The sequence below is a fragment of the Phalacrocorax carbo genome, chromosome 1 (genome assembly GCF_963921805.1).
Source record: "Phalacrocorax carbo chromosome 1, bPhaCar2.1, whole genome shotgun sequence".
NCBI classification, from domain to species: domain Eukaryota; kingdom Metazoa; phylum Chordata; class Aves; order Suliformes; family Phalacrocoracidae; genus Phalacrocorax; species Phalacrocorax carbo.
In genome coordinates, this window is record NC_087513.1 from 159,326,892 (window position 1) to 159,441,586 (window position 114,695).

Below are 114,695 nucleotides of genomic sequence, written 5' to 3' on the forward strand. Positions count from 1 at the left end.
AGAGAGTTGTGGTTCTGAGTGTTTTCAAATTTGGGTGCCTTCGCAACTGCATATATACTCTGAATATAGACGTGTTGGAGAGGAGGGAGTCTTTGAATACAGACTTTTAATTTTCTTCAGCAAACTCTTAGCTCCAGTTAAATTCAACAAACCAAGGCATAAATATTCTTACTCGCTCTCTGGATGTATACATATGCATGCACGCATACATATGCATATACACATATATGGGTGTGTATAAATACACACATCCACAATCAGGAGAGCCAAAACCATTGCCCTTTGCCCAGTACCTTGCAACATGTTTTGCTTGCTTGTTCTTTTGTTCCAGACAAAAATAATGAGACCGTTCCTCCGTCGTGTCCTCACAAAGGCACCGACAAGCACTAAAGAGCACAGGTCGGTACAAGAACCAACTCTGACAGTCCATTCACTCACGTAAGTAGCGGGCAACCTTCCACACTCATTTTGGGAGAGGAAAATGGTTTTGGTAGGTACAGAGCCCAGTTATTCTGCATCTCAGCAAAAAGTCAAGGCTTGAGAACCTGGCAGCTTATCAGGCAGGTTTCCACAAATACAAACCTTGCTGTGGGCGTATTTCAAAAGCATCACATAACCGTCTAGGGAAGTCCCCAATAAATTACGCCAATGTTGTCTCAAAAGACAACATTCCCAGTCTAGTAGAGAAATTTTAAAAGCAGCAACTACTTTTATTTCAAAATATCAAATCTTGGGCTTAAACCAGCGTGATTTTCCTAGGGACCCAAAATCCTCTCCGTAGAAAAGTACTCTGCATTCTCTTGCTGCCTGAAAAATATCGTCGGGTCACACACAAAACAGAAACTGCGCGATGAGATATTCAAAACTGCGTTGGACAAACACTGCGTAGGCTGTGAAGAACACGCTCCTTGCATTCCCAGAAATGGTCCACAAAAGTTTCACCACCAAGTGGAAAGCGAGTGGTTTTCCAGCTCTGATGTGTGAATCTTTCTTCTATGGTTCTTGTGTGAAACAGGAACTGTGTCCAACAGCATCAGAGACCCCTCCTTTTACCACTCTTTTTTTTTTTTTTTTTTTTTTTTTGGTGTGTGTGTGTGTGTGTGTGTGATTGGAAATCACAACCCTGGAAGCATTTTGAGCACAAACTTCTCACAGATGCCAAGGGGAGTTTTCAGCTGACATCATCAAGACTCGAATTTTACCCACTGTGTTTGACACGTTTATGAAATGCCCAGCAAAACGGGTTTTCCCAACAGCTGGTGACATTTGGACACCCCGTGTATAGATAATAGTAAGACAGGATTTAGACTTGGAGAATATCCACTTATACGTCCCGAGTACCACTTGACATGTTTGAAAATTCTGGGGAATAAATGCTCTTTGTGCTCATCCCTAGAGCAGGGCAATGTTGGAAAGGGCATAGGTCATATATTATTTACCCTGCGCTTGGTGGACTGTTATCTCCTACAGACAAAATTTTACTTCCAAAGTAATTCACTAGTCTTTATTGCTACTTTTGAGAAAATATTTGTGAAGGAAATATCTGTACGTTTCAAAATTAAAACCTGTACTTGTTTCAAAACATGTAACTTGTTTAGATATACAAATCATTGTAGGGCTTTTTCTCTTACATTTGCCCTTTCCCTTGTAAGACAGGTTTCCAGAGTTCTCTGGGTACAAAAACACCCCACGCCTACACAGAGAGCCACTCAAGCTTCACACAAACAAAACCTTTCAATTATAAGCAGACCTTGCCTAAATAATGTGATCATAGCAGCAAGCCAAACCCTGAAGGAGGCTGATCAAAGCCCAGGAAAACATAGTCATTCAAAAAAACCCCCATACTTCACCGACTGGAAAACACTAAAAAAAAATACACACAGAGCATTGACTTTACTAAAAATTATGTCGTGTGCCAAAAGCTGCATGAATTTGGTGTCATTTCTGGATATGGACTTGTATGCCTGAGGGACTTTTTTCAGTTTTATCAGTCAATTAAAAAAAAAACCCAAACAGAAAGGTATCTCCGTCCCCCTAAATCTTGCCCTGTAATTTCCCAGTATATTTTCCAGGCCAAGTGACACTGTGCAGGTCTGTACTTTGGTACACGTGTTCAAAACATCCTTCTGTCTGCTGTATTCTTTCACCTCCTCCCCTTTGCACCTGCCATTATTGCCTTTGTTATGCTTCTCATGACCTGTATCTTATTCTAAATTTATGTATTAAATATGCCTGTGTATATAAATAGACACATACATACACACAATGTACAAACAAAACTACATACAGAAACGTATATTAAATGTTTGAGATACACGAGTAGAGTGGTTTCACGGAGTCACAGTTTGGAATCTTGTATTACTTCAGCTTGGTTTTATAGAGATGTTCAGCTCCCTCCACCCCTCCTCCTGAAACTCCTAAGGTGCTAATACTGAGCACTTCTGAGTCAAGCCACCTAAGTTAATTTATCAATCTAAGCTTCAAAACCAATACTGTACTACCTTGGCATTAGCATTAGCATCCTGTTACCTCCTGTGTTAGCCTGAATCACCCTTAAGGTTAACATTCCAGTCTGTGATCAACAGTAAGTTGCTTCAGTCAGTGAGGATTCAGCAAACGCAGGGCCATCCACATCTTTGACAGTAGAAAACTAGAACTATATATAGAAAAGTTAGCTTTTTATCATTTTCTTTTAAGACAGTATGTAGCCAGCTCAAAAAAATGAAACCAGCACATAGGACACTGAGCGTACATCCATCGTTACAGAAGTCTGTCTGAATTAGACATGGAAGCCATTCAAATAATTTCAGTTCTGATCTTAAGGTATCATTCGATTCACCTGTATCACCAGTATCTTCACGACCTGTGCCTGAAGAGCAATTCACTCAGTTTGTGAAAATTTATATTTACAGTGGTCACTTACCATAGCTTGCAATATGCACATGAATCTTCTCGCATCCTATCTGTGTATTATGTGCTGAATGACAACTTTTATTTCAAAAGGAATTCAAGAAATAAAATATTACAGGCATTAATAAAACTTTCTGAAGAATGACAAAATAGTCCCATAACCCTTTACACAGCTGAAAATGATCTTCAAGCCTCTTATTACTGTAATCAAAAATCAAGTACTGTAAAATAACATGTAAGCTAGAGAAATTAGACTGGTAAATGAAGAAAATGCCATTTTTCTTGACAGGTAAATCTAGTCATCGTGCTTGTTGGAGCTTCTTTTCCTAGTCATTAAGTCTGATAACATGTCTAACAAGGATTTACAAGAAAAAACCACCTACTTTATTTTAAAAATAAATTTAGGTGATATCCAGCAATAAGTAGAAACTAAAGTTATTCTGATAAGGATAACCAGACTAGAAACCACCAAGTGATCTGAAGGCTTGGGAACAGTTCGTGTCATTCATTAACATCCCTTTGAGTCACCAGTCACGCGAAGCCAGTTTCTCTTTCCTGACGCTCTTGCAGGGACGACCTTCGTGAGTCTGTCCAGCAGGTGGCTTTGATCCTCTTTCATACATGTACAAACCCATCGAGTGAAGTTCCTTCCCAGAGAAAACCATCAGTGCTGCAGTAGAAAATTAGTGGCTACATTTAAGTCATTATTTGAAGCCCTCAGAGCTTCTAGAGCATCTCCCCTGGAAAAACCCATTTCCATAAGTCGTGCAACCTGGAAAAGAAAGAATGTGACACTGCTTTAAAACAAGAGTTTTATTCACACTGTGTGTGCATTAGTCATGTGAAAAGTGTCACAGATCACTTTTCCACTGATAAGGCTGCTCAAAAGCCTTCCAGAGGGTAAGCAAGCATGGCTACGCACCGTCACAAAGACATATCTGGGACAGCATGCTTGAAAACATTGCCACAGACATAGATGACTGCTTTCTGATAGTTTATTGGAAAACAACCGTTGGCTGAAAATACCACACCTGTATTTCCCTAGCCAGTCCAGTTCAAAAAAGCATAAGTCAATGACATTTAATGGAAGACTCACCTGGAAAAGGGCATATTAAGACAGTGATTTTGGTAATCAGCACCCACTTGACCATCCCTCTTTACAATATCATGTACTTGGCACCTAACCTTTTTGCTCTGTGCTAACAGATACTCAAAATACCACATCTAAAAAGCAATGTGGCCATATTTAATAAATAACCACATTTTAATTCATGGTTAAGTTCCAACCTAAAGTACATTTAACATCTACAATTCTCAATTACATATTACTGAAAGTCACCTTATGACTCACTTTTGTAGTTAATCTTCCAGGGAGGGGAAAAAACAATGCTGGGGCATGGGGGCAGGGAGCGGCATGTAAAATTAACTGTGGCCACTGCTAGCATAAAACATTCCCCATCCTGCTCCAAACAGCCTATGCCCAGACACCACAACTGAACCTGGAAGATTCTGGGCTCCAGGAGCTGTCTGGGAGCTACCACTGCTCCTCCTCTGCTTGTATGGAGCCTGCAGCAGCAGAACAAAGCTGAGCAGGAATGCAGCAGAGGCTGTTTACAGCTCAGGAGGACTCTTCCCACGGTGCAAGAGAAATGTGCACTAGTATTGAAAGTGCTTTAAATGCCTTTTAAAAGAAAGGTGCCATTAAAAACAACCTTCTCTTCTTCTAAGACACCTCCAGAACTTTCAGTGTTTTTAATCTGCTCTGCTTTGGTGGCTTACTGAGAAATATACTACTGCCAAGTATGCCTGGAGGTGGGGGTCCTCCTTTTCTTAATCTAAATACACCATTTCAATATGTTTGAAAATGGCTACCTTGGTTGGTAGTGATCGTTTTTGTGCATTCCCCTCTTTTCTCCCCTTACAGTCTGATGTCGGTTTCTCACCTTCTTGCAGAGAGAGAAAAGAATTGTTACTTGTCACACCTCTGCAACAAGTGTAACTTCAAACTGGATCTCGTAACCCATAACTTTCTAAAGCTTCCTCTGTCTGATTTTTCATCTAAGACTCTGTTGTTTATGAGAAAAATGCAGGCAGTGGAATAAAAGCTAACTACAGAAATAAATTTCAGAAGAAAGGTTTTTACCGTAGTTGCCTTGAATTCTAACCTTAAGAAATGTGGATGGAATTGCAATGTTCCCATTTATAGGAATATCCAGTGAGCATCACAGGGAATAGATTGTAAAAAAGAAAAGCTCTTTTTATCTGAGTATATTTTAACCACAGGAACTGAATCCAGCTCCAGGAAACAGAGACGCATACTGGTAACGGTAATTTAAGGTGCTAAAAAACCCACAAGAAATGCAGAGATTTCTGTACCAAAAGCACTGCGAAGACTTGCAAATTTTAATCTGAAGAACGGAAGAAAACCTTGCATTTCTGCCATTCTAAGGCAACTTGTGCAGTTATTAGTACAAAATCAAAGGTACTAATCAAAGGTACTTTGAGAAATCAAAGGTGCTTAGATTACTTTTTTCTTTGCAGGGTAAACAGACAGCATCACAAATGACAGCAAGCAGGTGAGCTCTACAATTTCAATGCATGAGAAAATACAAGTGTATACTGCTGTCATAAATCTGGGCCTAAAAAGCTTTGGGTAAGAATCCAGCATAAGTCAGACTAATAACTATTTCATTAGTTCCAGCCAAACAATAAAAGTTCCCATAAGCAGAATTTGTCAATAAAACAAACCGACCCACCAACCCAGCAGGGAAATCTTTATGTCCACCCCATTCCTGTCACTGAGTAGGGTTTCAGGTCAGCCAAAACTAAGTTTCTGGGTTCTGTCTCAGACGGTGTTCTTTGGTGTGAGGTTTTTCTTTCTTTGTTAGTTTGCTCTTTTTTTTTTTTTTTTTTTAAAAAAAAAACTTTTTGGATGTAGCCCAGCAGGTTTGCAGTCAAAACCATCAGTGCCATTAAAATTTTGAACATCTTGAACATAATCTAACATTGAATCAAAACTAGAAATCAGATCATAGCAAAGATTTCTGTTTGGGACAAGCTCATTTTAAACTAACTAGAAATGACAGTGTGGTGCTTGCAAGTGTTGATTTACCTCCCTGAAAAAAGGAAAAAGGGCAAGAAAAACTCACCCTTGAAACCCACTCTTGTTCATGGGTAGCAGAGCCCTTGGACTTTAAAATGGCCAATATAGCTAACTGCAGATAGGCTACAACCTGGAGAACTTGACTGCATGCAATAAATCCTGAATACAGAAATAAAATTATTCTTAAATTTCCTAGTAAATCATCCTCTCTTTTGAGAATAAAACCATCAACAAAAGTCTAAAAGTCTAAATCTCTACAGTGACTCTGAATCTATACTTGATAGAAAAGGGCCAAACTTCTCTGTGGCATCACAGAAATCAAACACATTATTGAGGGAAACATCCAAGTTTTAGACCAAGTGTGTGTTGCAGTCCACAGCTGGAATTAACATTCTTATTTCCAAAAAACCTACATGACTGAATTGGAAACTTAAGCTGGAGACCTCAGTGAAGGAAAACTTGCGTATCTACAAGACCAGTAATGAAATCTATTTCTCATTCTGCCTTCTTTGAAACATTTATTTTATCAGATTTGAATAGCCCCCGCTAGTGAAACTATCTCATCCTTGAATGCAACAGTTAAACATAAAAGCAGAAATACCCATGCTGATTTGTAACTCTGGTTTGGATGGTAATGACAACTCACTGTCTCTGTACTGACTGTTATCTGATATTCTAATTTGCGCTGCTCTAGAGAACATTTAAGAAACTGTGTCAACAGATAAGAAAATATTAGTAGAGGTAATTCCTAACCACTTTTAAAATGCCATTTTAAAACAGAAGAATGTTTACCTGCTCTTCAGAAACCTCGGTAGGTGGAGGTGTGTCTTGTTCAGACGGGCGATGATCTTGATAATTCGCATTATGTCTATGACGTAAAGGAGGAAACAGTCTATTCCAGTTAATCATCCCACCCTGAAAGCAGACACTGCTATCAGTCTTTGCAAAAAGAACTACAGATATTTTTAAACAAAAAGATCATCCATCCCATGTAATATGAAAGGCAAAAGTTTGAGTAAAATACTTTAATTAAACAACAAATACTGCTGCAGTCTCTTATGAAGTCAAACTGGGACTGGCTACTGCTTTATTAGTTATTAGAATTAATCACTATAAATTAAGGAAAAGTGCCAACAGAAGAAGGAAAGGATGTTTCACATCCACCATGAAAGATCTGGTTTACTACAGCGCTAGATTTCTGAGGCTGAAGGACCACTCCCTTTACTGACAGGGATTTGCCTGGCAAGAGATGCAACAGCAGGTCCTGCAAGTGCTCTGCAAGACTGCTGCTGGAGTCAATGAGGGAAAAAAAAAGAGTGCAACAAATAAGTGGAGGGGAAAGGCAAAAATGGATTCTCAGTGCACCAGCAAAACCACACCAGGCAACTCAGAACAAGCCCAACCTCCAGGATACCTGTGATCTCCATGCAAATGATTACTTCTGTGACACCAGCGCGACTCTTACAGACACACAGACCACCTCACCAAACTTCCGTGTATTAAGTGCCATAGCAAAATCTGGCCGTGATCCAGTGCCAAAACACTTTGCAACTACATAGTAATAATACAAATACAGCAGTAACGTATATAGTGTGTAAATCACAGAACTGAAACTTCCTTTTAACAACCAAGCTTCAAGTCTTGTGTTAATAAGTTTAGAACATAAAGTGCAAATACTAAAGTATAAGCATTCTAATTCTCCAGAAATAATTAATCCTCATTTATTAGCTTAAACAAACATCTTAAAGGGATTTTGTATCACATCAAAACCACAGGCCCTGCAAGCGGGGAAGAAGAGCAAACCTCAAATCTCTTTTCTATAAATTTGTTAATACGTCCTTTGCAGTTTATACTGTCCTTTTCCTCCTCTCCTGCTCCCTCCGTTACTATAGAAAAGATCCCCCTCCCTTTCTGTATATATAGGACATGGACTTCCTTCCTCTAGTTGCTCTATTTTAGTTCTATACTGTCGTTTCTCAGAAGACCTTCCTCTTAAGAGTTTTTTCTTTTCTCTCTCAGCGAGGACTCTTCCTGCCTTTATATACCCCATGAGCATTAAATGCTCTCTGCTCGATCAGACCAGCAGCAACTAAACATGCTCCTAGAAAAAAACCAACCACTTGTTTATTTAGTTTTCCTGCCCTTTCCTTTGTTTTCTTCCTTTCTCTCAGAGGAGATCCTACCAGCCCAGACACCACAGGGGGCAGTGCAATAGCATGCTTAAAAAAAAAAACAACACATTTGAGGCATCATGAGATTTGAAATGCCAGCTTGTGAAGTGTTCCAGTCCCTTATATACTAAAGTGCATTTTTCCCTATGCAGATGTACAATAGCTAAGAGTCATCACTGGTTTGCAAGACACAGTTTCCACTGTTAGTTATTTTCAATTTAAAAAATGATTACGTATCTACATTTCTATTTTGCGTACTATGTAAAACATTTGCTTCAGAGTCATGAGGTTTTAACGAAAGGATTCTGTATAAGCCTTGCATTAACCAAACAGCGGAGCATAGTAAAAAGGAGAATTAATCTGTAGTTTAAACCCAGAGAGGGATCTCAGACTTTCTACTGACACCACTGCACTACTCTGTGGATTTGGAAAATCACGTTCTGTACTTCCCCATCTATAATTTCCCCTAACTCAGAATTATGTTGAATTTTAATTCATTAACTTTCCATTTCTGAAAGTCTACTAAGCTCTACAGTCCAACAAGAACACTGCTCTAATACTGCTTTGCTTGTTTTTATTTTTTTGAAAAGATCTGAGGAGGAGCAAATAACGCTTCCATGGGTCATTCACATTAAACTGGTGAATTGAAAAATACCCACAGGACTATGACACATTCCTTTGAAGCACCAGAAGTCATACAGAATAATGCACGTGAAATATAAAATCTACAACAAATATATTAATTTAGCAGTATTCCAGTGTATCTGAAGACTGAAATAAACGTACCTTTCCAGCTGTGCCCTCAGCTTCAATACTGAGCTGCCTATTCTAGTTTGGTTTCGCATCCTCCCTGTCGCATGTGCTGTCACCTAACACTACAAAAGTGATTTGTCTACTTCTTTACTCTAAACTTACAATACATTTTAAATTAACATACACGGAATTCATTATTTTCAATTTAAAAAAATGCAGGCTCCTTACAAAGGTAACTTTAATTTTGAAGGTTTACAGCATTTATCTTGATAAACTAGGGTTGTGGGCTAATGTATTCAGAAGAGTTCCATGTGAAGACTGCTAACCCCTTCCCAGAAATAACAGACTGGACAAATTAGATCAAAATAGTTGTGAGAAGATCTTTTTCAGTTGCCCTCAGAATATTTCAATTACCTTTGGAAATTGTGACAAACATAACCCATCAGTTCTTAATTATATTAATGAGGTAAGAACATCCAACATTCAATAACAAGTATTAAAGACCGAAACTCTGAAGCGTATGTGAACACTAATGTTTAGGATTAATCCCAACATTATGGCCCACTTCTCATCTGCATATTATTTCACAAACTGCACCAAAACCAGGCACATCTGGCTTCTTTATCTTAACTGCAAGAAAATAGTTTTCCCCTCACAAACTTGCCTCTGCTTACACGATGGACACGCACAAAGTCAGGCTCAAAAGAGCAGAGATTCAGGGAAGTACAGTAGGAACTATGGGACAGGTGCTGTGGCCAATCCCACAGAATAAAGGTGAGGAAAAATTAGGACGTGCAGCTCATGTCTTAGATCCACAGAAGGAGATCAAGGCTATGGATTTCCTGTGTGGATGGTGACTTGTGTAAAGACTTCCAGACAACTTTAACTATCACAGCAAAAATACATGAAGATATGTGAATTTTAATTTGACCCAAAGCAAACAGCAAAAAATGTCTTAAATAAGCAAATATTGCAAATTCCAGTTAAAACATGTGTAGAACGAGATTTCCAGACCAATGCTCTATCTTTCCTCACAGAAATTATTTTGCAGAACTCCCCTTCATAATTTTATGACTATTTCTGTATTACAGTGGTTTCTGACCATGCTAACATGCTTACTCTGCAAGAAGTCATAAAGATTTCACATGAAGATATCCAATCTGATGAATTTAAGTGATGCTTCTAAATCGTCTGAGTGTCCCTACCAGGGAATCAGCAAACAATATTTATGCATTTCACAGTACACTTGAACCCTGGCACCAGCACTGATGAGCTCACACCCATCTCCTTATCCTCCACAGGAGCCTTGTCTTAGGCAACAGAGCTCTCTGGAGTGGTCCAAAACAGAGGCAGAAAAGGAGCTAATAATTAAGCAGCGAGGATGATCAAGGGTCCAGTATGTAAGCTCCTTTCCCAAGCAGCACCTTCAGTGGCAGGCATCTGCCCATCTAATCCATATAATGAAATTCAGGCAGTTTTTCTGTGATTCTGGTTTGCTGGCTTGTTATAAAAATAACTAAGTTTAATACTAAACGGTTTGGGGGCTGGGAATTAACATGACTAAGGACTAGATAAGGAGGATGCATTAAAACACTTGCATTGAGAGCCAGCTTCCACAGCTGACAGACTCAGGCTATCTTCCACTGAGATTATCTCAGGTGACATTTTTCTTTGCCCTGAATCTTAGGTGTCAGGGATCAGCAAGTGCAGGTGCTGCTCCAAGAGGAAAGGCAAGCTGAGGGCCAAGGGGGACAACAAGGCAAGCCAAGGCAGCGGCCTCACTTAGACGTGCTGTGTTCTCAGGATCCAAGTGAGAAGAGCAAAGCAGGTCCAGCGACAGTAATCACGGTTAGCCAAAAGTCCAGATTGCTAGGCAGGTGTAAGATCAAGCCTACAAGTCAAGTCAATGGGTCAGGAGCAGGGAAGGAGATACACCATTTGCATAGGCATATCCACAAAGCTCAGCAAGGACCAAGGGCAAGGACCTGAACTTAAAAAGCAACTCCTAGTCAAAGTGGATGAGGTTCCAACAGGGCTTCTCACAGGTCTTTCTAAACACAGCTCTTTCTCACACAAGTCTGCTCCAAGACTGAAGAGCTGTATGGTACCAGAGCTGGCCCTTGGCACAGAGAGCCTGTTGCTGTCCTTGGGCACATGACATAAACCAACATGTTCCCCCATTCAGTGCTCAGGACAGTGGCCACTTGTCACCTTATCCACACAAAGGCAAGATTTCTTGTTCACATCTGCTTCCCTAGTCCACTTTTTCCATGTCCAATTGTGTGAATGCTGCAAGATTTACTACAGCAAAAGGATTAGGTTTTTTTTCATATTTAATTCCTCCATTGCTTTGTTTGTGCTGCAGGATGAGAAGCTCGAGGATGCCATCTCTGCTTATAGTGTGAAAACAGCACCAAGCTCACTGCAGTCAAGAGGCTGAAGGTGCCCATCGACTTGCATGCACTGGTCCTAGTCTCTACAGTGGGATGCTATGAAGAACTTCCAGTCTCCATTGCCAGCTGTAATACTTGTTTTCACAGTGTTAATCAGAAACTCTGTTTTGGAAGTCCTGACTGCTGCGTAACTAGAGAAAGACAAGCACTGAAAAATTCAGTCTACAGGCTATCATTCATAAAAATACTGTGTACAATTGGTGACTGGGCCCTTATTTCTGTCCGCAACATAGTCTTCCACATGTCATCAGGAAAAGCCCTTGACAAAAAGACTGCTTCATTAATTATTTGACTAGACAGGTGAGGGTCACACCTAAGAAAGGCCTGTAAGCCTTTCCCCCTCCCTTGCTCCTAGATTGTAATTTTTTAACTAAAGAAAAATTCAGTTTCCTTTGGTTTAGCAGTGCAAAAACTGGGTGAATTGGTTGATAGTAAATTCTCTGTTACTGCCTGATAGGATACAAACATACCAAGGAGACCATTTTACTGGTCTCTGACAAATCACTACTAGAAGTGGATTAGGAGAACATTGGTGGTGCTGGAACTTCTGTTACAGGAAGACAACAAACCGGTCACAAGTTTAGATGACCAAAGAATGAGATTTAAGAATGGATTATATTAAGGGAATGGGAAAATAGCGGCTCTTCATTGCAGAAAAGGTTGTAAGGAAATGCCATATTGATGACTTATTCTTGGATAGCTGCCAGGGCTTTACGTACTGAAGGTGCAATTTATGAGGTCACATCCTTGATGCCTTTTTTTTCCTTTCCTTTTTTTTTTTTTTAATGGTGTCTGGGACAATACTGTTTACAAGGAAAGGAGTATCTTCCTTCCCTACAGAATAAGGAAGAGATATCTAGAGCTAGCAAATGTCTCTGATTGTACACCCTGCTAAAACCCCAGTTATGCCATTTCTTCCTCTCTTTTTGACAAGAAGCTCTACCTGTTTCCCATATACATACCTGCCATGGCATATTTTGTAAAAGCACTTCTTATCCAAAGCTTGACAATTAAAAATGTTGTATTGCAGACAATTAACAAATAGCCAGTTAAGTAGCTGTCACATTTGCTCATATTTTAGTTAGAGTAATTTAAAAAGAAATGAAAGAAAATGGTTTATAAAAGTCCTCTTGAAAGTGATGCATGTGGTTAAGATATTTTGATAATGTTATCTCATGTATATGGTTAATGCCAACTCGCCATCTGTTTGCACAAACAGGAAGCACCTCCTGATATCTGTCCTGTTCACCTTTTCTTAACATAACAACCGCAGCGAAAGAAAAAAAAAAAGGAAATTGCTTTGCATTTCATCTTTTAAAGCAACACTTTTAAAGTTTGCTACTCTTCATAGGAGCCATTACTTGGTACAGACATAAATATTGTCTGTCTTCTTTCCAATAAGGTTTCATTTAAAAAAAAGTACTGAAAGAAACAAACTCTTACTTGCTTTACAGACATAAATTTTTCTGCAAAACATTGACTCCAAAGTGTACATACTGATGTTATAAACAACAACAACAACAAAAAGCGTAGCCATGAGTGACACAATACCTACTGCCCAGAACACTGTTTAAGAAAGATCAACAGCAATGGTGAAACTTCCAGTAGACTTATTCAAATGTCTAGCCTGCCTCTTTTTGTGAGGACAAAACTCTTCTGTGTTTTTTTTTTGTTTTTTTTTTTTTTTTTTAACTTTAACAACTTCCTTCTTTTGAAAGGGGGTAGAAATCTAACAGTGCTAGCATTCTGAGTATTGTTTTTAATGATGGCAAGAATTTTTCACCAAAGAAAGCTCTCCAGCAATTTCTAATGATATTCCAATTTCCTCTGGAAATTTATCCTACAAATAAATCCCCTTAGCCAAGAGGCTCTGTCTCCAGCTCTTAGTTGCTGCATCCTGAACTTTGATGCCTGCACTGTCCCAGAGGAGCTCATGTGTCACAGAAGTTCAGAAATCCACATGTGGTCTTTTCTGAAGCATGATCAGCTATTTCCTTTGAAATCTAGGAGGAACACCTTAATCTGGCCTCTGACGCTGCCTGAAAGACAATGAAAGGGAGTTCAGCACAGGCACGGTGCCTTCATTGTAGCAGAAGCCAGAAAAGCCAGTGGGCAGGCACATCTGCTCCTCGGAGGTGAGGTGGGATGGCTGCTTCTGCCACTGCACTCAAGGGAGGTGCAGAGTTGTGAACGCTTCCTCATGTACTCGTGCATGCCCAAGCACTTGGCCTTGCAGACCAATGCTTGTCACACAGAACAGGAAGGGGTGCTGTTATTTGACTCACAGTGACTGGCTGGCAGTAAGTGAAGAGCTGCATAGGTACTCCCAAAAACCGGTGCTTAGCTTAGAACGCTGAAAGAGTCAGGTCATTGTTTAATCTGTGACAGTAAGGGTAAATACTGTTCTGTACCAAACTGTGCACCACAGTAACATTCACTTTTCATTACTGCTACGATGCAGTAATGCAGCCATAAAGTGATGGATGACTATGCCACAAAGAAAGATAGATACTTCATCTCAAGCAGAAGTTTAGGGATGGCATTTTTGAGAACTGATGTTGTTCATTCCTCCAACATTAGGGAAGTGTTGAGCAGGACTTTCAGACCTTGTTTGCAATAATAAATGGGTATTTGGATCTTCTCTAGGCACTAGAAACAGGTCTTCAATGACCGTTTCAAAGCACTTTTCCAAACTTCTTGGCTTCCCCTTCTTGTGTCAGCTGTTCTTCATCCAAACTGGGCTCTTGCTGGTGCTGTGACATCACAGGTATGGTCATGGCTACATCAGTTGAAAACATGCACCTGTGTCATACTATTGGCAGTGGGGCTTGTCACTTTTTCCCACAGAAGTCTCAGGTTTATACTGAGAAGTAAGTTTCCATTATTAAAAATTAATGTTTATGAGTGCCTTGTGAGAGGTGAAGCTGTCGATCATAATCACCGGCTGAATTTTAAAGGAATGACATGATGTGGAGCTGCTCTTACATTTAGCATACAACAGTTGCTGAGTGAGATAATTGGGTGGGGGGGAGGTCCACTGCACCAAATGCTGAAGGCAGGTTCACCAGCATGAACACGGAGTCTGTACTTGAGGAAATAATGCTAGCTCCATTTTAGACATTTTACACAAAACAGAGACAGTTCTAATCCTTACTATATGTCTCTTTGGATGTTGACTGGCGACAGTGTACTGTTATTAAAGCATGATGATTAGACAGATAATCGTTACTTCAAAGAGTAAGAGGAATAAGTAGAGGCTGAAACAAAAGTGAGAAATCAGAGTTCCAAAATTGTTTTGATTTGACAAGCTGAGATAACACATACTGGGCACAAATCAACCTCAAAACCAAATTCTCTAACATACTAGCATAAACACATACTTGAGTATATAAAGGGCTAGTCTATGATGATATAAGGAAAAAAAACAGATTAGCATCCCATTTTGGGATGTAAAGATTCAAGTTCTGTCTTAGTTTGCAAATAGGAGGGGCTTCCATTTGTTGATATCCCAAAGTCAATATATAAGGTGTCATACTTGGAACACTGTTTGGCAAAACTTTTCTATCTATCCTGCCTCTTAAGACAGTGCATTAAGGAACAACTGGTAAAACTGGCCTCCTGTTGTTATGTACCAATATCAAGACTTCTAATCATAAAACCTTAGTACTACAATGAACCACTTACTATCTGATCTACATGCTTCTTGTTTACTACATGCTACAGAAGATGACACTAGGAAGAAGAAATGGCCCATCAAGACTCTCTCAGTGCAGAGAACAATCACACAGGAGAATAAACAAACTCTATTTCTCAAAAAATTATTTGTTTTGAAATAAAACAAAGTATTTTGCTTTAGGAAGTTGTCCAACCACTGCTTCTCTAGGGAAACTGATTACAAATATTAAACCAAATTCAAAGGCTATAGCTCAAAAGCCCAGTCAGACACAAAAAGATTTTCATAACATCAGTCCAAGAAAAAAAAAAAGATAGTCCAGCGTGTGAGCGGGGTGCTAGTGAGGAGTAGGAGACAGAGACAGTTAGCCTTGCGACTGTGACAACTGGCTGTTAATGAGACACATTCACCTTATTCTAGTAGTACTACTAGTGTCTGTCAGCTTGTGAAATTGCCAATTTCCATGAAAAAGACGGAAAAATAAAGTGGTAACCTGTAGACAAAATAGTAATAAACTGTTCATTACCTGGATCAGCACCCTGGAAATGTAACGTTTTTAATTTCACACCTAGAATCCATTAAAAAAGTTATTCAGAAAAAGAAAACAGAAATATCTAAATAACAGTGGGTTATCAACTGCTGCAAGTATGTTATTGAAATGAAACAGTAAAAAAACCCCACAGAGTTCACACATGCCAACATCAGCAGTGTATGTGTTTTTATACTAAACGACCTCCAAGAGTAAAGCTCCCCTTTTGAAACAAAACCAGGCGTATTCTCACCTCAAAGAAAACATTATATTAAACAATTACAGAGAATAATCAAGATCTGAAAATTCCAGAAGAGTGCCAAAAAGCAAAGGATGAGTTAAAGACTCACTGAGGTCTGAAGGAGAAGATATTGTGTTTTCTACAAACACAGAAGCTGTCTGTGATTTCAAAAAAGGCTTGGGGTGTGTCCACACATGTACATTGGCATGCAGAGGAAGGGAAGAATGAAGGAATACTGAGTCTAAGTTTGGCCACAGTGATTACTGCTGCAGCATACATGCTTCATTCATGGGCTGAAATAAACCCATAAATCACATCTTAGTTAACAGAATTCTTCAAAAATATGTCAAGTCTTGTACACCCCTCCACCCACCCCTCCAGGAGTCTGAGCTCAAATAACATTTTTATCTTAGTGATACCCTAATGTATAGTTGTCTTTGAAGTTTATGGCAAGGTTGCTAAAGGCAGTTTTTATTCAATTTTGTCACCAAATCCCAAAGTAGCCTTAAGTACCACAGACTAGTTGGAAAGGAAATGTAATCAGAGAAAAAGACTTTGCACAACACTTGGCTGAAAATCTCATCCGTTTATTCAGGTAAAGCAGTCTGGTAGATTTCTTCCTGACAATGATACATTCAACTGTGGAACAATACGAACAAGCTGCTTCCATCTAAAGACCTGGCTGTGAGATCAAGAGTTTATATGGACGTGGCAATGTATAAAGGTTGCAGAAGGTCCTCAGGGTTCAAAATGTCTCTTTGAAGGACTTGTTGTTGGTAATCAAACTTGTGAAGTTATTCAAGAATACTCTGTTGAAGTTGTTTATCTCAGTGCCAGTGGGAGAGCTAACAAATATGCTCAGGTCTGGCTCTTACACTTCTTTGAGAAAGCAGAAATAGACTGTCTGGGAATATATTCACTGAGGGATTTTTTTCTACCGTTGTGAATGAGGTTAACATTCCTAAGGAGGAATTCTTGTGCCAGGAAAGTCTTCGCTCCATTAATCTATTTTTGTCCAAGTTCAGGAGCTTACCGCTTAGATACAAGCAGAAGGTAGATCAGACAGACAATCTAGCCTCGCAGTCCTTAGCTGACAAAATGTGAAACTTGCACATTTCTCAGGATGTAAGACTCCCCATAACAATAAAGATACTCAGTGTGCCTGCCCACAGAGCATCTCTCCAGTGTCCCAGGAGAAAGACATCTAATGAATGCACAATTAGAGGAAGTCACATTGTTATAGAAGAAGTCTGGCCTTTGCAAGCACAATCTCATATAGAGATGCCATGTGATATGAATCAAAGGAGGGTCTGGCCTCACTGAAAAGTAATGGCAGCTGGAATAGAACAACAAGACAGGAGGGAAAAGACAAAATAAGCTTAAAGTGGAGGATAGGGCAGAAAAGATTTTCATATACAGCTTGTAGGCTTATGACACAGTCTGAAGCAACCTGGCGAAGCTCTTTTCTGAGCCAAGAAACCGAACAGAAACCAAGAAGCAGGCAATATGGTGTGTTTAACGTGCTGAGGATGAATGAAGGAATAAACGCTCTGTGGATACAGAAAGCATTTCTTCAGGATGAAGTGACTGATGTTCATACACTGTCCCCTCCTGAATGGGCACAGGAATGAGCACCCAAAGGAGAAGCGGTATTTAGTTGCCAACAGAAGGTGCTGACCACCATTTCTGCAACTTTCCTCCGGCTCCCACACATCCATCTTCAGTGACAACAGTGTCGTCAGTAATACCTAGGCATGGACTCCTCCCATATCTATTTGCAATTTGGTTGTCTGCCAACCTCCCTCCAAGTTTCTCAATAGGAAGTGAAAGTCAAGTCAATCCCCTGCTACCACACTGGCGTACAGATGCAGCAGTTGCTTCCCTTTTCCCACCAGGGCTTTCATTTGGGTTACACAAAGATAAACTTTAGAAAAATGCTGGGAAATGAGAGATATCAAGAAATAGAAACATCAGGAGAGGAAGGCCAATAGAAAAGATAAAATAGTGCCCGAAGACCTCAACTACTTGTTGTCTGAATGACAGAAAGGCAAGAGGCATCCATCCCTAAAATCCTATGAGCTTCATGATGCATCATGATTACTAGCGGTGAGACATGATGGGAGAGAACTATCCCCCAAAGGAAAGAAAGATTTTGTGCAGGAGCAAACACAAAGTATAGGAAACAATGGAGATGAAGGGGAAGAGATGATGAAAATGTTGGAGGAAAATGGCACAGTGGGGAATGAAAATGTAAAAGTGAAATGATGGGGAAAAAGAGATCAGATAATGGGGGAAAAAAGAAAAATAAGAAATTATTTACATTAGAAAAGAGGACAGACAAAAGAGTGGGAAAGAAAAGAAGTAAAAAACTAAAGTTTTAAAAGCAGCAACAAAATACAAGCTGGTATTTTTTGAGGGAATGAATATATATGGCACACATTTTATTCTACTGCCTCAAAAGGTGCATGGAGGTGATGCTCAGTAATTCTCCATTTGTGACAAGTTCATAATTTGTCAGGATTATTCGTGGAAGGAAAAAAAAAAGAACAGAAAGTTTTCACTATGCACACTACCATCTGTTTAAGGGTTGTATCCACAGCAACTAGAAACCAAGACAAAAATCAGTCACCATGTAACCATACTCCCCAAGGAAACAGCAACGTAAGATAGTTGTTAGAAACTGAAAAAACATATTCAGACACAGTACTACTGAACATTTAAGGGCTAACATGAGGTACATCAAATAATGAAGCTGGTGGTTTGTGTTCAAATTCTACCACATACTTAACCTAGTACTCGAAGTTATGGGTGTCTGACAACCCCGCACTCACACCCACAGCTCTGTGCTTGAGGCTCCTCGAGGCCAGAGCATTTAAACTGGAGAAAGACTGGGAAAGGTAAAGCTCAAAGAATTGCCAGCAAAGAAATTCTGGGTTGGGGGTTTTTTTTGTTGTTGTTGTTGTTTTGGGTTTTGATTTTTTTTTTTTGTAGAAAGCATCTAAAGTGAATTCTGCTTTGGATAAAACAGTTCAGTGAAGAGCAGAAAAAATGAAGGTAAAATTATTTACCACCCAGTATCTTGGAGGTACAGTAAAAACAACTTATAAGAAACCTTTTTCCCCAGTTTCTTTCCCCCCCTTTTTAATTTTTTTTTTTCTTAAACTTTTACTCTTTTTGTGTTGGTTTGTGTAACTTGTCAGGCTCACATTCTTCAGAATTTCTTGCAAACCCTAGAAAAATAAGCTTACTAGAAAAAGCATCTATTTAGGAAAGGGGACTCCTTATGGCCAAAACAGTTTGCCACATTGAACGGACAACAGAGCACCATTAAAACCACCTATCATGTTCTTGCGTTCTCCTTCCATAATGCTACCAATATACAGGGAAACGGCATTGTCTCTTTTCTCAAACAGATCAACTAAAGAGTAATGGAGTAGGAGGAATGAGCAGAGCACCTTCTCAAGGGGCAGCTAAACAAAATTGTTGCACTACAGCATAGAGAGGAGTGTTGAAGTTCACCTCCCTCGCCAAACAAAATGGAAAGCTGAAGACAAAATGTTAATTTATCTCACCTATGGCACATCACCTACAGACAGCATATTAGGACTCCAGAATTGTGCACAACATTCTCCTAGAATACAATTCAAAGCTGTATTTGATGACTGATATATACTTTGCAGCTTTGATTATTTTCAGTTTCACAAAAAAAACCTCCCTAAGAAACTGATCTGCATTCTTTATCAGCTTCACTCCTACAGGTAAAATTAGCATCTAAATTCCACCTGTAACTGATCTGTTCAATTCCACTGTCGTCAAATTATACCTTTCCAAGGCTCTAAAGGCAAAAGTATTGGCCAAGTACAGCAAGCCAGAAAATGGTTTTCAGTTTTTATTTTTAGATTGAAATTAGCCTGCTTTTCATTTTTACCGCTACATCAACACTTGTGAATAATGCTTTTTGTGATTTAGTTGATGGCCAGTAAATTCTGTTAGTAATTTAAAAAAGCTTTCATGACACATTTTTTCTGAAGACCCTCTCTGAAACCTTCATACATTGATCCCACTGCCTTCCGACCACGGGTTTCACAGATTAGCACTAACAGTTAACTAAATGCTGTGCTCAAGTTAAAGGCTAAACATGAAGGTAACTTGAAAGTGTTTTGGCAACTTGTAAAGGGAAGCATCTTACTGATCTTCAAACAATGTTCATTTATTTCCCTTAAACCCCTCCACTTTTTTAAAGAACTCTATTTGAAGTCAAACATGAAAAGACATTTTTCCACTTTCATTGTTCACAGCCTAAGGAAAGGAGAAGATGAGAAGAAAATGTTAACAACTCTTCTTTTATAATTTACCATTCTGAACTTATTTACCATGTTTTGCAGTTAAATATGTATTATGAAGACTGTCCTTCATAACTGGAAATGGCTTCTTCTTCCTATCTGAAGAAACTTGGCTGCACTCTTCCCAGCAGCTTGTAGCCCAACAGACACTTTCAATTCATTTTCTGTTACAACGGCAACATTCAAGAATTGAGTAATTTCTAGTTCAGTTCTTATGTTAAAACTGATTAACGCTCTAATGGGAATAGGGGAAAGTAGATTAGAATCTTTCCACCTGAGGAACAATTTCATCAGACTGAAATGTCAAGAAATCAAGGAAAACAGAATTATGTTATCAGGGACTGGAAACAAAGATTCATACTCCATAGCTGGCCAAAGCTTTATGCCATCACACCTCTAATTCTGGCAACATATTAACAGGAACATAGCTATACCTATGTGCACTACACTACCTCGAACACGAGAACTTGTGTATCAGTACAGAGCCATGTTTCAGGCAGAGGAAACTCAGTAAAGACCTCAAATTGCCAGGCTGTAAATAAATTTTGAGCAATGTATGTTCACACAGAGCAATGCAGGGCCTATGATGTCCCCTAGATTTGACAGAGTAGCAATACATACATCTAAGATACAGGAATATATTAATTGAGACACATCTGCCTTGTTTTACTGTCCTATAACACAAAAGATGTGAATATCTGCATTTGCTGGTTTGACTAAAACAGAGAAAATAAGGCTCTACTATTCTATTCAATAAGGGAATAAAACAGGAGCATTAAACGCAGCAAAAAGAAAGTCCCGTGGTTGACCTCTATAAGAAAGTTAAACAATTTAATTTCTGCACTTTCTTAAAAGAAAGAAGCCTTATTCAAAGTACATCTGCAAACAAAGGAATGACGCGGACAATTTTCAACCTCTCTGAAAAGGATGCTAACAACACAAATACTGAGAAGTCAGGAGCATTTTGACTTCTTACCTTTCCACAACGGCTCTTACTAAAGAGAAAATTGCTTTATCTTTCAGCCTCATTTTTGGTGAAAGAATGCCAGAAGTACTGATATCCTTACAGGATTGTCTGACATTCTGCTTACACCTTGCGAAGCCGTCTTAACATATAAAGCTATATAAAATACTTAAATGGCTCTTAGCACTACAACAGTATATGAAAGACTGATGGAGAAGAACAAAGAAATATATGATTTTTAAGAATCAGGAACCACAAAAGATATATGAACCAAAACCATATTTTTACCACAACTTAATACAATCCTTACAGAAAGTATATCAATACCTGCTGCTGTCTTTGCCGCCTCATTTGGGCAACCTGAGACATCATGATTTGACGATCCAGTAACTCCATTCTCTGCTGCCTCTGGATGTCAACCGTTGCTCCCATTCCCACTTGAATTTCATTTGTTGGTTCCGCAGATGAGAAGATTGGTTCAAGAGTCCAAGAAAATATCTTTGCTACCCAGCTGGGTACACACAGAATTCGATGAACTTTTAATATACTGCTATTGTAGCAAATCCCAGAAACCTAAAACAAAAAAATGAAATGTTACAAAAAAAAACCCACTCACCCCAAACCCCAAAATCTGAAATATACTAAATTTACTTTGTACTTAGTTGCAGATAGCAGTTGGTCTTTCTGTTTTTTAAAGAACTTTTTATTGTATTTACCCAGAGTTCTCAGTCAAGAATCAGAAGAAGAATAGGGGATTTCTTTACCTCCAACTTCCCCACAACTACAGACTATTACTTTTTAAAATCTGTGTACTGCATTGCCTGTGACCCAGAAGGCTGCTTGGCATTTGTTTGTTTCAGAATTTGAGCCCAAACCAAATAACCCTTTCTCAAACAGCTCAGGGTATGCTGCATGCTGATCTGAGAAGATTAAGGCTGCCCTTGAGGATGCTGAAGCATTGTATACAGTCCTTCAAAAAACCACCACCCTTAGGGCTTCTGCCCCCCCACCCAGTCTCTCCTAGTAAAAACAAAAGCAAAACAACTCATTTGAAATTAAATCTAAGCATATGCACAGACTTATTCCAAAAGGATCCCATCTAACTTCTAGGAGGAAAAAAAGGGTTCAAAAACCAGTTCATTGAAAACTGTGATACTAAAAAAGCTGGGTTTTGTGATGCCCTTCTTCCACCTACAAGAAAAATACCCATTCCTTGCGTTCAAACTTGTGCTTGCCTTGTGGCTTGATTTCATTTCAGATTCAGGAGGAGCAACACAAATCCATGTGCCCCATAAATGACCTACAGTCATCACTCAGCCGTCATTTTAAAACCTATTATGAAGACCTGGTACTTGAGCCCAAAGTGACCCAGCAGGAAGGCCAATGCTCTTGCACAAACTCTGAGTGCGCATTCTGCTTTATGCCACACTTCAGTATTTGTGACTATTTATTTTATGTTATGCCACAAGAATTATGCTATGACAACAGAGTGAAATGAACAGGAAGAGATATGAACCCAAACAATCTGTAAACATATCCAAACCATGCAATTATGCTAGCAGCAACGTAGAAACTCCATATCTGGGCTATTTATTTGGGGATATTTATTTTATCTCACTGACATTTGTAGAAACATACCAAATGCATTGCTGCATATACAAAGCGAGACAGTACAGGAAAATGCAACATTCTTCAGGAGGGGGAGATTTTTTCAGATTATTTACAAGGTTATTGTTAATTATCCAGTGAGATAACAAGACTTTTAGCAAAAATACATTCTGCTTTCGGAAATGCTGATTTTCATTTTATTCTACTTTCATTTTATGACTGCTTTCAGGGTTGGATGTTACACCAAACAGAGGCTACCATTCTAAAATGAGAAAGAACAGTTTTAAGCTACCCTTAACCCCTTCAATCTTTTTGTGCTATGAAGAAGGAAGTAAATGGGATGGGAGAAGAGGAAGGCCATAATCTCTGGCGTCATAGTGAAGGCTGCCTTTAATAAAAATTTTCTGTGTTTGCAGAAAGGTCCTGACTGGACTCCAGGAATGACAGGGCACTGGAACAGAAGCTTCTTCACAACCTCTGAAATTCTTTCCTCAGTTCTAGTGAAACTGTTCCAGATGACTGTGAGCCAAACTTGCGCACATCAACTGGAAATTAAGACAGAACTGAAATTACCAAAGAATAAGTAGAGGAAAATTCATATAACTTCTGCAATTCATCTACATTTGGTATGTAGTACTTGAGGTATCTACCTAGCAAGAAGTTCCTTCAGAAGCTAACCACCTGCTCCTAAGAGAGTTACGTAGATAGGTTCCTCACTCAAGAAAACCTAGATTGTAGGGCTACCAGGAAAGTCACTTTTTGGGGAGCAAATATTACTGACCAGGTTGCAAATGTTATGCATACATTTAATCTGATTATTTCTTTGACACAAAATAAACAAGGAGCACCAGAACTTACAAATTCTTTCCTTCCACCTTGTATTGACATGCTCTGGAGCCAGGCCCCCTCTTTGGACCCAGGGATTCTGCATTCCTGGTTGCACAGGTGTAACCAGACAGGGAAAGGGCTCCTGCTCAAAATATTCCCAGACTTCTTCCAAATGTCCCCCCTAGCTACTGATCTCTGCTCACTCTCATCATCTACAGTCCTTCATTAAGGTCTAATATTTTCAGGGCACCCTAAATCTTGAACGGGTTCAAAAAGTCACAAGAAAAAAACAAAGCAAGTGGTGATAGGAAAATCTACATCTCCCTGAATGTATGACAAATCTTGACATGTGTCTGAACACATTAACCACAAACAGAATCATTCTTTCATCAACTCAAGATAGCAAATACAGCAAAAAGATAGCAGCAGCATGTTTTTAGTGTCAGTACTTTGGGACTTGTTTGTCTCAGAAGGGAAAGTGTACTCCAAGCAGCAAGTAGTAGGTGCATCAGTAAAACAATTCTCGTATTTTTCTAATTAGAGACAGCTAGTCACAGAATTATAGAATCATTTAGGTTGGAAAAGACCCTTAAGATCATGGAGTCCAACCATTAACGTAACACTGCCAAGTCCACCACTAAACCCTGTCCCTAAGCACCACGTCTACACGTCTTTTAAAAAACTCCAGGGATGGTGACTCAACTACTTCCTTGGGCAGCCTGTTCCAGTGCATGACAACACTTTCGGTGAAGAAATTTTTCCTAATATCCAATCTAAACCTCCCCGGCACAGCTTGAGGCCATTTCACCTTGTCCTGTTTGGGAAAAGAGGCCGCCACCCAACTCACTAATGGTAGAGATCAAGTAATTCCAGAGCATTTAATCAGAAGAAAAGGCTCTATAGGGCTAAAAGTTTATGGACACTGCAAAAATGGAGAATGGCACTTAGCATGGTGTGTGAGACTCACACACGTGGCTCCTACCTGCCTTCCTAGCTTTACTGAGCTCATTGGAGTAGCATGCCTGGTCTATAGCCAGGCACCAGTTGCAGTGGGCTGTCGTCCCTCTCCTTGGTGCTTGTCAACAGCAGACTAGTGTCTTGGCCCCTCTTTGTCCTGCCTTAGAGAGAAACTCATTGCATAACCCAAATGTGTGGACTTCTGTGCTGAAAGAGCAGGAAGTTAAGAAGTCTGACAATATAAAGGTCACAGTAAAATCTAAAATAAAAAGCACCTGGTGAAGGAACATGACAGAACTGTGTGGGATTAGCAGAAGACAAGTATATCTTCTACATATAGTTATCAAGAAACTTACTGAGGACAAGTAATTTTTCAGAGGAACCACGTGAGACTGCAATTCCTCACAAGTATGAACAGATGGAAGGACAGATTCAGCGGTGAAGAGCACCAAGTACAGACCGGCAATCCACCTTGTTACCTCCACATCTGTTGTAATTTCCGTGCCACTCCCCTTCTTCTCTCTCTTGATTTACTACTCTGGCTATAGAACTATTAGGTGGAAGTATAAGAAACTTCAAACACTGTGCTCAGTTTTAACAAGTTTTCAAGAAGTTTCATCTAGGGAGGAACAGATACCTATCTGCATATTTCCCATAAACCCAGAATGGAGACATCTGAAGTTAAAATAGGTCTCGTGATTCAGTCTGGTTTAGTGTCAGACACTCATCTTAATGTCAAGTATTTCCAAAGAACTTCCTCTTTAGCTGGTTCATATGCAGAACTTGATAATGTATCATTTTAAAAAAACCAAGCTTGGACAAAGTATAAAGTAAATTTTTACAACATTTTTGTTACACACATGTAGTGAATTTCTAGTGTTTACGTAACCCAACTTTGTTTATTTAATGAAGACAAGATGATCTCATTATATCCCAACTTCAGCACTGTACATCAGACTAAAGGGCTACTTTCCCCAAACAGATGAGGCTCCAGAGTATTTTAGGCTCTAAAAAGTCACCAAAGAAAGATGCTGCAGTTAAGTTCACATTGTTAGAATGGAGAATTTTTGGCTGGCAACATAAAATGCGTCTTAGTTGTTTTCTGTTAGTCACACCATCATAATCTACAACCTCATCCACCATATGGTATGAGGCACTATGCTAAGCAGAGGAAATGGAGTATGCTGGAAATCGCCTGGCATGCTGCAGAAAAACGTGTGCTTGCATTTTTTCAGTTTCTTCACATGATGTCTTACTACTGGTCCTTCACATGAAGTTTCCTAATCTCTTCCCACCCCTGTATGAAGCCCAGCTTCCCCTCGCCTTCCTTCATGTCCCTCCAAAGTTGTACACTTTTTAGAAAAAGGAATTAGCTGTAGTTTCACTTTCACATTAGGTAAATCAAACATGCAAGCTCTCCAATATTTTACACAACAAAGACATATATGCTCCACTACTGAGATATTTAAAATCACTGTACTTGATTAACACTAAAAAAGGAAATCAAATGGAAAAAACACTAGGCAGATTGCTGTAGAAAATTATGCTGAAAATTATTTTGCCTAACAGTTAGAACTTGGTAGCAAATATTCAATTATTTTGTTCCATATAATTTAAATATATTCATTATGTGTATTCAAGACTTTGCTCTTTTCAGATACCAACAAATTGAAAGCAAATAGCAGTATTCTTAAGGTGAAGTGACGTTTTTATACCTATTTTATCTGCTTTATCCTTAGCATGTTCTGAATTCTACACAACTAGAACCAAAACAATGGGTTAAAGCTTGTGTTGAGATTCTATATTTACTTTGTTTAGAGAAACACTTTTATCAAACCAAGAGAAATTGTGTGAAAACCACCCAAACAAAACCACTACATACGAATTTTCAACTTGTAGTTATAAACTGCAATGTAATTGTAATAAACCAGATTATTTTGTTTGGGATTTCTTTGTGGAAATAGTTATGAATAGTATAAACAGCCTTTTGCAATAGTTAGTTTGACAGAAAAATAAGATTATCATAATAATAAACTAATTCTCTTCAATTTCCTTCCCAGTTGACCGAGCTCAAATTCCCCAGGTACCTCAAATTTTTTTTCTTTGGAGTACACCAATGCCATCTTCATTGGTCAGATGCAATACCTGTACTTGTACTTTCAAATCAGGAAGCATGAGCACAAAGAGGTGAGGTGTTTTACCTAAAGGTACCCAAGATATTAGGCCCAAGTTTCCTAAGCAGTAGCAGTTCCTTCTCTATGCAGTAGGCTACAGTTGCTCCCAAACACATTTGGGATCTGTAAACACAAATAGATAACCTAACAGGATTTATCAAAGATTGAAACAGCTCATTTCAACATTTCTGTCTATTACTGTGAATTGTTTGAGTTAATATATTTTCTGTAGTCTTTCACTCCAGCTCATCTCTGAACTTCTCGTACTGACAGAAGGTGAAGGTGATATCAATCACTATTTCTTAGGCAGAACCCAACTCTGTGCTGGAGATTTGCTCAGCTGGATATGAAAAAGTTACAAGCTGTGAACTGTTGTAAAGTAAAAAAAAAAGGCAGAATTTCTGAGAGCTCAGGATCTGACACCCTGAATAAAACCAAAGCACTATCATCTCATTAATGTGTGAAATGCACAACTGTTCTGGAAACGTGACTCTAAATTACAGTATTTAGAATGTTTATATCTACCTTTTAACACTCGAAACTTTAAGGATGAATTTGTAAGCTTATTGCAAGGGCTATTCTTTTGAAACAGAAGCTATATACAGATGACTTATTATCAATGGCTTTAAGAAGAAATACCACATACTGTGAAACTTCCAAATAAGCTTCTGACGTAGAGAGGGTGGTCAAACACTGGAAGAGGCTTCCTAGAGAGGCGGTCGATGCCCCAAGCCTGTCTGTGTTTAAGAGGCATTTGGACAGTGCCCTTAACAACGTGCTTCAATTTCTGGTCAGCCCTGAAGTGGTCAGGCAGTTGGACTAGGTGATCATTGTAGGTCACTTCCAACTGAAATAGTCTATTCCATTGTATTCTATTCTGTTCTAGTTAAAACATAGGGAGGGAAGAAAAGATAGGAAAAAAATACATTTGCATCTATGCTAAATTGTGACCTAAGGATAGGTCCCCTCAGGGGCTCTGCTAGTATTCTGCAGGCAATCATCATCATATTGTTAACCAAACCTCTTTACATAAAAGATCATGATTGGATTTATCTGCCCCGTCATAGACATCTGTAATTTAAAAGCCTACTTATGAGCTTGCTGTTTAAAGTTGGTTTCACAGTCAACAGAAAAACAGGCACTGTTAAGATGTGGCATCGTATGGCAGATGTCTCCAAAGTACAGACTGAGCTCAGTTACTCTCACGGATTCCCTCTCTAAACAACAGTAACACTGCAGCCATGATGGTGTACATGTACAGGCTAGAAAAGCTTGACAGAAGCAATCTACCTCTCACTGAACCAGTTGGCAGAGTTGGCCAAGTAGACTAGCTTTTGGGCACAAAAACTCTTCCTCAGGTCTGAAAAACTGGAAACTTAGCAGTGACATACAAACTAAAAACTAAAATCCATTCTTCTACAAGACCTCAGAAGCCATGATATAAAAGAGAAAGTATCTTATGACACATTATTACCTTCTCCCCTCGTCTCCCGCTACTTTCTCCTTCTTCCAGAATCAGAAATATCTGCACCTGCCTCATCCCCAAAGAATTACAGCCTCACTTCCACACTAACATCCCCTGTCTGACAGATGAATCAACTACTTTTCTCCTCAGATGCTTTAACTGAGAAATGTGTGCTGAGAACACAAGGGATTTTAAAGAGGGGGGGGGAAGGGAGAGAAGATGGGTTGAGATGTACGTGCCCAATGACATGTTCAAGTAGATACCATTTTCTAAGGAGTTTTGACTGTTTTAAAGAAAAAAATAGCAGGGAAACTGTTTCTGGCCTTCACTACACTAAGTGATACGTATTATATGGAAGCACTTCTATAAACCACTATTGAAAGGATTTCTGCCTTAAAGTCAAATGGAAACAGGTTGTATGACTTTCATGATACATCTGAATCTCTAATATGAAGTTTCCTAATTTTATGTTTTAAAAGAACCCCTATCATAAGAAACAAATCTGGACTGTATGTACCAGGTATGATATTCCTGGCAAAAAAATCACAAGAAACTAAATTAGTCTCATAAATTATAACAAATAACATCATTAATTATTACATCAGATTTGTGAATTTGTTTACAGTCTACTTCTTAAATTCTCCCTTTTTTGTACATAAGCATCATGTATTTAAACAGCATGTTTTACACAACATACCAGCAACTGAAATTACCAGGCTCATACTGCCATACCAAAAGAATGATAATTGAGAGGTACTCCGGTTTCATCTGGAGTCTAAAGAAGCTGCCTTTAAGAGTATATTCCTACGCTGATTCAAAATTAGAGATATAGGAAGATATACCTTATGGCAAAGACAGACACAGTAGACCCTTTGTATTCCAATAACAAGACATGTGCTGTAATCTCTGTAACTGAAAACAATCCAGTGTCAAACTATAAATCATCCACAACTCCCTCTCACCAGGCACATTGCATCAATGCCTAACTGCATACATAGAATTATGCACATACGCAAACACATTTCTGTAATGATGGCATCGCTCAAAACCACTGAAAAAAAGAAGTCAAGGCAGTACAATTTTCAGTTGCTCTACACCCTGCCTGGAATTCACAGGGAAGTCCAACAGCATTAGCAAGGATGAACACAGAAATCAGTCTCCAGTGCCACATCTTGTACAAGACTTGGAAAGTCAGATCCAGGTTAGTCTAAGAGTGTTCATCACATGTTAAAACACAAATCGTGAGAATTTAAATAAACCTAAACCAGAACAAGGTGAAGAGAAAATGGAAACTGACGACAATTCAGAATGCGTGCCGACACCATCCATTTTAATACTCCACATAAGCAGAAGCGCAACAAAAGCTAAATTGCAGAACAGCATCATATAGTGTCATATGAGTGTCTAAGTGATCTTCAGAGCTAAAAATACAGACAGTGAAGTGTCTAACAGACAATGAACTAGTGACTAAATATCACACCTAGCTGGCTTGCTGTTCATGCATTTACTCAGCCTTTTTGTACAAATACATGTACATTTGATTCAACAACGACACAGTATGCTAGGAAATGTCAAGAGCAGTAAGAATTACAAAAATACCTAGCTTGTCAGAATGACTTAACATTGATTTGACAACCAATGTATTTCTGTAATTGTAAATATCCACATGTTCTCAAGTATCCACACTTGTAGGGCTAAGAAATGTTTCACTTCCCTCTTCAGATTGAGTATACTTTGAAACTTTACTCCTTTACCAAGTGTTTTCAAAAGACGCCAAATTACAATTTCTAACAGAGGAGAAAAAGAGACTTCTTATTCATGGAAGTGTGACAGATATGCTGTGCAAGAAATGGCTGAAATTCATAACATTAACTTCTTTCCAAATTGTAGCACTTATTACAAAATGGCAGAGTGCAGCTCTCCACTTGCTGCAGAAAAAATTGAGACTGAAAACACATCATCACTGGTGATGACTTAATCCACGTTGACTGATGCAATATGAAAACTTCAAATACTTTAAGCCTTCCTGTGACACAGAGAAAGTTCAATTTATTCCTGTGGACTTATACTGATATAAAACATACTGTCAATCTGCAATTAAAAAAAGGTCATTCATGAAAAAGAATCTTAAGAAAGTTGCATTATACAGCTGAATAAAGCTGTACATTAAAAGGGAATTAAAATAAGAGCCGCATAATACATTATGAAAAAAAATTTTGTGTCTCTCCAAGTTCTGTATAACCATGTATACATACAGCTCCTGCCACCAGGAACAAGGGAGTTAAAATGCCTTTCCTTTTCTTTCCTTCCCTTCCCTCTCTAATGAACACCTGTTCAAAAGGAAGGGCTATTAAAAGAGCCAGAAGAGTAACAGGAAAGGTAGTGCATTTGGAGGAAGTCCCTGATCCCTAGGCAGGCACAGAGGCTTGGGCTGATCTCCAGGAGGGAGAAATTCTGGTTTGTTAGTTGCACTGTTTTCATCGATATTTATGGTCAGACTAAATTGCTGAGCAGACTTCACTATTTACTGCTTTGTCACTCCGGTTTCTTATCCTGAGAGCTGACAGATTATTTTGGAACAGTCAATGCAAACGGCAAGGGACCAAACTACTGAGTTATAGCCGCAGTATGTGAAGCGTCCACAGGCATTTCACTCTGAGCTCACTGCAAATTCAAATTAGTAGGTTCTAAATAGTAAAGGCACAATTTAAGTTGTTCTTAAGGCTGCATCAACTTAATAATGAGATTCTTTGGAAGAGGCAGCACTTTCATTGTTTGAAAAGCAGACAGTATTTTGGGCCAAGAAATCAGAGTCTGAGCTCCTAATTTCTAAGTTTGTAAAATTTTAAAATAAGCTTATCAGTATCTAATGTTCTGGAAGATTTAGTACAATCTGTTTTAGCACTAAGTGACTTATTACTATGAACAGCGTCAGAAAGGAAAAAGAGAGACCACACTGACTTTATCTGACCGGTATGAAGAAAGTGATTTTGCACCACTACTGCCGTTACCATAGTGAGAAACGGCTATACTACAGATGTCCTAGGGGAACAGCAAAACACAAAAAGTCCTCACAGAAAAGTTGTTAAAAGCTGCTTTTTGCAATAAAAGCTTGAAGCTTGCTGAAAACTGAAAAAAAAAATAAACAACAGGGTAAACATTTCTACCATTTCCTCAACAGTCTCATTTATATTTGTGGGTCTAAAGCTATACCCATAGCATTACAATTCATTTTAGGGGGTCAGAGAGCAGTGGCACCCCGCAAATATTAACCAGCCCTTTTGCTGTCTGTCAGTTTATCACCAGTCAGCCAGTGCTTTACACTGTTGGAAGTTACAGACTAAAACTTTCTACTTACCATCACAAATAAAACCACTGCTCAGAAATTTCTGTTCTTTTTGGGTCTGAATATACCGCGCTGATCGTATACATAATGGAGTGTTTTAAACAACACATGATTTTAAAACAGTAAGACTTACCAATCCACTTAAGGCTAAAATCCAGATGTAGGAACCAGAGGTTAAGAGCTAGAAGACAAGAGCAGTGATTAAAATTTTAATTTTACAAGGCTGTTGTTGTCTGAACTACTACATGTTACAAATTATATAGGCTATGTACTTATCATGACAATGTGAGAAGACAGACATTTCTTTCTGTGAAAATTCAGTTTAACATTAAAAAAATATGTATTCCAGAAGTAGAAGTGGAAAAACCACAGGGATCCAACAATTGTTGTCCTTCTACAGAACAATACATTTTATTTTCATATGGCATACTAAGTATAACAGGATGTCAGTTATAGGCTGCACAGAAAAAACAAGTCTGAAAGATAGACTGAAGCAAAGGAAATGACTCAGCAGCAACAGGAGAAGAGTTCCAAGTGGGGCAGGCAGCGCAAGTGAAGCTCTCAGACGTGCAGTCATGGAGAAACTAAGCAAGAGCATCAAAATTAAAGAAAATAAAGTTCTCACCCAGTGGTATATTTGTCGACATGAAATCACAGAAATAAGTTGGAGTGAATTTTTAAAAAATCCTGATAAGCCAACAGGGCAGCCCATTGTTTCTAGTAAAGTATGTGATTAATCACTTGGAGAAGGTTATCACCAACTGGAAAAATAGGCTGAAAATTAGACTGATACTAGTTACTAAAATAGTTCTCACGATGCTGACTGAACCATGAGAATACCTTCCCTCTCAACTTCTGACTACGGAAAGAGTGACTTGAGATAAGGGCATGGTTTACAAATGAGGAGAAGGCAAATGATTTTTCCCTCAGCCTCTGTGTGACGGCAGCAGCCATTCTGTACTGAAGATACAGTGATTAGTAACAGCAGTGGTCTGTATCGGGGGTGGTGTGTGTATGAAAGCAAAAGGCAAAGGACACAATGGAAAAGAACTCAGACAATATCATGGCTTTTCTAAAGACCAGAAATTGTGGTATTGATGTGTTCCAAAGAGAAGAAGGAAGATTTCTGAAAGATGAAGAAAATAAGGTGCTGGAGGAGAAATTGAAGGAATCCGAAGGCTGAACAGCAAAACGGATGGATGAATGTTGATGTGGAGCACGAGTCAATATTCTGAAACTGACCATTCATTCTAAAATACTCTACCATACTTTGCATAACTATGGTGCTTTCCATTGGTAGTGATAGAGCTATTTTTGAGTCCCTGGAATATATAAAAATGAGTATAATTTCTCATAAGTTTGCACATCCCCTGTTTCATAATTCAGGTTGTGACATAAGTGTCCAATCATTTCTAGGCTGCTGGGGTTTTTTCGTTGTTGTTTTTTTGAACAACTACTGCCTTTCTTTACCAAGTACCTATGTTTTTCCACTCATATTTAACATAATACCACATGATATTGCTGTGCTCTACATTACACTATTTTAAATTACCTGCAAGATGGTAATGCTTGATATAAAAATAATATTAATTTGTATAAAAGTGGGATTCAGCCAAACCCTTGATTATTTACTGATAGTTTTACCATAGAAAAATACTATATTCTAAACCTTTGTTTGAGCTCTAACAGGCAAGGGGAAAACAAACAAAATCAAGAATATAAGCAAGTTAGAAAGGTGAAAGACATATATGCCCTAGCATCAGGCTCTGCTTTCATCTCCTCTCATCTAGTTCATTTTGTTGGCAAAAAAAAAGTAGAACTGTCTACTATATTTTCCTGTGCGACACAATCCAGACAGAAGACAATGGAAGAACAGATCACTTGCCCATCACTTCAGCATGTAGAAATGCATACTAGCAACACATTGTCCGTTGATGGGACAGCCACTAGCTAAACATATGTGGAACCATACATGTGGAGGCATCAAAATTAATAGACGGACATACAGAAATAGTAATTCATTAAAAGATGAACAAGCAAGTACATACCATACCTGTAAACCCAGTATGTAGACCAGTGTCTTGTTTGTGATAGAAAAGTAGCCTAATACTTGTGTCACCTGCACTCTTGGAATGGAGGAATAAAATGGTACAAACAGTGCAAACACAGGACCTAAGCTGCAAAAAGAAAGATACAAATCATTAATAAAAATGATACCAGCAACCATGGTGTAAAACATTCAAAAGTAATTAATCCAAGTACGTAACAATCAAAAGGTAATACCACCTTGCAAACAATGGTCTTCCTTGGGAACCAACAATTAAATAACTTGTGGCATTCACGGTAATAGATTCATTAGCAAATAAGAAGAACAGGTGACAAAAGCTGTCTTATTTTGAAACGTTTAGGATTGGATGCAGCAGAGAAGGCAACATATTTGTTTAGTCTAATAGCAGGTTGTTTCTATAAAATACAGCACACAAAAACAACAGCAGTAGTCTCCTGCATCAGAACAAAAACTCTGATTCAGACAGACAAATGGTAAGGATTATGCCTTTCCCAAAAAGTTATGGAAACCACTTATGAAGTTAACCTATTATTTATCCAGTCTTAAGGTGTTAGAGGATTGCCAATAGGCTGCAGTATCTAAGGTGGGAATATTGAGAGCTCGATTCAACTTCCCTTTACCTCCACAGCCCTACAAATAACTGACTTCCTTCAGGGTCCTCACCTTAATCACAACACAAAGAGTTTCTAAACCCTCACTGGAAGCAGTTTCATAGAATTTAAGACTCAAGCACCTTTTACAATGACCGGATACCTAGACTGAACTTGTGAACATAAACTAGTGTATTTCATTCACATACACAACCCTGTGTTCCTCATGATAAAACACCCAGAAAACTAAACCATATGTTAAAGCCAACAGGAGAGACCACTGCAGAACCGATGCCAAAGGCATGCATATGGGAGATTCTAGAAGAAAAATACTTCCTAGGATGGAGGAGGAAAAAAAGATCAGGTCAGGTAGACATGACCTGCTCCACTGGCAGAGCTGCGGCGGCTGTGACCTCCAGGCAGCAGGCAGGTGGAGGCTATCAGCAAAGTACATGTCTCCCCCAGCTGAATCCTCGCCTGTGGTTCTGTGCTGTCTTGTGTCCGACAGGTGCGGGATGCTGCACAGGGTAATTTTTCACTGCTCATCAGCTTATCAAGACTTTCAACAGTTGCAGTTTCCACAGGCTTTTATATGAAAGGGATCTTACTATACTCAGCAGGAATTCTGCAAAAAGCACAAACTAGGACCTAAATAACTTGAAGTGTTCGCTCAAAAATACATTTCCCTTCAAGAGGAACTACTAAGAGGAGTAATACTATGTGAAATGATGGTCTGAATATTAAAACTTACATTTCCTGAATAAGTGCCAAATGCAACATGCACAGCTATGAAAAAAAACCCTTTAAATATTATTTTTACTCATTTAATGGGCTGTGGCTTAAGATCATTTCATTAGAATAGTTTGTTATATTTGAAGTTCAGTCTGCTGAAAAGCTTCCTCTCTGAGGGCTTAAATAGAGTTTAATTATAGAAACATTTTTAGTACCTTCCGTTTAACACAGTCAGATGCACTGGAACATACAGAGAATGCTAACTCACGGACTACTAAAAAATGTTCAATTTTGCATATAATCCTTCTTATATCAACGAAAACCACCTGTAGAAACACATACAACACATTCTTAAAATTCAAATTATTTAAGTTGTAGGAGACAATAGGCACAGCAGTACATCAGGTTTTGTAAGCGAAAAGAAAAACAAAGAAAAAAAATCTTATCCCTTCTTAGAAAACTAATTTTGAATTATTTCTTTCTACTCTTACCAAATGACCTGAGGGAGTACCAAAATTGTGGCATGCTTTTCAGGTTTTATTCCTCCTGTGATAAATAGTGACACAGACACAGAGATTTCATGTGTAAGAGTGCACTCAATCATAAGATGGGAAAGTACAAAAAGGGATTTCCCATGACTGCAAGCATGTTTTAAAAAGAGAGTAGAGAATGTTGAAAGGTTCTTAAATGTTAATATTCACCATTAATGTCAACAGAGACCACAGAAAGCACCACCCCAGTCCAGGGTAGTGATCGGTGTAACTCAGAGTTCAGTGTCTGACACTGCTCAGTACCTGACAATCTAGAGGAGCTAGAGGAAACCTAGCGATGGACATTTTCTCCTAAAACAGTAAGCTCGTAGGCACCACAGGCATATGCCTCCAAAGACATCTGGTTTTGATTTTTAGACAGAGTTCTCATCTAATATGAATAGGTATTACACAAATATCCATTCAGGTATCTTTTTTTTAAGATGTCAAACTAGTGCCCTTCAAAATATTTTGTGATGTTAATTTGTACAGGTGACTCCACTGTGTGAAAATGTATTCCAATTAATCGTAAACTGTCGCCCTGAACTTTCATTATATAATTCTGCACCTTTACTTTGAAAATTTCAATTAATCTTTTCTGTTGCATTCAGAATGTTCTATACATTAGTCATGCCTTGTTCTATAATATCTATATGGAGATGTTGCTTATCTACAGCGGATTTGGCGGCAAAGTTATCTACGCAACAATACTAAAATATGACTGACATAGTAAGGGACAACAAAAGGATGGCTAAGGACAGTGTGGACCCACTGCCCTGTGGAAAAAGGTACCTAGTGACAAAGGACATGAAAAAAGCCAAGGTACTTGATGCCTTTTTTGGCTCAGTTTTCACTGGTTAGTTTCTTCCTCAGGCCTCCCAGGTCCATGAACTTCCTGTGGGACTGGAACAATACCTGCTGCAAAGGAAGACAGTCAGGAAGCTCTTGAGCTCAACTGGACCTACAGGAGTCAACAGGACCAGATAGGATGTACCTCAGGGGCTGAAGGAGATGGCAACGTTACTATGACTGAAACATTGTGGTGATCAGGGCAGGTTCCTGATAATGGGAAAAATGCAGATGTCACACCCATCTTCAAGGTGGGAAAGAAGAGGATTCAGGTATCTACAAGTCTCACCTCTCTCCCTGGGAAAGTTGGAGCAAATCTCCTAGAAGCCATTGCTAGCCATGTTACTGACAAGGTGACTGCTAGTATCCCATGTGAATTTACCAAGTGTGACACTGGTGCTGTGGACAAGGAAGGTGAAAGCAGCAAATGTTGTATGCTCCGACTTTAGGACGGCCTTTGGCTCAGTCTCGTGTCCTTAAAGAAAACCTGAGGAGATATGGACTGGATAAACAGATCTGAGGGAAACTGGCTGCACTGCCGGACTCAAAGGGTTTTTACCAGTAGTACAAAGTCCAAGTGGGAGCCAGTTACTAGCAGCTTCCCTCAGATATCCACACTGGGGCCAACACTATTGTCTTTATTAACTACCTGGATGATGGATCAGTGCACACTCTCAACAAAATGGTAAAAGACATCAAATTGGAGGGAGCAGAATACTTTGGAGAGCCCGCTTTCATTCAGATATTCCTTGATGGGCTGGAGAAATATGCTGATAGGAACCTACAGAATTCTACAAAAGCAACCACGGAATCTTCCACCTGGGTTGGAAAAATCCTGTGCAATTGTATAGACTTACTAGAAAAAAGATTTGCAGACAAGGAGCTGGCGAATCCTTTGAGTGTTAATCAGCAGCTCACCCTTGTAGGAAAGGCCAATCGCATACAGGACTGCATTATCAAGCGCGTAGTCACTAGGCCAAGAGAAGTGACTGCTCAGCACTTCTGAGCCTGAACCTGAACCATAGTGTCCACTTTTGGGCTTCTCACTTCAAGAAAAGCATTCATATACTGGAGCAAGTCCAGCTAGGGGTAATGAAGGTCCAGTACTGTACCAGGCTGCCTGGAGCTAGAATCTCCATCCTCAGAGATACAGCCTGGACACACAGCCCTAAGTAACCTGTTCTTGCTGGGCACGCTTTGAACTGAGGGTTGAACTAGATGACTGCCAAAGGTCCTGTCAAACCTAAGCTACTCTGTTATTCTATGAATAATCAAAGACTTCTTCCTGAAGGTCATAATCACTGGAGGGATTTCTGCTCCTGCAGTTCACTAGACAGATACAAACATCCATCCATGTATTGTAAATAAAAGGACTGGTTCTTAACTTTTTAAATTATGTAAATTAATTGTTTGGTAACATATAGTCAGATTAAACATCTACAAGTAGAAAACATAGTCTTATTGAAGGACTACATCAGTTCTCTTTTTTCCTTTACTTCTCTCTTTTCCTCTTGTTTTTGCTTTTCTCTCTCATCCCTTTTAATCCCTGTTCCTCTACTTTCCTCTACTTTCTCTCTTTTTCCAGAGACCTTCATCCCAGCCCTTTGTTCATTATACTATGAGAATATCAGGAACGTCCTTTCGAGTGCCATGATTAACTTCTACTAGAAACTTGAGATGTCTGTGTGCAAAGAAGGGCCACAGACACAAACACATGCTGACTTGAAACTGAGTTAAACCACTTCATGTTTAGAAAGTTAATTTCAGTCATGGGAGTTAGAAAATAAAATTTTCAAACAAAACAGAAAGCTCTAAACCCTGAAAGATTAAATCTTAGAGTTTGAACGCTCTGTATGGACACCATGGCCATCCCAAAGGTGTACTGTAATAGCAGGCCTTACAACAATTACATCCTCATTTCAAAGAGCACATTAAATTTCAACATTTGCAATGAAAAAGAAACATAGCAGACCAGATGGGAACATTCTACATAGTGTGATGATGAGTACGTGATAGTAAGTGATGAGATTGGTTTTGCATGGAAAAAGAAACATAACTGGAAGAAACAATAACCTTAAAAAACAAACAAACAAAACCACACAAACAAACAAAACCCAACCAAAACTAGAGATGTAGAAACTACTGGAAGAGAAGAAAGAATCAGAGCCAAGTACTTCTCATAAGAGAAACACGGTATTTAAAGTTTAAAAGGGTGAATACTAAATGCAGATTAAAAGAAAACATTTTACCATTAGTAAATATATGCACAAAATACAGAAAAAATTGCTCTAAAATGTATGAACAAATGGGTAGAAAGCTAAACGTTACTTCTGCAAAAATATCTGCTGTTGTCAATGGAAGTTCTGCGGGATTAAACTTGCAAAAATAACCTGTTATTTTATTCAGAATGACTCACTACACTTACTAACTGTGGTGCTGTATTTTTCTTCATTTAAGTTCTTCATAAAAACATTAGCCTGACAAATGCACAACCATGTGTTTTTCTGGCGACTAAAAATACCAGTTATAAAAGCAGCTGCAGATAATACAGAGCATGTAAACAGTGTGCTTGTAATTCAAGTTACTAAGTTACTTTAGTGCTTTGCGTTCCTACAGGATGTCCACACTCTGCCATATTACACTTCAGGTGCCAGTCTTTATTCTGAAAATGTTAAAACATTCTCAATAACATTCCCTAGAATTATGTAACTCCATGGAATATGACCACCCTTGATAGTTGGGATCCTTTGCCTGATGGAGCCAGGACTCAAAGGAATCATCTATTGTACCCAACCCTTTTGCTAGACATGAGCATGACACCACAGTGCATGTGGCCTCTCAACATCAGCAAAAGCATTAGGGTATGTTACCCAATACTCATGTATCTAACTGCCAGTATTTCACAGGAATGCAAGAAGAAAGCGGAAAAAAATCACCCAAGACAAAACTTGAAGTTGTGCATGTTGAGGGGAAAGTGTGTTTCCTCCTGTCCATGGATATCTCAGCAGAATCACTGCAGCTTTGGGTTCATTAAAATATGACACCAACCAAACAAACCCTTTACAATCCCCTCAGGAAGACCGAAGTCAGACACCCACCTCTCCTAAAAAAAGCTTCAGTTTTTAATGCCAAGACTATCCAACAAGTTATTCCATAAACTGCTCAGATCCATTGTAAACCAGTTTCAAGTTCCTTTCCCTTCCCACTGTTGGGTTAATCCAGAGCTTTTCTCTTCTGCTGGCTAGAATCTTTCTTCCAATTTCAGTTTTCATTTATTCATCACTAATAAGATGCTAACATATGTAATCATTATTCTTTAGCTTTTTCTAAAAAGATTAGGTAATCCTATCTCCCCTCAACCTCTGTTGTGCAAAGCTGACTTACGGTACCTAACCATTTCTATTCTACTAGCTTGCTGCAATATACAATATAAAATTTCTTCAGTTAGGCATTCACAATATACTGCCCTCAGGCAAGCAATTGCTGCCTGAGACCATCACAGAATTATTCAGCTTAGAGCACTATAAAGATGATTTTCTTTTTTAAATCGAGGCCCCTGTCCTTTATTTAATATATGATTAGCATGCTGCCATTCATGTGAAGGCCAAAGCATGGAGATACAGAAGAAACCGATGGAGCGGTATAAAAATGGCTGGCCAATTCCCACGCCACAACTGAGTAGAGTAACACAAGGATAACTATTTATCCTTAACTGATAAGTTATTAATTTCAGCTAGGTGTTACGGAGTTTGTTACCCATGCTTACCCACTGACAGTTGCTGCTCTGCATCAGATGTCTGTGGCAAGTGATTGATGGTAGCAGCTTACCAGGTAGCTTTGCTTTCATGACTGATTATGCTAACCAAACCAGAGTTTGAGTTCAGCAAGAGGGAGGAGCTTGCACTTTTCAAAAAGGCAGAGGCTCCCACAGAATCCCATACTTGGCTAAACCTGGCACAGAAACTGGAGATAGGCAGATGACATATGAAGGCACGAGGAAATGCTGAAAGGATTTAGATGGCATATTTTGTTGAGGAGGTACAGTTCAACAGCTGTACTGAAAGTTTTAGTGTCCCAAATTCATCTAAGCTTGAGTGCTTAATTTCTATTCCTTCATGTAAATTAACCTAAGACATTTTATTTGGCCTCTGGAGAGTTACCATGACTCACTGGTGAATCATCATTCACTGTTCCTCTAACTCAAGTCACTTGAGAAATCATGTTTGTCCACCAAAAAAAAAAAAAAGATTCAGCTACAGGATAGTTCTAGACAGTGACCTGCCTCCCAGAAAACAAAAGGAGTTAGTTTTGGAAGGAAAGGCAGTTTTGCAGCTGAGAGACAGGCTGGCTGGATTAGTTTTCTGGCTCATCCATAAACAACCTGTGTAATTCAAAAGTAATTTCTTACCTTGGGTAGAAGCTCTCTATATATGGAATTCTAAAGCTAAATCCAGTACCGTTTGTAAACTCCTCAAATAGCGCAGGGACTAAGTAGACAGACAGACATAAATCATCACAGGCATCATAACATACTGGTTAAAATATTAACTGCACTGCTTTGATGTCACCATCTCCGAAAGTAACAAATTAGTGTATTAATTTACATGTTACTCTCCTTCCATGCCAAAAGCACACAAATGGTAAAAGCAAACATATGTCACACTTTTTGATATACACCATTTCTTGGTTTAAATGTTCAAATCCTGGGACAGCCAAACAGATATTGGAGAAAGAGCAGCTGTATAAGAACATAAAACAAATAGCTAGAAGGGTGAATAGTAAGTGAAAGAACGCAACTTGTATCAGTTAGCTCAAGCAATTGAGATCACATCTTGCTAGGCTCGATTGGTAGCTAATATCAATTTGTGTGTCTCAAAGGTTACAATCTAGTAATGTATTTAAATCAAAGGCAGGCAATATTTTATCAGATCAGAGTTGGAAACACATAGTGACACTATTTTATCATGGTAAGACTATTCTGAAATAAACATTTCCTTTAACATGAAGCCATGGTATTAATGTCAGCCCTTGAGCCAAGACTACTACGTTCCTGTGTATCTCAAAATTTCCCATTTCTGCTACACATTTTTGCTGCTGGACAGAGAACCACATTGCAATACTACTTTGTGGACATATGAAGCAAGTTCCCTGTGCAATTTCCCTTTAAACAGTCTTTAATTCTCATTACTTCATTTAAAGAGATTCTACTCTGTGATGAAGCTGAATAATTAAAAAATAATTGAAAAACAAGAAAGGAAAAAATAGAAAATAAGACCATTAAGTTCTCTCAAAGAGTTTCTGTATCTGGTGTTAGAAGATAAATTCCCCATAAAAACTGAGGAGCTGAAATCCCTAGATTGAGCCCTTCAGCTCCCTGGTATCTAAGAGGAATCAAGCCATGTTTGCTCTGGGAGTTCAGCACCAGAAAAATCAGCATATAGCGCCAACTGAAAGCTCCAGGTAGGCACAAAAGTAGCTCACAAGGCTCTACTTCATTCTGCTATAGCAAAATCCTATAGCAAAAATTCCCTATAAGATAAGGTACATTTAGTAAAGTTTAACCTTCTCATTAGATCTGCATCTACTTTAGGCTTGCCGATGAGTTGGACATGTTAGTCAAGATTGTATCTCTGCACACCTCCAACACTGCAATGTCAGCAAACGCTGTGAACACAGCCCTAACATTTCCAAAGAGGCGTTCCACCCTCTGCATGAGTTGGACCTGCCAAGTCAACATGCATACTTGCTGGTTCTTTAAAATCAGGCCACTAAATGAGGCCACTTTAAAGATAAATAGTCCTTTTAAGTCATGAACGATCACTATGAGTTTTTGGGGAAAATCCCAGGTAACTCTCAACCACAGCCTCTAACAGCAAACGATAGGATTTTCCATCTATCTCTGATCTCCCAAATCCTCCTAACACACACACTGTTTAACTCTCAGATCAACATTCTTTACCCAGAAACAACGTTACTCCAGGTAACAACGGGCTACCTCACAATCTGGCATCCCATTCCCTTCCTATTCCCCAGCCACCCATTCCTATCAATATAATTTTGGGGGAACCAGATTTGTGTTTTTAAAGCTTTTTATCTTTAATGAGTTTACCTTACATGTGTATTGCTGTTGTTGTTTTTATTATTACTATCATCATCCTTCCTCAAAATGCAATAAATAGCTTACAAAGGCACACATCCTCATTAATCTCTTAAGTCACCAGAGTCTTCAACTCTCTCATATATTTTCAAAGGGCATTTCTGTAAAGACTCATCATTATAATACTAAAACAGTGCTGGGAATGTACACGGGCTGTCGAGATGTCTGTTTTTACACAGCATCTCAGTATGCCTCAGTTCTGAGGTTTCATGTGCTGTGTCAGATCAGATCAATAAGCAAGCAGTTTTAAAGCACGTACTGATCATACAGCTCTTTGCCACAAACTAAATTTAAGTTATTTTTAAATTCATGTGGCATATAAACAAAGTTTTTCACTCAGGGATTTTAGTTGGTCAACAATTAGTCAAGCAAACCTCTGGGTAAAGTCCCTTCTATGAAAGTCAGTAACACGCAACTTCGGGGGGGGGGAGAAGGAAGGGGGAATGGGGGAGGCGGGAGGGTTGTTTCTAATTACTCTCTTTGAACAGACTAATTGTAAAAGGATTAAAAATAGATGCTTTCACATCCCATAAAACAGTAGGCAGCAAATCAAGACCAGCAAACAAGGTTTTTTTTAAGCACTTGAGAAAACCTACCCCTCCCACAAATGACTAACGTAATCACTCTTGAAAACAATGTGCAAGGGTAAACTTTCGCAGTCAAGCCATCCTGCTAATGCCCTCAACTGCTCAGAGGATCCAAGAAGCTACAGATATGTAAGTACAGAAATGAATTAACTTTTAATTTTTTTTTTTCACTCAACAACAGCAAACAATTCCAGAAAGATTATTTCTTTTTGGCATACTGAGTATTTTCATGTGGTAGGAAGGATAAATGATCTTCAGATGGGAGAGACAAGGCTCATGGAAGAAATTCTGATATTTTATGTTCACATATTAATATGCAGCAGTAGATTTTTATTTAAATGATCCATTGACCCACAGCATCAGTAAGTTATTTCAAGTCCTTTCTTGTAATACAGCCTTTCAATGATCACAGGGAAACGTGATACTGCATTAGCTTAGAAAATTTTTTTTAGCAATAGTGATTTCAGTTATGCTAATGCAGAAATAACTACTGTACAAGTAGTAAGGGAAGCACTGCAGTTTTTAAGTCATTCACTGAAACTTGCAGAATACTTTAACAGTAGGAGAAAGCCTTAAAACAAATCCGTACTGTGAACTGCATGAATGCACGGCTTGCTCTATCACATGCACTCCTCGTCTATGAAACAGCCTTTACTATCGGCGCAAGAACTCCTCAGTCACTCTTTTCACATCTAAATATTGCAACAGAATATTTTAAGTATTCAAAGTTTTATGAGCTAATTCCTCTTTTACCTTCTTACATGCATTTCTTTCAAAGTTTTTAGAAGGAATTCTTTTTATTATACCGGCAAAACAAGATAGATTGTTCAACAGACAATAACTGAACTATCATCTAATCTTAAAAAAAATAGAGACGGCATGCATCATGCATGCCTTTGAGCACAGAATAAGAGAGGTCTGTCTAACATCTTCACGGCTCCTCCTGAAGAGACGAGGGAACTTAAAGCTTACCTGGCAGTTAGTCTTTAAGAGCTCAAACCTCAACCTTTCTGTTCGAAAGGCTGAGGAGTGTGTATACATGTAATGAATAATACATTTAAGCTAGAGTTCTGAAGTTGTAATCCCTAAAATTAAAGACTGTACCTGTACAGTCTACGTATCACCCAGAAAAAAAAATTATATAAAAGGTGTGCATGTGTTCTAGTACTGAAATGCAAATTGTTATTTGATACCTTTTTTCTTTGGCTTGCAGGAATGTACCTGTCAGTGGCTCAGGTTTTTATTTTGTTTATTTGCTACATTTTAGGCTCTCTCCTTTTTACATTTAGTATACTTAAGCAAGTAAATTGAAGGGAGGTTAATCCTCTCAGCATCAGCACGGGTCTCCACATTAAAATGCATATTTGGCTGAGAAGGTTTATGTTAGATAGTTCTCTCACATTAAATACAATGATCACATTTTGAAATAGAGATCCAGTAGATAAAAGCGAGACGTACACTTCAAGTGAGTTGCACTTTAACTAGTTATGTAGCATTTCAACTCAATTTCTTTATTTCCATTTCATTTACTGTAGCTTCTACTATTTTGAGTGCCAAATATAACCGTCATACAACTTTGCAAAATCTATAGCAGGACCATAAAGATCCCACAGTGTGTGCATCTGCATATTCTGTTAAGCACCTAAAGAATATTATCATTCTTCATAGTCATCATTAAGACAACTTCATTCATGAAATGCATACTTGGGATTCTCTGACGTGCGGCTTACAAATCTGGCTCCAACAAACTTGGATCTATACCAAGGAAGAATGAAAGCACTAGCCTGGAAACTATCTTACCAAAATTAGCTGTGGGTTGCGACCTGAGGATTCAGTCTTCAGGTCACTAGGCCTACTCATTGTCATTTAGGACACAAAACACAACAGCTTTTGAAAAAAGGTAAATTGACATAATGCACTAAAAGCATATGAGTGTTAAAGTATTAGAAAGAAACAGGAAGCTTTAGGACATGCCTGTCTCTTGCCTCAGCTTTTATTAAACCACGTGTAGTTCCCAAGACACCAATACATACACCCACATGTAACCTTAGGTGTATGGTCTTTCTATATTAACAAAGCATTCTACTATGCAACCTAGTATGCCACTTTTTAACATACGTAACTTAGTTGAATCAAGCCTTTTTCTCAAACAGAGAAAACACACTACAGAGAAGATCACTTGTGTGGCAAATTGGAAATTCAAACAGTAAATATGACTGGTCAACAGAAAACAACTGATTTCAGAGATTAAGGAAAAAATTAAACCTACCTAACCACAGCACTGCTTGTTTTCCATCTTCTACTGTTTAAACTCTATAAGACTTATACAGTTTATACCTGTAGGGGGGTCTGTAAGCTCAGTAAATCCTCAGGTCGGGCATTACAGGGAAAGAGAAGCCTCCTTCCCAACCATTCCTTTTAAAACATTTATACTCTTTATGCATACAAAACCAACATTACTCCCCAATGCTGTTTGTTAAAGAAATACTGTCCGTCTCAAAGTGATTAAACCATACTATGTATAGAGTCAGGAGACATCTTTCTAATGATCTGCTGTGCCTTTCCAAGAATTTAATTAGTATCCCTCTTAAATTAGCTACTGGACAGATGGACGAGGGATTCATCTCCAAAGAATGAAAATTATTGAAGAGAGGCAGACAACTCACACAGATTACAATACACAGTTAAAGCCTCCTACACTTTCCCTGCTCTGCTGAAAAGACAGATGGTGCTCCTTCAGCAAAAGCAGGAGATGAGAACAAGAAGAAAACTCATTTAGCATACAGAGAGAGCTTTGTATCACTGCTTGCACATAAACCAAACCCATGTAATGTAAGGTTGCAACATTGCAACTGCTAGGTCATAGCTTAAGTCTATGCTTGTTAACAGTTAAATGTATCTAACATTACGATACTACATATAAAGCTCATCATACATGAATGTCTCTATGAACCAGGCCTTTGGATTACATAGTACTTCCAGACTGGAGCCACCATTCTGTTCCTCAAACACCTTTTGCAGTGGGGACTCTACTCTGAGCTGGGCTCCTGCATACTGCAGTATATATGTAAAACAAATGAAGAATGCCAAACATTTTCACAGAAAACCAATCTCTTAAAACAAACTATTTTCCTTCTTTGATGAGATTGCAAAATTGGCTTAGAAAGGCACCTGCACAGATTTCAGACATGCCAGATTTTGTAAGCAGCTTGACATGGTACTGTGATTCCCCTCTGAGTGGATACGATTGCTATCAAACATCAAGAAAGCACGCAGAATAGACTAAAAGCTGGCTAGCTAGCAAATGTAATAAAGTAATTGGCTAAAGAAAAACTTTTTTTCCACTGGTGGTCAGAAAGCAAACACAATGCTAAGACTTGAAAATGGCAAGTGAGAGAACAGTAAGGAACAACCTGCACTGGTTGCAAGCCTAATATTATAGGCATAAAATAAAAATTACTTTAAAACTCTCCAAGGTGTAAGGTCCTCCCAGGTAGAAGCAGAGGGCACTGGCCATGCCCCTAGGCTGGAGAGATCCTAGGACACAGGGAATCTGAGAAGTACTCTGGGATCACAGTAAATAACACTGCTCCCTGTGCAATGCTAGACAACTCTCTCTCGGATACCTAATCAACCGAGCAAAAAAAGCAGGGACATAGTGGCGAGTATACTTCCACGTTACACCGATACCGAGAGGCATCTGGAGCCCCATGACCTGTGCGGGACTAATTTGGGGTTAGAACAGACGTCACAGGACTATTTTGTCTTGTGGCGAGACATTGAAGAAGTTCACCTTGAACTGCTAAACCCAAAAGATTGTAGAAAGGGGAAAGCCTCAACAGAAACAGCAACTGCAAATTAATTTTAGAGAAATTTCAATAAGAATCACAGAATCACCGGTTGGGAGGGACCTCAGCGATCATCTAGTCCAACCTTTAAAGAGACACGCACATTTTGTAACAGGGAGGTTGACTGACCAAAAACCACAGTACAAATGGTTAATTCGTTTTCTCTTCAGTTCTCCAAATCAAGACCGAACAGCATTTTGGAAAATATGCTTGAAATGAAAAGGTAGTTGAATCCATACACAAATAACTAAAATAATAACATAACTTGGATTTTACAGGTGGCCACATTAAATGAGTAAGTGTTCTCTTTCCACTGCAACTTTACAGGTCTGTGTTATTGAGCATTGCATGCCTGCAGACTCAGGAAAAAGTGAAAACCTGAACAATCTTCTTTCCAATACCAATATAAAGACAGGAATTTTAAATATTTTATGCCTTAAAAGTTTGCATGTACCTCTATGCAAAAAAAAGATGGCAATATTTTCTAAAATTATTTAATTGGTAAATTAATGCCCCCCCCCCCCATACTTCAAAATACTATCGTTAATAATCTCAGAAGGCCAGTGGGGAGGGGTATTCAATCCAACAACCTAGAAGAGCAAATGTTCTGGTAGTGATTCTAGATGGTAGCTTCAATGGTGCATCTGGATTCATGAAATTAAATTGTCATGTTCTCATAGGCACACAGCTCATTAAGATCAGTTAAGAATCAAGTCCAGCTAGTCTGAGGTATGCAGCAGTAAGGTGGTAACATTCTCCATTTTCGCTCCAAGAATGCAAAACAAACAAAAAGTACACAAAATGGGCCTGCTGTTGTTTTTTCAAATACATTCTGTGGAGGACGGCATACGCTCTGTAAGTGTAATAAACTGATCACTAAGGATTGCTGCCAAGAAATAAACAGCAACCTGACACAAGGAATAGGACTAAAAAAAAGTCTTGTTTTACTTAATAGTCTAGATGCCTTTTAGGAAGAAAAATTTTAAATGCAACCCTGTTCAAGATTGACAAGAAAAACCGAAATACCTGCTGAGGTGAATGGAGTTCGTTCAACAAAAATAAGAGCTCAGATGTACAAAGAAGTTACCGTACTCAGGTGATATGCATTAAGTTGTCAGGTGGTAGCAACTTCACCATCTGTTTGGGCCCCAAACCACACACAGTATCTCAAGAGGTTTGTTGTTTTTTTTTAAAATCAGATAATATAGCACCTAGACACCATGGTGACTGCTCAAAAATGCCCATACATACCTACACATAGAGAAAATGCTAATACTCATCTGGAGTATTATAAAACGTGCACCCTACATGAACAGTCAAAATATTTTGGGGATAACAGAGGATCAAAAAGAACACCTTCCCCACCCAGGACTGACTTCCGCAGCAGGCAGAAGAGCCTGCTGACATCCTCTGTCAAGGAGCACAGCGTAGCTGACGTGCACGCTGCCCTGGACGCCCATGAGCTGTGGTCCTCCAGCTTTCTTCTCATCTGTTGGTGGCCAGTTTGTCCTGCTGTGGGACTGCTCCCCCTGTATATCCATGGTAGCACCATGGATAGACACAAACTCTCTCTCAGCTAGGACTCCCTCCTCAATATAGCCATGGTTTTATGCAAGGGTCAACATCCTATTCTGAGCAACAAGAAGTTCTAGACTAATTTATCACAGTAAAGATCTGACTCCATAGCACAAAATTAGGTAACATGCATTTTATGAAATTCTACTCTTGATGTAAAAAAAAAAAATTAATTGAAATAACAAAGTCTCCTACATCATAGTTAAACACGTTTGTATAATAGATATTCTATATGTCACAAACATTTATAGAAAGAGAAACTAATGGATGTGACAATTATGCACACTATTTATGAACCAAAACTATCACAACTTTACAGTGAAAATAAAATTACACAGTTAATATGCTGTAGCTAGTTATGGCAATAGAACTGTTTAGCATAAATCTCAGATTGTTCTTCCTTACGTATGTTTAAGAAATTATTTTACCTAAATTTCAAGGAAGGTATAAGTCAAACACACTAACACCACAATACTGTAAACGATGTGGAATTAACCAATACAAAATTACATTCATTCTTAAATCTACACTACAGCTGGAGAGTTGCTATTTGCCAGTTCAATTCCCTTATTCAAACCATAAAACTCCAACTTCAGATTTGGCTTCTAACCATGAATGCAGTATTCCCACCTCTTGATGCAGGGTACATACTTCACAGGTATCTAAGAATCAGAACATTGTACATCTATCAGTCAGAAATCACTCACCTGTCTTTCCTACTGCCTGGGCAACACAGAAGTATAGACTTAATAGAGTATCTGGATGTTAAATGTCTGTCTTAAACATATGTAGTATAACTCATCTATGTATTTCAATACACATCGTCCACTCTCCACAGGTTTACTGTTTACAGAGAACTTTATGCACCCCTGCTAAGCTAGCCAGAGTCTGATCAGACTGGCTTATAATACAGTGTGTGTTGCTGGTACAGTAATTGTGAAACCCAAAATAAGTAGGACAATCTCCTCAAAACATGAAAGAAGATTGTAACCTTTTAATGCTTTCACAAGTCAATAAAAGGATAGTGAATACTTTCTAAAACGTGTAGCTTCAAACCCTGAAAAGTGAGAGGTATTTTCCAGGAAGACTTTTTCAAGGTACAACAGACTACAGTAAATATTGTGTGTTGAAAGGCAAATGCTCAGAAATAGCCTAGACACTTTAATTAAAGTTACCAGATAGACTTAAAACTCGGGTTACAACAGCTTTTATCTCCAGATAGTACTGTGTATTAAAGCAGAAGCAATTTCCTTTTGACTGCTGTTTTAATCCATAAATGGTGCTTCTGAGAGGTACCATTTTCCAGAACAGCTGCTTGAGGAGTAACATGAGATACACCATCCTTTCTGACATTTATGCTTACACTATGCAACTGTCAGGTAACAACACCCCTAAGAAATATTTTGCACCGGAAGAAATATCAACAGGACAGGGTGTCCTTTCCGTTTCTGAAATTCTGCTGGATCATTTTTTATATTTTTAAGTCTCCCAAATCACTGCCACTTTGCAGCTCTTCCATGCTACTTTTGAATGTGCAGGTTAAACAATGTCTAAAATCTACTAAATTGGCAACATTTAAAATATTTCAGCAGGGTTCTCTCTCTTTTGCAGCACCACTGAAGAGTGACTAAAGTAGTAGTCTTCAGAATTTATGTATATAACAATATTTGAATTAGATTCCAAAAGCCAATTCTTGAAGCTAGTATTAAACAAGCTGAATTATTATAATGCCAGTATGATAAGAACACTGAAAAAAATTTAGTTTCTCTAAATAAGTTAAACCATCACAATGTGAATTGTTAGAAATGAAAACTCCCCAAAATTAACTGAAACACATTTAAAAGATTGTGTCTGCTTGTCTGAACCTTGGGGACTTCGTACGATCCTTTATCATATGATTTCTTCAGACCCCTTTTTCCTCTCAGATTGCTTTAAACAGTCTCCCACCTCCTGACCATCTATAAACTTCACTTCCCAAACACATTACACCCCTGGTTTATTATTTTGCCCCGCCTGATTTTTTTTTTCAGGAAAGAAGCAATTGGTATCAAAACAGAAAAGCCAAAAAGCATCATCTTTTTGTTTGTTTTCAGAAGGAGGCTTGAGAAGTATTTCACCACAATGAAGTTTCATTTCAGTTTTTACAATCTTGCTTTTTGCAACAGAGGTCAGCTGTTGTTATGCAGAAGAAGTTTATCTACATTTATTACAAAATGTTCCCTTTTCTTTTTTTTTCCCGTGTTAGGTCTACTGAGCTTCCTGCAACAGTGGTTACAGAAATGGACACTTCCACAGCTTCTCAGACAAACAGTTCCACCTGTGACTTATATGAGCACAAAGACACAGCACGGATACTACTGCCTGTCTTCTACAGCTTCATCTTAATTCTTGGGGTGCTTGGAAACACCATTGCCCTCATTGTCATTTTTAAAAACAGAAAGAAGATGAACTCCACTACCCTCTATTCAACAAATCTTGTCTTCTCCGATCTCCTGTTCTGTATTGCCTTGCCTACAAGGATAGCCTACTATGCCCTGGGATTTCACTGGCCATTTGGAGAAGCATTATGTCGAATAACTGCTCTCTTCTTCTATATCAACACCTACGCAGGTGTAAACTTCATGACATGTTTGAGCATTGACAGGTTTTTCGCTGTTGTCCACCCCTTCCGATATAAGATCAGAAGAATTAAATATGCCAAGGGCATTTGTGTCTTTATCTGGTTTCTTGTATTTAGTCAAACTTTCCCATTACTTATACAATCCATGTCACAGGAAGAAAAAGAAAGGACTACATGCATGGAATATCCAAACTTTGAAAAAATAGAACATCTACCATTTATACTTCTTGCTGCCTGTTTAGTAGGATACCTTATTCCCCTGGGGATTATAGTATTCTGTTACTCTCAAATTAGCTACAAACTTTTTCAAGCGGCCAAGGAAAATCCACTGACTGAAAAATCAGGGATAAACAAAAAAGCCATCAACACAATTGTATTTGTAATTATAGTGTTCATTATCTGCTTCACCCCTTACCACGTTACAATCATACATCACATGATTAAGAAGCTTCAGAATGAACCCTTGTGTACTCAAAAGAAAATTTTCCAGAAGTCGCTCCATTATACTGTGTTTTTGATGAATTTTAACTGCTGCCTAGATCCTTTCATCTATTTCTTTGCATGCAAAGGATACAAGAGAACTGTAATGAAAATATTGAGGCGACAAGTGAGTATATCAATTTCAAGCGCTGTCAGATCACATCACGAAGAAAGCTCACGCGATGTGGGAGAAACGCAAATGATGGTACTTTCAAAATCTTCCAATGGAAATGTACCTGAAAAATAAAGTCTGTAGTACACTGCAGTGGAGCAAGCTTAAACATCCAGGGTCCACAGCAAAACCTCTTAGTGCTCCCTGTACAGCAGCTTAAGTAAGATTCTCTTTCTCAGGATGTCAGGAAATCAAGGAGTGATGTTGGACTGAAAAAGGACTGTCACAGGACAGCAGGAAAACTCAGCATTATAATTTCCTAGTTGTTTCATTTTGAATGATCTCATTATTTTTTCCAGGAAATACGCACCATTGTGAATGTTCAAATTCCATACTGCACATACGTATGCCTGGATGTTATTAACTCATGCAAAGACTTGGATCACAGATTGCGTGTCTGAGAAAGGGTTAAACACAAATAGCTTACAATTCAGACTGACTACAACTAGAACATCTGAAAATGCAAGACCCCTAGCTGAGCTCCAATAACTGCAATGGTTTTGTTAGCCAAGTCACACAGCAAAGAAAATCAAACTTTGAGATAAAACGGACAATTTCTGTTCACGTTTGACTATCACAAGTGCCTAGTTTATAGCCCTTTGGAGGTTTTATAGTGGCATTTTATAGTACTTAGAGCACAAGTGTCTTAATGGACAATTCATAGATAACATTGTCAAATGTAACAGATGAAAAGTTAATGAACTGCTTGGTTCTCCCCAATGCTGAGTATCTCCTGTATTAAATCACTCATCTTTGCAAGGTGTATTATCTCTTTACTCCCTTTCCTAAAGGAGAACCTTTTTGCTTCTGTATTGTAAAGCGGCGCTATTCTAATTGTATATAAATTATTTATAAACTCAAAAAATAAGTTGAGGTGAGAGACTGTAATATGAAAACTATACCGTTTCAGTCAAAGAGCAGTGATACAGGGTTCTTCAGAACTTCTGCTGAAGTCAGACATGGACACAAGACAAACCTTTTAGAAACAGGAATAAATGTTCACAGTTGAAGGCACCAAAAAGTATATTAATGGATTAATTCTGATGGTGTGAGATGGCCGCCTCTTTTTAAGTGCTGTTTACCTGAGAGATCAATAAAGAAGAACAGCAGGATTGGCTGGGAAAGGACAAGCTTTCCCACCACACCTTCATACAGCGCATCTGGGCTCCCTTTGGGCACACTGAAATTGGGCCAGCAAAGTGACCAAATGACTTAAACACATCCTGCTGGAATCGGCTCAATACCAGTTGAGTATCCAGGATGCGAGCTCTGGGTTCCTGCTGTCATGCCCTTCCGTCATGTGTCAGTTTCCTTCCCTACTTTATTCCTGGCCCCCATGTCTTTTCTTTTGTCTTCTATCTTACTAATATGCCTTCACCTGCCAACACAACTTGGTAATTGCACCACGAGGTTGTGATGGAAATGGAAAATTAAAGAGGGCTTGATAATTACTGGTAAAAGCTATGCCAGATGTCAGAATAAATGTTATTTATTGCAGCTGTATCTCTCCGGCACTGAGGTTGTACTGGAAGTCAAACAAACATAGTTACATTTGTCATCTTTGCAACTCTTTCCTTCCTCACATGTTGACCTCCGCCTACCTGCAAACATGGAAGGGTCATATCTGAACAGCAGTACGGAAACATTAAATTAACAATTACTTTCTTATGGGAAAGAAAATGAAAAAGACCCTATATTTTATAATGCTTAGATTGCTAAAATTGAGTTTCTGATTATAAAAGACACTATGCAGCTACAAGAAAATGGTTTAAGTAAAATAATTTTTAACAGAAGTTCTACTTAATTCTGTATGTTATAGCAGTTCTGTTCTTGTCAGCTTTTTAATAAACTATTTTAAAATATTATTTAAGAATTTGTTCCTATTGGAGTAAGCAAATTATAGCCTGATAAAACCACAGACAGACCACTCATGAATAACCAGAAGCTGTACAAATAAAATATACGTATTACTAACATCACACCAGTAGAAGCTCATTTTATTCTACTAATGTCTGTTTTTTTATTTTTGGTATGCGTTTCATCTATCTGTGATTAAAACCTTGAGAGCAAGAAGGTTTTTCTTATATTTGTCTGTAAAATATAACTCAAATATATATTTTAGCACCATGTAATGCAGATATCCATTCTAAGTAGAAACAAAGTGAAGATAAGTATTGGAAATCCTTCTCTATCCCTGTTTTCTCCTGATAGCAATTCTGCTATTTTCAAACTTAGACTTTTTTTTTTTTTTTAGATCACATCAACATTCTCCAGCAGCTAACTTTACAGCAAAATACTGCTTTTGCTCTAACAAGCCTTAGAGTGTTGGTCCAGTTAGATACAGGTTTGAAGGAAAAAAAATAGCTTTTCTATTTTAATAATTCTCAAATGCCAAAGAAACCAATAAAATAAAAGCCTTTAAAAGCTAAGATAAGGTCCGCTTCCTGACAAGAGTCCTAAACGCACAGACACACAGACAGACAGTGACAATTTATAGCTGCAGCAGCTGATGCCACTGCTTCCCCTCACTACTCGTTAGCACACCCTCACAGCTCATACACACTCATATCAATGAGAAGCCTCTTTTCTGTGTGCTTATCTGAAACTGCCAAAAGTAGCGGCGGTGGTTTCGGTTGGCCTGGGACATGGCATCGAAGTTGTTTAAAGAGCATCTGTCCTATTTCTTCTACCAGGTGTTCTGTGGGGTGGTACCACCACCAGAGAGATGGTAACAAGCTGCTGCATGGGAGCAAGTGAGAGCAGTAACACTGAAAACTTACAGCGATTCTCAAACACCTGGTTTTCTTCAAGATGCCCTTATCCATTCACCCTGCTGGTACTCTTCCCCAGTACTGTCAGTTGGAGTGTTTTTACGGTAGCAGTTACACGTAGTGGCACACCTCAGGTCCCTCTCCTACTGCATGCTGCACCGACATGAACAGAGGGGATAAAGCCACACCCGGTATCTCTTTTCCCCTCAACACTGAGTATATAATGGATGTGTCTATCTTAAAGACATGAGCACGTCATGCCATGCAGTATGTGGCTGAAGCAGTATGAGCTTTGCAGAAGAAAATATCCTTTTGATACATTCTAGGAAATGCCCCCTTTTGCATGAAAGGGTGGGAAACGGTCATACAGATTTGGAGCGCACCCACCCTTTTCACATATAAATAAAGCAGCTGACAACTAGCAGGGCATTCAAATGGCTCTCTCATTATGAGGATCTGACTGAAGTTCTTCAGAGAAGCTGGGCGTCTGTTCGGAGGGTGAAGCCCATGTTGATGACAAAACGATAGAATACCTTTTAACTCTGCACTTTGGAGTGTAGGGCTTGGGCAGCTGCTAAGAGGACATCAACTAGACTATGTCTCCACTGTTGACATCCTTCTCAAATCTTATCTGGCAGAGAATGTGACAGAGCACATAGAAATAAAAATGATGGCGGGGGTCAAATGGTACATTTTGGCTGCCTCTGTCCAGGTCCAGAAAAGAAAGTTGTATAAACACCTGTTGTTGAACACATGACCAAGTGAAGGTGCATCACGTGAAAAATCCCAAAACAGGCATGCATTTTCAGCAAAAGAGCATTTAGTGCCTTCACCTTTTCTTTCGCTGAGAATGTAAAACTAAGGATTACTACGGCAAGTGCTCAGACAGGTTCCCTCAGCTGCCTTGGGCTCAAAGATATTGAAGTCTAACTGAAAGAGAGAAGATGAGGAACACAAATTTCTGTGGCTTACTGTCCCAGACGAAGAGGACGGGTATTCCCCAAGGCATCGCTGCCTGAATCTTCTGGCTGTGGCCCTGAAAGCTATGCAGGTGTGGAACCTGTCAGCAACACGGTCATCTCCTAGCAAAACAGAGCAACAGCAACTGTGTGAAGTGGTAAACATGCTACCACAAATAATACAATTCCTAAAGGTGGTTAATGACTCCTCTTAAACCAGCAAGCTCATTAGTATAACGAAAAAAAATTGAGGGGTTTGTGTTTTGGGGTTTTTGAACAGAAGTTGCATTAAAGTCTAACATTGTTCTGAAAGTCAAAAGCTTTCAGGTAAGCAAGAAATGAACAGACGCCAAGAAAACAAGGAGACAGTCTGCAGCATAAGAAAAATAAATAGGGTGCAAATGGAGAGAAGGAGAAGAGAAGCTTTGCCTTACACGACCAGTTTTGGAGGAACTGAAAAGCAGCAATGTACTGTCTCTTCTACCTCCATGCCTGTTGTACAGAGCGGGGGAAGAGCTCAAGACAAACTAAGATTTGTATCTTAGCAGTATCCCACTGTGCTGGCTCAGTACAGACAAGGTCAATGGAGACCAAGAATTACTAGAAAAACACCAAATTCATCTGAGTGAAATATTCCTCATACAGTCTTGCCTAAGCTGTAGCCTGCAGACTAAGGCTGTGGCACAAAATGAACTCAGTCACGCTGCAACCCTTTTCCGAAGAAAAATAGGGGAATTGCTGTTTGTGTAGTAAATGATCAAACATATTTCCTCAATTTTTTTCCCCTCAGAATACTCTCTTGGCTTCCTGCAACTTCTAATTTTGGCGTTCCTGAGGCAGATGTCTCATCTTTGCACATGAGAGTCCTCAATCTTCTTCCATCGGCCTGTCTGGTCCCTTTTTGAACTCAAATAAGATGTCTGTGCCTGCAGCATCTTGCAGCAAGACGTTCCACAGTCTAACTAGCCACAGTGTGTGGAGCCGTTTTCTTTTGCTTGTGACACCTGTTAGTTTCATTTGAAGTCCCCTGCTTCTTGTACTAGAAATGAGTGAACACAGTGACTCACTATTCACCCCGTCCACTTGGTTTTACTCTTGGTTTTATAGGCTTGCATCAAATCCCCTTCCTTCAAGTCATCTAGTTTCTTCTCCTGTGAACAGTCAGATCAAATCTGTTCACGACTTCATCTAAACTATAGAGGAATGAAAGAAGGGAAGTGCAAAGAAACAACAGAAACCCAACTGTGTCTGAGCTGGGTGGCAGAAGAGAAGAACAGGACATCTCTATACACAGGGAGATCAACAGCATACTGATCTGCTTTTCCTACCACAGTAGCATACAGGTAAGGCTCAAAACCAGGACCTTGCCCCACGACTGCCAAATTTGGATAACTTTGCTCAGATGCATTAAATAAAAAAGAACAGCACCTCAATGGGCTGGAAAAATGGGCCCACAGGAACTTAATGAAGTTCAGTAAGTCAAATGCAAAGTCCTGCACCCCAGATGGAATAACCCCACACAACACTGCAGGCTGGGCACGAGGTGGTTAGAAAGCAGATTGGCAAAAAAAAGTCTGAGCTCCTGGTGCACAACAAGAGGAGTCAGTGTGACCTCATGACCAAATATGTACGGGACCATGTTCGAAAGAAGGTCGAGGGAAGCGATCTTTCCCCTCCATTCAGTATTTGCGAGATTATACCTGGAGTCCTGTACCCAGTTTTGGGCTTCCCAGTACCAGAAAGATACTGATCCGCTGGAACAAGTCCAGCAGAGGGTCCCCAAAACGATGAAGGGGCTTGCAGCACATGCTACAGGCAGGGTGGCTGAGAGAGCTGAGATGGTTCAGCCTGGAAAGGGAAGACTGAGATATTACTGCTGTCTTCAACTGCCTAATGGGAAGGGGTTCAGAAACAATGGCAACACCCAGTAACAGCCACAAGTTGCAGAAAGGAACAATAAAACATTAGGAGGCATTTTTTCATCATGAGGTTAGTCAGGCATTGGGAAATGTTGCACAGAAAGCCTATGAAATCTCTATCCTTAGAGATACTCAAAACTTGGCTGGACACAGACCTGATTAAATTGGCACTACCAGGGTTGAACAACATGACCTCCAGAGGTTCCTTTCAACTACATCCTCCTACAACTAACAAATTTGGTCAAAACTTTAAGTTAGATGAGAAAGCAATATGAAACTCAATGCCCTTGCTGTAGAACTAGCAAATTACACAACTTCAAAAATCTTCCAGTGTTGTCCTCTACTTAAACCCTTATCAAAATGCTGTCATTAGCATCCTCCTAAAATAAAGAAAGGTCAAAGCATGGCCTAGATTTCTTTCCAAAAAGCTGCATTCATCTTTCCTCAGTGCAAAAATATGAGTTTCTCCTCTTCCTCTTTTCTTTTCCTCAGTTGTGACAGATGTTGTGCAAAGGACTAAACTAAAAAAGCAAGGTTTGCACCTGTTCTGAAGGCAGCAACATTTGTGGTTATCCTATCCCCTCCAGAAAAGTATACATTGTCTTATACCATGCACAAGGAGAGCTATGTTCCTCCCTCTAATAAGCTAGGCTTAGCAGTTTCATCCTTCCTGTGGCATGTAACTTTCGAGGGAAGTTGTGGTTAGTTAGCAGAAGACACTCTGAGGCAGCCTACTTTAAATATAGAGATGCTGAAAACTGATTATTCTCAGCTTACTAGCCTACAAAGCAGCCAGAGAGCGTTTTATCAGCAGCTGCTGATACTAAGGGGCTAGGGACTTGATGAAGCCTTAATATCACAACTTCTAAGTATGGAAAGTTACAGCAATTCTTACTAGAATTGACAGTGACAGATCATTGTCCCCACTGGGACAGGAAGAGATGAAGCACCTCTGCCAGCTGCACGTGTGAGGCATTTTTGACAAAAAGAGACAACTGAAGACTCCTGACAAATTCTGAGACTGTAAAGGCAACTCTGGGACAATTCTTTTTTTTTTTTTTTTTTTTTACCTTTAAAAAAAAGAAATACAGCGTATTCACAATGCCAGCTATTTGAAACATCCCAAACACCCATCAGAACCTTACTCCTTCCTTCACTCAGATGGGGGCAAACCAACTATTTTAAATGTGTCAGGGCTAGCTACTAGGATAGATACATAATAATGTTATTTATACTAAAAGAGGGCTAGAGGGCAATGCTTCACATTCATATCCCTAACACTTAACAACATCTCATGATCTCTCCTAGTGGCTTTGCTCTAGACAAAAACTGACATAAATGATCAGACAGGACATCTAGAAAGAGGCCTGCAAGAAGATAACACATTTTATGTCACTATTAAAAATGTGACCTGGAAGAAAGTATCTTAGCTCTGTGGATGGGTGGGGGTGGGGGTGAAGGCATCTGAAGTTACTGATGTAACAGATTACATTGTATTAATTTCATTAAATGAAGGATCTTTCCTCTTTAACTCCTCTTAGCTCGCAAGCTAGAGCAGAAGCTCTGAAACAAGCCTGCTTGGATACCACCAGTGGTAAGCAGAACTCGTGACCACAAATGCCAGCGATGACTGCAAAATGAGCAGCTTACAACTCTTCTTTTTTTTCTCCTGCACTGTTCCAGCCATTCAGCTAGCACCCTCATCCCACGGCCTTGGCCGTCAGGAGTCAGTCTGTACCCAGAAGCACAGTGAGAGCTGTCCACAGCTAGGCAAACCTATAGACGCCAAGCTCGTGGCTGAGACCAGCTAGCTGAGGACCACCACAGATGGAGAACCTAGAGTAAAGGAAATGCCTCCTGTTGTCTGAACTGGTTTTACTGCCTCCATAAAAGGTGTCTTTACATTTCCTCCACTGCATGTGGAAGCTGAACGTGGAAAAATTAATTCCCCTGGCTATGGCCCTGTCTTCCTAATAGCATGGTTACTGGTGCTGTGGAGACACTTACTGTACAGCTCAGCATCTCTATTCAAGCAGTCAAGCACCACTGCCATCATATATCCCTTTGCAGCATTTCTTGTGCTGCAACTTGCAAACTCCTGCTGAAATTAAATGATTAATGATCAGAATTGTAATTTTAAAATGTCCATAAAAAGATTTTTTAAACAGATATCCATAAAGAGTTAGTATCATAACATGTTTTAACTACAAAGTCTCATTGTCATGTGGCCTAGATAAGGTCTTCACAATTTTTTTTAAAAAAAAAAGAAAACCAAAAGTAGTATTTGTCTTTAATGTTTTAATCAGTTCTTCTGAGGCTGAGCAATCTTTATTCATTAATTTACATCCTCTGTCAAAATAGCTACAATTAGCAAGGCGTAAAGATGGTGCTTCAGTTCTGAAATTACTTCTCAGAAATCAGATTCTAATGCTCTTTCACAAGGTGCCACTTTCTGGTCACAAAGAAAAACAGGAAACAAGTACACCTCACTGGCCACAGACACGTTGGTGGAAGAAGTTTTTGCTACTCTCTTTTCACAATTCTATTCAACTTTTTCAGCATCTCAGAAAAAGGTCTAATCAAATAAGAGCTGTGATCTACATTCCAATTAATCTGACAATATAACCCAACTGCTCACAACAGGACTCTTCCACACACAGGGCAATGAGAGCAGTGGCCAAGTGGGAGGGGAAGAATGTCAGGGCTTACCAAGAAGATGTACCAAGAACTGCAGAGCACCTCAGAACTATAAATGAAATTTTACTTTAGTTAAGTGACCTTTGCTTTGGACTGTAATACTTTTTCGATCAATAAGAAATCAGAAAATCAAAAGTACTCTGAATCAAAATGTTTGCAACTGCAGAAGCAAACTTACCAATAATGATTTGTTTATCTGCTGCAGTAGCCAGTGGCGGACAACTACTCTGTGTAAAGTTAGTGATCCACATAACCACTAATTGAGGTGTATGCCTCTGTATCATGGATACCGTGTGACTGTTACCTAATCAAGGTGTATCTAATCAATAGTCTAGGTAATCAATGTTTGCACAGTCAATACATAATTCCTCTATATGCAGTCAATGCACATTTAATCTTAAGTATAGAGTATTGTCTCATTAATGTGAACTTTTACATGCAACAGTTCTGGGACTGCAGCTTTATTAATAAGAATAAGAGAGTATATTGTCCAAGGGAGTCTTAAAAGCTAAATCCTCACTCCTGGCTTGAATCTGTCAGTAACTGGTGAATCTGTACCCTGGAGAAACACTAGTGATCTCAGAGCTGGTGAACCTCACCATGGATGGGGTCTGCGCCGTAAGCGGTCCCTGACCTGTCCAGCCAATGCTGTAACATCTCGGAGTTTCCAGCATCAGAAGAGACATAAGATTTTGTAACTTGCTATCAGCTTTTCTGGGCTATCAATGAATAGGTATCTGCCTTGCAAGTGTGCCTTTCTTACTGGAATCCAGAAAGAACTGTCTTCTCCTTGGTGCAAAACACTTAGTATATTATTTTTTGCTTTTCCAACTGCCAATACCAGTAAGATAAAAGGTGAGTCATAATTCTTTTTCTGCAAAAAGAAGTAGTATTCTTTCAAATAAAAAAGATAAAAGTGACTAAGTTAAACTTAAATTAATGAATTTTTGTTATGAGCAGAATGAAAGTGTACAAACTAATGATAAGGCTTTGTGGAGAATAATAATGAAAAAAATGCAAGCAAAATACTAGCCATAGACAACGTAACAGTGAACTATCCTAAAATCTGTGAGAGAATCAAGCAGTGGTCCCTCTGAGAAAAACCTGTGATCAAGAAGTGGTTGGAAGAAAACACGGAATTAAAATATGAATTTGAAAAAACTCCCACTTTTTAAGGCCGTTTAGGATGGCAACAAACACTCAATAATATAACAACCCATTAATGCTACATGAACTTGGGAAAAATGGCTAAACATTTTTAGTGATTTCTGTGCTTCATACATAAAAGCCTAAGTACTAGTGCTACAAAACCCACAAATACCTCAGAAGAAAAATAAACCGGTATTTTATTTGTTCGAACAAACTGGTGAAATAAAAATATCCCTTAATCTGAAAATTTAATATTTTACTCTTTGAGTACTCTTAGCTGTGCTTCCCAAAAAACACTTGATGGCCTTTGGTAACAACACCAAGCAAATGAAATACTGTGGGCTACATGACAATTTGTTCTCACCATTTGGCTTCAGTTTCAACCTTTCAATATTTTGCAACAGGCATGAAGCAATGATTACCAACAGAGTGGTTAAAATTCTATTGAAACGAACAAGTTTTCCACTCTTAATATCTACCTCCCTCCTAGAGAAACTAGCTGCATAGAGAAACAATTTCAGATTAAAATTTTAAACGATTTTATTTTTTAGAAGTCTATTATTGCAGACAAAAATGGTGTCTGATTTTATTTTTAAAAGTTTTGTAGAAATATAAAAGATAATAATAAATTTTCTCTTCTTTCAATTTAATTTTTAGAAGTTCACAATGTTGGTTCAAAGCAACTCTCGGTACCATCACAACCCCTCCCCAACCCAAACTTCACTACCGTTTCTGTGTCCTCATACATAATAAAAATAATGGGAATTGCCACATCAAAGCACATTTCTCTCTAATCTGCTACCCTGATTCTGATTGACAAATACTAAATCATTCAGAGAGAGGCAACGTCTCGTAATAATACGCCTATTGTGCGGTTTCTTCAAAACAATTACTGCTTCTTCTAATAACCCTTCTTTAAAATTACCCAGTACGGAAATCCAATTATAGCTCATTTATCTTTAAAAAGGGTTAAAACAGCTGGCAATACTTAGTCATGTTGGCAAGGACACACGTAATGTTTACCTCCCATAAACATAAACTGCTTACAGAATACTGACTGCAGAGATTAATCCTGCTGCAGGGTAGACCAGCTTCTCTCCCCTTAAATAAAACCACATTCTAATCTGAATAACTACACTTAGTTCACAGATCTCTAATAATGTCATGATTGGTACTTTCCACTTAATAAAAGCAATTAAAAAAGGTAAGTGTGAAAGTGGTGACAGCCTGCAATTACAAATGTGACTTGGTATTTTCTGAATTTGAAAGGGGCAGCTCCTCTCAGGGAAGCCCTTTCAAAGGTGTACCACCTTGCTTCCAGGTACATTCAACCACTGATAACATTTTTTTGTCAAAGTACCTCCCACTGCCTTTTTTCTCTTAACTAATGTTCCCCAACTGTGTATTTTGTGTGCACGGATATGTGCCTATCTGAGAGGTGCGACAGCAAATAGACTTCATGTGCCAACTGCAATGCTGAGGCAAGTATCTTAATTATTGTGAAAACGGAGCATTGCCACATTTCAAAAATGCCCTCAAAATCCTCAGCAAATCCTGACACCAGTTAAGAAACAGCTGATTATCCATTTATTATTATAGTCTGACATCTCAGATGGCACAGCTCCATGTAGGGCAGAGCTTTTGCCCGATAATGACATTTTGGCTGCTTCTTCCAGTTATTAAAATCGGGCCTTGGTGTAATAAACTGGAGAATCCCAGTTCAGAGGTTACAGTCTTTCTGCTCCCCATCTGCTCCCCTCCTCTGGCATTTATTACTGACTCCACAGCAATGCATGCCTTAACCTCAAGCATCTGAACCTGGGCTGAAGCTATCAGCTGCGAATCTTGTGGTATAGAGTGACGGAAGGAGAAAGTTCTGCCTTCCAGCTACATTTTCCCATTGCTTTCCTTGCTCTGGTGCTGGCTTTCATCCACCCAGAAGCGAGCAGGTTTAGAAACTTAAGCCAGTGGGAAATGATACCTGTAAATATATATCTGTATACATGCTTTATTTTTAAACATTAAATAATAAAACTTTGAAAATAAATAATTTAAAAAACCCATACCAAAAACCCCCAACATTTTAAACATCTCCCTATAACCACTGCCTGTAGGAAGTCACATGACTCACACTGCAAGTGATAGAAAGGAAAGTACAGCCGGGACCAAGCACTTGCTCTGTAAGCCACAGCCTGTGCTTCAACTGGCTTAATCCTGCTATAAAACTGCACCTTCAGCAGGTGAAGCAAAGCCACACATTTGTTCTTGCTGCCTCCTTTACACGGCTCTGGCAGTGGGGTGAAGGATACAGCTGGGGAAGCCATGTCTGTTTTTTGAACTAGCACAGCCCTTTCCATCAGTTGAACGCAAGTCGTAGCCCTCAGTTCAGAGTATGGGTGCCTCAAGCTCCCTTACACTGATTAAGTGCCACTTTGCATGTGTTAAGAGTATTTTTTCTCTACCATTATTCTGTCTCTTCTGCCCCACGTATTAAGATCTTCATAGTTCTCTCAAGAGTCTAAGTACACTAGGTCTCATTTTCTGATCCTGTCCCCTTACTCTTTGATTTCTTCTCATAATCACTACTATACTAAGCGTCTGGAAGTGCATAACTTAAGCACTTAAGGACAAAGACTTTTACCTTAAGAATCCCAGTAAGGTGGACTCCTGACGGCCTACTGACTGTCTACTCCTCTTGGTTGAACATAGTGTGGAAGGAGTGAAGCATGCCCTGTCCTTCCTATTCGCCCATCCCACACTTCCAACACAAAGAAGGGATTCAGAAGTAGATGAGAAGATGGAGGTATGCATATAGATAACATCACAATCTCCAGTTATAAGCAAGTAGTCATTCTTTTGCTTTGAATGAGTATTTTTTATGAACGTTAACTGGGATTATTGCAAACGCTCACCTCTCAACTGCAGCCCAAATAAGTTACTTGAAGAAGGAATGTAGTGCTTAGGGTAAGAGAGATCAGACTGCCCAACAGCTACTGCAAATGCTGTGTCAGGCCTGTAGCCAAAGCACCACTTTCACCAAGGTGTCAATAAAACCCCAGTTCTTATTTCTGGAGTGGAAACGTTCCTTAATGATTCCACTATGGGCACTGGGGCTCATGCCTGGTGTTTACCCCTAGCTCCCTTGTCATCTCAGTCTGCTGTTGACTATGACTGTCTGTACAGACAGCTATTGCACTGAAGAAGCAAGAAACCCTCCTGAACGACCTTTATATATATTAAAAAAAAAAGTGTGTTTGATGCCCAGGAGGCACAGAGATGCCCCAGTTCTAGAATTATGAGTGTTTAGATGAAAACACCAGCAGGCTGATTTTCTGACAGGTGATGTAGGAATCTGGGATGAATTCTGAGGGGAATCTTAAAAAGAAGAGAGGGAAGGCACAGGATGTTATACTGCTTCAGCCACATGGGCTGCGTGAATCTTCTTTCACAATTCTGGCAGAGAACACAGCTACCAAAACACTGTTTTCATCAAAAGGTGAAAAGAGCTGGTGGTGACAACAGACTAAGAGCCATAGCATGAGGAAAGACAGCACCAAATTAACATTCCATTATAGAAAAGGATCATTAAGGGAAGGCAAAACAAACACAGAACCACCTCTCTCATCAAGCCCTTGATAAAACTCATGGTGACAAGTGACAGAAAAGCTTTCCACAGAAAAGCAGAGATTACTGCTGAGCATTCCTTTATGGAATCAATTTTATTTTCTTAAGTGTACAAGATACATAAGTAAAAATGTAAAAAAAATGAACAAAACAGAAAGGTATTTTGTCTCACACCACAGGGAAAATCAGTTAATTTAAGAATTGCAAGAGAATAAGGACAACTTATTGATTGACTGTTTCTTATCAGGGTTTAGTGGATGCGCTTCAACAATCCCAAAAGCTATCCCCAGGCCAGAAACCAATGACAAAAAGCAAAGAAGCAGATGTGGGGTGACTGCATTGTTAGCTGAGATAGTCTTGAAAGCAAGCTGCCTCTCAGATGGAGTGGTGCTGTCACAACTAACTCATCTACATCCTGCCCAATCTCTCTGTATCATCAGAAAACTGGGAAAAAACCTGGTAGCCTTATGTCTGACTGGCTTTTGAACGTGATTAATTTCATAGCTATTCTTACTTCACATGAGAAATATTTTCTTTTCAAAGTGTGCAAGTCCTACTTGAACTTGTGGCTTCCATAACTTCACCTGTTTCACGTTTCTGGTGTAAAGGAACTGCAGAGAGAGGCACAAGGTAGCATCAGCCTCCGCAGAACCATTTGCACAGACAAGTTTGACTATGTGACAACTGTCTGTGCTGGCAATGGAGAAGTGGGCACCACAGGCGAATGAGAGCTTCAGCCTTTCCCTGCCAGTTTCCAATATCTGATCCCCCGCGGCACTACAAGTTCCCATGTTCCAGGACAGAAACCCCGATTCCATATACTACGCATGTCACCCAGTCCACACCTAAGCAACGCAAGGGCACATCTTATGTCATGGACTGAAGAGGGTCCTCACTCCCAGCTCCCTGCTGATTTAAGCACTAAACTATGATCTTTTATCAGGATCTGCATTTAGCATAAAGCTTGGGCAGAGCAGAGCCAAAGGATGGCAATTTTTGATGACCTGAGTTGCAAAGTGTGTAAGCTATTTTTGCCTCATTTATTATGACCTATTTTCATGGTAGAGACAATAAGTTGGAACTAACTACTGAAATGTGACTCTTACCTGCTGTTCAAGATTTTAAGTGCAATTCTGTAGAACAGTCTAGTAATTGGCTACTCCTTAGACCTCTTCTCCAGTAAATACTATTCATTGTTTTTTGGCTGAGCCATTTTTTAAACTACTTTTGAATTCTTGGTTAAAAAAATTTCAAAAAACCAAATTCTTCTTGTATCTGTTATGACTGTAACAGCTGTCATATCATGTCTTCAAAGGCTAAAAACTAGTAAAGAGAGTTTTAATGTTCATCTTATTCACAGTTTGGCTCACTTCACCATACTTGAAAACTAAAATGTTTCCCACACCTTTGGGTTTGGTTTTTTTTAAGACACCATTCACCCCTTCTTTTGATCCATGGCTGTAGCTCATCTTTTCTTTTTCCAAAGAGAGCTCCCTAAATATTCTAAGGCCCAAGCTGCTGGCAGGAAATTGTTTAGCTTGTTCATGACAAAACAGAAACAAAATAGAAAAGCTGCAGCAGAGAAGTGATTTCTTTGCAAAAAATACTTCCCCATTAAGACCACCATATAACCCTTTTTTACAACTACAGACCAAGGTGTCTGAAGCAAAGTGATGACTAAACAAAAGGGGAGTAATCGCTAAGCACAAAATAAAAAGAAAGAAAAAATTTAAAAGACAGTCATACCAAAACCTCGTTATTTATACAGAAAGTCCGCAAAGTCCTTTAACTCTGAGAAAAAGATGCTCTAATTTCTTAATTCTTCAGTGAAGCAGCTGCCTTAGTTTCCTTACACTGTTTCCCACAGCATTCTCCCAGAGAAAATGGCTGCTTGTGGCTTGAATGGGATACAGTTCGCTGCATAAAAAACCAGCTGGATGGCCAGGCCCAAAGAGTTGTGGTGAAAGGAGTTAAATCCAGTTGGCAGCTGGTCACAAGTGGTGTTCCCCAGGGCTCAGTATTGGGGCCAGTTCTGTTTAATATCTTTATCAATGATCTGGACAAGGGGATCGAGTGCACCCTCTGTACGTTTGCGGATGACACCAAGTTGTGCAGGAGTGTTGATCTGCTTGAGGGAAGGAGGGCTCTACAGAAGGACCTGGACAGGCTGGATCAAAGGGCCGAGGCCAACTGTATGGGGTTCAACAAGGCCCAGTGCTGGGTCTTGCACTTTGGTCACAACAAGCCCATGCAACGCTACAGGCTTCAGGAAGAGTGGCTGAAAACCTGCCCAGCAGAAAAGGACCTGGGGGTGTTGGTTGTCAGTCAGCTGAACATGAACCAGCAGTGTGCCCAGGTGGCCAAGAAGGCCAACAGCATCCTGGCTTGTGTCAGGAATAGTGTGGCCAGCAGGAGCAGGGCAGTGACCATGCTCCTGTACTCGGCACTGGTGAGGCCACACCTCGAATCCTGTGTTCAGTTTTGGGCCCCTCAGGACAAGAAGGACATTGAGGTGCTGGAGCGTGTCCAGAGAAGGGCAACAAAGCTGGTGAAGGGTCTAGACAGCAAGTCTTATGATGAGAAGCTGAGGGAACTGGGGGTGTTTAGTCTGGAGAGAAGGAGGCTCAAGGGAGACCTTATCGCTCTCTACAACTACCTGAAAGGAGGTTGTAGCGAGGTGGGTGTTGGTCTCTTCTCCCAAGCGATAGAACAAAACAAAATGGCTTCAAGTTGTGCCAGGGGAGGTTTAGATTGGATATTAGTTAAAATTCCTTCACTGAAAGCATTGTCAAGCACTGGAACAGGCTGCCCAGGGAAGTGGTTGAGCCACCATTCCTGGAGGTGTTTAAAAGATGTGTAGATGTGGTGCTTCACGACATGGTTTAGTGGTGAGCTTGTTAGTGTCAGGTTAACAGTTGGACTTGATGATCTTAAAGGTCTTTTCCAACCTAAACGATTCTATGATTCTATTCTGTATGCACTGTCTTCTGTCTCATGCCTATTTGTTTTTCAAAGTCTCAATCATACAACTGTGCCTTCTCAGAAAGCCATTGAACTTACTGCATCAACTTCTGTCCATTACTTTAGTAAATCAAGAGGAGATTCTTTAAAGCATGAGTCACTGCAAGACCTCCTTTGTGAGGTTACTCAAATTATCCTCCTCCTCTTTGTCCTAAGAGAGCAATCATACACTCTTTATTCTGCAAAAAGACCCAATAGACATGGTAGTTCCTCATACTAGTAACATCTCCAACTGCTTTGAAGAATTTTTAATCAATTTTTCTTCCTTTTTTCCCCCATCCCAATCAAATAATTAGCTGCCCTACAAGTATGAGGAGAGGGAAGAATTCCACTGGAATGGAGGCCGTTTGTTTCATGATGGAGGGAGATATTTTATCCCTTCTATACAAGAACACCAAATCCTTAAAACAAAAATGTTGTAGCAATCCATGCTTGTAGCAGAACTCCTACAGATTGGAGACAACTTATGTTTCTAGGATGTAATGACTACTTCAAGATTTTTTTCCTTCAGATCAAGTAACATGGGGCACCACTGACAGTAAGCCGATTTGCAAACAATAGCCAAAATTATAATTTGTCTGTGCCAAACAATTCTGTGTATCTACAATTAGATTCAGGATTTCCTTTTAAATTCCAAAGGGACTTCCACATCCCTGTCTTCCTTTACTATGGCTGAACACGAGGAACAAACAAGGTGTTGCTACTTCCTGAAAGAGGAAGAAAAGGGGGGAAAAAAACCCACAAGCTGCCAGTAAAGACAGACAGAAAAGCTGATTTTCTTAGAGTTGATCAGCCCCATGTAGACTGAAAATAACCTTCAAGGATCAACTATTAAGCTAAAAAGAAGGCTCCCTATTCCCACATAGGAAAGAAGGCATTGTTTATTTTCATGAAATGATTTAATCATAAAACTTTTAGAACACAAACACCCACTCTTTCAGAAAAATGAAGTGCTGTGGTAAGAAAGTTGTTGCTATTGTCTCTTATTTTGATGGAGACATATCAGACAAATACAACAAAACTGGGAGGTGGGTGCAGTGCTAAAACTACAGGAACAATCAAAGCTTCCATGCCATGCAGTACCTCCCTTCATGGGGGAGTCAAAGTGGTTTTCGCCCTTCATAATCAGTAATCCTACACAACTGGCTAAGTAGTGTAGGTGTATAAAGGGATGACCTTGTTATACCTATTTTCTGCCGTTGCAAAGATACGTTGCTATGCTAGCTGAAGATCCGTAGATGGCAGCATTGATGCAGGAATTAATCCTCACCACAGCAGATGCAAAATGCATTTCACACAACTGTTTCTTATTGGAGGCTAAGCCCCATTTTCAAATGTCAGAGATCTTAGCACCAGGCAGTATAAGCATCAGGCTAGGAACTGTCTTGCCTGATCCAGCATCACTACTAAAAGGTACTACAGCAAGCACCCATATAGTAACTGTGACAGTTTAGATCCCATCATCTTCGAAATAAACTACCTCATCCAGACAGGAATGATCAGTGAGCCATGGGCTGCCAGTTGGTTATGGTTACCTCCATATGCTGTCAGATTAGAAAGAAGAAATACAGAGATGACCCACATCCCTCCACCTTTACGACCCTTCTTTTCTATACTGCACCTTATTCAAAACAACCTGTGCACCTCTCCCATTTCTGCAGTTTGGGTAAGTGCTATGAATTTGGTGGCCCACATCACCACACAGCACAGGGCTCAGTTACAAGCAAACAAAAGCAATCTACCAGATGTTCTAGTGCAAAAAAAAAAAAAAAGGGCAAAAAAAAAAAAAGCACTGACAGCCAACATGATTTGGAGGCAAGAATGAAAGTGTCAGAGAACGCTAGCTACCCAAGTGCCAGTTCAGCCTCACTGGCTCATCCTTTCTTAAAGCCATCTTTACCAAAACAGTGTCTACATAAGGAAACTTGATGCTTAAATTATTGAAATTCAAATATGTCCTGCCTTATTCTTCTAGGCTTCTTGTCAAGATAAAGTTTAGGAGTTTCAACTCCTTCCCTTTAAAGTAAGTATGTGTGTGTGTAAAATAAATATATATGTAGTTTAATAGTTTGTCAGAAAGTAGAGAGTCCTGTCACAGGACCCAGCACTGTACCTAGGTGCTATATGATGAAAAAGGTGTTAAGGGGATTCATTTCTTGCCTTTCCAAGTCTAAAGGATAAATGCATTTCAACGGGCAGAAGAGCGACACATCGATACTCAGCCTTCATGGAGCAGGTGGGTAGTATGCCTCCTTTGGAATTTTTCATGTAACAGAGAAAGCACAAAGAGATACGACAGAGTGCCACATCTGTATATCAGGTGCAAAGACTGACTCCTCTGAAATCATCTGCTCACAGCCAGCTCGGGTGTCTTCCTTTGCCAGCTCACAGCATCAGCTGCCCTTGTCCCACTCTCGACTTCTCTTCCACTTCCCTCCAAGGACAGTGCTGAGCCTAGACACTAAGCAACCCTGCCTTGCAGAGATCCTAACTAACCAGATTTACTGCTATGTGGCAGGAATTGCACTGCTTTGTCCTATGCGGCAAGAATTTGTGCTGGCTGGATTATGTCGGCCACTTTGCCATCTTGAATGCTCCCTTTCAGATCAGCTCAGCTCCATCACAGCACACCAAGCTTCACAATCTCAACACATTATTGTGTTTGTTAATCCATGGCAGAGACAGGGGGTATGGGCGGAACAACAGTACAAGATTGTCACTTCATCAGAGCAAGCTACCTGCCAGGGCTGGGCATCACCCACAAGAATGCAACACACAGCAAGGTGCTCTTGAATTTAGAGGACAGCACTTATTCTAATTCAAATACTTACACAGCTCACCCTCACTTCAGGTACTTGTGATTAAACACTTCACTGGCACGCTAAAGGATATGTAGCAATTTTTAATTATTTAATTTCTGATTACATATACTCAGGCTAGTAACTAAGCAGAGCTTGTCCAAGCTTCTGAACTCTGGAGGAGTCAAAACTATTTTCCTTACTTCTGCACTAGACTTCATCAGAAGAATCTGAGTATAAGCAGCTCCCAATAAAGACACTTCTCTTGAAACAGTAACTCTAGCCCTGGGAAGCACATCAAGTTTCAGAACAGTACTCCTATGCACCTGAGACTTAAGAGCAGTTTAACAGTAAAAATATGACATACCATATACTTAGTAAGGAAAGAGTATTTGAAAAAGCTCTCCTAGACACCTCCAAACTGGAACAACTAACTCACTGCATAGCTCCTGACAATGCATACAGATTTTAAAAAGAAAATTAAAAAGCTGAGTATTTATGCAGGTTTTAAACAACTATGAAGTATTTTTCATGAGAAATCTACTTTTGGGGGGGGGGGGGGGGGGGGGAAGCTGCTTCCAAACAGAAGCTGTTCCAAACAACAGAACAGAGGTGGAAAGGAGAACTCAGACACAACATTTTAAGAAATCTGCCAAAAGCAATGTGGCTTCATCAACAAGCTTGGAGCCATACTGGTATCTCCCATGAGCTAATATTAGACTACGTACATTCTGAGATTGCTCCTGTGTAACAAACCACTGTATCTGCTGTCCCACTCTCAGACACCTTAGAGATGCAACTTTCATTTCAATTAATTTTTGAAGTATTGCTGCTTTCAAAGGCTGACACTGCTGAACAGATGAACTGCAGGTCAGATGCACTGTATATTTTTAGGGTATTTAGTGACACAGGGTGTGTCCTGGCTGTACAAGAGGAGGAGGAAAACAACAACAACAAAAACCCACCACAAAAAAACAAACAACCCCACCACAAAACACAAAACCAAAAACAAAACCAGGAGAAACATGGAACAGCAATTTTGTGACTGATTTTTTTTTTTAAAGGAAAACATCGGAAACTCCCTCCTCGACCCATACAGCAAATTCTAGCAAAACACAGAAGAAAACGCAAAATGTGACAGTAGTTAGGCTGTCAGGTACAGCTAACTAGGCTGCACACCTCTTAAGCAGTTCTGTTCCCATTCCTTCAGGTCTGCTGCACACAGCATTTACACTCACTTGCAGGTTGAGGAGTGGGCGAGGAGACAGCTATGCCATGACACAGCCTCTGAGTAACACGCGCATGGCAAAACTGGAAACTATTGCAGTAAGTTTATGCGTTCAGTGCCATGACAACTTAAACCTTCACTACTGCACAACACAATACGGGAATAAAAAATGAAGCACAATTTCATCAAGGTTGAGAACAGTAACCCAAACTGCATGTGAACTCACCCACAACAGCAAGCTGATAAGTTAACAAACTGACACGTGGGAGAGTTGCTTCCTGCACCACTGGTGCACTGGACTGTGCAAGAAGCTTCAGTTCTGTCTTTTCAGTAGGTCCCAATGATGGAAAGTTCAGAAGGAGGACACAAGCTCACAACTACTCCTTACCAAGCTGAAGTGGAGGGTGATCCTTCTGCCCTGCTGCATGCCATCATGATAGCATTCTATCAGCTGCACAAAGCTTATATTACACGGTGAGTGGACAGGCAAAACATACTTTTCTGTATGATGACTAAACCACCAAAAGAGAAAGACTCAGTAGTATGTTACTCCTACAAAACCAACAGCATGAAGACAATCCGTTCAGTGCTGCACTCCCACACTGTTGCAAGTGATCAAGCTCATTCCTTCTAAGGCTTACCACCAGTTAGTGAAGGCGCTGTAAGAGACCACATGCCTACTCTGCCTTATCCTCAGACACAAAGTACATTGGCTTAGCTTTTAACTACTCAAAAATAGCTTTAACACAACGTAATGCAACTAAAATGTTCATCTTCACTCCCCAAATTTCAGAATAGCAGAAAAAGACCCTAGAGGGAACCAAGCATTTATTTCAGTAAAAGCTGGAGCCGTGGAAGTACTCACCCATCTGAGGGAAACCAATGCAAGCCACTCATCTCTAGCTGAAAATAACAGTACAGAAGGAGAGAAAACAAAAATAGAGTCAGGTGCTTCCTACGACAGAAACCGACGCACCAGGGGAATGCAGCACAGCAGAGTGGCCCACTGCCTCTCGCAAACCACAGTTTAGTGCAACTTTTCACTGGGGCATTCATGTCCAAATGTTTATCCCCCTGCAGCTGCAGCCAGCCTGAGAACATAGACAAGAATGAACACATGCGTGCTGGGAGTGTAAACACCTCTTCTGAGCATGCTGCTGCCAGGCAGAGCTGCCCCTGCACACTCAGCAGCTGTCCTTCCAGCAGCAGAGTGGTTTGGCTGCCTCTTCACCAGGCAGACAGTGAGAAGCCTGAGTGAAAGCAGAACACAGACTGACATATATACACTATGACAAACCAGCTGCCTGGCTAACATGCCCATAAACTCAGCTGGGCGGCTGTTTTGTTTCCAACTGACCTCACAAGGCATGACCTCCCCTGCAGGGTCAAGATGTCAGGCACACTCCTCAGACAAAATGAGACACAGCTATAAAAGGTCACCCTTCCGACCTGCCCCCAAGAAGACAGCAAGCCAAAAGGCAGTTGACTGCATATAGCTTTTCCAATTTCAACCTCAGCATCCACCTAGTTTCCATCCAAATCCAGAATTACTTTTTTATGTCCTCTTTAGCCGAGGAGGGCAGTGTCTATCCACTTGCTTTTTTCTGTACATCCATAGTGCAATTCAAGATGGAAGAGACCTACAGACTTCTGTACATTATTTTGCTAAAAATAAAGTACTCTTGCCTAGGAGAGTTCAAAAGCCTAGTTATTCTCTTCCAGGAGCCACACACACTTTTTTAAACCTTTTAAAAATATCTATGTCACTGAATTTCAATGAACTTTCACTAAACTTGAAAACAGTATGAGTGACTCATCCCACTGGAGCATGCCACAGGGTTGTTTTGTTAATGATAAAGCCACTGAAGAGTTTTCAACACTGGTTAGTCCTTCTAAGATGCTCCTTAATCCTAAAATATTAAGCACTTTTAAATAGATTTATATTTTTATAGGATGGTCTGGGTAGGATTTGCAGCTCATTGCATTTAAGAGGTCTTTGGAATGATGACAAAAATTAAGTTTGGTGTGAGTTCACCTAAACAGGAAAGACCAAATATTTAAAGATATTATTAATCTACACACTGAAAACCATACCCAGGCCCTTCCCTGTGATTACTTCCCCCATCACACTGACCTATGCAAATGCCTACACACTGCCACAAACCCATGCAGCTAAGTTACATGACTCCAGCAGAGAGGGTATTTTCCACAGAAGTTACCTTTAGCACTAAGTGAGAATCACCTACCTACATTACTTTTACAGTCAGTGAAGAAAGACGTCCCCAGAAACAAACCTGATTCTGGCTACATCTGAGCTGCAGGACTTTGTTGCTTCTGGCACCACTCTGGCACCTGGCAAACTCTTGACTGCATGCCAGGAGGAGACTGAAATGTTACTGTTCCCTTCCTCAACACACAACTCTGCTTCATTTGGGGGGAAAAAAATGGAGGCCACCAGAGGTAAAAAAATTATCTGTAGTGAGCTTTGCTAGGTCCCAAAGACTGATGGTCAGAGACCTGGAGCTAGTGAGGGCCTGGCAGAGAATTTAGAATGATCTCCTTCTCTGAACGGCTCTTTCAAAGGTTGATCTTTTTTCGACTTGACGAAGAGAAAATGTACGAAATGAGTAGTCTTCACTTATTAATCTTTGCAAATACTCTCATCCCAAAGATGTCTGTTGCAGTGACACAGTTCAGAGATTTCACTCTATTTTAATAAAGGCTAAAACCTCTCTTCATAGAGCATTTCTCTGCAAAGCTCTTAATAAGGCATGTTGTTATTTTAGAGAGAAAATAAAATATAGAAACATTGCTATTATGTTAGTAAAATATGGTAAGTACAGGCATAAACGAAGTGTGTATTCAAGTGAATCAAACTTCTCATTTCAAATGTAGCAAGTTTGTCACTTTCAGACTGACTACTATCCAAGGCAATATAAATAAAATGGGGATTTCCACAAAAAACAGACTACACTTTGCAGAAATTTACATTGTGCTTATTAAAAACTTTTGCATAACAAAGATGCATATTCTTGCAGATACCTTTACATGTAAACATCAAACAAAATTATGCTTTCATTATACCACAAACATTTTAAAATGTATTTTAAAAAGATACCTAGTACAACAGGCCAGTTTGACCACACTGGAAATACTATAAAAGCTTGCCTGTTCAAAGGTACTAAAAATGTCAGTTCACAGACACCACACATATGTGAAGTATTAGCAAGATACTTTTAAGTATGACCAATAGAAGCTCAGAACTAGCTAGACTGCGTCATTGCTTCCTGCCTGCCAAGAGGAGCTATTTTAGCTAAGTGAAGCTGAGCAGATAAGAGGAAGTCTAAACCTTCTACAGATTTGGGGCTATGAAAGGAGCATCTCGGAAGAAACTCCGTGGTGCACAAAAGGTGAGTAACAATCCATTATGCTATACTAACAGTCTAACTCGGATGGTCACGCATGTTGCTATGATGGACTTCTTCAGAAGCTGAACAGGGATATTTATTCTAGAACTAATGAAAAGAAATTTAATTCTTGAATGCACTTTCACAGTATCAGCAGCATTCTATAAATAACATTTAAAGCAAAACAACTGCGTTTGTAAAAGCATAGTCCATAAATACTGTTTATGATTTTAACAATATATTTAAAAGTATGCAATAACTGAACGCATTGGTAAGCATGTTATCACTAAAGGAAAAATGTTTGTTTTCTTTAAATGAAAATCAGGGGAAAATCTCGTTGCTTGGTCTCACTGTGCTTCACTGAACGCCATGTCCTCTTTAGGGAAGTGTGAACAAATGTAAGGGACACCCAAAAAAAAAAACAAAACCAAAACCAAAGGGATTGGGAAGAGGGATACACACATGGTCTTTTAAATACAGTCACTGTTGCCTAACTCATAGTAAGAATCTGGAGGAAAAGATTTAATTCTGGTTTTGTTCTGAAAGCCTCTGTTCTTGTACATAGCACCTAGATGAGCTTCACAATTCACATTAGACATTCAGGACCTCAACTATCATTAAGAAAGTAAACCAGATTGATAAAACATACAGACCAACCTCAGGGTAATCATTCAGAATTAACACAGACAGACACCTGGAAACCAGTGGCTCCAGGGACTCTTCAGCAAGTGCTTCAATCAATACCAGTAAGTGTTCCCATTATGAAAAATGGCAACTAGGGCAAAACCATCCACCCAGAGGCACCCAAAGATCTGCCTGGGCTGACCTGGAGATATCAACCTGAACCCCATGCACACAAGTAATTATGAAAAAGCAGAACATCTACATTCATGTATAAATGCAGATAGGTAACTACACACTTTTTAAACTAATTTTTTCTTACCTACATAAATGCGAAATTTTAGATTCTTAAAAGTTAAATTTAGGAGAACTACCTAATTATAGCACTGACATGCATTTAAACCCACAAAGTTGGGAAACGGTGTCTTCAACAACTAAACAAAAGGAAAACCCTTTTTATTATAGTAGGTTAACTCTTTGATATATCTCAAAACTGGCACAAACTTGAAATAACCAGCAAACAAGGCATGGAACCACAGATCATCCTGACAGAAGCTCACATCAGATTTCCCTTCTTCCCATCAACAGTCTGTCTGCTGGTTATTTTGGAAACAGGACCTGACCAGAAATTATTACAGTCACTGCAAGCCCAAAGTGGAGGAGAGCAAAACCAAAACCAAAATCCATGCTGTTTATTAACACTCGTCTAGAAAAAGTTAATTCTTCTACCTCTCCTATACATTACTGCTAAATTCACCCACTAAATCAGTCAGGATCTTGAGATTGGTAGTCATGCACCATGTCATACACAAACAGTAGCAAGAGAATTAAAAAACAGAACAAAAGAAAAAAAAACACTTAAAATGTGCAGGGCAGGGGTTGTGTGTTAAGCAATATTTGGACAATTTTATGCAACAATAATGAAAGCAGGACAGTATACTAGATAATATTTCAGCTGTGCTACAAGCACGTGCTACAAAAATTTTCTTTCAAGCATAAAGACATCTACCTTTCAATAAGGTCTGCTATCACTCTTTAATATTTTTATTTCTAGTGTTCTTCACACAGTGAGGTATTTTAGAGTCATTCATACAGATGCCCTCCAAAACTCTTTTTTAGCAGTGTTATACGCATAGCTTTTCCCATACAGAACATGAATTCTGTTACATATTCTAATGACCTCATCTGATCAGAAGACACAACTTTTTGTTTTGTATAGCTAAACAAAAAATCTTTGAGAGAAAAGTTTAGAAAAAAATATATTCATATAAATATTTAGCCCTATCTGTAAACTGGAGACTTGTAGGAAAACCAGAAGTCCAAACTTTGTATTTCAAGGTAGAAACAAACCTGAAGAAAGATTTAGTAGGTCATACTTAGTTAGTTATTCCATGGATACTCTTCTCAAATGCAGCTAATATTTGCCAGTGTCAAACCAGGATGCTAGATTAATAAACACTGGTTCAATCCACTATATATTCCTATACCACTGTAAAAAGCACCTGGTAACATTACAGTGAAAGCATAAACCAGACGACCAGTAACAATAAGCTTTTTTTTATATATATATATAATGCATTCTTCACTTTTGGAGCTAAAACACACAGGAACTATGCACTCTTCTCTTGAGAACAGCGCTGGTGCTTAATTGACACTGTAGAAGTTACTTGGCTGTCTGTCACAAGTAGGAAGATCAGACAAACAACTAACTCTTTCCTCCCTCTCCTCCTCCCCTTTCACAAAACTGCCACAGGGCTGGGTGAAAGATCAAACAAGAGGAACCCTCCTTTGCTAAGTCATGAAACTGTGACCACAGCAAGAGCCAGGAAAGTGTGGGGGGTGCAGGTTAACCAAAGCACCCATGCAAACACCAGGTAAGGTCTACCATCCCCAAATGGCTCCCAAGTAGACCAGGGGATAATCTCTTTCAGCTCTCATCACCCAAGTCTGCATAATGACATTTCAGATGTCAAACTCCTATGACCAAGAAGCTGAGAGAAGCAACACAACTGTGCTATGGAGCAGCTGGCTACCAGACAGCGACTTCTCCCCCCCAAAATACTGTTCGCGCAGGCCCTGGTCAGCTACTGTGCTGCTTCTCATCTTTTTACTTTTTTAAATAGGAAGTCTATCAATCTATTCATCTCATTCATATGTCAGCTGGTAGGGTCTGACACCCTGTGAGCAAATACTGTATTAGAAGCTACATAGCTATTAAGATCGCTTTCTAATGTCTTTTATGAGGAACAGCATGCACCTATTCTTTTGGGGGCCATGTAGTTCCTACACAGATAAAATGCAAAGTCAATGCCTGATTTTGCATATCCAAATGTCAACACATGCCATGCTCACTTATTTATTTTCATAACTAGTTTTAGTCGTTAGTTTTTCAACATGGACAACTTGAAGAAATATTTTCTGTAGAAAATAGCTCTCTTCCTCAATTACAGCTGTTTCAATATAATTATCAGCTACTGAAGCACACTCAAAGCAGCTGGTCAATCCTGACTTTTTGATTCCCTACATAAGAAATCTTTTCAGTAATTAAAAATATTTAGTTAAAACTAGCTTATAAATACTACTTCTCACAAGTACAGGTACTTCCTTCAAAGCACAATAATCTATCTGTAGTCAGAAAAAGCAAAAAAGCTAGTGCATTTTCACAGTTAAACAATCCAATCTCATCACTAAACCCCATCCTACAACAATCTTGTTTGTTTTTAAGGAAAGTTTTCATTTGACTGAGAATAACTTTTCATACTTTATCTATCTTTTAGGGTGTTTATGGAGTGCAACAACTACTCCTAAATTCAACTAAAATATGATGCCTGAAAATCCCCACCCTGAAGAATACAGGATTGCATCACTGGTCTTCTACAGCTTTGTATTCACAGTGGGATTGTTGGTGAATGCCACTGCACTATGGGTTTTTAGCTGCACTACCAAGAAGAGAACAACTATAACTGTATATATGATGAATGTGGCATTGCTTGACATGATTTTTATCTTTTCCTTGCCTTTTCGGATAATCTACCATGGGAAAGAAATGTGGCCTTTCGGAGATATATTCTGTCGGATTATCAGTGCTTTCACTATATTTTACCCAGCCATTGCTCTGTGGTTGCTCACTTTTATAAGTGTAGACAGATTTATGGCTATTGTCCAGCCCAAACATGTCAAAGAACTAAAAAATACAAAAAAAGCTGTGCTGGCTTGCATTGGAATCTGGGTAATGACCCTTGCAACAACATCCCCATTGCTGTTTTTACAATCTGATCCAGACAAAGCCTCAAATTTCACCACCTGCATAAAAATGCTTGATATCATCCATTTAAAGGAAGTAAACACACTGAACTTTTCTCGCTTGATTTTTTTCTTCTTGATTCCCTTGTTTATTATGATGGGGTGTTACTTCGTCATTATTTACAATTTTATCCACGGCAAGACTTCCAAACTGAAGCCTAAGGCCAAGGAGAGATCCATAAGAATTATAGTTACTCTGATTGCTCAAGTACTCATCTGCTTTGTACCCTTCCACATTTGCTTCGCCTTCCTGATGTTGCAAGATGAAGGTACAACTTACAATCCCTGGGCAGCCTTTACCACCTTTCTCATGAATCTCAGTACATGCTTGGATGTTATACTGTACTATATTGTTTCTAAACAATTTCAGGCAAGAGTCATCAGTGTAATCCTTTATCGCAACTACCTTCGAAGTGTGCGCAGGAAAAGTTTTCGAACTGGAAGTGTAAGATCACTCAATAATATGAACAGTGAAATGATATAGAAAGAGAAAAAATGCCAGCGGACTTTTATAGTGTAAACAAGCAATTCTTTTTCCAAATTCTAGCATTTTTACTACACTGAAGAATGTTCTATAGCCAGAAGTGAGATATATTTGTTTTACTGTAAATATGAGAAAAGCAGAATAATAATTGCACCTCTTTATACTTGCTCAATGGCTTTTGTAAATCTGAAATTAACTACAACCTAGTATTGGTGTTAAACTTTCCAATGCCTTTGTCATCTCAAAAGATCATTAATATTGTCAGACATGAAAAAGTGACTATTAGTACAATAAAGCAGACAACACTGAAGAACTATGATGCAACATAGATATTAATTTTTTATATTTGCACAACCAAATGCTCCTGAAACTACTGTATATCCCACACTTCTAAAGTTAGCTTCATTCTCTCAAGATCAATGTTAGCATGACTTAAACACAAAGCATACGTAGGTAACATTTAGATTTCATTCAACTAAAAACGTCTTTGATGCAGATTTCTTTTATCTATGACTGCGGAATGTTGTCAGTTACAAAGTATGATCAAAAGGTGTAATAGTCAAGCTGTTCATTAGTTCCCTGTGGGTATGATGTGCACGTTTATTAGATTTTACTCTTGCACAAAGTATCTTTTAACACATATGAGAACACTGAATTTGTCCACATGCACTAGCAGCCTATGTCCCAGCAAAAAACTTCAAGGTAGCAAACATGAGTAACTGCAGTACTACTCAAGCTTTCAACTTCTTCTGAGTACTCACACACTACAAAAAATGTCTCTCTACAATGTCAAATGTGCTTTTTCTTCCTTATTAAATCAGCCTTTAGCTACTTCCAAGAGACACACTAAAAAAGTAGAAATTTAAAAAGCCTAATATGGTGTTTAATATTAAAAATCTTGTCCCATGAGCTGTTATTATTACCTCAGAGTGTGCAACACATGGAAACGCAAGCCTGTATAAGGTTGATCTCACCTGTCAGAAGCTTAACTACAAAGGCTCTTCCAGCTCTACGGTTCTACTGTAACATGTACATCTCTTATTAAGTGCAGATACACCAAATACAGGTTATGCAAAAGTGAACCACTAAATACTTTCAAGCTTCGTAGTTGTGCTTTGTTATTTAAGAGAGAAATCAGCACCAACCTGATTTCAGTTTTCAGATCTACTGAACTGAACAAAACCAAATATGGCAATAATTTGTGCGCTGTAAGACGCACTTCAATCATGCTGACAGTGGAAATGGGACTAACAGAATGGAAAGTAGTCATTACATGGATAAATTATGAACTAATTAACCACAGATCACAATTAGGAAATGAACGTTTGAAAACATATAGTTGTGCCAAGAATCTTTACATTGTAGTTCAAGAGATTATTAAATTTAATTTGAAGGGTTACAGGAAGAAAGTTTTTTTTAAATTAAAATCTTCACAAAATACTCCCTTGAAACTATATCTAAAATAATCAATCCATTAGGAGCTACTTACAAGCCAGAAGGCAAGCTGTCGATGGTGATGCCAAATATATACTGAGCAATTTCTACAAGGAGAAGATCAAACAAAGCCGAGAGCATCCAAGCACCCAGTAAAAAGGACTGGAAAGAAAAAGTTTAATTTTAATTAATTCAACAGTTTAAAAATAAGGTTTTATTAATAGATTAATAATAGATTTAAAATAATCTAAATAAAAGACGAAACAAGAAAACCACTATACTGGTTAAATAAAGAAAATAAAATCTTTAGCACAACATAATTCCAGATCTATATCTCTAGATACTGAAGAGTTAGATTTGTTACCAAAATTAAATTCTACGGGTCTGATAATTTTCAACTGATAGAGCTGCAAATTTTAGTTAGAATAATCCACTGACTGTGAGAGAGTATCAATATAAATTTAGATTTATGGAAATCAAGTTCTCATTAAAACCCATTTCTATACAAAATGTTAGTAATAAAACTGCAATATTAATCCAAGACTACAAGATTCTAAACAGCGCAGAAAACAGTTTCTGTTAAAAATAAAACGTTAACTGGAACTTACAGAAAATTTTCTGCTGCCATATCTTCTTTCAAATATTCTGAAGTTGTAAATGAGCAGACTGCTGCAGAATGTGTCTTTCAAATCAAGACATATTGTTCTCCCACATACAAGTCTCCAAATCTAGAAGGTTAAAGATCACCATGTCAAGGCTCCCTTCCTTCAAGGAAATTCTTTACAGACTTTGTGCTCAGAATGAATATAATACCAAAGTCAGTTAACAGAAATGCAGTACATTTAAGAAGGGAAATAGAGTAGAATGTTATGGAGAGTTCAAGAAGTCTGTTTAAAAACAAAATATTTTCAAGAAAAAGGACTATCCATTAAAATATCTACAACTGAAATGAAGTCAAATGTATTTTTATGTCCCTAGTTCACATTTACAAATAAAAATGGAAATCACAACCCTAGCAAATTGTAGAATTACAGAAAAATAATTATTTTTGAAGTGACCTCCAGACACCAGGTACTCCAGTGTACTGCTCTAAGCAGGTCTAATCAGATCAGCTTGCTCAGGGCCATGTCAAGCTGAGTCCTGAACACCTCCAAGGATGGAGATTCCACCACCTCTTTGGGCAACCCGTGCCAGTGTTTGGCCACCCCCAAGGTTTAAAAAAGTAAATAAAATCCTTACACCTAGGCAGAATTTCCCACGTTCCACCCTGGGTCCACTACCTCTTGCACGAACTTCACTGCACCTCCAAGCAGAGTCTGGCTCCAGCTGCTCTATAGCTTCTGGTCAAGCACTTGTACACAGCAATAAAATGCCTCCTCTTTGCCTTCTCTTCTTGAGGCTGGGCAGACCCAGTTCTCTCAGGCTCTCCTTGTACGTCACATGCTCCAACCCTCTGACTGTCTTGGTGGACCCACTCCAGTGTGTTCATATCTTTCTTGTACTGAGGATCCCAGAACTGGGCACTTGTGAGACTGTATCTAAAGCACTGTGTCATCTAGAAGAGTAGGGTCACTTGCCTCAACCTACTGGCCACACTCACTAATATAGTCCAGGAGATGGTTGGCCTTCTTGGCTGCAAGAGCACACTGTTGACTCCTGTTGCCCACCAAGTCCCACAGGTCCTTCTCTGCAGAGCTACTTCCCAAGCACATGTCCCCCGCAAGCCTGCAGTGTAGCAGCCTGGGGTTATTCCATACAGAAGCAGGACTTTCCACTTCCTGAAGTTCCTGTCAGCCCATTTCTTGGGTTTGCCAAGGTCTTTCTGAATAGTAGCCCTGCCTTCCAACATAATGACCATTCCTACCAATTCTGGATCATCCACAAACTTGCTTAGAGTGCACCCCATCCCATCATCCAGGTCACTAATGAAGACATTAAAGAGTACTGGTCCCAGTACTGATCCCTGAGGGCCCCTCCCTGAATTAATATCTGCCAGGTGGACTTTGCACCAATGACCATAACTCTGTTAAGAGTACAGCCAATTTTCTGCCCATCTTCTTGTCTAGTTATTCAGTACATACCTCACCAACCTGGCTTCAATGGGAGACTGGGATAAAGGCCCTGCTGAAGTCAAGGTATGCAAAACCCACTCACTCCCCCTTGTCCGCAGCACCACTTGCCTCATGGAAGAAAGCAACCAGTTGGGCAGTCATGCTTTCGTAGAATCATAGAATGGCTGAGGTAGGAAGGGACCTCTGGAGACTGGCTAGTGTGACACCTTCACTCAAAGTCAGCTAGAGTGCTATGTTAACTGAGCACACCCGGTCTTGTTTTGAAAATCTCCAAGGATGGAGATTACACAACTTCTCTGGGGAACCTGTTCCTCTGTTCTATCAGTCTCACAGTAAAAAAAGCTTTTCCTTTAAATGGAATTTCTTGTCTTTGAACTCATCACCAATGGCTCTTCTCCTTTCACTGGGCCTGGCTCCCTCTTCTTTGCTCCCTCCCAGCAGGTGCTTACACACACTGGTAAGATCCACCTTGAGTCTTCTCCAGGCTAAACAATCCCAGCTTTCCCAGCCTCTTTTCATACGCCAAATGTACCACCCCTGACCACACTGGTGGCCCTCCGCTGGGCTCTCTGCAGTATGCACAAGGGGCAGTGCTCCAGATACGGTCTCACCAGGGCTGAGTAGACAGAAAGGATTGCCCCACCAGGCCTCCTTGTGAGGGTCTTCATAACCCAATGCAGCCCAGGATGCTGTTGGGCTGTTTAGCCACAATGCTGCATTGTTGGCTTATGTTCAACTTGGTCTCCACTAGGACTCCCAGGCCTTTTCTGTAAAGCTGATTTCCAGCTGGTCAGCCCCCAGCTTGTACAGGTGCACGAGGTTGCTGCTCTCCAGGGGCAGGACTTTGCATTTGCCTTTGCTGAACTTCATGAGGTTCATGTTGACACTTTTCTTCCCTCTGAATGGCAGCAGAGATGACTGGCGTATCAACTACTCATTCAAGTTTTACATCATCCTCAGGCTTGTTGAGAGCAGAGTCTCCTGCTGTCCAGGTTACGAATGAAGGCATTAAACAGTATTGGCCCCCATATTCATATACACCACCAATGAGCTGGCCTCCAGCTGGACTTTGCGCCACTGATCACAACCCCGTGAGCCTGTCAGTTCAACCAGGTTTCAATCCACTTCAGTGCTCACTTATCTAACCTTTACTACATCAGTTTGTCTGACGATGTTATGGAAGATAACATAAAAAGCTCTACTAAGGTCAAAATAAACAACATCCATTTCTCTCCCCTCACCCACCAAGACAGTCATCTACCTCATCACAGAAGGCTATCACATTAGTCAAACAAGATTTCCATGTCATAAATCTGTGCTGACTACCACCAGACACTTTATTGTTCTTTGTGTATCTGTTCTAGGAGGACTTGTTTCATCACCTTCCCAGAGACCCAGGTGATGCTGACTGGCCTGTAGTTCTCCAATCTCCTTTCTTGCCTTCCTGAAGACGGGTATGGTATCTGCTTTCTTCCAGTCCTGAGGAACCTTCATTGATCACAGTGAGCTTTCAGAGATAATCCAGAGTGGCCTCACAATGACATGAGCCAACTCCTTCAAAACTTGTGGGTGTTGTTGATGAGACTGTAGCCTTGTAATGGCATATGACCTTTAATTCCTCTTGTTTGTTCCGTATGTAGCATGCACTAGTGTACCAACACTTCAGAGAGGCACCCAGTCACACTGCTTTCCCAGAAGATGCATGGGAGCATAATGCTCCACACAATGCTGTCCCGTAGGCACTTCCTCATTTATCTGCATACACTGGAAGTAGGTCATTTTCAGTCCTGTTTTGTTGATTACAAGATCCCTTCTGTTCACATCACCCTGCACCCTTTGTGGGCTAACGCAGTCTACTGCCCCCTCACTTGACTGTGAGTTGTCATCTCCCTCCTGTGTTGTTCCTGTCTTAATGTTCTCCTCACCAGCTTGGCCTGCCTGTTAGCAAAGATGCTTTTGTCCCACTTGGTCAGGTGGATCCCATCTCTTCCCAGTAGTCCTCAATCCTCAGAGAAGGTCCCATGGGCACAAGACCCAAACCCCTGTTGCCAACACCAGCTGTGCAACCAATTGTGACCCACAGGATCTGTCCACCGCACCTTGGTTGGTTGCTCCCAGTCACCTCTGTGTCCTGCATGTGTTGAGAAATGGTTACCTGGATCCTCCTTCCTGCCTTTCCTGAAGATGGGTATGATGTTTGCCTTTCTCCAGTCATTGGGTACCTCACCAGTTGCCGTGACCTTTCAAAGATGCTAGAGAAAGGACTCACAATTACATTTCCAGCTCCTTTGGCACCCTCAGAGGCAACTCATCGGGTCCCATTAACTTGTGTGTGCATAGCTGGGTTAAGTGATCCCTAAATCTATTTTTCTCAATGGTGGGTACTGCTTCACTCTCACAGACTCTGCTAGGAGGCTTAGGGATGTTGGAGGCCTGAAGGCAAAACCTGCTAGTACAAACTAATAAAGGTATCTGCCAGAATACCTCAGCCTTTTGCGTATCCCTTGTCACCTAGGTCCCGTGCCACAATAAGGACAGGGCCCACGCTCTCCTTAAGCCTTTCTTTTGCTGCAAATTTGCTGCCCTTCATCTCCGTTGCTAGTTTCCGGCTCCCTCTGGCCTTCCCAGCTCTCTTTCCTAAGCCAAGGCCTGCTAGGATTCTCCCCTCTATGGAAGTCCAAGTGCCAACACACTACCTGACCCTTACGTTTCTCAAGGTCATTAGGCCTCAACCAATGCTTCTGCCTCCAACTTCCCCACGATACCAAAGGACTGAACAAGAAGAAGTGGGACCTCACCGTTCTAGCTGTCCCATGTCAACATGCCCAATGTTCAACCCTAGCCAGTAGCTTAAGTACCACCCCTCCTGAAGGCCAAACTGGCATGACTGTGACATTGCAGCCGAACATTTCATGGTACACATTAAGTGCGAGCCCACGCACAGACTATGGAAGGCTTCTAAGTCTAATTATGCTTGAATTTAGCCAGCCTTAAAAATACAGTCTTAATGTAATCAAGACCTTAATTTTACACACAGTTTCTTCTTGAGGGTCCCCTTTATGGAGACAAAGATCTTTTAGTTCTGGACAGTACATATTTTGCCTTCCAAATCAAAAGCACTCTTCTGTAACTGCACATTTTATTTCCTATGCTCTCCACCAGCTTTAACAAGTGCTAATATCCGATATCCAAAAGGTCTATTCGGCCCCTGGAAAAATTCCATTCCACTAAACTCATCCCCCCTCAGATTAATTTATTCTAAACAAATCTTCTTTTAAGTGTTCTCATTTGAGTATTAGCATCAGACAGGAGTTAAATGATCTGGTCTCGCTGGTCTCAGAGGTGCACAATTATACAGTATATACTTACTCCTAAGTCTATGACAATAAATGAAACAACAATTTCAGGAAAGAAAAAACCCAAACCCACAAATTCCCCAAAGCACCACAACAAAAGTACCATAGCTTCTACAGATACTTGCAAATGCTTATGCTTAAGACACAGTAAAGATTATTTCTTTGAACAAAACACAGCTACTACTGTTTTCCAGCAGATCAAATAAATGGAAAGAGAAGACTCGTCTGAAGACAAACTGCAAAACAAACAAACCAACCCCAAACCCACAAAATTTCCATTTAAAACCTGAGTAATTTCTCAGTCTTTCTCCTTCCCCTCCCCAAACACTTCGTTGTAACATTTTTTAAACACAGACGTTAATTTATGTATTTTTGCTGCACGGCATTAGCAAGGCAATTGGAAAATATGAGCAGTGCTCTTGCAGAGTTGTAATCTACATCATTACAATAAAGTTCTTGTTCTTGACAAGAAAGATCAGAGAGTCCAACAGCACAGTGTATCTCTAGCTATGTCTAATAATTTTTTAAGGTTTATAGGCTAGTCAGCATCCCCAAAGACATTAAGTTGACTACATACTCTTTTTGATCTAACTGTAAAACATGTGGGTGAGATAATTACAGGGGCATTTGCTGACCCTTCTCTGTTGAGCACTAGTTTGCCATTTCCAGAAATGAAAAAAAAACCTTATTAATCACTTCTAAGTGCATTATTTAGATGATTACAACTGATACTAGAGGATTCTTAATTAAGCTGAGAACAAAACCTTACAAGATGCAATACCTAAAAGGTAAAGTATCTCAGTTTGAACCGGGAATAAGCAACACATGTCTAGTAAGATAATTAACCAACTCAGCAAATTACTGAGGAGCGTGACAAACTCCCCCATTGCTTGGAATCTTCAAATCAGAAGCAGCAGTTTTATTCAAAAGGTAAATTTTAGTTTCCCCACAACTAACTACAGCAGAAGTATAGAGTGAAAGTTATGGCCTCTGTTGTTAAAGTAAACCATATATAATCAGAGTAGCCGATCACAATTGCCCTCTTCAGCCTCAAAAACTAAGCACAATAAGATATTGACATTCATATCAAAATACTTATATTATTACATGGGTTGAATCACACTTCATTCAGAACAAGCTTCCAAATGCCACTGGCTGGAAAGAAATATAATGCTTCCCAGACATAAGAAAGAAGTGAAAAGCTGTGTTGATAGTTTCAGATCAGTTTCTCTCACTTTTACCAAGAAGTGGCCTACTGGAGTGACATTAAAAAAGGTAAGAACAAGCTGGTCTGCAACAGTGAACAAAGGGAAAGAACCAGAGGAGAAACAGACTGGAAGAAGCGCACAGAAGAGCATATTTTGCAGTCTCTTTCCACACAAAATGAACTGATTCTTACCTGAAAATCCTCTTTTATAGCTTGTAGGTTATACGCAAAGAACTTCTGATAATGTTGGAATAGCAGAGTCAATAGAATTGAGATGGCACTTGGGACTAGTAAGAGACTCTTTGACAAAGGTGCTTTATCTTAAAGACAAAAACCAAACAAACAAAAAAACATTTTAGAGAAAAATCTCTCACATTTAAAAAGTGACATATTTAAACAGGTGATTGGAAAACATAGCAGTGGCACCACCTTGACTTTTCATCTCAACAACTTCCCAAATTCTCAACAACTTGCAGGCAGGAAAAACACACCAACCAAAGAAAGTCTTTGGAGGTGTTAAAGAGAGTTAAAGATTAATCAGACATTTTGTTTTCAACATTCTGTCATGAAATTATTTGTTTGGCTATAATTAAACCAAAGCGCTCTGCACCTTTGGAATCATGCCCTCCTAAGGCTCAATCATTTTTCAAGAGATAAAACATTCACCTTTTTTTTTGTCAGCAAAATACACATGCAAATCTATTCAAAACAAATACCTTTGTTTCCTTTGCATTAAGAATTAAAATTAGCTTTTATTCTAGAGGCTATGAAGCAGAAACCACCTGAATAAATGTCAAGAATAGATTTACTTTCTCTTCACCACACTGGGATCCACCATTCAAGGCAATATATCTAAGTTAGTTTATGTGACATTCATCTTCCTTCCATTCAGTCACTACAATTATTAATAAAGAAATTAATAAAAGCAGGACTTTTGTGAAATCAGAACTTTTTTCCCCCAAAATAGCATGCTTTTCAGAAAGGACACTCAGAAGAAAGCAAGCAGAGAACATCTGCAATACACATTTACTAAAAGCCATTAAGTGGAAGGAACATCCAGCAGGAGTATACACAGCAATTAATCCTAAACTGTTAGTGTAATTGATGCAACAAGACACAAACTCTTGTCCAACAATTCAAGCCAATGCAGAAACTCTGAAATATTATTTCTCCTATGACTTTCCCCCTTTTTCACACATGCAACTTTAATCACATTTACTTCCTCCCAAACGTCCCAGTTATAGCACAGAATCTACTAATTTTCAGACTGCTTTTTTGCAGGGTATTATGAAATCCATAGCTCTGTTGTCATTATTCTTAGATAACAAATGGAGCAATAAGACTACTTTAAAAGTACTAATGGGAAGTAAACAGCAGGAGCAGAGGAAGAACAAAACTGCATTTAAAAATGTAATACAGGAAACATTTAGTACATATCCAAATAAACGGGCTACCTTGAATGATTCTGCCAACATCCGCTGCACATTAGAAGAGTGAACTGCTAGAAAAGGAAGATGGTAATAGCCACAAAAGCCAATATTTTAATCAAGGAACAATCAACTGCCATTGAAAATACAGTTCTTACTACATAATTTAAGCATGATTCTCATCCAAGTACTGACAACATCAAGAACAACTTTGATGGGCACTATTAGCTGTTCTCAGCTCACATCACCTTGAAGTCTGCAGTCTTCCTACATTCACCAATGAAGAAAACATCTCTTCCCATGTGTATCGTAATGTAAACTTGTACTTAAAACTCTTCTTTCAATCCATAACCATACCTTTGAGTTCATTATTTACAGACTCACTTTCCTTATTCCGTTTAAGCAATGAATGCCTTGAAGAACTATCCTTTTATAGAAATTAGGCAGTGACTTGGATTGACACAGTTTGATGTTGTTCTGCTAACCATAAGCTCTACTTCTATGATTATGTTTTTTGTGTGAGACACATCAGGAGGGCAGAAAGCCTGGCTGAATTTTTTCTAATTAAAGAAAACTACCCACCTTTCAGTTTAATATCTTTCTTTGGATTTTATTTTCCTCAAAAAATAAGGTCTATAATCTCTAGACATCTATTTTTAAAAATTATTCATTCTCTGATTTAGTTGGACCCCTCATATAAGTTTGAAGCCATCAGAGTACTGTAGAACACTAAAGGAAAAAAGAAGCTAAAGCTGCCTGAAAGTTACTGTGCATACAATGCACACACATATCCACTTGAAACCTCAGGAAATGCTCCCCTAGTTAATTTAACTTGGATAAATTAACATTTCTTGCTGCAAAAAGGTCAATTTTATAACCATGATACCACAGATATTTGAAAGTACAGCCTAAATCAGAACAGCAGCAGTGGTCACAACAGTAGACATTTCTGAACCAAAGTTTGATAATACTTGTTATTTTACTTTCAAATACATTTACATTTTTCATGAGTTTTAATTAAATCTTTACAAGAACTCATTCACCCTCTAATACTTTCCACATAAGGTTCACATTACCACAAAAAACGTGACAAGCAAATCACTAGATTTCCCACCATGACTATGTATTTTAGATTTTTATTTAGATTTTACTCTAATTTTCATATCATTAGATCATTTTTACATTACAGGTAATACACGCTTGAAATACTTTATCCTATCAAGTTCATTCCCAATTTGAATGCGTTCAAAAATAACCAACCAACAGAACTTCGTTTTTCTCCAAACATGTGAACACACATCTTTATTATGAGCCTCCTTTTTGCTTTCAGCTTAGAAACTTTAAACCTTGTTATAGAAGAAAAGCATTTATTTTTAAGCATGTCAACCAAGTGAGAAACCACAGAAGTAACTACTCATTAATGTGACAGTCACCTACAGGGAACATTACCTGAGTAATGGAAACTTCTACTCTCAAGCTTCTCAAAATGTCATCATGGTTGGTAAGTTTATTCTTGTCCAGTAAACTTAAACTCTTCTGCATAAATAAAGCACCTCCCCAATGTTTCACTGTACTATGTAGTGGTTTGCTTTATCCCTCAACAGCATATAGATCCTTAAAAAGGACTGCTGTGAGGACACCAGTGAAGGAGCAACTCTCCTACTGCTGTAGAATGTCTTAACCAGTAAGACTAAAAATGACTAACGATAGCAGATACTGCACAATCAGGCACTCTGACATCCAAGTCAAAATCCTTACTTAGAATGTAAAAGTAAAATTTAGAAAGCAAAATTCTAGTCCAATGGATTTGCAGCCACGAGCAGGATAGAAACCCCCAAACTACTGGGGTACCAGCATCTACTGGCAGCACCGATGTAAATGTGCACAAGGAGAAGAAAAACACAGTGCCTCTATACCATGTAAAGAAAGTGGAATGAAAGGATAAGCTCTCATTTTGACCCTGAAGAGAAAATACAGCAAATACTATCTTTGAAAATCTTGGAATAAATTTCCAACCCCAAAGTACTCCTTCAGTGGCAATTCTTTCAAATAACAGGAGGTAATACCATTGGTGCAACACTAATACTGAGCTTAAGTGAAGAGAGAAATTCTGTAATAACCAGCAGAACATGCCCATGCTATGATGAAGAGCAAGAACCAGCTTTCACTACAATCTCTGCTTCCCAGTGGTGCAATGGAGAAGTTCTCCCTAAAACTTCCCTCATGTCTCATAGGCAAGTGTCCCAACCTTTGTGCTACCACTGCACAATGTGAAGCTTATCCTAAAATGAGACGTGAATGAGAAAACCACCTCTAAGTCTCTGCATTCCACCCCTGCACTCATTACAACATCCACAAATCCTCCCCTTCCACAACCTACTACTTTTCTGGCTGCCAGTACCACTTTTAAAGTACAGAGAGTTAAGGAATAGACATGTCTGTCTGTCACTGAGGAAGAGGTTTATGGCACAGCTGCTCAGCTGCAGCTTCAGAAGCCACCAGTGTACTAATGAAAAGACGACAAAAGTTGTGGTAGCAGCAACAGCTACAGCTTTTGAGATTATTTCCTGTTCCCTGCCTGTTCACCACTCACAGATGAAGGGAGACAGCAATGAGCATGTCAACACAGGCAGCCAGACCAAGCTAGTTTCAGATGGGCTTTTGGGGAACAACTTCACCCCATGGACTGCTATTCTGGGCCCAAAACTCAAGCATTGACTTGGGAGAGGACCTCACTGCCAATGCCAGCTGATGAGCAGTGGCTGCAGAAGCTCAAATTAGCTCAGGACTTTTTTTGTGGGGATCCCTACTGAGCTTACAGCTGCAGACGAAACATGCTGTCTAACAGCATTTTTTTCCTCCACTGTCATCTGCAAACTTCCCAAACCCAGCTGCTATGAGGCAGACATGCCACTTTCATATAGACAATTAACTGCTGAGGGCTACTCTAATGGCACAAAAGATGCATGAATAATTTTTTAATGCTGATAGTCTATGAGTCTTTTAAACTGTAACTGACGCACACCTGAATGCACAGTACTTCCCAAATGCACCGAAGGAATCTGCGTTTTGGGTGGTTGTTTCTCCTGCATTAAGCCATCATGCAAATATTCATTTATTATATTCCAAGATCTGTCCAAGAACCTGCAGCAGGTTCAGCATGTTTCAAAATGGTCAGCGTTTTCAAGGACTCCTACCCGCTATCTTCCCTTCAGACGCGAGTTTGCTACACATCAAGCGGGAGCATGAATACCTCCTCCTGAATGCCTGGAAACCTTGCTTATCCTTTACTGCAACGGTTGATGAAACCCACCGTCAAAATATTTAAATCTAAAAAGTAATTTTTAAGTGCTTTCTAGACACCAACCTGTGCTTTTGGGAGCAATATTGCTAGATTTGAGGAGTAAAAGCTTGACTTTATTATAACCATGCACTGAGCCCTGAACAGTCACCGAGAACACATGCGAGCATGCCACAGAGGGAAGAGACAAGAGCTAGAGACACATGTAATACTGCTTGAGGAACCTGGAAGACACCAGGACACTGTGTGCTGACTGGTAGGATGGAATTTAACCATATGATGATTTTTTGGAGTTCGTTAAATCAAGTATAAGTATTTTTGTAATATTTCATCCTTTGAAAAAAAAAAATGCAATGCCAGAGGACCCTTCAAAAAAAGTGAAGCTACTGCTGCCTGAAAATGTTACATGACTGAATGAAGCATTCTGGGTCAGGAAAGCAGCTCTTGCACCTGGTCTAGGCGCAGAGCACAGACACGGCAAGGAGATTCTGTGTTCAGACTGTCACTTCACAGCGTACTCTGGTGGTTAATCATCATGATGCCTGCAACTGAGCACAGTAACAAGACTATCACTGCAGGAACAGTTTTTCATCAAATGCTTATAAACTTAATGCAGAAGTTGAGAGGTGAATAACATTAGTATATATACACTAAGAAAGTCAATTAAGAAAACCCAACTGTGATCATGTTTTAAATCCATTTTTAAAAGGCACCGGTAAGATTGTAATCAAACCAGTTACCTAAACATCTACTGTTTAGAAAACTGCTGGTTTTAGCCTAGGTCACAAACTATGAGAGAATGAGCAGCTACAAAAAGGCGGGGGGGGGGGGGGGGAATAAGACCTTTGTTTCGAAAAGGAATATTTGAAAAGAAACAGAAAACGGAACAGATTGAAGTTAACAAAAACGCTCACCTTGGTGAGCAACCTCTTCTTCCTCCCAACCACATAGCATATTACTATACTACCATTAGCATACACTGTCAGAAATATCAGCTATGGCTACACCACAATACCACGTGGAGGTCCCCATGCTAGCTTGAAATGAGCTAGCTCAGCAGCAGCAGAATAGCCACATTTTTGTGGTGTTCAATGCATGGATAAATGAACTGATGTAGCTATGCTGCTCCCAGGACTCAAGCTATTATTTTGAACCAGGTTGCACTGTGGCATGCTGATGTACAAGCTAGTTTGTTTTCTCATACAGTACTGCGTAATATTGTTATGCAGAGAGGTCTGATATATTCAATATGTATTTGGTTTTTCCTTCAGTTGTACCACAAAGCATCAACTTACTTACCTTTATTATTTCCCCGATCCCTGTGTACAACACAGTTCAGTCTTGCAGGTTACACAAGCAGAGGAGCACAGCATTCCCCTGTTGCTTTGGGGATTTTTAACAAATTGCTAGCACTGCACTACAAGGCTCAGAGAGAAGTAAAAGCATAAGTTGTATTAACGGAAATCCTTGCACGCAAGTTCAAAGGACTCTACTCCCTAATACTATATGAACTAGCTTTTGTGTAGTAGGCAATGTAGTCAAATATTTTCCACATGTAGCAAGTGCAGAAGCTTTAAAACATGGACTCAGGTTTTACATTAATAAAGATTAGCTCTAACAGGTTTTCCTACTATACTCATGTACAGTATTGCACATCGCATGAAGAATATTGGGAGGGGATACTACAACGTCTGCAGAAAAGTTTGGTGTTGGTCTTACAAGTTTAAGTTGTTGAAAAGACTTTGGTGTCCTATAGGGAAAGCCTTCTGCATATCATACTTCACTCCTGGGATGCAGCATGCTGGAAAACAGGCAGCAAATACAGCTAAGCAGTACTACTGTATATCTAACAGCCAGCCCAGTATCAATCTTCATGCACTCATGCTAGCCTTTGCAGAGCCACTGAAGTGTTTCAGCAGCATTCTTCATGAGACTGTAGTTGCTGGCAGACTGCAATTTGAGAAACCAGTCTGGGTCAGGCACCACAGTCCACCTCTTAAGCCCTTCCTGAAAGTCAGGTGGTGCAGCATGCTTCCTAAACACACTCTAACTCAGCTGGGTTAGCATTCTGCTATGTCATCCAAGTACACCCGTGCTGTGCTTCCTACTATCCAGAGTAATTGTTGTTTTTTTTCCCCAGGGCATACCAGCTCCTCCAACATTCCAGATAACAGAAACAGTTTCCCTTAATAAGGCCAAACTGGCGTTGTCCTTTTAAATGGCGTTCCTTCTTGCTTCCTGACTTCCATATCTCACAGTTGTAACCTGTACCGGGTATGTTTATTTTTACATCTCCTCATCCAAAATTGCATGTGTCATGCACTGAGTAGGTGCGTTATCAGCTCCTACCACAGTCATCATCTGCTACACCTGATACTGCCTGTCAGGAATTCAGCATATCGCTGCTAGCAAAGTACCTACTTGTCTGAACTGGCTCTGGTGCACCCGGCATTAGACCATTTGTTTGTTGGTGGGGTTTGCTTTTATATATATGTCTCTTAAAACATCACTTTTCAAGAATGTCTCTGCCTGTGCATATTTAAAGAGTATTGAACAGGAGTAGCGGGAGGGAGGATTTATACCAGGAACTTCGTAAACTAGGATATGAAATACTAGAGAAGCACTTTTTGTAAGAACTCATCTTAACTGCAGTGCTCAGAGTCCTGAAACACCACCTTAAAAGGCATGTGAACAAGGTCAAGGACTTCACTACACAGGCCCGGCTATTCAAGCACTATTTAGGAAAAAGTCTAACTTCAATAGAAGCAGTCAAACTTACAAGGAATACCTGAAGCTGAATCTGCATCTGCAGTAAAGAACTTAAAAGTTTTGATTATCCCTTGGGTGAAAATAATATCATTCACCTCACTGAACTACGGAGTCAGGACTTGAACTTTTTGGTGTAGCCACTATCACAGTGTAGCATCTGCTGGCACCCACAGCACAGAGATGATCCATAAATTTAGCCTGAGGCAAGCAATACAAAAATAGTTTGTACTTGCTAATTACTTTGAAATATATTGTCTGTTCAGCATAGTAGTGGAATATTAGCAGAAATAAAAGTTGCCCATCAACCAAGTGAAGATCCACGTAACCAAAAAAGCCAAAGGTTCCACCTATGGCCAGATCCAGATGATTTTTTTTAGGACCGTTTTATCAACTGACTAAACACAACCACCACCTTGCTCTGCATGAAGAACAATAACAATCAGGACAGCTACAGTAAATAAGTGGACTTCAGAAAAGCTTAGCTGAGCTAAACTTATGCTGCTAAGTCAGCAGTAATATGTCAGGGTCACCTTATAATACAAGGCCAAAATGCATTCAGATTAAACAAACCCGAGAATATTTCTGGTCTAGGAATTTGGAAATGCACCTACTCAGTAATCTGCACAAACAGACACATAGCTGAACTCCTTTTATTGATGAAATCAAAATACTCAAGTTTTTCATTTACTGACTAGCACTCAAGATTATTTTCATGCATGCAGCCAAAGATTTTCCCAAATAAACATTATAAACAAATTGTGCTAAAAGGAAGCTACAGTGTCTTCCTCCCACATTTCTGAGAAAGTACATTAGTATACTGCTAAGTGGCATCAGTCTACCAAAGTTGTCATCTCTTCTTGCCACATTTTGTCCTATTAAATGTCTGTAGTATTAAACAATATTTTAATTTTAACAAGAACACAGGCTTTTTATTTGAATTAGAAGCTATCTTCTCTTAAGCTTACCATGTCTGGGACATAACGCAAGATGGAATTGGCTATAGGATCAGTCAAAGTTCCATGGATTTTTACAGCAAGAATAACAACATATATTGAAAAATGCCCAAAACTTAATATCCTAGTTAAATTATTCTACATGATGAGGGTCAAAGACCAGGTTAAAAACTTACATTTAGCAAGCAACTTTAAAATGTCCTAATCATGTCAGCCTCCCTATAGTTTAAAAGAAGAGTTTTGTTTTCATCAAAACTTCAAGAGGTGAGAGAGGCAGCCTAGAAACACTGAGAAGGCAGGATGCAGAAAGGGAAAAGGGGTGGATTGGAGTCCAGTGGGACTAATGGAGTGTCAGTCAAAAGGAGATAGACTTCACAGGATGTTGATTACGAATTTGATCTGTGTGTTGCATCAAATAAAACAATGGATTCTTGAGTTATTTCTCTCATTTACACCTCTAATGACAACACTGGCTATTAAATTAATGTTTATGTTGTTTCCACTATCTGCTGGAATTATATGATATAGTCCACTTTTATTTATTTTGCTTATTCTAAAATTAGTAGCAGAAATAATACACAAAGAATTCAAAGAACAGGACAATAATATCCTCATCCAAGATTTTATCAAACTTCATTAGATTAGTATTACCAGATGGAGCAAAAAGTTTATAACCAGCTACAATGGCTGCCACTATGAGCCACTGGTTACCCTCTTATCTCTTTCAGAAAAGTATTCCACGCTATTTCAAGAATTAACTAACCAGGAAAGTTTACAAGAACCAAAGTACTTCAAATTACTTAAATAATTATTTAGCTTCTGATAAGGAGTTTCAAAATCAAAAAGAAGTTTTTAAAAAGATGAGAAGGCCAAACCCAGACTTGCTTCCAGAAAACTAGGCACAAAGGTGTCTCTGGCACCCTTGTTAAAACACTTCACATAAGAAGCCCAGTAAGAATCACGTTACCAAAATGGAGTAGAGCTCTGGGGTCATTTGTTGTTTGTTTGCTTTCCCATTGCTGAAGAGTGGAATTCTGCAGAAAGGAGTGAAAACAAGGCAATGGGGAAAACAGACAAAAAAGAATACAGTAACCTCTGACAGTTTTACCACACCTATGTCTGAAGACACTAAAGCCCTTAATCTACTAGAAATATAATCAACAACTGGGTCACTTTTTAAAATGACCTAAGAAACACATGGCTAAAAAGACCTTACTATTACAAAGTTTTACCAAATGGTATTGCGATACGGCTCTAACCAAATATTATAGATGTTAAGAATTCTGTCAGAGATGGCACACCAGGCTACAGGAGCCTTCAGTCTGACCTGGCATGATCACCACACTGCTGAACCAGGTGTCTGCTCATTTTATCTAGGGTCTCTGATACAGGTCCGTTTATCCACCAACCAGGCCCCAACAGTTGTTTGTCGTTGCCCTTCCTCCAGAGGTTACTGCTCCCAATATCCAGAGGCAGAACAGAACAGGTACGCACACATGCACTTTCCTGATGCAACATCACACACTGATTCATTAACTGCCTAAACCATCAGATTCTGCACATCAGTGACTGAACCCTACATACCTGCTGATACTGCAGCAGATGCTTCTGCTACAAAGGCAGAAACAAAAGTCTGAGGGCACAGGGGCATCTTAAAGTGCCACAGCTGCACCCAGGTGAGCATATGTCACTGCCACCTAAATCTGTGCTTCTAGTACTAAAGTTTGTCAATGCACCTGTACCAGCCAAGATGTATCATCAAAAATCACTTCAGGTCAACAGGCGAGCTCAGTAAGAGTGTATGTTGCACCAGTTTTCCAGAATAAAAAAAACTAAAAGAAAGGTAAAACATTTACTTTTCCCAGAATGGCATCTTGTCTAGGTTTTTCTCCTAGCAAAAATATCTTTCTTATGACTACAGTTTTCCATTCATCCTTCTGATGGACCTACTTTTGAAAAACTTAAATGCTGACCGTGACTTTCCACCCATTCAGCCAGACAAGAATACTTTTCACCCAACCTTCTTTCCCATAGAATTACACACAGACACACGCCACCAGAAGGTTGTTCTTCTGCAGTTTGTTAAAGAACATTTCATAATTCATCTAACAATCTGTATTTGTCCTTCCAATGCAATCACCTCTGTTCTAGTCTGATCTTCTATCTATTACTGTGTGGAAGAAAATTAAAAAGTCAATAGCTGCAAATCAAGTACAGTGTTATCAGATCTGCCTGCAAAAATTTGGATGCCTCAAACAGAACACAGCTATGACTAATACCCTGTCTTAAACTCCAGGCTTATCCCCTGCTAGTCGGACGATGCTTTCACACTTAGATTTGGTATCTGTGCGAAGCACGAATTACTTGGTGAAGGTTTTGACTTTTAACCCAGCCTGCTCGGCGGAGTGCGGTGCCAAAGTCCACACCGCAGCCCGGCTCAGTTCCTCACCGACGTTTCTAAACGCAGCAGGTTCTTTGTCCTGTAAGCAAGCTCAGAAGCAACCCTCAATGCGTACGAAGTCTGTTCGGGTAGCGCTGGGTTATAAAATGACTGACATGGGCTGTATGGAAAAATAAAGTTAAAGAGGCTGCGTCCGCGGGGAAGGAGGGAGGCGGGGGGGGGGGGAAGGACCCTCCTCCCCCGGGGGAGGCCCAGGCCAGGCGGCGGGAGCGGCCCCGGTTCTTCCCCCTCCTCACCCCGCGGCTCCCTCAGAGGTGGCGGCGGCACCCCCCATCCCGTCCCGTCCCCCGATGGAAGGGGCCGGGCCACCCGCCGCGGGGGAGACGCCGACACACCCCTCACCACTGCCGCCGCCACCCTCCCCTGGTTCCCTCCTCCCCGAGCTGCAGCGGGGCCGGTACTCACAAAGCCCGTTGGAACCGGTGCTGGTAAACATGGCGCTGGCCCGGCCGGACCCGGCCCGGCCTAAGAGCGGCGGGCGCCGCTGGCGGAACCCCCAGAGGCCGGGCAGACCCTAAGGAACCGCGGCGAGCGCCGGGGACGGCGCGGCTAAGGCGGCCGCGATGGGCCAAACGCCGCCGCCAACCGAGCGGCCGGCGCCCCCTACCGGGCCCGCCGGGTGGGCGGGGGGGAGCGGCGGGCCCCGCCGCCCCCCCTTCCCCCCACCCGGCGTGCTCGCTGCCAAGGAGCGGGGTCTCCAGTAGCTGACCCCAGCGCTACCCGGCGAGGCCTATAGAGCCCGTATAGAGGGCATACATTCTCCTCATGAACTGCGCGGGAAGCCTGGGCGGGAGCAGGTCCCGGCGGCTGGTCCTGTCAGAGGGCGCTCGCAGGCCCTGAGGGAGAGGGAAGGGCGCTTGACAGCAGGCGCATAGCTAGCCTGACTACGTATAATTACGTATGTCTTTATAAAAATAATTTAAATGTGAAATTTGTAGCCGCCTTGGGGAAGCCTGACTCCTTGCGCTTTGGAAAACTGCAACACCCGAGGCTCACCCCAACGCTGGGAGTGCCTGCTTAGGAGCCGTGGGTAAGCTGTCATGGCAGCTAACGGGAGACGTAGTCAATACCTTCAGTGGAGTCTGGAGAGCTTTTCAGATGATCAAATGAAGCTGTCTGCTTCAGGATGAAATTAATTGCTCCCTAGGCTCCACCGGCTCTATTGAACAGATCACCACTAGCTGCAATGGTACGTTAAGACTCCGAGCTCTCCTCCAGCATGGTCAATGGTTAGGACACCTAGCTTTCTACCAGTATGGTAGACACCTAATACAGGGTGAGCCAAATTCCAGATTTCATACAGATGTGGTGTAATAAGGCTGAAATTATCAGGGCACCAAATTTCAATGACGTTTTCAAGCCCACATGGAAATCAGTTTACTGAAATCAGTCGTGCTCGGCTTTTAAAAGGTGACGATGCTCTGCTCTGCATCACAGATGTGAATGTCAGGAAGAAACTGGACAAGGTTTGCGTGCTGTGTTCGTGCACTTGACAGAATGCACAAACAAATGCATCTCAAAGTCACATTTAGCTTACTGCAGTACAAGACTGAGAACAAAAGTCACTCTGGAACTGGAAAATGTGACTTGTCAGCTAGGTAACCAGTAATAAAAACTTTTTATGCAAGTTAAATTACCTAGAATTTTAGGCAAATTTGTTACGTTCCATAAATTTTTTTATATACCACCGAAAAAAAAGCCTTTTAATATTTACATTCAAATGCCTTTTAGTCATTACATTCAAATGCAATTATTAAATATCACTTGTAAATGTGACGATCCTGAATCTTTGTAAACAAAATCTCTGAACACTGCCAAGGGGACATAAAAACACCTTATGCCTGGGTCCACATAGGCTTAAGCAAAGCTTAGCATATCAGTATGTAATTTTAAAATCTCCAGTTCCCAGCACTAACTTCAGATTCCTGTGGCTCACTTGTCCTCTCTGTACAGGGCCTGCAGTCAGGCAGGTAGGAATGGGATTCAGAGTCAGCTCACAGTGCAGGAGGTATGTCTAAAGTAGCCAGGAGGAAGAACCAAAGAGATAGCGTGCTGGAAATCCTGAGTCTTCCCCAGGCTGAGGTTCTTTCCTCAGCAAAGAATCTAAATTGGATTAACAGCACAAAACCCATCATGTACGTTGTCTTTTTGTCTACAGACAACTAGCTTACTCTTTGCTGTTGAAGCACAGCTGGAAGAAGTGATTTGCTACAGAAATTCTGATTTTTTTCAAATGCAAATGTCTCTGGATGCCATATGTTACATATGCAGACTCTGTCTTCCCAGTATGCCGCTGAATGCATGCATTAAGTCACAGGGCAGTCCTCATTTCTAAGGAAAGGGAAGGTAAATAATGAGGTGCAAAGCCTGTAATAGTTCTAGTGTGAAACCTCATTAGGAAAAGCTTGGGTGCCTCCTGAAGCTTTAGGGATTTAATGAGGTACTCATGGATTAATTAATTGCCGTTTGGGACTTTTTTGACTAACCTCCACTTAAAGTAATTAAGCCTTTTTGCGGATCAGGCTTTCATACAGGTGAGGATAAAACCTGAAAACTTTTCCATCATTGCCTATGTAATAGTTTTAGGATTGCTGTTTTAGTGGGGAAGATAAAGTTTGTTTTTATTTCTTTTCAAAAGTCATACAGAATGGAGTGATAGAACAATCATTGATTTAGAGGTTTACAGTCCTGATTGCCAAGAACTAGTGTCCTTCTGTTTTGTAAGCTCAGTTTTGGAGATTTTCCTAGACTGATGTCCTACAAGGTAATCATATTAGAGGGATTCTTTTCTCTGAAAAGTTGAGTGCTGGAATTGGATTGAAATCAGAATCTTCTAACACGCTAGAGACTTACGCAGGTATTTTGCTGACTAAAGATGCATTTGGGCAAATATTTAAGAACTATTTTGAAAGCAGCCCTGTGGACTTGTTATCACTGACAGATACAGCAAAACTGAATGAGTAGCAACAGTTGGCAAGCTTCTCCCAGCAAGATACCAAAATACTTGCAGATTTGTCAATACCACTGGGATATAGGGAGCTGGCTCTGAATTTATTTGCTGCTATCTTATTTAAGTCTACAAAGATGTCAGAGTCTATGAAACATCTAATGACATCCCTTGTTTCAAAAAAAGATCTATTAAGTCAGTTTTTCTGGGATTAGATCAGATGAAATCCACTATCTGTTTCTGAGAAAACTACATACCCCATGCTAATAATTACAGCTTCACATACTGATTGAACGGTAGAGGAAATGTAGGTTTTGCCCTCAGATACGGTGCCAAGCGGAGAGTTATCCCAACACTGTCAGTGTCAACTAGTAGCTTGTCATAAGAATTATGGAAATGATTTGCATTATTTAAATATACAGTGTTGTCCACTTTGGAGTTAAATGAAATCATCAGTCCTCATGCTTGCCTTGGCACATATCCCAGAATAGGAAGGCTAGCACTTATCTACTAATCTACTCAGAACAAGATTAGAAGGCTTTGACACTGCTCAAATGTCAGCTTAAATATCTCCATTTGTTTATTACATCTAGTTAGTGGGGTCAATTTGGTATGTTCAAAATAAAGTTACTTGAATTTCCTGCTCCAAAGAAGATCCCAGGAGACTGGAGTTTATATTTCTAACTATTTTCTAATGTGATTAGGTTGATTTCTTCTCTGAACTTGTGATGTTTTTGAACCAACTCTTAATTACGAACTAATCTCTAACAGTCAGATGCTCCCCTGCCATACAGAATGAAGGATAGCAGCAGAGTAAAAAAGGGTTGATGTGTAATACCTAGCTCAGGAATTTTCTGTCTTGGTGCATGTTAATGATTTTGAAGGTTAATGGGAGGTGGTCTATGTCTCCGATGCCTGGGGTTTCCGTGGCATCCATAGTAGCACCTGCAGTAATTACAATTACCTGAAATATTAGCAGATACCTCAAAAGTGGTTAAACTTAATGATTTCAGTAACTTCTCCCTACTGTTTCCAACACCTGTCTTCAGTTATAGAAGACTGTAAAGAAGAAAGCTGTGCACCATACGCACCCTGCAGAGGAGATTTCTGCGGTAGCGCAGCTTGCTGATAGCAGCTTGCAAGGGAACAGAAGAAGGGCAGAAGGCATAGACTCACTGGGCTGAAATCAGGCTGATTGGTTCTGGGCCCTTCCAATGTTAGAGAATTTCTCTTACTCCCTCAGGAGTGAATAAAGTTTTGTACCGCAGCAGACCTGCTGTCCTCCTAAACTGTAGTGGCTTCATTTTATTACACAGATTTTTGGTTTTTTGCTATAGCTAGAAGATACAGAACATTTTCTAGATGAGTTCTTTCCATCTAGAGCTGGTAGGCTTACAGCTGATGTGAGGAGCAACAGAGCAGCTAAAGGAGGAACTTTGTGGTGTTTCTTAAGTAAGTTCTAAAGAAGTGTGCAGAGGAAATCAATGTAGTGGAAAAATGGTAAGAGTATTGGGTTTTATCTGGGTTTTTTTCATTGATTTCGCATCACACTATTATAAAAAAATGCAGAGTGCTCATAAGTTTTCCATTTTTATGGTTCTGGCCATTTCAATGAGATGGTTTGCAAAGTTTGAAACACCATGTTAAACATGAGCTCCATATCAATGTCCAGTAATACAAATATGTGAGTAACTATTGCTTCGGTAACTCAAATGTAGTTCAAACAGCACTCTTGTTTTTCAGCTAGAACCCCAGACTGAGAGGCACTCAGTCATAGCACAGACTCTTTAAGGGACTGGCTTAACTGGAGCTGAGCCAAGTCACCAGCTGGTGGCTGCCAGCAGCCACAAGTTCCCACTCTTTGCATTGCTCACCTCCATCCCCAGCCAGGGCCTTTTCATGCCTGCTTCATTGCTGGTCCTTCTCAGCCCTAACCGCCTTCCAACAACAGTCTCTATTTTGTCCCAGCAAGTCATGAGAAATGTGCTGCACCTGCAGTTGACCACATGATCCTAAGTGCTGACAACATGTACAGCCAGGTGATGGCATCTTCGTGTTCAGGGGCAGCACCAAGCACTTGATCAGCAGCTTTATCTCTAAATGCTTGTAAAACACTCCCTTAAAGTTGTTGTCCTTAAATTCTCTGTCACAGGAGCCAGGTTATTTATTCCAGTGAAGGCTGGGATCCTTTGAAAAACAAGAACATATGGTAGCATAACAAGGAACTAGTTCCTAATGCAAACATATCAGCAAAAACAAGTTTAAGAAAGGCAAATTGATTCTGATGTTTCTTAACTGTTGATTTTGACCTCAGTTTTTATGTTTAATGTTTTATGTTTGTGTCCCATTTGACTTAGGAGAGGCATCATTCCTGTGAGAATTAAGAATACACTGGTTCAGCTGCCTTTGGCTAGGCAGCTGTCACTGGATTTTAGATTGCTTATCTGAAGGGCATTAATTTACTACAAGGTAAGTTGCAAAACATCAGTAAACATCAATAAAATTATGAGTTTTAAGCATAGTGCTTGGAAGACCCAATTAAGGAATCAATTAGGAGGGCAAAATATGTATAGCATTACATAATGGAACACACTTGAATATCTGTGCTCTTTCTATGCATACTAGAAATCAAGCTCTAGCCATCTATTTCAGACTGAATTTATGTCAAAGAGTACCTTTGTGATCTGGAGTATGTGCTAAATTACCCAAGATAACTACCAGTGATAGCAAAAAAATTAAGCCTTTAAGATGCAAAAAAATGAGTTGCATTGTTCCATGCAGGTATGGCTGTGCTGAAATTGCCTATTCTGAAAATTAGATTTTAGAAGATTCAGAAGATTTGACTCCCTGATACCTGCCCATATTTCTCAGATCTCCTCCTCCTCTTGCTTTGCATCCATATTGTAGCCCTATCTGTGTATCTCCACACAGTGCAAAGGTTATTAAACGCCTGCATTTACACTCAGAGACCAATCTGTGTTTAAGGGAATCCGTGGCCACCCACGTCATGGATGTTATCATCAGGCCTGTAGCATAACATTGCTAAGAGAGAAAAAAAATTATAAAGCTGCTTCAAGCAGTTATTCTTCCCAAATGTCATTACCTTATTTGTTTTTTATTTATTTAAATTTGAGCATGAAGGAATAGTCTCGTCTTTTTTTCCCCTAACTCTAATTAGTTGTGCCAGGTGATGTTTGTGTTCGTATGATTTTATTGGAATACAATGATCCCTCAGAATAACTTGCAAAAAGTTGAGGGATGTTCACCCCAGAAATGTACTTGCACGATATTTGCAATAGAAGTACATACACCTCCAGGAAATAGGCATTCCCGGGGTTTCTTTTTTAATTCTAGAAATGTTAGTAACAGCAGAGTTAGGTGCCAAAAATCTATATCGTACAAAAATATAAAGTTTTGCCCACCTGTGGCGTTAAAATTGCCATCAGAAAACTAAACCAGTCTTCATTATCAGAAAGAGGAACTATTGTAAAAAAAAAAAAAAAAGTTGGTGTATCAATAAATCATATTTAAATACAGCAGGGCTATTAGAAACACAAAGAATAGGCTTATTACAATTATTCTTGATCCTATGCTATACTTTTTCCAGTGTGGGCCACTTTGTGTTTGCTGCTACAAGCACCATTATGCTAGGGAGATTTCTAAACTGAGGATTAGGTCTAGCCTAAAACTGCAGTATAAAATTAATTAAATGCAAAAGCTGGCATTCTCACTGTTCCTTTAGCCCCCTTCTCTGCATGTAGGAAGTATTTCTTGTTTTTCTTGCTGAACAAAATTTAATATACTTAAAATTTTTTTAAAGTACCTACAGTACTTTATAAATTGGGGTTGGGGGCACTACAAAAATCTGTGTTCACAGGTTTCGGCGAACCTGTTTCTGCAGGTTCAGCAGAAATCAGCACCCAGGGCAAATAAGTCTTTCCTGGCACAAAGATGATGTCCTGGACCTGCACTCAGCTGCCATTTTGGGCTCTTCCTGTCCTCACCCAGGAGGCAGGACAGTGCCATTTTCCCATCAGCTAGCAAAACGGCGAGGGTGGTTTCTCACTGAGCTCCCACAACTGGGGTGTTAAACCAGAGAAATGAGCGCTGACATTTTGTACCATCATAATTTTTGAAGTAAACCCCAAATGCCTGGATGCTGAAGCTTCTGAGGGATCATTGTGCGCTGCCCTTAGCCTGCCTCACCAGCCTGAGCTCCGTGCTCTCCGGTAGCTTGGCAGCTCCTCTCCAGCAAATGTGCCTGCACCCAAGGGAAGTGAGAGAGGAAGTGAGAATTCTTCAGGAGAGGAGGAGCTGGAAGGCCTTATTTGAAGGGGTGTGTAAAACCGCAACATTAATCTTTCCTAGTATTGCACACACATGCTGGAGCTCTTGCCACAGATGCCTTTGGGGCACAGACAACCAGCCACGCCGGGCGGCTGGAGTCCAGCAATGTCTTACCTGCTCGTATATTCACTGGCAGTTGCACTAAAGGTTGTGTAAAGGCCATTTTTGGCATTTAAGTCAAGAAATAATGACAGAATACTAAATCAGCTCTTGCTAAAACTCAAGTTTATTGTTTTCTCCCTACTGTAACCTAAGTTAGCAAGCTTTTCAGGTAGGAGCAAAATAAAGCAGCAAAGTCAATGAGCTCCTTTGTACAAGACATGCATTCGCTGCAACATTTGTTCCTTAAGTACATATTTCGTCTCTGAGTATATATTTTAGTAAGTATATATTTACAACATGAGTCATGTTACACGGGTGACAAAAAAAGTATTAGTACAAATAGTGGTTTAATTCACGAATACTGGACACGACACCGCTGTTGATGGATTTTATATGTGAATGGATATTGAGAAGAAAGTATTTTCAGCCATTTTCCTTCAGCTTTGATTCCAGATTTCAGTGCAGTTAGTCCTTCCACAACAGCATGGTTGGGGTCTCAATAGCAAATGATTTAAACATATTATCCAGTCAATACGAGTGAGAACTGACATGTTGGTATATACAGGAGAAGCAGCTTGCAAGCTGAATTCAACATTAGTGATCTTCCTGGCAACACATACATCTGGGGGGAAAATTAAGTCTTTGTATCCTAGGCTGCATTTTGATGTCATACAAATGCCAGAAATTTTGGTTACTTGTAGGTAAACTTTTTTCATCTGAAGGTCACTGTGCAAAAAGATGGACACGATGTCCGGAAAAAGTGCTATATTGGGGCTCAAGTACCTGCATTTGATGCAGCACTTGAGATGTGTCAGTACATTACACTGTAAAACAGGAAGGAAAAAAATCACAACAAAAAAGCATGTCAGCCCCAGATGATTTATGGCCTGATTCAGAGCACCCTGAATTCAACAGCGAGAGTCCTGCTCATGTTTTCAGCGGGGTTTGGCTCAGATGGGTGCACTTTAAACTTCCAAACCGCAGTCAGTACAGCAGTGAGCTGGGGCAGATGGAACGTGCCCGTCACAGCCGGGATGATTCACGGAACAACAGATGGGCTCTGCCACGCTCCCGCTTTGTTTTGAGAGGGGAGCGGGAGGATGCACAGCCAACATCGGGTGGGAGGCTGCCTTTGCTCTGCGTGGATGGCGATGGCATGAACGAAGATATTAAGGCGAGAACAAAAAGCGAGGAAGGGAGCAGTCGGAGGGGAAGGCTGGGTGGAATGTGCGGAATTAGCATGGGGTGGAGCAAGAGGCAGGGTTAAAAACAGAGGCAGACTTGGGGTTATGCAACTTGGCAGGTCTTAAACCTGCTACTGGCAGGGGAGGAATCCATAAAAAGCTCTGAGGAGGAGATGTGGCAACGGGAATTGCCAAGAAAGGTAACACCAATGGGATGGAGCCCAGGTGGTCTGCATGGTGGAAAGATGACCTACAAAGAGAGAAAGAAAAACTGAAAGAGAAAATGAGATAAACAGTAAAACAAGAGTTGCTGAATTATCTTGAAGAGTTCTGGCTGCCTTGTCCGTTGTATCCATACAGTTTCATTTTCTGCAGGTTCATGCAACTGAAAGGTTTTCTGAGCTGCACTGTCTAGCTAGGATGTCCTGTATCCTGAGCACCCTGTCTTCCACACAAGGTACAACAGAGATGCAAAAACTGTCTTCCCTCTGCAAAATCCTAATGTTATAGGACCCTCTGAGTGTGTCTGTGTAGGCAACACACAGCAAAACCCTCCAAATAATGTGCAAGTAAGTAACTTTTCTGTCTACGTACACATACACAACCACAATACACACAACCATAATCTGAGCTAAACTAACGCGGTGCTGGGAGGCCAGCTAAAGAGGTCAGGGTACTGCTCCAGCAAAAAACCCCCACAGTTCAATAAGTCATTTTGTCTAATATTGGTGCTTCTCTCATGGAAAGTGCTTATTAGAAACCTGGACTGATCATCAGGTGGCTATTTCATAGTAACCAGAAGTAATGACACATGCAAAAAAGCCCCATCAGCAGTTTTAGCCTAAGAGCATGAACCCTTGCCTGCTACGAGCAGAAAATGGGAAGAGATCTAATTGTGCTATGTTGGAACAAACACTAATATAATTTAAAACTAGATTCAAAACTAGATTCTATCGATTTTGAACTGAAATTTGATGACTCACCGGTGTTTTGGTGAGTTTCAAAGTTTTTTGTAGGTAGAAGACTAATACTTTCTAAATCCAGGGAGCATGCAACCTGGCTTCTCCCTTCTCTGAAAGAAGCTCAAGGAAGAAAATAAGTGGATCACTTCATTCAAATGACAGTCTGTAACCACCTATGGTAAGAATTTAGGGCGAGGCCTGAGAAACAGTTTATCGAGATGGAAAATTGTAAAGGGTGTGTGTCTTTCATCATGTATTGTATTTCTTCATTTTGTCTAGCTGATATAGTAACAGCCAAGATGATCTCAGACATTGCCATAATTAACAAGGCATTGGCCTGGATTCAAGATAAGAGTGTTTCAGACCTTTAAGAAAAGAGCTGAGAACCAAATGGGTAGCAGACTATTCACGGCTGAATGAAGACCTTCAAGTATTTAATTAGAGTGTGGAAAAAAATCAGGTAGAATTTCATAGTGTGCAGAGGCAAAGGTGGAGATGCAGTATTCTCCCTTCTGGGCTGCCAAATCTAGCAGGAAAGCCACTACTCAGGAGGAACCAACAGACAATATTGTCAAAAGCCGGGTGCTAATATTGTCTTGGCAAGACCGCAGCACCCTGTCTGGCTTTCCCACAGATCTGAGGAATGAAGGAGATTTGAATATATTTACAAATAACAATTTACTCAAGAAAAAAAAAAAGTAAGTATGTTTGAAAGGAACTCTAGATTTTGGCCTGTCTAGTTGAGGAGATGATTAAACAACAGCTGTTCCCACCTCCTACAAAGGTGTATTGACCAATAACCCTACCCCCTTAAATCACAGTGTACAAATGAGTGTCTGGTCTTTTGTTCACAGTATGATAAAAAAAGAGTAGTGTGTCTGCTAAATCACTCCTGTACCTAGGAATATTTGCTGACAGATGTACTGCTTTCATAACCAAACTGTCTCCTGACCCAGGAGGGATTATTTTCTCTCTTCCTTGTTGTGAGAGTGCTCATAATTTGATGGATGGATGGATTCTCCCACTGCCCAAGCATGAGGGAGCTGGCTGCTGTTACGGCTCTCCCACAGTTTTTTTGCACAGATACTTAGTTTTTCAATCAGCCATGCTGCTTTCTGCTTTAATTAAATTATGTGGGCTCAAAAGACTAAATGGAGGTGTGGCCTCATATGCTGTGTGACAAAAGTGCCAGGGGCCAAATGCCTAACCCGTCGTCTTGTGACCTTTTCTGAAGGCTTACCTCTGTGCGGGAAGTCTGCTGCAATAGGTATGAGACACAATTGGAGTTTAATAACTATCTAATACCTACCCTTTGCATGGACTTTCCTATTTTGCAAGAAAAGCTGTCTTGAGGTTTACTATAGCCCAACACAGAATAACTTTTGCACACAAAACACCAGCAAGAGACTAGATACTATCACTTGGTACACAGCATGTTTCTAGCACTTTCAGTTTCAGAGTTTCAGGCTCTTCTTTCATGTAAACATGTTTGGTGGAATTTTTCATAACTTGTGCTCACCACCCAGTAATATTTCTTTCAGACACTTGTCATCAATCCTAACTAGAATGTTTGCTGGGGCAGTGGATGAGCAGTCTCAAACAAATGGTTTATAATCATTAGACCACTTGTAAACAGAGAAGGACTTACAGAGGGATTCAGAAACAACAAATTCAAGAGTGACTGAATCAAGACTGTGATGTCCATTTTAGGAAGGATTTTGAGGTGTTACATCAATCAGGGATTTGGTATTCACCCAGATAAAAAAAGGGATCCAGAACGCTCACTGTTTTAAAGGACTTTTCCTTAGAAGAGGAAGAGCGCACAAACCCCAGTCAGCAGGGTTTTTAAGTGTCAAAGCTCAGACACCAGGAAAAAATGCCCCATATGAAGGGGGAATGGAAGCCTAAACAGAAGATGCGCTGGGCGTATGCTAGCTGACACATCAGCTCCTAGATAGTGCTGTTGTTACTTACAGGAATTACGGACAGAAAGTTGAGGTGTGTACAGACACGGATGCTGGCCAGTGCCATCTTGCAGCCACAGGTGGTAAAAAAACACAAGGGGCATCCAGGCATCTCTGCTCTCATCAAAAGAACACGCTGGGAACAAGGCAATGATGGTAAAAAGGCTGCTCCCCAGTGCTGGTTTACAAGTGGGAATTAAATGTCTCTCTCTCTAGCTGGGACTTTGTCCAGGCGATTCAAGGGGCTAAAGTACTCACTCACCTACTCCACCATTCACCTTCATCAATACCACCTCCATGAGAAGTATGGCGTTACATAAGAGAGGGACACTATGGTGCTGTACTGCTCAGCTATTTCATCTCTTTCACACACAGCCCCGAACACCCCCAACTCGTGAATGCAGCGCTCAGAAGGGGCTATTTCTGCGTACCCACTCAACAGCTCGGATGGCTCTATGGGAATTCTCTTCTGTAAACACCATGACTAGGTTATGTGCTGAATTGACTTGTTTCCTTTTCTGTTTTGACCGTTCCTTTAGTAGTCAAGTACTCAAAAATTACGCAAAGGTAAAGGTTTGATTCTCCTTTCACATTCATGTGAATTCAGACTCAAATTTTATATATACACACACACATATATATACACACACACGTGCGCGCATGTATTTTGCTCATCGTGACTGACAGCCCTGGAGCATGGAATTATTTGTCTGGAGTACATGTACGAACAGGCTGGTAGCAGTGCGTGTTTCACTACCCACCTTTGCCATTTTGCCTCAGCACTGAAAAGGCTGCAAGATGAAAAAGTAGCCCAGATATATTACAGCATCCTGTAATTTTATTATGAGACTTACTATATTTTGTGGTCTTCTTTTAACCCCAGAGACTGAAATCCAGAGATTTCCTCAGAAGCTCTGCTTTGATTTTTCCAAAGGAAAAGCTTTGAGGTCTTGACATTGCAAAGAAAGATTTGAAAATTGTGATGCAAGTTTGCCAAAGAGATTCAGAAGGAAAACACCAAAAATCATAAAATGCACTTTATTATCCAGGGAGGCCGACTCATGTGTTTTGGGAAATGCAATCTGCAGCATTGTGTAGGGTCACTTCTGCCCTACTTCAGCTATGCAATCACTCACACCCCCCAAAATTATAAAGCATTACTACTATTATTTTGTAATATCCTCTGGTCCCTGGTTTGGATGAGCTATGCAAAGGATAGCGCAATGGTCCTCTTGGGTTTTCTTGAACTTCTTGGGCAAGCCTACCGGTGATCTTAAAACACAGCTAGCCAATGCAGCTCTTCTTTGGGGAGATCAGAAGGGGTCAGAGGGAGCAGGTCAGAATATTATTAATTTGAAGAAATGGATCGTGCCTGTATACATTCAAAATAGTTGAAAGCATACAGAAACTCTGTGCTTAGACCTCATGTTCATACCTCTAGGTGTTTTGGGGAGTATCATCTAGCCAGTGTCTTGGCCTGAACAGAATATACGCAACTATAATTATTTTTGTGACTAATTTGCCCTCATAGTTGTGGGTGATTGAAAGGGCTTTGCCATATTTGGTTGGCAGAGTGGTAAGCACCTTTAAATATATTGTAATTGGGCTTTGGGTCTTTTTTTTTTTTGTCGAGCATTGTTAAAAGTTTAGTTAACATCTTGTTGGAGCTGACTTCAAGAACACGCAAATGAAAAACTTCTCTGAGTTGTTTTGTAAAGCACAGCTAATTAATACAGTGAAGTATGACTGTAGAAGTACAGTAGGAAGTAGGAGAATCATAGCTCATAAATAAAGATAAGAAAATTATAAAAGGTGTGACTGATATGTATGTAATTACCTGCTTGGGAGACAGCCTGATCTGGAAGAACCAGAAGAGGTTTGGGAGGCAGGAAATCCTGTGTCGTAATCCTCATTCCACCTATGGCTCGTGCTGCTGTAAGCAAGTTGCTCTGCCTCTCCCTCCCCAAACGGTAGTCACTCAATGAGAGTCACGTAAGGATTTATTAATAGAATAGGCAAAGCACATGAAACACTTAAAGAGTGATTTAGGTACTTAAGAATATTACACGGCACAGATATTGTCCCAAATGAGAATTCTCTTGCACCATTCTCCATATCCTGTTCAGAAGTGAGGAAATGGAGACTCATCACTTCTCAGTGGTTGCTCCTTGGAAATTAAGCAAATCTGATTTTTGTTACTTTAAAGTAATGGATTACAAAGCAGATTGCTAGAAGGGATTTATCCCAGTAAGGTGCATGATCATCAAAAGAGTGCTGCCAAAGGGCTGCCGATAGCACAGAATCGAGACTTTGTGTCTCCTTCAGCCAGGAACACGAAATCAGTGTCAATCCTCAAAAAAAAAACCCCAAACCAAACCAAAAACCCAAACAATGAAGTCTCAGTTATTGACAATTAATAACCAATAAATCTGAAACTCCATGTTAATCCAGAATTTTACTCAAAAGCAATATTTATAAAAGGATCTCCTGTTTTGTAACTTCTCACTCCTACAACAGACAGAGGGAAAAAAATCTGAAGATGGGGAAATCCAAGAGGAAGTAAGCTGGAGGTTGAGTCAACACTGTAACTGTGCAGTCAGAGGGCAGAGGTAAAATCCTGAAATGCACACATCTGCCTCAGTGAGCTTTGTTGAACCAGATCCAGACGCGTTAAGACAGAGGGGGGAGATTCCAGTCATCTCCATGGCATTCCTCAATATTCAGATGCCATTGTGTGTGAGGCATCTTACAAACACAGCTGGAACATCTGTGTTTTCCCATGTTACATGATGACTGCCAATTTTTAGTACTGCCTTGTTTATATTGTCTCATTGGTAACATATAAGCTGTACATTTGGAGTTGTTTACCCACCTCAAGCCTGAACAGATCACCTTTTTAACCTGTTAAGGGTTAGCATGGGTCTAGTGAAAGGATTCCTGCACGAGTTCCTTCCAGACTATTGCCACCAATGCACAGGCTTTTAGGGCACAGGAAGAGGAACAAGCCCATTTAGGTTCCTCCTAGGACAGTCTGTAAATCCTTTCTCTTTTCAGTATATATAATTCAAGGAGGATTCTTACCTCCACTAAATTAATGTAATTAATTTAGGCAAAGTCACCTCACATACATGTCAGATAGGCCACAGCACCGTGGCTTCTCTAGCCCCGATACCTCTGTAACATCCATTCACAGAGAAGTCTTGTGTTTCGTGTTGGGGGGGATAACTGCACCCTTACAAGGTAGAGAGACTGAAATATGTTGACCTCTTTCATACTTCTCTGTTCTGAGTCATTGCTGAGCAAACACAAACTATTGTGAAGAAAAGAAACTAAGAAAATATCTGAGCAGAGCAGTGGAGGCGCATGTGGGTCCACTGGTGCTAAAAACAGCTGGAAATGTAGAGGGTAAGTGGGGACATTTTTGACCTTCATCTGGGAGGTGAAATCAGAGTGGTGCCAGCAAAAAAGACAGGCTAATGAAAGGTATTTTGCCTTTTTTGTTACAAAATTTGTTTTGCCTGGGTACTTGGAAGATAATGACTATAACAATACTACAACTGCAGCAAAATGGAAATCAGCCAGGTCATAGTTTTGTTTCTGGCAAGGAGCACTTAATGTCTTTGATAGTGTTTCATCAAACCAGGCAGATGAATTATGAAAGAGTAAGTGAATTGAGGCATGTGAGAAAGCTGTTTTCATCAGAAGGTAGACAAGAGGGTGAAATACTGAAGAAGGTTGACTGATTTAGGGCTGACCGTTTTAAACAGTTGACTTGGGCGAGGCAAGACTATTTGGAACTTAAGATTCAGAATTGGAAAGCTGGAAGACGTGGGTTAAACGTTAACAAAACAATTAGAATTTGAGAAACAGAGGAAGTTACCTAGCTCAGCTGGAACGTACAAGAGGAAGGACAATAGCCTTGCACGGATGCCAACACAGAGGTTTCAGAGCTCTCCAACAGAAAAGCCCAGAAGCAGAAAGACAAGCATGGATCAAATTTCAAATCCTTTAAAAAAAAAAATTAAGGAGCTATACACATTGTAACAAACAACATGAGCCAACACAATGTCTGGCATGAGGATGGTGGTGTAAGATCTGCACAGGATTACATCACTGCAAGAGCTTGCCAGCAGTAGCAGGTTGCGCACAACAGGCTCAGAGGGATGACAGCAGCCCCACCAGCTCAGAGGAATGCTTTGTACAAGCAAGCATTGACTCTACAGCGCGCCAGGGGAACGAGCAAGTGAGTGAAGAAAGGAAGGAAAGAAGGAAGCATTGTTCAGAGAACAAATGGGATATTTGCACTCAGGTGTGCAAGCCAGCGTGATGCCAAAGGCCACTGGTACTTGGGAACATCAGCAGCAGTAAAAGGCTGGCAAGGGAAAAAAATCCATTCTCACTCTGGCTAGCTGATCATCACTAACAAGGGTGCACTATCTAAAGAGAGTGATTTGGCAGAGCCTAAGGCAGGACTATGGGACGGTTGTGGGGATTCTGAAGTC

The 114,695-nt window shown here is 39.9% G+C and overlaps 3 protein-coding genes across 4 annotated transcripts; 2 read left to right on the forward strand and 1 right to left on the reverse strand.

Annotated features, from left to right (window-relative positions):
* Positions 1–1,093: 1,093 nt before the first annotated feature.
* Positions 1,094–99,277, reverse strand: UBAC2 (UBA domain containing 2). Its single transcript, XM_064440641.1, has 9 exons — positions 99,093–99,277; positions 87,969–88,096; positions 81,750–81,869; positions 81,197–81,303; positions 33,572–33,695; positions 31,652–31,699; positions 21,468–21,713; positions 6,806–6,928; positions 1,094–3,682 (listed from the first exon to the last, which is right to left on the reverse strand). The coding sequence occupies exons 1-9, from the start codon at positions 99,121–99,123 to the stop codon at positions 3,575–3,577; spliced, it is 1,035 nt and encodes a 344-aa protein (XP_064296711.1). The 5' UTR covers positions 99,124–99,277; the 3' UTR covers positions 1,094–3,574.
* Positions 42,938–53,722, forward strand: LOC104048607 (G-protein coupled receptor 183). The gene is made up of 2 exons (XM_009509124.2): positions 42,938–43,160; positions 50,700–53,722. Exons 1-2 carry the CDS (start codon positions 43,120–43,122, stop codon positions 51,799–51,801), a joined length of 1,143 nt encoding a protein of 380 aa, XP_009507419.1. The 5' UTR covers positions 42,938–43,119; the 3' UTR covers positions 51,802–53,722.
* GPR18 (G protein-coupled receptor 18) lies at positions 75,121–80,145 on the forward strand. Of its 2 annotated transcripts, XM_064473675.1 has the most exons (3): positions 75,121–75,302; positions 77,674–77,794; positions 78,698–80,145. In XM_064473675.1, exon 3 carries the CDS (start codon positions 78,742–78,744, stop codon positions 79,705–79,707), a length of 966 nt encoding a protein of 321 aa, XP_064329745.1. In that variant the 5' UTR covers positions 75,121–75,302; positions 77,674–77,794; positions 78,698–78,741; the 3' UTR covers positions 79,708–80,145. The 2 variants fall into 2 exon arrangements, with proteins under 2 accessions (XP_064329745.1, XP_009503765.1); XM_009505470.2 differs by lacking the exon at positions 77,674–77,794.
* Positions 99,278–114,695: the final 15,418 nt, after the last annotated feature.

What these genes read in the sequence shown, in the direction of transcription:
- LOC104048607 (XM_009509124.2), top strand. Translation starts at nt 43,120, where the DNA reads ATGCCCTCAACTGCTCAGAGGATCCAAGAAGCTACAGATAT. An exon ending in ATCCAAGAAGCTACAGATAT is followed by an intron (nt 43,161 to 50,699) that starts GTAAGTACAGAA and finishes TTCCCGTGTTAG; the next exon opens with GTCTACTGAGCTTCCTGCAA.
- GPR18 (XM_064473675.1), top strand. Translation starts at nt 78,742, where the DNA reads ATGATGCCTGAAAATCCCCACCCTGAAGAATACAGGATTGCATCACTG.
- UBAC2 (XM_064440641.1), bottom strand. Translation starts at nt 99,123, where the DNA reads ATGTTTACCAGCACCGGTTCCAACGGGCTTT. An exon ending in ATGGCAGCAGAAAATTTTCT is followed by an intron (nt 81,304 to 81,749) that starts GTAAGTTCCAGT and finishes TTTTCTTTCCAG; the next exon opens with TCCTTTTTACTGGGTGCTTG. An exon ending in GGCGGCAAAGACAGCAGCAG is followed by an intron (nt 6,929 to 21,467) that starts GTATTGATATAC and finishes GTCTGCTTTCAG; the next exon opens with GGTGGGATGATTAACTGGAA.